At 50.9% G+C, this 112168-nt stretch overlaps 4 protein-coding genes across 21 annotated transcripts; 1 reads left to right on the plus strand and 3 right to left on the minus strand.

Annotated features, from left to right (window-relative positions):
* The first annotated feature begins 3444 nt into the window (after nt 1-3444).
* MFSD4A (major facilitator superfamily domain containing 4A) lies at nt 3445-25220 on the plus strand. 4 transcript variants are annotated; one of them, XM_063356276.1, is made up of 10 exons: nt 3445-3530; nt 11290-11488; nt 11609-11848; nt 17145-17313; nt 18988-19103; nt 20161-20334; nt 22078-22225; nt 22889-22959; nt 23161-23281; nt 24095-25220. In XM_063356276.1, exons 1-10 carry the CDS (start codon nt 3478-3480, stop codon nt 24157-24159), a joined length of 1356 nt encoding a protein of 451 aa, XP_063212346.1. In that variant the 5' UTR covers nt 3445-3477; the 3' UTR covers nt 24160-25220. The 4 variants fall into 4 exon arrangements, 3 of the variants coding, with proteins under 3 accessions (XP_063212346.1, XP_063212344.1, XP_063212345.1); XM_063356274.1 differs by lacking the exon at nt 3445-3530 and adding an exon at nt 4262-4565; XM_063356275.1 differs by lacking the exon at nt 3445-3530 and adding an exon at nt 9255-9308.
* Nucleotides 20356-50076, minus strand: ELK4 (ETS transcription factor ELK4). 6 transcript variants are annotated; one of them, XR_010073778.1, is made up of 6 exons: nt 48093-48339; nt 39408-39623; nt 37072-37995; nt 35778-35894; nt 25435-34609; nt 20356-21716 (listed from the first exon to the last, which is right to left on the minus strand). XR_010073778.1 is itself a non-coding variant. In XM_063356278.1 (5 exons), exons 2-5 carry the CDS (start codon nt 39612-39614, stop codon nt 34511-34513), a joined length of 1347 nt encoding a protein of 448 aa, XP_063212348.1. In that variant the 5' UTR covers nt 39615-39623; nt 49708-50076; the 3' UTR covers nt 25342-34510. The 6 variants fall into 6 exon arrangements, 4 of the variants coding, with proteins under 4 accessions (XP_063212348.1, XP_063212347.1, XP_063212350.1 ...); XR_010073779.1 differs by lacking the exon at nt 20356-21716 and having other exon boundaries at nt 25342-25716; nt 26054-34609; XM_063356278.1 differs by lacking the exons at nt 20356-21716; nt 48093-48339 and adding an exon at nt 49708-50076 and having other exon boundaries at nt 25342-34609.
* A 5944-nt stretch (nt 50077-56020) lies between these two features.
* Nucleotides 56021-65685, minus strand: LOC134525716 (Krueppel-like factor 15). Of its 2 annotated transcripts, XR_010073840.1 has the most exons (4): nt 65547-65685; nt 61782-62814; nt 56377-59137; nt 56021-56203 (listed from the first exon to the last, which is right to left on the minus strand). XR_010073840.1 is itself a non-coding variant. In XM_063356841.1 (3 exons), the coding sequence occupies exons 2-3, from the start codon at nt 62705-62707 to the stop codon at nt 58960-58962; spliced, it is 1104 nt and encodes a 367-aa protein (XP_063212911.1). In that variant the 5' UTR covers nt 62708-62814; nt 65547-65685; the 3' UTR covers nt 56021-58959. The 2 variants fall into 2 exon arrangements, 1 of the variants encoding a protein (XP_063212911.1); XM_063356841.1 differs by having other exon boundaries at nt 56021-59137.
* A 1933-nt stretch (nt 65686-67618) lies between these two features.
* Nucleotides 67619-101689, minus strand: SLC45A3 (solute carrier family 45 member 3). Of its 9 annotated transcripts, XM_063356624.1 has the most exons (9): nt 100175-101689; nt 99590-99703; nt 98141-98304; nt 97945-98054; nt 88953-89011; nt 79183-79610; nt 78083-78916; nt 76303-76568; nt 67619-72796 (listed from the first exon to the last, which is right to left on the minus strand). In XM_063356624.1, the coding sequence occupies exons 6-9, from the start codon at nt 79352-79354 to the stop codon at nt 72347-72349; spliced, it is 1722 nt and encodes a 573-aa protein (XP_063212694.1). In that variant the 5' UTR covers nt 79355-79610; nt 88953-89011; nt 97945-98054; nt 98141-98304; nt 99590-99703; nt 100175-101689; the 3' UTR covers nt 67619-72346. The 9 variants fall into 9 exon arrangements, with proteins under 9 accessions (XP_063212694.1, XP_063212697.1, XP_063212695.1 ...); XM_063356627.1 differs by lacking the exon at nt 97945-98054; XM_063356625.1 differs by lacking the exon at nt 88953-89011.
* Between the last annotated feature and the right edge of the window lie 10479 nt (nt 101690-112168).

Consider the following 112168-nt stretch of genomic DNA (forward strand, 5'->3'; position numbering starts at 1 on the left):
TTTCCAGCTGTGATAAACTCCCAGACACAGGCTTGGTACAAATGGAGTTTCCCGCTGCCCGACCTTTGCAGGGGGTTGAAACACAAGACCTCGGAAACTTGTGCGCAAGAGGAGAATGTTTCTGCGGTCCCTTGCGTGGATCCTAAAGCCCTAAACAAATATTGCCACAAGCCTATCGGGCAAATAAAGCATGGAACTGGCATGCCCAGCCCATGGTTGCAAAGCACCTGGAGGCCAGAGCTGGGGACGGGACAGGGGAGCCGTGTTTCTCCCAGCCCCAGCAGCTAAAAATGTCCTTGAGGTCAGAGCTATTCAGCACGGAAATCCCTTTACGTATTCCTGCTCTCGGGGCCCATCAATGCTGACGAGAAGCTACAGCCCCCCGGCTCCGGGGGACCTGGGAAGAGCCAGAGAAGGAGCGTGGGGGGACCTGTGGCGTCTTTGGGGCCAGCCCCATGGCGTGAGCCCGCGGACGACGGGTTTAGGGAAGGGGGCAAAGCCCTTCACCCCCCTCCCCGGGCGGCACCTCCAGCAGTGCCCGGCCTGCCTGAGTCACGTTCAGGCATTGACGTGGGCAGATCCCAGTAACCAGCTGTTTGCCAAACCAGTTCCTCCATCTGCCACTCTCATTCCACCAGTCTGGCGGCAGCTGACAGCCGGAGCTGGGGCCGGGGGAATGCCACCGAGCAGTCCCAGCCCACATCCTCTGCTCGCGGACCCGGCCAGCAGCTGGATGTTGCCGGTGGCCCAAATAACTGTGACCTCCCCGCCCCGTGTCATTTCGGGAGTCCTCCTGCCCCACAGGGATGCTCAAGCCAAGTCACCCGTCGCTCCCCGCGTCTCTCCGCGTATCTCCCTGCAAAGCGGGAACGATACCCGCTGCCCTTAATGAGATTAGTTGTGTGTCATTAAATTACAGGTGCGTTTCGGGAGGCTCAGCCCAGTGGTTTCATTGCAGCCCGCCCTCCTCTGCCGCAGTTTTAGTGAAGTGCAGGAGGAAGCACATCGATTCCAGCGAAACGGGGGTGGGAGTTATTTCAGCTGGACGGTAGGAAAACCTGTAGGTGAGCGCTTCCTCCTTTTAGAGGAGTGTTACAAGATCTGTAATAACTGGGCCAAGATCTCAGGCTAACGTTTGACCTAGAAGTTGAGCCAAGGTTTCCAAATCACACAGCGCGTTTTGAAACTCTTGACCGCGAAATACGTGAGGTGAACACCTCTCTCGTGTGTCGCCGCTCCAGCTGCCCGGCCCCTTCACGCTGGGTTGCTGGGCATGGTACATGCAGCCTAGAATAATTCAACCCGCCGTGTGGAGAGTTTACCCTCTGTTTTAAGAAGCATCACATCTTATTTCAGTAAGGTTCAGTGATTTGAGGTGTTCTTTTTCCTATCTGCTCAAGCGTGCTTGGTGGTGGGTATTTTGGGCTGAGTTACAGCTCTTGAGAGGCATCAGTGGTCCCATCTCCAAATGCACACGCGGCTCTTTGGCCCATCACACCGGCAGACGTGGTTACTGGGATGACATGTTGGGGTTTCTGAGGGTGCCAGCCCAGATTTGCCCTTTGTGGACTCTTGGCAGAAGGGGGACGGGGGAAAAACTGTTCAACGGTATCTCAGCGCCAGGCCCTTGGCCGCCACCGCCAACCCAAACACCGGCGAAAGCCATGAAGGAGCCCATCCCCGGGCGGCTGCTGTCCCAAGCCCACCCTCAGCTGGTTCTTCCCCCAGGAAACCTTTAGAAAACCTATTACTAGAATTGAATTTTCCCGCTGTGTTGAGACAGGGCTAAGAGAAGCGATGCCAGCATCACAACAGCGAATCTGAACTGAAAATCTGGCTTCTGGGTTGAAGCTCTATAGAGCAGTCGCTGCAAAGCAGGACGGATCATGTTATAGAAGTAATTGCTCCACTGGCTGAAAACATTAACTGATATCGTGTGAAAAAAGCCTGCTGTGCCTCTTGCTGCCCCAGGAACGTGCAAGGGCACAGGAAGCAAAAGGAAGGTGTTTCTCAAGTGCTCGTCGGATCTTTTTGCGCAGCGATGGCAGGCACGGGCTGAGGCTGCGGGCTGCAGTCGTGCTGCTCCGCGCTTCCTCCATTCATGATTCCACTTTGCAGTTCGCAGCAAGTGCAAAAAATGTGGGTGTTTAATTCATTGCAAGTACAACATCGATTTCAGTTTGGAAAACAGCTGAAAGTGCCTCCTCGTGAAGCTAATTCGGGTATTGCATACACTCATAGTCCTGTGGCTTGCATTTTTATGAGCTGCCTCTGAGGCTCTGGGTTTCAGTATGTGGAGCCAGAAAGGATCTGTGTGTTCTTATGCTGACTAACCCACCTACGCTTCGTTTCTTATTTGCAAGCATATCTTGCATGATTTGTGTTATCCCTGGTGAAACGGCCTGATATTCCTGGAATCAAGCGTACTGGCATTTAGGTCATTGCTTTGCAGAGCAGGGTCCGCTGCTGCGGCTGGGGTAGGGGTTGCACAAATATTTGTAACCTCCGGCGCCTGGATGCTGCCTTTTCCTCTGGGGGGGTGGCTGCAGTGAAGCTGCAAAGGTGGGGAAAGCATCGCTCAGCCATTTTCCAGTTGGGGAAGTCAGAGCCCTTGATGCTGTCAAGGGATGGTGGTGCAGTGATGGAAGCCAGGAGTAGAGCGCAGGCCTCCCTGACTCCCTGTCCGGTAAAGGGAGAACCAAGATCAAGCCTGAGATCAAGAATGCGGGCCAGGGGAACCACGTGTAAAGCCCCGTCAGCCCTTTCCTTGGGGCATGGCACAGGGTATGTGGAAGATAAGGATCTGCTGTTTCATCAAGTGACTCCAGCTCCACACACAAGGAGATGTATGGACAAAGAGGGGCAGGAGATGACCCTCCCAGCAGCATTTCCATGGAAAGGCCTTTACTGTCACAATCCTTCCTCCCTCGTGCTGTTTTCTCCCCATTTATGGATGGGGAAAGCGAAGCTGAGGTAGTCCGCAGCACCGTGGCCTTTCAAAGCCAGGTACTGCCTGGCAGGGAGGGCCCATACATCAGCCCCCCCCCCCCCCCCCCCCCCCCAATCCTGCCATCCAGGCTATTAAGGAAGATGTTTTATCGCATAATGATAAAACCCGATTTCCGGCCATGCTGTTGACTCACTCCGTGTCCGTAAGCAAAGTGCTTCATTCCTTTCTGGCCCTCAGTTTCCCCATCAGTAACAGAGGATAACAACATTGCTCATCCCTCCAGGCAGCTGAGCTGTTTCTTTGATTGCTTAATGGTTTCAGGTGCAGGTGCCTGAGGCTGCAGGAGTTCTCCATCAGGGCAATCAGGGTCTATTGCCCACCTGTTCTATGTTCCCTTTGGTGAAGGAAGAGGGCATGATCCTGCTCTCCTTACTCTGGGAAGACTCCAGGGGATGCCATGGAGCAGGAAGAACAAGGACTCAGATGTAATTTGGATTGGCTAAACATTAAGCTATGTCCAGGTGGAAATGAGCACCCACAGCACCGGAGCAGCATTCCTGAGGGACGGGTCACAGGATGTGTGAGTACACCTGTGGGTCCGCTGGCATGGGAAGGGACCTGGTGTGCAAGGCCTGGAGCCAGCCTTCTGCATGGCTGAGCTCCATCGGTTCTGGTTTGCCTGGAAAGAGCGTTCTAAAAATTGCTAGTCTTTCCTAGCTAAAGTAGGTGAAATATTTATAAATCCATCCTCTAGAGGAGACCTTTTGCGTAAGCATCAACCACTCCGACTTTAAAATGCGCACCCCCCTCCAAGATATCTTGTGCTTCTCATCCAGAGAAGGGGCAACTTTAATTGCATTTGTCTGGAACGGTTGCACCAGTTTACGGGTACGGGAGACCGCAGAGACAGTCAGCAGCAGAGAAAGGGGATTTCTGGGTTTCCTTGCTTGCCTCTGCTCTGTGTTGCATCAGGTTTGATGCTGTGGCCGTAGTTCAGTGCGTGGACCACGCAGGCGGGTCGGGGGCTGCCCCACTTTTGGCGAGATGATGCAAAACCCGGGGGGATACGGGGGAAGGGGGGAAGAAATCGGGCTCCTTTCGGCTCCCGGGAGGGATGCGCTGGAGCGGGGTCCGCCGGGGCGGCTCCGGGGGATGAAGGAGGGGTGTCGGGGGATGGAGAGGGGGGTGCCGGGGGATAGAGGGGGCTCCGCTCCGCCCCGGCCCCGGGAGGCGGCGGCAGTTCCCGGTCCCGGAGGCGGAGCCACATCCTGCAAAGGAGGAGCGGGGCGGCGGCGGGGCCGGGAGCCGGAGCGGGGCCGGGGCAGGAGCGGGGCCGGGCGGCGCGGGAGCCGCATCGCCGTGGCCGCCCCGCGCCGCCGCCCAGGATGTGGTGGGACGAGCGGGTGTCGGCTCGGTTCCGGAGGAACCTGCAGCCCACCCTCACCTACTGGAGCGTCTTCTTCAGCTTCGGCCTCTGCATCGCGTTCCTGGGGCCCACGCTGCTGGACCTGCGCTGCCAGACCCAGAGCTCCCTCTCCCAGATCACCTGGGTCTTCTTCTCCCAGCAGTTCTGCCTCCTGCTCGGCAGCTGCCTCGGAGGGGTCTTCAAGAGGACGTAAGGCACCTGGCAAACTCATCGCACCTCCCGTGGGTGGGCTTAGCTCTCCGCAGCCCCCCCACCCCTTCCCCGCTTTCCTCCTGGGTCGGGGGTGGGCAGCACCAGCCACCCCCAGCCCCGCTCCGGGCTTCGCCTCCCGCCGGGTTTGCGTGGCTGAGCCGGGATGCTGCCATCCGCGTGGGAAAACCCTTCCCGAATGGAGCCCTCCGTGCGGGTCCCAGAGGGTCGGCAGCCCTCGGAGGGAGGGGGCTTCCCGGGAGGTGCGGGGGTGGCAGTGGCTCTCCCCATCTCCACGGTTCCGTACCACCGGAGAGAAGCTGCCGGTTCCCCCGGAGCTCAGGACAGAGATAGCCTTAGCGTGAAGTTACGGCCAGAACTTCCTGGAGGGTGTTTTCCTTAACCTGTTTATCACAAAAAAAATATTATTGTAAGCCTGTTTTAATAACCTCGGTGTCAGAAGTCGAGGCGCTTTCGTGCTCCTCGGGAGTTTGGGGAGATGCGAGTGGTCCTTGAGGTCTGGCTGCTGCAGGGGCAGAGGCAGCGTCTCGGCAGCACGGGGTGGCCGGAGACAGCAGAGAACTTCGTGGGGCAGTAGGAGACCCGGGCACGGCCCGACGGGGGGTTGCGCTGAGCCTTCTGTCCAGGATGTGTTTAAAATAAATAATACACAGTTGCTCAACCCTAAAGATCGACAGGCATTTGATTTGAGGCTCGTCAACAGCTCTGCTCTGCTGAGAATTGGCCGATTATTTACATTGTCAGTAATTCATCAGGCAGTGATGTAACGTGTCAGCTCTGTGTGTATCTCTGATATACACATCATATATTTATATATGTGTTTAACATGTATATGAGAGAATTTTGCACGAATCCTTCTCTGCTCTAACATGCCCATTCGAAAATGCTTTGTTAAACTTTTGTCTGATGAACTGGGGAGGATGTTGGCTAGTGAAGGTGGCATTAGGGCACCTGTTAAGTTACCATCCTGGTATATTGAACTGTCCCAGCGCCCCTGTCCGGACAGAGCCCAGAGGGTTCATGGAGCAGCCGGAGGTGCTGGCTGTGGGGCTGTGCTGGGGGCGGAGGTGCGAGGTGGGGTGCACGGGAATGGGGACGGCACGTGGGAGCCTTGCCCTGGGTCTGACACGGATCCGAGACTGCTGGGTCAGCAGGCAGCGCCTTTGCCACCCCCTGCTCTGCTTCACGTGTGTTTGGAGGAGCAGCGAAGGAAAATGCAGAATTGTTTCCTGCTGTCAGCTTCCCACCCCGAGCTCCTGCCCTTGGCGGGTGCGTTGCACAGACCCGTTTGGGGTTTCATGCCCGGGAACTCCCAAACTTTTAACTGCGAGGCAGCACGTTGCGGGAGAAGAATGCGTTTGTCGCTCGCTGTGGTTATGGACCAGGATGTGTTTGTGATCGCAGCCTCTTGGAACAACGGGCTTCTGCGAAGCATCCGCGAGCCCCAGCGAGGAGCGGCAGCCCTGCCAGGCGGGAGGGCATGTTTCGGATAGTTGTAGCTTGTGAGCGTTGCGGGGGGTTACTCGGAGTAGTGCGGCGTAGAAATGTGTGGGTTTGGATGAGAATAGTATTAACCGTTCAGGCTCTGAGAGCTCCTGCACCATCCCCTCGTCAGGGGGGGACAGAGCTGTCCCGCGAAGGATTTCTGTTTCTGGACCATGCTGCGGGTTTATAAATCAAATTATGCTGGGCTGTCTTCTCCAGTGAGGAGATGGATAGCTGCTGGTAGAGGGTCCCAAAGCGTGGCCTGTCTGCAAGCCAGGCTCTGCCCACAAGCTGCGTTTGATTTCTAGTGCCTGAGGAACATAGACTTTGCTGCTTGCTTTCGATTAAACTATGTATTGGTCTGAGCTGTCTGCTCTAAGTGATGGACTCGCGAGGGAAAGCAATGTTGGTACTGGGTTCTGTGACAGAAGTGGGTAATGGGACTTAAATAATGGTTTGGTTCCTCTTGCCAGAGAAGTTGCTGAATGCTGGGCTGTAGTCTCCACTCTCTGGGCCCAGCTGGAGTCCTGGAGCGCTGGGAGAACGGAGCATAATGATGGCATCGACTCAGCATGAGTCTGGACTGCCAGAATTAGCTCCAGAATTCCCTCTCGTGCAAGATTTCAAGGAAGAAGAAAGTTTGCCATTGCGAGTTTCCCCCAGGGATGTAGGAATGCGATTGTTGCCTGCGGTGCTCAGCCCCGGAGAGCCAGGTTTGCCGCGGGGTCCCTTCCTTGGCGTGTCGGGAGGTGCCAAGGGCAGAGCATCCCCCCCGCGTAGCCGCATGGTGCGGTGTTTGAGCTCACACTGGGGTTCACAACAGGCTGCTGCTCTCTGGCAACTCACGCGTGGGGTTTGCTGAGTTGTAGTTACAATCTCTGCTTCAGAATCCAGCTTTTTACAGGGTATTTGCATGAGCGGGGTTGGGGTTTAGGTGGAGCACGTGCTCTGGCTCAAACCCCAGTGCTGCCGTGGTGTTGGTAGAGGTTCTTCCAGCAAAGAGAGCCCCGGCAGCAGCTGATGCCCTCCGTGGGGAGCCCTGTGCACCTTTGCATGGAGCACACTGATGACTCTCGTTTCCTGGTATTACCCGGAGCGGATTCTCAGAAGTGCCTGACGCGTCGCGAGGCTGCAAATCCAGCCAGCAGCGTTGGGGTGGGAGCGCTGCGAGGACCTGAAATCCCTGCCTAGACTCAGTAACCCAAGTGGGAGGTGAGCTCCTCGGTAAATCCACCCCGGGCGCCTGGCGCTGCCAGCTCCAGGGGTGAGCTCTGTGCGCCTGCGTCCCCCGCCGCTCTCCCTCGACTCCCTTGCTGTTGGATTTTAAGCTTGCAAAGGAGGTTGTAGAGAGGTGGGGGTCAATCTCTTCTCCCAAGTAAGAAGCGATAGGACAAGAGGAAATGGCCTCAAGTTGTGCCAGGGGACATTTAGACTGGATATTAGGAAAAAACTTCTTCACAGAAAGGGTTATCAAACACTGGAACAGGCTGCCCAGGGCAGTGGTGGAGTCGCCATCCCTGGAGGTATATAAAAGCCGGGCAGACGTGGTGCTGAGGGACATGGGGTAGTGGTGGTTTTGGCAGCGTTGGGTTGGTGGTTGGACTCGATGATCTTAAAGGTCCCTTCCAGCCCAGACGAGTCTATGATTCTATAAAATCATGTTCTTCTATGCTGCTGTGCTACACACGTTTGTGACAGACGCACCAGAGTAACTGAGTGCCTGTGCCCCAGTTTGCCTTCCCCCCCCCCCAAACCTGCATTTTTGTGTCCTCCTGTGTTTTTTGCTTTTTCTCCTGGCGTTCGGGTCGGCCCCGAGCTGGTCCCGCTGGTGTCAGCAGAGGAGGGGGGGGGGCTGGTGGGTCTGTTGCTGCATTGGAGCCCTGAGCAGGCTCCGCTCAAAGGAGTCATCCACGCCGGGAGCTGATGAGACGGGACCCTTTTACCCTTCTTTCGTCTTCACCCCGGGCACGTCACAGCCCGTCAGCTGAGAGGGGGTGACCCTGTTCTCTCCCTGCCCTTCAGACTCCCGTCTTCTGAAGGTTCCTGTCCAAGCACGTGGCTGGTGCACGCAGGACACTTCTCACCACAAAGTAAAGCCGTTTGTCTCTGAGAGCGCGGTGACTCGAGCACGAGCTCCTCGAGGGGGCAAAATGCTCCCCAAGGCTGGCTGGTGCTTCCTGCTGGAGACAAGGGTACCAGAAGGCAGATGTGGGATAATCCACGCCGCATTCTTCCTCCGTGTCCTCGCCTCGTCCCCTTAGGGCTTTGGGGTTTTAATTATGAGTGTTGCAAGTCTGAATTAGCCTGACTATCATTTTTCTTCTTGATGTGAGGGACTGAGAAAATGCTCCCTGATGTGGGGAAAAACATACTCGAAGAGCGGCTGCTGCAACAGAAACACCGAGGAGGGGGTTTATATAGGCTGTGTGGGAAGGAGAGGGGAGGCTTCGTTGGCGGTGGCTGTGGGGTGGCGTTAACCATCCTGATCCTATAGAGGAGATCAGCCTAAACCTTTCGGGGGGAGCTGCAGACCTTCCCTCAAGCCTTGTGATGGAGCCAGGACGTGCTCTGGGTGCTCCTGAAACAGAGTCCATGGTGTTACAAGGCTGGTTTCATACGCTGCTGAAGCGGAGCCTGCCCTGGGCCCAGCTGCAGCCGGTGCAGAGCTGTGCTGGGGACGTGGGGACCAGTTAGTGATGGGGAGGGCAGCGACGTCAGAAACCAGACCATGGCATAACATCAGGGTGGCGTTTTAAGCCCTTTGGAAGGGCGCGTTGGTTTCGCGTCATCAGGACGCAGCATTCAGACCCCCTCTGAAAGGCATTTAAGGATGCTTGCAAAGAGGTTTGTTTCTAAAGAAATCCCCCAGCTGGTTGTTCGGTGCCTCCCTGGGTGCTGAGCAGTGTCCTTCGACTGCGTCTTGGGCATGGGAAGCGTGGGAAGCCAGCAATTTCTTGGTCCCTCGCTAATGCCAGAGCCAGGGGAGGGGGCAGCAGGGCTGTTGGTGTTTGCGGGGGGGGTGCAATTTTGTTATTAACATCTTATGGCTGGAGGCAGGAATTTTTGCTTGACAGGGGAAAAGTGAGGTGATCTTTTTAATGGTTTTTAAGTCCATAACATCATCTGCAATTAATGTTTAACTCTAGTAATGAACATGCTCCCTAGCCAAGCACAAGCGGCGCTGTGGTTGTTTTGCTGGGGCTTGCAGAAGAGAAGAGGCATTTCTGGGATGTCTCGGTGCGTGTTTCCCTGTCGCTCCCGGCCGCGGATTTGCCAGCTGCCGGTGCCTCTGCCCGTCTCCCTCCTGCTGCACCCTGGAGAGTGCTGCCTGGGCTCGAAGCTGCTTCTCTCCCATTTGCTGCTTGTTTTTTCCTGCCGTGACTGTGCACATCTCGCTCGGCTCCCTCCCTCCCCCAGAAATCCCACGCTGGCTCCCCATTTTGCTGTCGGAGGAAGATGGGTAGTTACGGCTTTGCAAATACGCGGTCTTGGCTGATGGGTGAGCGGGGCTGGGCTGGGAGACGGCAGCGCACCGAGGCGCTGGCACAGCCAGGTTTGTGCCACCGGGCAGGAGAATAAAGGAGACGTGTCCTTGGCCGGTTTCCCCCCCTCGGTGCCGTCAGAGAGCAGCGGAAGCAGGATGTGGAAGGGCCACATCACTCTGGGTTTGCAGGTGAATGAGGGGCAGGCAGAAACGCAGTGACATGCCCGAGGCCGGGCCGTTCCGGACGAGTGCTCAGGGCAGGAGGGCTGGTAGCGCGGTGCCCGGCGAAGTTATCTGCTGCGGCTCCAGCCTGGGCCTCCGCGGAGCCTTCTCCTCCCTCTCTGTGCAGAGCGTGAGGCAGGCACAGGGAGCAGACAACCCGCAGGAGCGAGCCGTAGGCATTTTGCTTGCCGGTCGTGTGTCCATACGAGAGACGTACCTCGTAGCATGGACCTGCAAACCCTGGATGAGGCTTTGAGCAGCCTGGTCTGGTGGGAGGTGTCCCTGCCCAGGGCAGGGGGGTTGGAACTAGATGATCTTTAAGGTCCCTTCCAACCCAAACCATCCTGTGATTCTGCGAAACCCATTCTGTGGCCAGATGGCTGTGCCCCACATCCCCCCTGCAGCAGACCCCGATTGTTAATTAGCAACTCATTGTAGCTGGCGGCGGTTGCAGTGGGCTTCTACCAGGGTTTGGGAGCCTGAGGAAGGGATGTGCCAGTGCTACTTATTCTCCACTGTGACTTCATAGTCCCATCTTTCTGCTGGTTTCAGTGCTTTGCTGTCTGGTCCCTGCTTCCTTCCTTCCTTCCTTCCTGCTTTTCCACTTGGCAGCTCCGGAGCCGCGCGGTGCCAGCCTGGGCGCCGTTCTCCAGCGAGCTGGCGAGCGCCCGGCTCCCATGGCGAGCAGCCTCCCCGCTCCGCCCGGCAGCCCTGCCCAGCTCGGGATGGAAGACACCAGTTTTACCTCCGCCACATGCATCCCTTGGGCTTCTCCAGGGGACCGCGTGGGTTGGAAAGTGCACTGGGAACGGCGGCAGTGCTGCATCCCGCCCCGTCGTGCTGGGGAAAGGGGTGATGCTGCCAGAACAGAGATGGCGCAGGGCATGAGGGGGAACCGCAGCGGCTCCCCAGTGCTCCCAGTGAGGCAGGACGGCATGCACAGGCAGGTCCGGGATGACACGGGGATGGGGATGCCAGCAGCTGTCTCCCTGCCTGGAAGTGGGATTGCCCAGCAGCTCTCCTGCCTGCTCGTGCAATACAGCCCTGCAGGAGAAATGCCCTGGAGCTGCTCAGAAGTCATGATGTGGCCTCATCTGCACATACCCGTGGCCCTGTCCATTCCCAGACCTGCCCGGTTAACAAGGGAAGGTTCTCAGGCCTTATTCTGCCTTGAAATGTGCAGAACATGGGTTTGAAGGGATGGTTACTCTTCTCCATGAAAGCTGGGTGGAAGATCTACCTCTTTGAGGCGTCACCCTCCATGCAGGAGGTGGCAGTGCCCTAGGCTGGCCACGGCTGTGACGTGGAGGCACTGGGGGTGCGAGGTGTGTAGCATCTCCCTTTTCTTGTCATAGGAGCTGCATTAGTTGGATCTACAGCCTGTGGGTGCATCTCCTGCTAATGCCTACACCACCGACTGCCCTGGGGCTGAAAACGGGAGGCATGGCTGTGGTGTGGATATTCCTCTCGTGGTGGTAATTCTGTCCTGTCTTTCCTCTTTCCCTGTCTCAGGTTGGCTCAGTCCTTGTTTGCACTCTTCGCCTCGTCACTGGCAATCTCCTTGGTCTTTGCCATCATCCCTCTGTGCCACAATGTCGTGGTCCTGGCTGTGGTCATGGCTGTGGCAGGACTGGCCATGGGTTGCATCGACACCATCTCCAACATGCAGCTGGTGAAGATCTACCAGAAGGACTCAGCCGTCTTCCTGCAGGTGAGCATGGGGCCCGCGTCTGCCCTCTGGCCTCTGGGGCCTCTGAGGAAGAGGGATGAGGGGCTCGGCCAGAGAAGAGCAGTAAACCCCTGCTCTACTTGTGTGTCTCATCTCTTGCAGGCCCTCCATTTCTTCGTGGGCTTTGGAGCGCTGCTAAGCCCACTGATAGCTGACCCCTTCCTCTCGGACACCAACTGCATCCTCTCAAACTCCACAGCCAACACCTCCAGCAACCTCCCTCACATCCGCAAGTCCCTGGTCCCGCACCATCCAGGCAACCTGTCTCATTACGACCTGCCGATGAAAGGCATGGTGGTCACACGCGTCTCCTATGCCTTCTGGATCATGGCCCTCATCAATGTAAGTGCCGCAGCCGCAGCGGCCCAAGCTGTTGCTGGGAACATCCCTGCTTCTTGCCTTTGCAGGTGGTTGTGGTGTTTGGGGGGTGTTGGTGCCTGTTAGGTGGTCCCAGTGATGGAAGGGGGCATGAGGATGGTAGTGCTGGTCCACAGCAAAGGTTTGTTTTTTGCCAAGTGCCCAGTTTCCAGCAGGTGCCTGGGGCAGGAGGGCAGGACTCTGCGACCACTGCACCGTCAGATGGGATAGGGTCCGTGGTCCGTCCTGCGGGGATCTGTCTGGTCTCTCTGGCAGCAGGTTGTACCCCCAGGATCCCCCTGGGCAGGAGTTTTACCAGTTAACTACTCTCGGAGCCACAAGGTCTTCCTCCCTGGTCAGTCTGGGGAGGGGGGAGCTCGGTGGCGTGGGGTGGTTTGGTGGGAGGGCGATTTGTGGCGATGTTCATAGGGAAGCGCCCACGGATGAGCTGAGGTACTGGGGCCAAAAGCTTGTTTGTGGTGTCTCTGCCTATTTGTTACGTTTCCCTGGTGATTTGCAGCAGACGGAAAAGCCCCGTGGCCCTTCCTTTGTGAGAGATGGGGTTTAGCGCCCGTCCTCTTTCTCTGCCCTGCTGAGTCCCAGAGCGGATCTCCAGCGAGCTGCCCTCGCCTCCAGGCTCTCTTTGAAGTGTAGCCCCGTGCCTTATCCCCCGGCTAATACCCGGATCCCAGCCTGGTCCCGCGCACAGCCTGGCTGGGCTGTGGCCATCGTCGTGCCTGTCCCCGGTCCCTCGCAGCGGGGCTGGCTGAGCTGCCGCTGGCGTTTCCCGGCCGGCAGGAGCCCCGCCAGCGTCTGTGTAATTGTCCATGTAGATCGGGAGCGATAAGAGCGGAGCGTGTTGTTGCAGCAGTGGTGCCGTTCGTGCCGGGATTGACGCTGAGACGCGGTACCTCCTGCCCCTTCCCTGGGCAAGTTTAGCCATTGCTTTTCTGCCAAAACAAGGATGCGCTAGAGCTCCTTCTCCCTGTCCCAGGCAAGGAGCAGCCCTTGATCTTCTCCCACTCCATCCCCACCAGGCAAAGGGAACAGGTTTCTTTGTGCTCTCGGTCTCACCGTTCGCTGAACTACTAAAACATACCCCAGGACACCTGATCCAGGGGCTTTCATTAGAGCAGGGTCCTCAGAGCTCGCTGATGTGAGGAGAGGAACAGGCGGGTTCTCTGTAATGAGTTTCTCTGTAGAAGTGCCACAAAGAATGCTCTCTGCCTAGGAGGAGAAACCAGCTTTAATTACCTCCGACTCTGCGTATGCCAGGGGAAATGGGCTTTTAATTACACCTGAGCGTTATCTATTTTGCCAGTGAATCCTGAGCAAACTAATTTAGCTTTGAAGGCGGCGTTTAATACCTGCTTTGACTGCGACGATGTGTCCGCTATCTGGAGCGCTGATGGGAGGGCGGTTGCCGGACCCCACTCTTCTCCTAGCAGCGTCCTGTGGATGTTTGGGGAGCAGGATGGGACCCTGAGCTGAGTCCCGCTGTGCCCAGCAGCTGACCGTGAGCTGGGTTTGGGCATGGCTGTGCACCCCGGTGCCGTTTGCAGGAGGGGGGGTGGGGATGTCGCACACCGTGGAGCATCACCAGGAACACGCAGGGAGACCCAGGGTGCTGGGAGACGGATGGATTTTGGGATGCGGGTTAGGTACCACACATAAGAGGAGTGGGGAGCCGGACATACGCCGCACACGCGGCTCTTGAGCGCGTCCCCTCGCCAAAGGCGAGCTGTTATTGTCTTTCCCAAAGCCTCGCTGAGGGAGCTGCCTTCGTTCCTTGTTTAAACTAAATAACCCAACCCACTGGCTGGAGATACCGAGAGCAGCTCGGCTCCAAAACTGCTGACCCTTTTTTAAGGTGTAAACGTCAGGGAAAGAGGATGATAATTGGTGTTTAAAAACCCCCAGGGAAGTGGATGAAATGAGTAAGCTATAGAAATGGAAACCAGGACCAGCAACTTTGTTATAAAATGGTCAAAAACACATTTCCATCCCAGTTTTCGCAGGGCTGTGTGTAGTCTGACAAGACACAAGCTGAAATGATTCATTGCAATTTCTTGCATTGTTTAAAGTGGAAATGTCTCAATTTGACTTTTGGCATAAATGCAACGTGTGAAGCTGACAGAGTGGTTGTTTCGATGTTGTTGAAGCAAAATGTTTTTGCTTTAGTAAAATTAAGTGGTTCAACATTATCAAAATGAAGTGCTTGGATGACTCCCGGCCAAAATTTTTCATTCTGAGAGAAAATTTTGGCTTTTCATCCAGATTTGGAACAAAAACATATTTTAAAATTCAGTTTCCCACAGAACGGAAATTTCATCATCCAGCCTGTTCCAAGGGGCTGGAAATCAGGAAAATGTTCCTCCGAGAGGGATGTGTTTGTCCGGAAGGTGGTTTCCCAGGGGAAGTGTGGGACACTCCATTGTGCTTAGGTTGCTTAAAAGTAGCCCGGGCACAATGGCAGGGACCAGCCCCGTGCTCCTGGGGGAGAGACTGGAATAGACACTGGAGGGAAGGAGCCTGGGTCATACCCACGCTTAACTGCGTGATGCAGCAACTTGTTGGGTTTATAATGACGGTTCAAAGCTGCCAGGGGGAGGGAAACATCCCCGGTGAGTGGAGCTGGAGCACCAGGTCCAGCTCTTGCTGCCCGTGCAGGCTCCTGGTGGGATGCTCCGATGTCCCTCTCCCCCTGGGGGAAAAAACCAAAAGCCTTCTGCCCAAAAAGGCGAAGCAGAGTTGCTCTGGGAAGAAAACCCATGAGCAAACGGTGATTGCACCAAAATCTCTGCCCGCTCGAGAGGGAGGGCTGGTCAGCGATGGGGACCGGAGGTGCCTGGCTTGCTGTGGCAGGGGATGGCGTGGGGCAGGGCAGTGCTCGGAGGACCAGTGCCCTTGTTTTAGGGGCTGTGGCTGCAGCTTGTCTCGCTGTTTGGGTTCCCCACGGGGTGGGAAGGCTTTGAGAGCTCTTTGCCTCATGCCAGGCAGCCGAGGTGTCGACCCCAAGAAAACCAAAGCTGCTTTAAGAGCCGGGTAGCGAGATCCTGTCATAAGCACGGTGGCCATGCCCCTGCGTGTCTTGGCACGTGTCCTGGCTCCAGGGGCCAGCGAGGCTCGTTGTCACCACCCGACCTCTCCAGCACGCGGGAGCTGCGGATGGGGAGAGGGGCTCAGCGCCCGCCCTCGTATGGGCGATGGAAGGGACAGTCCTGGAGTTGTCCTTGTCGTGTGGTCAGGGTAGGCTGCTCCTCCGGGATGGATTTGTCCCTTTGCTCGGTGAAACGTGCCCTGGCAGGGCTCTGGTGTTCACCTCTGTTTGCTCCTCTCCATCTGCCCAGAACTGACCTGCTTTCGTGGGTGCTCCGTCCCTGGATTTATGGCCAGCCCCTCCAGGTGGCCACGGGTGACTGTCCCCCAGGCGATTTGCCAGCCGGTGTGTGGGACACCGGGCTGGTTCAGGATGAAGCCGTGGGAACCCGCTTTCTCTTGACGTTGGTCCTTTGCTTTTCCCCGCTTCCCTGAGCGTGCTTTGGAGTGGTGGCAGCCCGTGGGGGAGGGCTGCGCTGGAGTCCATGGCTTTTGGGCATTTCCTACCAGAAATGGCCAGTGCTGGCGAGCAGCTCGTGGCTGATGGGGTCAGAGCCCTCCTGCGCCCGAGGTGCTGCCAGCTTCAAAGGTGGTACGGTCTGGATAAAGCAAAAGGGACCTGCCTGCCTTAGCGAAGAGGATCTGGGGAGCAGGGATGTGCCTATGGTGTTGCTGGGAATCCGGGGCTGGAGTTCTTTTCTGCATAGGCACCGAGTGCTCCTTAAGGCTGGAAGTGCCCAGAGGCGTTATCTGTGCGGCCAGTCCCTCCGCGTGGGTATCTTTTTTTGCAAAATCTGCAATTTAGAAGAATAAAATCTGGTCCTGACCTCCGGAAGGATTAGAACTATCAAGCAAAAGCGTTTTTCTTCCATGGGACCGAACTAACTGTTCCTATTCCCATTGTTCCCAGAACAATGAAGTCCTCGTAAATGAATTCAGGCAAGAGAGGCAGGGAAGGGGGGGGATTCTCCATACATTTAAATCATGCCACGAGCCAACAAAAGGCAGGAAATTTGGAGCTGGAGCTCACACTTGCTCACAGACATGTCGAAAACAAGCGCTCGGCGGCTGGAGAGTGAGCTGTCACTTCGGATTTCCTGGCTTTCTCCCCCAGTTTGTTGCAGAATAAACACTGCTTGGTTGCGGCGGGAGGAGGAGGGAGGGCTGGCAAGGGGCAGCCCCAGCTTCGTTGGCTTCCCTCTGTTTTGTCGCTTGAAAAAAAAAAATAAATAAAAGAGCAGCAAGTCCCAGCGGGTTTGGAGGCACCACCGAGTCGTGGGTGTGCGCGGGGAGCCGGCTCGTCCCCGGGCACATGGCAGCGAGGGAGGACGGTGCCGGGGGGCTGATGCTGCGGGTGCCATGGGATGGATCCAGCGGGCAGGTACAAGCCCACGGTCCCCGTGTGTGTTAGCACCAGCTGGAAAGCCCCGACCGCAGGGAACGGTGCTGGTGTGTGCTGGGAGCCTGCGCAGCAGCATCCCTGGGCGCGGGGGGGGCTCTAAGGCAGTGGCTGGGGGCTCCGTGCTCTTCAGTCCCTCCACAGAGGCTGCACCGAGGGGCTGTTGGCAGCAGCTCGGCTGCGGTGCTGCGATTGTTGGCCTGGGAACCACGAGCTCATCTCTTACGAGGTGCTGAGCAACCTCTGCGAATGGCTGGAGGCGGGCAAAGAGGTCTCGGAGCAGCTTGCTCTTCCCTCGCAAAGAATTTCAGCCGCAGAAGGCCTCCCGTTAGAACCTTCCGTAGGCAAAAGCTACGTTTTTATTATCGTTCTTTGGGCAGAAGCGGCCAGATGCTTGGAAACCAGAATGTTTTGGTTTTGGAGTGCTTCATGAGGTTTGTATTATGCCTTCTGCTCCCCATCCTGGGTGAGTGGTCCCCAGCCCGCCCAGCACCCCACAGGGACTGGCAGGAGACGCCCCAGCCGTGCTCTGGATCGGGAGTCTTTGCTCTCAATTTCCTTTTATTTTTTGCTCCCTACCGGCTCCCCTAACAACCCTCCGTCCCTCCTGCAGTGGCTCCTTACCCCGTTCCCAGCCTCTGCCCTTGCTCTTGGAGGTTGAATCGGGCACATCTCGTGCAGGTGCCGAGTGCGGCTTCCTAAAAGGCTGTTGCGACTGGGGAACGGGACCGTGTTTCGTGTGAGGCTCGTCGTGCTTACCTGCCCCTCTCTGTTCCTCCCCAGCTGCCCGTCCCCATCGCGGTGTTTTTCTTGCTCTACAAGGAGCGGATGGTGCCGTGCTTCAACAGCAGCAGCCACCCGCTGCTGTCGGCCGATGAGCTGGCCATGGAGACGCGGCCCACGGAGAAGGACGATCTGTCCACGGCTGCGCAGAGAGCCCAGGCAGCAGGAGGTGAGCTGGGGGCACCTCTCTTACAGGTTTGGGGGGATAAGGGGTGAGCCGGGGGGGAAAAAGCCATATTTCTCAGTGTCTCTGAGTTGAACAAGTGAGATTCATCGCTGTTGTTTAAAGAGGAAACTTTCCAAAATGTACATGTGAATGTAATCCAGAAGTACCCAAACAATCCAAACGTAATTTTGTGCCCAATTGCCCTCGAATTAGATGGGACTGTGACCCCTGAACAGATGTTAATATCCTGCCGTTGGGACTCCAGGCTGCTTTCCTCCAAGCTGCCCTAAAACTAAACCCGGGCTCCCAACTCCTTTAAGCACACGTGAAAGTTGTGCCCCTTTTGTTTCCTTCTGGTTTTCGGTCAGGTCTCGAGCTGGCTCCGCTGACTGTTCAGTTTAAAAGCGGTCACCATGCTGCAGAACGCTGGTTTTTATAAATCTGAAAGGAATAAGGCCAGCGCCCTTGTTTGAGGGGAGAAGTTAAACTCCAGCAATAGTTTGCTCTTCAGCTTGTGACTACACCCTGTCCTGGGGACAATAGAGATATTGTTCTTTGCTACCCAAGAGAAACATATCAAAGTAAATTCTTCAGCTAAATAGTGAATCTCAGAAGTAATTATATTTTAGGATTCTCAGAGGAGCTTTTAGTGTTATTACAGAAGAGGTGGCTTTACCTGAACAATAAAAGGAGATTCTCGGGAATACTTGAAGGTGGAGGCAGTTAGAGACGTGGTGAGGTGCTGCAGGGAAGGGTCACGGGTGTCCCTAACAGAGTGGGTTCTCCGGTGTCTGATAGGGTTGTGCTCATCTGACAGCATTCCCCTTAGCCGAGACACTGATGGTTTCTTTCCTCAACCCCACTGCCCATTTTCATACAACCCATTGGAGCTCCACGTTCTTCAGCTCTCCATCTTCCTCTTAAATGCAGTTGAGATTAATCCTTAGAAGCAGGACGGCTGGATGCCGACTGCTGTGATCTTTGACAGATACGTCTGTGCTGGCAAAATCCTCCTTCCCCATAGAAGCAGTGAGAATTTCATCCTTGCTGTGCGGGAGCAACTGTCTCCCCTGCACAGGGCTCCGGGTGCCGTTACTCTAAAACCAGCCCTTTGCACGTCCCCGAGTGGTGCGATCAAGCCTGAGGAGGGGAGAGTCAGGAATTCCTGGGGTCCCGACCTCCGGCTTTGGCAGGCTGTGTCTATTCAGAGGAGGCGACACTAGCTGTGTGTTTATCACTCTCTTTCCCAAAGTTGGCTTGTTTGGTTAAATAAAAATGTGAGCTGTCCCGGGCTGGACTCTCCTGTGTGGCGGTACCCGGGACGAGGGGCTCTGAGCTATGGTCAAATGGGCTTGTTTCTAGGGATTTTAAGAGCGGGGCCAGCAATGTGTTGCTCCTAAACGGGAAGAGGAGCACAAGCAGCTCCAGTAAGAGAAGCAGCAAGCATCCTGGGGAGCTAGGATCCCATAAGCGTATCCATCTTCCTTCTGAAAGTTTAGAGGTAGGTATAGAAAGAGGTGGTGCCAGCAGAGGTTAGCAGTGCTCCGCGTTGTTCACCGTCCTCTATGAATCTCTGTCGTGCAGCTGAGCACAAAATGAGTCCCCGTGTCGGGCTGGCAACCACCCAGCCCCAGGGGGACGTTCCAGCTAAGTTTGCTTTGCATTGTTTTTCACCAGGTCATGATGACTTGTTTAGCTGCTGCCAAAGCAAAAACTTCAGAGGGGCTTCTTACACCTACTTCGCAGTCCACATCACTGGGGCTCTTGTTCTCTTCATGACTGATGGGATTGTGGTGAGTTCAGCTGATGGAGGGATCTTGTCTGAGCGAAGCTACATGGCTTTCTTCCTTCCAAAAATCACTTGTAACAGCCCAAACCCAGCACGTGACCTCTGCCTGCAGTGGGCTGGACCTGAGGGTCTGCCGGTGCAGCAGTCTGCTTCCCAAAGTAGCTCGTTCCAAGCTAATCGCAGTCAGGCTGAGATGTGTCCCGCTTCTTGGGAGGGTTTTGTGGCTTCTCCCGGGCTCTGTGGTGTTGCAGCTAGATTGGTACTAACCTGGCCAGTTCAGAGCTGGAGTTGTGACGTTGACTACTTGTACGCAGTGGAGGTCTCTTCTCACTTCAGCCAAGAGGCAAAACCAGCTTCATTTTATTTCGTAACAAATTGTGGCTCTTTGATGGGTCTCCTGAGCCCTCAGAATCCAGAGACGAGCGCATGCAGGGACGGTCCTCTCTGTAGTGGCCTGGCAGCGTGTCCCTGGCCGGGGCAGTCACACCGGCTGCCCCGAGGGTAGCACTTCTGTCCGGGCGAGGAAGGCTCGCTCTTGGCTGGAAAGTTGCTGTTCTCTTTCTTTCAACAGTTTTGTCTCAGTCCCGGCCTGGTAAAATACTGCTGGGTCTTACTAAGACGTTAAATAGGGTCTCAAAAGATAAGCGGGGTTACGCCAAGCAGCTCTCAGATATGGGAACTTTCCAGGGCCTCCATCTTCAAGGACTATCAACTCCAGGTTCTTAACGTGACACATTTTGAGAGTTTGCAATTCCAAAAGGACAAGACAGTCCCTAGGGAAGAGAGCATCTCCGTAGATAAGAGGTTAGCATGCTTTTTACCTGGTAATGCTGTTAAGCTCTCCTAAAAGGGCAAGACGTAAGTCCCACGTTCTGCTGGGGGGAGCCTGTCTCCAGCTGCAAACCCCTGGGGACGAGGTTCGTTGAGATTTGGTAGCAAATAGGTGGGCTCTGCAGCACTATCACAGTATTGTGAATAATTGAGGGACAGGTTGAAGTTGAAGTTGCAAAGCCTGTAAAGTCCTCGCGTCAGCGTGACGTGCTGTTTGGTTTTCCCCGCAGGGCGAGTACTCGGGCTTCGTTTACAGCTACGCGGTGGAAGAGCCTCTCTCTGTGGTACACAAGGTGGCCGGATACCTGCCCAGCCTCTTCTGGGCGTTCATCACGCTGGGCAGGCTCATCTCCATCCCCGTCTCCTACCGCATGAAGCCGGCGACAATGGTCTTCATCAACGTGGTAAGGCTGGTGTTTACGAGGTTTTTCTCCAAGATGCCGCCTGGCTTTGTTTTTCATCCAGCGACTCTCGTGCCATTCCTAGGGTACAACCCGATCGCCCCGCTTTCCTGAGCTCGCGCCTCGGTTAATCTAAGGTTAGGTTTGTGGAAGCACCTAGTAAAGTGTCTGCCAACTTCATTCACTCTGCACGCTGTTTTCTCTGGCATCTACAGGGAAATTCGCGTTAAGCCATGGGAAAGGGAAGGCAGATAGCTCAGTAAAGCCTCTACTTAGGCTGTAGCGTCTGTCAAAGAAACCAGTGTGATGGGAGGTTGCTTAAATTAATAAAACTCACTCACTTGGAGAAAGGGGAAGGAATTGTTTAAGGATATGGAAGAAAGATAAATGTAAGGGATGCGGCAGACAGCAGGGAGGGAGCAGTTCCCATTCACACTCCTTACAAAAAAAGAAAAGAAACAAGTGAGACGACAGTTAATTTGCAGTTTATTTAAACCAGACGTTATTTTGGTAGCAAGTTTCACTGTTAATAGTGCAAGGCCAAGAAGATACAACAGGGTGATGAGAGAACAGGAGAGACGGTTCTCATGGGGACGTTTTGAAGGTTTGGGCCGATGGCTTTGCAGACAGGAGGCAGGGGAGGCAGCAGCTCGACACCTTCCTGCTGGACACTTCAAATACTGAGCTTAGGTACCAACAGATACAGCCAAACGAGATGCCATTGTTTTAAGAACGGGTGTAAGCTCCTGCTCCAGCACATAGTCCCTACTCACGGGGGAGCAGGGAAGCGCGGCACAGCAGATGGGTGGCAGCGCTCCCATGCGACAGCCCCATCCAGCTCCTTGATGCCTACGGCCGGCTCCATCGCTTGTCCCAGCTGTGCGACTGCTCCGGTAACCCTGAGGCCAGGACTGCGTTAGCTGCCGCCAGGCCTTGGAGCGGAGAGGGGATAGCCCCCAGCTTTGAGTGGAAGCCTTAAAGGCAGTGGCAGTAGTAGCAGCCAAGGACAAAAAGTCACTGGACCGACACTGAACCCTTCGCACCGTGCGTGCGCGTTGGTACTGCTGGGTGCAGGGAGATCACCAGCACCGGGAGTCGTTTCGGCATTATAGCGAACTGCGGTTTTTGAATTCCATTTCTTTAGAATCCAAACGGCTCTCGTGTCTGTGTGCACACCCATAGTCAGGGCCCAAACAATTAAGAAAAAAAAAATAATCATCTGAGCTGGTATTGCGGAGCTCCCTCTGCTGACTCGGTGCCGTGGCGTAACGCAGTGCTGCTGGATGCTTGTGCTGGGACTCCGTCATTTAAATGGAGTTGGCTCTTTGGCTCCGCGGCTGTGACTGGTTTCTGAGCGGTTATTGACAGTGAGTTAATTCTTTAACCTGCCAAATAAGATGTATTAGTGATCGAGACGTAAATATTCTGGAAGTGCTATTGCATTTAAAGCTGCAGAGGAGAAGTATTTTTTTCATATATGATCTTAATGAAGATGAGACTTGAGTACCAAGTCATGTTATAAAGTCCTGTTTTAAAAAATAAAGGTAAATGGATTTTTTTTTTTTTTAATGTAAAGGTAAATGGGTTTTATTTGGCTAGTTACTTCAGTTTTTCAGAGATAGTGATCTTTTTTTCAGTATACTTTCTTTTCCAGACTGTTCTCTACAAAAAGTAAAATAAAATACAACCTAGAGCCTCTTGCAGCTCAGCATTTCCCTTCCTACTGACTGTGTGTGTTGTCCACAGGTCGGAGTCCTGATAACCTTCCTCCTGCTCCTGATTTTCTCCTACAGCGTTGTCTTCTTGTTCGTGGGGACGGCGTCCCTGGGGCTGTTCCTCAGCAGCACTTTCCCCAGCATGCTCGCCTACACCGAGGACATCCTGCAGTACAGAGGTGAGATCTGAAAGCCGGTGGGTTTTCCAGACCAGAGCTCAGATACCATCACACCCAGCACCTCCTTCCCTCTTCAGGGACGGCTAGGCGGCCTGGAAGAAAGATCTACTTCTGAATACCATGTTTATTGAAGCTTATAGTCAGAAAATCAGTCTGCACAAACCCTGGCTTGGGTGTACGAATAACTTCTTCAGGCAGGGATCCAGCCCGGTTCTTGGTTTCCTGTAGCTTTAGGGCTTTCGGGGACTGACAAGAACGTCTGCTTTAGAAGCTTACAGGCAGCTAGTTTTGAAAACATCGTCCAGCTTATCAGCGAACTGAAAATCCTAGAGTTTGGCCAGCTCTTACAGGAGGTCTCTGCCAACCTCCGGCTCTGGGGCAGTGACACAGAAGAATGACGATCTTTCCAGCAAGAGGCAACATCACCTCTGCCAAGAGAGACGAGTGACAGAAGAGGAGGTGGTTATTTGGCTTAAACTTTAGCCTTTCTGCACTAGCGCAGGCTAGAAGAGGCGTTCCCATCACTAGATGGGAACATACGTTAAGTGTTTGTACATCTTGGATGGAGAGATCCGTGGAAGAGCAGTCTGCAGAAGCTCAGGCTGATCCTGCTGGCTCTTTCACCTCTTCCCTGCCAACACCACTTGCGCTGTTTCTTTGCAGGCTGCGCCACAACCGTGTTAGTGACCGGAGCTGGAATTGGAGAGATGGTACTTCAGTTACTGGTGGGATCGGTAAGTGTAGACAAGGAATGCTAAAACCTGACTGGAGCTCTTGAATAGAAACCTTAGTCCTGGTTCTGGAGAGCTGCTGGGGAAAAGCACTGCATTACCCTGGAGCCGTCAAGCAGCAAAGCCCTTGCTGAATGCCAGTGAGGTATTTGGGTGCCATCATGACGTATCTGCTCCCTTTTTTTTCTTCCCCTCCCACTGCAGATCATACATGACCGGGGCAGCTACAGTTTCCTGGTCTGTGGGATGATCTTTGGAGGCTTGGCCTTTACCTTCTACGCTTTCCTCCTGTTTTTCCACAGGATGTACCCCAAGCCCTCGGCAGGTAAGACAGCCCCAGCACTCAGCTTTATAATGGAAGGGAGAGTGGCATACGCATCAATTCATAACCAGGGTGCAGCACTTCAGCAAAATGCGAGGAAATGTTTATTTTACTGCTGCTTCCTGTCCCCTCTTCCTGCTTTGACTTGCCCACAAAGCCCTGGCAGCCACAGCTCAGGGTTTGCTTGCTTTTTCTGCTGGAGAAGCAAAGGAAAAAGCAGGAACGGTCCGTGGGTCGGAGAGGAGCTGTAAAGCACGTAGAAGGCAAGCTGTGACAGCACGGCAGAAATAGCAGGAGCGAGTCCTCCCAGTACAAGCTTCCCTGTGCTGTTCCCTGCCGAAAATCCAAGGGAACAAGGTGGGGTCTGCCCTCCCAAGGCAGCTGTTGGGCTCTTGAGAAAAGCCTTGCTGATAAAGGATTTCTCTTAGGTATTGCCTCAGTTTGCATCCGTGATTTGCTTTTGTAAGCACCTTCCTTTGGTAAAGGAGTGCTGCGTGACCGGCCGAAAAATCGTGTCCAGGTTACTGGAAACGGAGACCTTTCTTCCGTGATCAGCCAAGTAAACAAGCTGGTGTGGTGGGCGGTAGGAGAGGAGCATCTGTGTTTGGGAGAGCTCATGCACGTTCCCTTAAAGCTCAATAGAATTGGTATTTTCAGATGGAAATGTTCAAGGCCAGGTTGGACGGGGCTTGGAGCAACCTGGGCTGGTGGGAGGTGTCCCTGCCCAGGGCAGGGGGTGGCACGGGGTGGTCCTTAAGGCCCCTTCTGACCCAAACCATTCTAGGATTCTCTAAGTATCTCATATTGATTTTGCAGATCTGGACGATGCCTCACCTGACAAACCAGCAATAACGGATGACACCGGACAGTATCAGCGCTAAAGACGCGGCCAAGCCCTAAACGAGCAATAAAGCACCACACAGTTAAGCGTTACTAGTAAGGATGATTTCACACTTAATGGCTGAATCATGCAAGTTCTCTGCAATCAAAAGCACATTAGATTGGGTAAGTCGGAATCGAGAAAACATCCTAAAACACTGCATCAAGCTAAGTGCAAGTTGCCCGTGTCAGAGCTACCAAAAAGATGGTGTGTCTGTGATGCCGTGTCTGAAAGGCTGCGGTAAACAGCAGCGATGATGGGGGACAGTTACTCCTGCAAATGAACTTTCTTACCAATTAAGGATGGAGAGGGGAAGGAAAAGGTTCTCTCTGTTCAATATATAAGACTGTCTCCTGGCTTAGTCATTGAACTTTAAGATTTTTCTTTTGGCCTGTAATGTACAGAAACCCCGACAATTTACAGCACAATACTGGATTTGAATTCATTTCTGTGCAACACCCCCTCGACTATATGTCACCTCCGCGTATACTTCCAAAGGGGAAAAATGACACACTTGGTCGAACCCACCAGGCGCACAGTGGTAGCGGGACCTATCGCTATTTGCACAGTCGATGCCTGTATAGTACACAGTGTAGACATGGTCACTAAGACGGTGTCTTACTCAGCATGCTAGGCCTCCTTGATTATTAAAATCATTAGCTTTTTTTTTTTTTTTTTTAAGTCGAGTTGTGAGGGTTTGTTTTGCTCTAAGTCACTAGTTTTAGCTGCTCCGGTTGCAGTGTCTTTTAGGGTGGTTTTTATTTCTAGCTTCCAGTTGAAGCTTGAACAGAGGTATTTGGGAGCCAGCCTCCAGCTGCTTAATCTGTGCAATACTTATTATACCAGGTGCCTTCCGTAAGGTACTCTCATCCCCCACGCATGACCTAGTGCAAGCTACGAAGAAAGGACCGGCTTTAGAAGAGCGTAAAGCTACACACATCTATTTCTTCAGTGAGTGATTGGCCATGTACCTTTTGCTTTAACTGCTGTATGTGGATGTACATATGTACCTGTGTATATAAAGCAGTGTTTAATTAAAGGTGATTGATTGCTACATTCTCAGCATGACTGGACTCGGGTAACTTAAGCTGAACCTAACAGCTGTTTAAATTAAACTGGTTTTAGCATTTCTATTTTTCCGAGCGAGGCATTTAAGAGAGGGGTAGACACAGTGGTTAGAGATACAGTTCAGGGATGGTTTGGTCAGAGTTGGGTTGATGGTTGGACTCGATGATCTGACAGGCCCCTTCCAGCCCAGGTGACTCTATGATCTTACCTTCCATAAGGTATCTTCACAAGGTCCCAGGGCTGTTTCTATAGAAAATCTCTCAAAAGAGGAGACTTGGTGACTTGGCTAAAGGTTGAGCGCACGTGCGGCCAGTGGAGGAAGGAGGTAAATGCAGTTGAATTCTGGGCTCAGCTCCTCCATGGCCTTCAGCAGCCCTCCTGCCTCGCGCCCGGGGCAGTCGCCGCTGTAATTCTCCTCCAGCACCACGGGATGCCACTGTGACTCTCCTTGGCTACCCAGAATGAAAAAAGTGTGCGCCGCAAAACCCATCTGCAGCAAAAAAAAACCCCAATCTGTCATTAATAGGGCCCCTCCCACCATGACAGCATTCTCTCCATCCCTGTGCAGAGGAAACGAGCGTGAAACAATACAATGAGGGAGTTTATTTTGAAAGAAATCCACTCAGCTTGCGTATGTATCACACCAGGGACTGTCAGCTATTAAAAAAAAAAAAGCACCTTGCAGATAATACGTAGCTAAACGCCAGTGCCAGAATATTTCTTTTGTTAAAAGCGCACTTGACAATTCAAACCCCCGCTTTGCTACCAGCACTAGATGGGAAGTGGAGCTGCTCGCACCGAAGGGAGTTTTCACCCGAGAATAATACCTGATTTGGGAAAAGGGCTGTGCAGCGCTACAAAATGAGCAACAGTAATTCCAGCTCTGTCTCCGTTCCAGCGAGATGCGAAGGAGCCCCGTGCTGGGAAGAGCCAGGGCTGACGCCCTCCCCGGCTCGCAGGGCCCGCAGCCCCCCCAGCTGCCACTTTCCATTTCCTCTACTGTAAAAAAAAAAAAAAAAAGCGGTCAAAAGAGCCAGAAAGTTTTGTTAAAAATATTTATTTAAAAAAATACAATTGTTTTGCATGTCTGGTTGCACATAACTATTAACATATGATTGACTTGAATAATTTGCTACAATGCTTTTTTTTTTTTTTAAAGCCAGCTTGCATTATACAAAGCAAATCCCTCTGTCAGTTCTTACATAAAATAGTTTTCTTTAACTATTCCCACCCCATTTTTTTTAAAAAAGATTGCAATACATTGATTTATTTATATTTATTTTTTTTGCACAAAAATTGAAGCAATAGAAAAAGTCACCTGATTTCTCAGGAAAGACCTTCATTATGTTTGAAAACTGCCAATGTGCCACTCTTTAAAAGCAGCATTGGTTACTTTGAAGCGTCATTGCAGTGCGCTTCCTCCAAAGTGTAAGTTTTGCATCTTAGAACTTTGCCTCTAAATTGTATTCAAACCTGAAATGTCTTCAAATAACTGCATATCTGCTATAGTCAAGTTGATCAGACTTTTTTTTTTTCCCCAATACGATCTCAACACGCTGAAGGTCCTCCTAATATGTTCTCTTGGAAGGTTAAATAAAAGCAAATTTAGTAACACTGAACAATTACTGAAAACTTTGGCTATTTATGTACTTGCATTACATACCAGCATTTTTTTTATTTTTTTTAAAACACAATGGCATTAAGATACTCTTATTATAAGGTATTATTTTCAGAAAAAGTTAGACTGAGAAGCTATTCTCTCCCAGGCGAGTTTACCCAACTGTAACGAGAGCACCAAAGCGGTGTAAGATTACAGTTGTCTCTAAAAGACCGTGTCTAGAAAAAGTCTCCAGTTTAGGAAGTCGAGACACTCACTACAACAGAACTTGCTTTGTCTCTTGACTCAGTACTATATATATATATATATGTGTGTGTGTGTATATATATAAAATGCAATTCTGTTCTGGAAAGAGTAACTGAAAACGTTCTCTGCTGCTTTCAATGTAGTTTTGACCTCTAATGGTTCTACTAAAATTTCAGGAGAGTAAAAGAGAATCCATTCCCAAGTGGGAGAGGAACCTGACAGCGCCGTCTGCCCCCGGCAGAGCTGCGGCAGCGTAACCCCCCGCCGTCATCCTGCCCCTCCGCAAAGAACCCGAGTTAACCTAAAATAGTCAATTGAGGAGTAAACACTTAAAGGCATCAGAAAGTCACTTTCCAAAACAGATGTGCACTTTAGAAACAAACGGGACAACAACTGGCACACGCTACCCCAGCTGACGAGGGTGCTTAAGTTCTCTAAAATTTAATTTACCCTTCCCTCCGCCGCCTCTAGCCGAGCCGCGGCCAGAGCCCAGACCTCAGCCGCTGCCACCCGCCCAGCCGCAGTGAAGCCAAGGGATTTATTCTGATTTACAAGCTTCTGGCACACCATCCGCATCTGCCATCAGCTCGCTCAAGGATTCTCAGAATTCCCAAGACAAAGTCTCACGCTGGTTAACGATCCCTATTCAGAGTCGTTTCAGCCCCAGATTAATTCCAGCTGTCCTAATATACATTAGGAGGAGACGACCGCTATCCACACCCTATATGTTGCTAGAATTTCCCCAGTTATTCATCTCTATTATTAAGAATATACTTCTCAGCTATAAAAACAGAGTGGGGGGGGGAGATAAGCATTAAATGTGCTACTGTACTTATCACAAACACTGTGACGTACATAAGGCCATCTGGTAACACTGCAACAGAATACAAACAAGATTTTTAAAAGGGAGTTTTTAGAATACAACTTTTTTTTTTTTTTTTTTTTTTAGAACTACAATGAATAATCTCAACCCTGTTCACAGAGAATTAACGTTAAAACTAGTACATCATATATATAAAACTCTGTGCAACTGAACAACAGCAGAACAAAAAAAAGTCAACACAATTCTATAAAGCAGTTTCAAAGCCTGAAGATTTAAGACATGCTAGCCAAAAAAACACAACACATCTCAAGGAGCCTTAGAGCAAACCCAGGTATTGACTGTAACCCCCCCCCCAGCACACAGCACACCCCAGGAACCATGCAGAGGCCATCCTCCAAGCCTTCCTGTGCTCAAAAAAAAAAGAAAAAAAAAAAAAAGAACCTCAAACGAAAAAAAATATATATAAAAAACAGCTTCCAGTTATTAGTACAGCACTGCTGCGTGTACTGCTGATTCCGACCCTCCTCCCCTCGCCTTACTGCCCTGCTCCCAGTTCATCCGCTGGCCCCATTAAAAGACCCTCGTTTTCCGAAGGTTTGTAATTAGCCTGTTACACCCCCTGCCAAAACCCCGACTTTGAGATGAGATCCTTCTGCAACGCACGGCCTCAACGGAGAGCAAGTGTTTTAAGTAAAAAAAAAAAAAAAAAAAAGAGTCTAAACTTTTGTTCCATGAACATAAAACTATTCAAAGACACATTTAAGACACTTTTTTTTTTTTTTTTTTTTAGAAGATGTGGCATACAACAATGTCAAAGATGCATTTAAAAATAACCTTTGGCAACTAATTATTGGTATAAATTGATTTGAGTACTGAAATAAAAAAAAAAAGAAAAATGCCCCGAAAAACCTCACCAGGGTGTGCAAAACATTGAAAAGTGGCAACTGCACCGTGCGGTCTTTGCTGCGGGTACCGGCTGAGAACGGTCGATACGAAGCTGGCAGCCGGGCTGTGTCAGGAACACGCACGTCCCCCCACGCGGCGAGCGCGTGCACACGCGTGTGTGCACAGGAAAAGAGCTACTGCACCCCCACTGCAAGGACGCGGCTAAAAAGAAGGGTTTTCAGCTCTCAGAGTACGCTTTTTATCAGATGGCTGGAACAGCTCCGCAGCCAAATCTCCTAGGACGTTCTTTGGGAGGGGGTAAACAAAAATAACGTCTAGTCAGTTTTACTTTTGTAGAATAATTTATACGAGGCAGACACCTTGCTATCCTGAAAGGGGAACGCGTTAGCGCACGCAGTCAAGAAGAGCCACTGGGCCCTGCCCAGCTTCCTTCCCTCGCAGCTCACTTTTTTTTTTTGGCAAAGCACGGTTACGGTCAGCAAAGCTGCATCCTCCAAAAAGAATCAACGATCTGCAGTGAACGCATTCTCCCTCCTTTTTTTTTTTTTTCTTTGTACAATGGCAAGAATACCGTTCCTCAGTTGAAGATGCCACCCAAGCCCAAAGCTTAACCCTTCTGCTTTAGACGGCACCGGGACAGTCGGGAAATTTCAGCAGAAGGGCTGTTGGGATAAACGCGGAGAGCAGAAACGTGGCAGCACTGCCATCGCTGTGGCTTTGTAGCTCCTATGTTACGTCCTTACGACTAAAAGCAAGCTAAAGAGAAAAGATCTGGTTCTATTTTCAAAAATTCTCTGCCAGAACCAGCTTTTAGGAAGGGCTCCTACACAGCCAACGCTCCTCGCGCAAACGAAGCTGGTGTGGATCCGAGACAAAGCCTCGTGCAGTAACGGCCCCGAAGGACTGTGTAAAACAACTGTCACCGCTTTTTATCTTTTAATCTTCATGGGACAGCCTCTGGTTTCAGCAGAGCAGCTTTAGCACGTCACACAGTAACCACCACGCAACGCGGGGGCAACAGCCAAAGGCTTCCCCATTGAGCACATCTGCTAACGCTGCTCAGACGAAACAGCAGCCATTGCCAATTACTGTGTAATTAAATTCAAATCAAACCATAAAAATTCCTGTTTCGGCAAGACATACTATACCTCATTAAAACATGCCGAATAGCTTCTAAGCAACACGATTGCAATTCTAGTGGATTTTCAACTTAGCTGCCGAGCGTAAGGTCCTGCGGGGCTGGGGCTGCCGGTTTGCAATCCGCGCTCCGCGATTATTAAGACAAAATAAACTACTCATACCCAGGACCCGCGGCCAGGAGGTACGTGTCTCTCTTACACGGGAGAACTAAGGAACGAAACAGAACAAAATCGTCATGGACACCTAAAACTCAGACATCAAGTTTTTAAAACACCTGTCAATTTTGACAATGTTCCTTAACTACGGATGTAGTTTATTTTCATAGCTGACAATACCAAGATACCTCTTGATACAACACTGAGATGCGTCTTGTAAACAAATATGCATTAAAAATGGAAGAGGTTAAATTGTATAGTAAAACATGAGTACATACAAAAACGCTATAAAAACAGTAGCAAAAGGTAACTAAAAGATAAATGAATAAACCACAGGTAGCCGAGAGACTGTCAGAACCGCGGGTTCTGACCTCAGCGCTGGGAAAACGCTACAGAAGCGGAGCAGAACCCTGCGCTCACCCGAGGAGAAGCCTCAGTGCCCTCGGCCGGCGCCCGCAGCACATCGCCGCCTGCAGAAGCTCGCAAAGGAAGGCTGAGGTCAGGAGGGCATCTGACGGTAACGCACCTCGCCGCGTTTCGAAAAGCTGCGTAAAGGAAGATCCGCACACCAGCAGCCTTGGCGGTGGTTAAAATGAACACTATAAAAAACAAGACGACTCTATTTGCCAGATAGCTGAGGTTTGAAAAGGTATCAGGGGGAGAAATTATCCCAAACAAACCACTGACCGGCCAAAGCCTTTCGATTACAATGCACGCTCCACTATACCAAAGATCGCGTGGTTACCGAAATCTTAGGATGCTCTAAGTTAAAACAAGGAATTCTCAAATTCAAGAAATTTTATCATTTCCTGACCTATTGCAAAATGCAACTTGAATGTGCCAAAGACAGTGCATAGGAATTACATTCAGCCGTCACTGCTGAGGACCAATTTCTGGAACAAGGATCTACACTTAAGCTGCTGGTAAGAAAAAAAAATAAACAGTTTTCCTCCCTCACCCTCGTTCCTAGGATCACATTCTCTGAAAACAGGTAAGACAGAACACGGTTCTACAACTGCAGGGTATCAGCAACACGGTTCTGCTTTCCATGGCTTGTTTCTGCTGGCAGCGCGTGCTGCTAGTGGCATCCTGACAGTCCGGGATCTCAAAAAAAGCCAGACGTAGCACACACAGCAACGGCAGCACAAGCTCTTCAGCTCTGCAGCGCTATCATGCAGCGGCAGTGACGTGGAAAAGAGATTTCCAGAAGCAAGACAGATGTTCAGCTTCCATGCTCATCCAGTCTAATTCTACCACCATCTATGAATTAACCGATGCAAATATTATCAAGCATTCAACAATACCATGGCTACTTCAGCAACATGAACTGTAATAAAACGTTTCTGTAATGCTGCATTATTATTTTTTTAAACCAACACGGTACTATACCCATATTACAGACTGCTAACGTGATAATTAGAAAAGAGCCTATATTAACCCCCGCCTGCCCTGCATTAGATTAAAAACAAGTCGCAGCGAGCTGCAAAGTGCTCCTGAAGCGAGCTAGGAAAAGTACCAGCGATTCACATAACCAAGCTCCACGAAGTCACGGCGACACTGTGCTCTGTCAGGAATGTGATCCCAAACAGCTGGCAGTTACGTACTTGTTAGTAAAGGTGTGTTTAACGAGGCAGCATATATACACGATACCTTAAGTGACCTGAAAGTTGTATTGGAGAAAAGGTGAGCAAGCCTCTCCTCTCCCACCTCCCAACTCGCTTTCCCAACTCTCTCCTGAGTTTATAACCCGACACAGGACTTCTCTGTTCCTAGGCAGGTGCTTAAGAAGCAAAAGCAATTATCTTCTCGGTGCTCTCCATCAGGAAGCTGGGCATTACCGGACTGAAACCAGCACGCACACGGGCTGCGTCTTCACCTCGCCTTTGTCTGAAGCAGTTATTCCCGAAGGTGAAGGTATCTCACCCCGCCGCTACGGCAGTGCAGGCTTACCTGGAGAAGAGCATCAAACTAGACCAAGCACAACCCACAAGCTAGGCCAGCATTTGGTTCTCTTGCATACCTATCCTGAAAGTGATAACAGTTCACAAAAAAATTAAGTGCGTGTGCGCACATACACAACTTTTAAACAAATAAACCTGGCTTTTCTCCATAGGGGGACAAGGAAAGGGAAGCAATTAAATTGCAAGTCTTTAGTGCTCATTAATTATTTTTAAATTCTAATCCTAGGCTGCAACGTCGCTCTCAAGCCCACGCGCTCGGTGGGCATAAAATTGGCCAACCTAAAACAACCATTAAAAGTGCTGCTATTTATATATAGCTATACGTATTTTCTAGAGCAGACTCAGAAGCCATCATGCAAACCAGAAAATTCCAGGTGCCTGCTCTTAATTACGAACTGCAGCTTGCTTTCTGCATTTACAAAATAAAAAAATAAAAAAAAAGGTCAATATTGCACATCATTGTCATTTTAAGAGCCGCTGGCACAGGAACTTTATCCTGCATCTGCTGATGTCTAACATGCGAAGCAGAATTATGCCTCTGACGTAACCCAACAGGAAGACGGTTCACGACACGAGATCATTCCCTGCCACCTCCACCCAAAGACAGGCATATTCTTTTTCCCCCACCTCCCACCGGGCAGGGGACTTTCTGGATGACCGATGCCCAAAAAGCAGCTCCGTTGCACCCTCCTGTCTAGGGTGTCATGTCAGGAACATACCGAGTGGTTTACGTATTTCAACGCTAGAATATAAAAAGATAACGTCGCTGCAGTAAATTAAGCCTTGGGTATTGTCACACGCTTTAAAGTGAATTCAGAGTCTACAAAAGTGGCAAAAAGAAAACTCTGGAAAGCTCGAGTTCACCACTTATCGGTAGGAGAGGTGCAATATATACAGCGGACACTGTCAGCTCCTCTTGCTGTAAAGGTGCAATCCTCCTCTGCTCAGTAAAACTTTGAAGACAGCCAGCGAGGATGCCAAAGGATAGAGATGGTCTCCATCTGTATTCTAGTGGGTATTTTACAGAGAAGGTTATCTTACATCACCAACTCAACGTACACGGGAGCAAACAGAAGTTGCTGCCTGGCATCAGATGCCCGAAGTGGAAGCGCACACTGCCCAGCACCAACAGCCCGAGAAATGCAGCCCCGAGGGGCCGCGAGAGGAGATTCTCTCTTCTTTCCTTCCTCAGCTCTCTTAAAAGGCCTCCCGAGGTGTAAAAAAAAAATAATCTAACTACAAATTTCATTTCATCAGTTTTTCAAATGGCTCTGGAAACTAATCTTGTCTTAATCCACACACACGTGGCCACCAAGGAAAGCAATGCGAGCGCAAATTTACAATAAGGTGACACGCCGTGGTACCCCTCACCGAGAGCCGTACACACTGAGCCTAACGCACTTTGGGTCCGAGTGCTTCCTCAAATGAAAAAAACCCAATAGATCTAATGCAAAACTTGAGATAAGTGCTGGTAGAAGAGGAGCTTCTCCACTTCAACTGTGGGAAAAGAGCAGTAACGTTAATGCTCAGCCGTTAGTGTTCTCGCCCACCGTTTGGGTCTGAAACTGGAGCATCAGGCAGCAACCTCACCAAATGCACCCTCAGAACCTCACGTAAAATCCTGCTAATCTTCCAGCAGTGAGATGACGGGCTTTGTAACAGGTCTCTGGCACAAGAAATGTTTGGACTTCAGCATTTCTGAGAACTGAAAGGAACTAATCCCACCATTCGTTCGTCTCCAGCCCCTGCCTCCGCACGGAGGGAGGGCAGGGAAGCATCCCGAAGCCAGCCCGACCGCTCCTCCCAGGGGCTGGGCTGTCAGTATACAATGCCATTCAAAAATTGTCCATATCTCAGTAACACAATCATTGAATAGTCCTTGAAAATTTCTCCCTGCAAAAAGACAAGACGTTTTTACAGCAGAAAAGACGCGGGCTGTTCTGTTGCTGCAGAAGTTATCAGGCCCCAAGGCGAAGCCGATGCACACACCCCTTTCCCAAGCATTTCCTGGAATGCCAGCTTCGATCGGGATTAGATTTCTTCTTGCCAAGCACGGGAAGCAGAAGAACAGAGAGTTTTTCCAAGAGTCACAGAGAAAAGACTTCTCTGATCCCGTCTGCTGCAATCAGTGCAGAGTCAGTCACTGCAACTCCAACCGCAACTCCCTTTGAGCAGAGGGAATCTTCCGAACCGCGGAGGGAAGAGAAGAAACCGGAGCTTCAGCTCCTATTAAGGCGTTTGCATATACATTCCCAACCTGGGTCTTCAAAAAAAGGGAATTTTGCAAAAAAAGGCATTTTGTTTGGGAATGGCAAAAACTATGATTGTTGATAATCTCTGTGGAATTACAAATTGCTCGTTTAAAAAACATGGTTAAATATAAGTGTCATATCTTTCCCTTGCTTGCCAATGTGTCCTTTCCATGAGTTCATGTGCTATGTCTTCTGTAGATCAGGGGAAAACGGGCCAGGGGTAGAGGGTCCATCCAGTCCAGACAGAGTAAATGGGCCGTGACTGTTCAGCACTGATGGAAACTAAGAGACAAAACAAAAAAGATTAGGGAAGAGGCCATTTTCATTTACGGTTCCTCTCACATCGGTGCGTGCAGAACCTCCCCCAGGAAAAAAATAAAACCAAAACACAACAAATAAAAAAAAACCCAAAACTTTCAAAGAATCTTCTTGGTTTCCCCCAGGTAATTTACTTTTTAAATGCTGGTGCATCACAGACTGCAGCAATCCAGCTGTTAAATCCCGTGGCACCAGGAGGACCCTGCCTGGAACCTCTGAACCGAGCGCTGCCCGTGTCCTAAGCTAATAAGTGACTTTAATACAGGTTGTTGGGAAACCACAGTCTAAATTGTTCCTTAGTTAATTATCAGCTACTTACAGAGAAAAATGTTCGATGCATTTTCAGACCTACTTGTTTATTCCCTATCCTCACGGTACATGTAAGCTACTTCCTTCATCTCCATGGAGATGACAGATATAAACCCAAAAGACAACTAGTTAAATTTTACCCTTTGCTGAAGCAGACTCAGGCAACAGATGTGGTTATTCCAATTCCAAAGTGGAAGGTGAAGGAAGAGCGTGAATAATTACAACTAAAACATGTATTTTTTTAAAAGATAGGGGGACTTTTCTTCTTCTGTATTAGTTGAACAAAATTATTGATTAAAACCAGCAAGGCTGAGACTTGCCAAACAACAGACAACAGCAGAATATAGAGATCATAAAAACCATGCTGCCTATCGCCACAGAGATCACACACACGACCTTCCTTCTTATTAGTGGTGAGATTTAATTAATGTCTTTCAACAGAAGAGGCTGTTAACAAACGATTAAAACAACGAATAGAGTAGCAGAATTCAATTTCCAGGAAAATCTCAAGCAGTAAAGTTACAGGGAGGCAAGTTTTAAAGGAAGGACAGACCTTAAAAAAAAAAAAAAGCAAGCTATATCTAACTCCAGCACAGCCTGCCGTTCATGTAAAACATTTCTGAAATACCAACATTTACGATATATTTCAATAAAACTGGGTAAGCACTAAAATTAAACGCTCTCAAAAGCTAGCAGAGGGGTTAGAAAACAGAAAGGTGCCTATTTCGTTTGTAGAGCAGCTACCCGGGCTGCAGGTCTGCTGAGGAAGGCACTGCCAAGCGCGGCTCAAAGGCAGAGACTGGCCGAACTGGCTGGGACTCACCTGAAAGAGCGTGTTAGCACCTTGCAACCTGGCAGGACTGAGAGGAGCAACGGGGCTGAGCGTACTCCAGAAGTGAATGCTGGAGAGCAAGGGACTCGGCGTCAGCAAGATGGGAGTCTGCAAAACACACGGAGAAGCTGGGTGAAACCCGCACCAAGTTACGCGGAGCACGCGTAAACCCAGACCCAATAACATCCGCTCCTGCAGCTGCAGAGGGCTGGCTCCAAATCCCAGGAACTCCCATTCCCTCCTTCCTCCTCCTCCCGCCTTCAAACCCCGCCGCCATCCGGCTCTCCCTCCCCTCGCCGAGCCATCGGCCCTCTTTTCCCAACAGCTGCCACGTGCCGCTGTGACACGCCGCAAACCCGCTCCTCCTGCGGCTCCCAGCACCTGCAAGTGACTCTGGAAAACCCAGTCCATGGATTCACAGAGAGCAGAGAGCAGGCGCAGACACGGTCTGGGCAACACTGACAATGGAAGCCACAACAAAAGACATTTACATCCAGCTTCTGAATGTTCGGGATGTTCCAGGTTCACCGGCCAAACACTTCCAGAGGCGCCAAAAGAGCAACTGCACTTGGTTTTATTTTTTTCCTGTCTTCAGCCATTTCAGTTTTCGATCAGCACTTTCCCTGCAGTTTCACTCTAATTCCAATTTATTACAGGAAAGAGATTAACTATATACAGAAGAATTTAACAGCCTAGTTGGGTTCAGTTCTCTTCCAAATTTTCCATGAGGCAGAAAAGCTTTCCTTTCCCACACAAAGATAACAACCAAATTAAGCAGCTGCTCTTATCGCCGTTAAGTCACGATACTCGGGTCTTAAGTAAATGGCTACTGAATCAAGCAAAACAAAGCTCTGAACAGACACCTCCGAGGTTCTCTATTTTTAAAGCATCTTCAGAATCAGCCCGAAGGATCAGGGCAGGGTTTAGGGGTTTTGAAATAATTCAGTATCACCCTGGCAAGATTTACAAAGGATCCTGCTGGTGCTGGTCCGGGTTTTGCCTCCACACGCTAACGCTGCAGAGACGTGTACCGCGCACGTACCGCCCGGGCACACTGTGGGGTGGAAGCTGATCCCGAGTATGAATAAAGTTTCTGTGTTATAAGAAAAATGGGAGTGACATCCTGAGTTTCTGAACTCCAAATACAATCTACCGACTACTCGTTTTCCACTTGCCTTCCCTTACTCTTTCAAAATAGAACATGACCACTATTGTTACTTAAAAGAAAAAAAAGAAAGAAAGAAAAGAGAAAACAAAACAAAAACCAGGAAGGGAATTAGGTTACCTGGGAGAAAAGTGCTGGAGTAAGAGAAGCAGTTGGGAGAGAAGGACTCAGGATCCCCAGCGGACTTGGATCGCTGCCTGTAATGACGAGAGTAGGAGCCAACTCCAGCCCTTTGGGTTTTTTCGATCTGGAGAGGTGATTGGCAAACTCCTTCTCCAGCACAGAGGAATCCTGCTCTTTGGGCTCTGGGGATTGATGCTGAAGGCTCTGAGCCTGCTCCAGCTGCTGAGAAGTCACGGACTCGATGTCCGTGTCAATGTCCAGGTCAGGGTTAGAGCTCAGGGGCGGCGACGGGGGCGTGGAAGGAACTTGCAGAGTGGGAGAAACGGAGGATATGGGGGGAGTCGGGGTGAAGCTGGTGGTTAAGTTTGGCAAAGGTGCTGGAGCTTCAGGGACAGTTAACTTGGGTAGAACAAGCGTCTCCAAGGTCTGGAGAGTTTCTTCCGATCCCATGGGAAGAGAGGATGCGGTGGAAGTGGCAGAGGCGGTGGAAGTGACAGGGACCACTGAAGTGGTGGAGACCAGGGGGACAGAGGAAGGCTTTTTGGAGGGCATGGTGACAAACTTGATGACAGAGGGTGTTGGATCCTGAGCAGGTTTCTTCTCCGACAGTTTCTCAGCTGGATTCTCAATCTTGATGGACCTGAAGAGTTTGACGCTGGAAGAGTTCAGGGAGTTCAGCGTGAAAGAGGAGTACAAGCCTGAGTGGATATAGTCATTGCGGCTGGAGGATTTAGCACACGACTGAGACTTCTCCTTCCCGCAGTTTTCCACATCCTTTGGAGCACTGCTAACTTCCGCAAAACCAGTCATTTCGGGGTCTCCTTCTATACGGCCCACAACAAGTGGATCCATATTTAAAATCTCCGGATAAGAAACAAACTTGTACACAAACTTCTTACCGTTCACTTTTTTAATGATATTCTGTGGGCAAGAAGATACATATATTTAGGCCTTCTTCAGATTAATTTTCTTCCTACAAACATTGCCTAAAATAGACTGAGGAATTAGATAGTCTGTAATCTTTCATCAAAAAAGGTTTCTTTTTAAAACACACTGCATTCTTGCAATTTAGTTATGCTCCCAAAGTATCATTTCCAGAGCTTGCAGACAAAACACTAACACCGGTGAGTTTAACCTAACATTAAATATACTAACAACAGCCTTAAAACTGCCAAACAATTCTGTTTAATGTATTTTAAAAGATCAGCCAAGAAAGAAAAAAATACACGTTATCCTCATCAAAGATCACTGACCTGGGTAACAGTAAGTGTAATCTAACAGGAGAACCTGCTGAGTTGAAGTTTAAAGGTTTGCAGAATTGAGAGCTCGTACTTCAAATCAAGCCACCTCTACTCTTAATAAGATGATAATAAAAGAAAGTAAGTAGCTGAACTAGTCAGCAGAATGTAGGCTAATCAGCTATTTCAATACCACAAAATAGCATACGTCAAACTCGTTCTGCTCCGAAGTGAAATGCCACACACAACTTGGACCTCAGAAGATTCTTATTTATCGTACAATTATTATTACTGAGACCTCTCGGTACAAAGTCAGATTTGTGCTACCCAATAATAAACTCCAAGCAACGCACCACCTGCTACAAACTGACAGGTTCCTCAGAAACCCTGTTTTATTTTTTTATCTCGCACGCCCACACGGTAACAGTTGTGGGATAAACGGCGTATTGAAAGGAAGGTAAGACTCCCACACGGTGGTTCTAGTTCAGCTTTCGACACTACCTGTGCGCTAATGAAAGGCGCTCTGAGTTATTAGAAGACATTAGCTAAATAGCAGAAGCATCTCACTCTGCTGGACTAAACCCACTGACGACTTCAGCGCTGCGATTCTGAATACGCGCAGAAGAAGAAAACTATTTTGGGCTGCTTCACTGAAAATCCCTATTTTGATAGCCCCTTCCTAGAGACAACTGCAGCAAAGATCTCGAGGTGGCGCAATATTCACCACCTCAACCATCATAATCATCCCGTTGCTTAAACTGGAGTGTCGAGGATTTTAACCCTTGCAAGGGCGCATATTTTTGGAAAGGGGATTAATGTTCAAAGACAGATTCGTATGAGCAAAGACATAAATCAAAGAGAACAACATTTTGCACAAAGCTACCTAGAACCTTACAAAATAAAGGGGAGGAAATGCAGCACAATGATAAATGAAAGAAAAACCCCCTCTAAACATAAACTAGCACGCTTTACTTAAGTCTGGGAGACAGACGTGACACCTATCCCCTTGAAGAGAATGGAAAAGGAAACAAAGCTCATTAGGCAGAAGCTGGTAAGATGGATAAGGATCTGAGGTGGATTTGCAGACTTCGTTACCTTCACATAATAGTATCTGAGAGCACGGCTGAGTTTATCATAGTTCATACTGGGCTTGTTCTTGCGGATTCCCCAGAGTCTGGCCACCTCCTCTGCCTGCAGCAGCTTGAACTCCCCGTCGTTGGAGGTCCAACAGATGATATTCTTGTTCTGAGGCTCTTGGAGGAGCTGGAGGAGGAACTGCCACAGGGTGATAGCACTGTCCATAGCAGTAAGCTGAAATTCAGAAAGGCAGATAAGAGGCAACAGATTAGGAACAGCGCATTTTCTTCGTCTCCCTAGAAGGGGGTAATGGAGCAGAGATGTTATTTCCAAAGCCAGCAAGAGTAAAAATTATTAGTCACCAGTCGTGAAAGATGTTCCCTGCAGAACAGAGAGGCTGAGAGCCAACTGCTGTCGTCTCCTCCCACATGTCAGTACTTTTCACATGGGTTATATTTAGCCTCATTTAACTAAATCAGGTCACTTTGGGTAAGTTGCAATGAGTCACTATCCAAAAAAAATTCTTCTAAGTTGTTCCGTGTTCACCCACTCTGACTTGTACTGCTTCACGAGAAACAGCTCAGGTGCACCCAGGTAAAAATCCAACCACCCACGCGCCGCCTCCTCCCCTTACCTGCACCCACCTCCAACCTCGGTGGCTTTAAGAGAACGGCGCAGACCAAGCGGCTGCTGAAGCTGCGTGAAGATGCCAGCGCAGAACAACTCCGCGTCCCTTCAGTTCGCATTTCCACTGCCTCCCCGTAAGCAGCCCTCGCCAGCAACCCCCAGCCTCCTCTCTTTCAAGTTTCCTTCCTTTAACTGATATCATCCCTGCCTTTTCTAAGCGAGTAAACGTGAAAGTAAATAATCTGATTTCAAATGCTTTTCTCTTGATTCCTGCCGCGTCTTACCTACATCAGTCATTTAGGCCGAGACTTTCTAGGACTAGTATCTGTCACTTGATTCATGCACTTCCTGCACGGTTTTCTTGCGCTGATGTATAAATTCGCCAAGGACAGACAAGGCAGCAGAGATGACATTTTTCCTTGACCGTATCTGACTACAGAAAACAGTACTCCCACAGATATTTTTAAGCGGAACACTAATAATCCCATCTGCACAAGGGAAGTATAAAATACACTGTGAATTAAATCAGATAAAATTATACTAATTCAGTATCCCACATGGATTCTCTTATTCCAGAACAGAACGGCTTCTATTAATGCAGCTTAAACTTCTTCCAATGGAATAAAAACAAACCCGGCCACTCTGGAATAAGAACCATCGCAATGAATTACACTAAAAATGTTTTGATATGCGTAACCTTTAGATTTTTATCCCCCCCACCCCACCCCGTCAAACCTCAATAAAGGCAAACCTAAAGGGTACAGGGGTGTCCATCTGGGTGAACCTGCAGCCCGAGCGACCGAATGCTATTCACAAGCAGAAGCTCCAGAACAGAGGCATCGCGTCCAACTTCAGCAAGCGGGACCCACGCCCGTGTCGTTTGAAGTCCACGTACGCGCAGGCTTAAGTTTAAGATTCACTTGGGACTGCCAGTTCATCTTCGTTACCAAAGCCTTTTATTCCAATCTCATTACTGCCCAGCACTTATCCAGCCCTATATAAGGAAGAGAACGGGTCTACATGTCAGAGCTTCAGAATTTAGTCAGCCCTGTAAAAGGATTACTGCTGACAGTTTACACAGGACTACACACTCTTATTTAAATAAGGTGCCCCAGGGCAGGTGCTTTTTTGGGCAGAGCCCGTTGCATTTAACCTATTTTTAAGAATACCTGCCTAATGGCATGCTTACATGACTACACAGGGATGTTACATTGATCCAGCCGGTTAAATTGCTGCAATTACAAGGAACAATCTCAAAATGAAGGACACCCACACCACCTCGTTATGCTGGCCTAAGGTGCTTTCCTTGCTAATTACTGTATGCGTACAACTCCATGCTTGCCCAAATTAATTGCTCGGCACTCTAAGAAAATATCAGCTGCTGAACGCGGTGCTTTGAGACTCTTCCCACACCGCGCCGTGGCACGCCAGCGGAACCATACGGCAACGCAGGGCCGGGCAACCACATTAAAACTCTTCCAGGACTTCTCCTCCGACTCGTATTCACGTTTGCCAATAACATTTCGTATCTGCCTACCGGCAACGCAGAGGACGCGCACGCTGCGGAGCATCATTACCCCGTCGGGATGATGTGCACGCACGGGGCGTCGCGTAGACAGGAGGACTCGATTCTGCCGTTCCGCAGAGCTGTCAATACCGGCGATACGTGTCAGCAGAGAAAGAGCAGGGAAATGAAGTCGAGCGATTGTTCCCACGCTACATTTATCTACAGCGCTTTCAAAACCCAGAAGCAGCACTGCACCAAACAGCGCTGACTGATGCAATGGAGGCAATCACGTAGAAATTAGATTAGGAGCGGAATTTCAGAGCAGCAAAGGCTTTTTTTTTTTTTTTTTTCCTTAACTCCTCCTAAAAATCCATGCAGATTTCATCCCAGAATTTAAATGCTATCACTTCATTGGGCTGCTTCCCTATAGCAAGAAGTTCCTTACCATTCTTTCAAAGCTCACCCAGCTCTGCCACAGCCAAACATCGCTGCCCAGGTCACTGCTGGGTTTGAATCGAGTTGGAGACACCCAATGCTGGCAGACCGGCACTCTGACAGCACAAAGCTCAGCCCTACAGAGTATGCATGGAGTGACTGAAATTATGGAAGAGATTTATTTAAAAAAAAAAAAAAAAAAAAACAAAAACTAAACACCTTTCCCACTGATGAGCTGTGCTGTTCTGAGGAGTGTTTACCAAAAGCAAAAAAAAAAAAAAAAAAAAAAAACAAACGTTCATGCTGCCTAAATCCCAAATACTGTAGCTTTCGGGCTAGAAGGACCCTTCTCCCAGGGGCAGACTGGAGTGTTAATCAAGTTACTACTGACGTTTCTGGCGTTTACAGGCTTTAGGGTTGTCATGATTCCTTCCATCGTCCGGAGGATACACTGCATATCCTCAGCACCCTCCACTTCAAAAAGTCTTACGACGGACACGTTAACAACAGGGCGGAGAAGTTTTACTTTCTCCTTGGCCGCCACAGAAGAGGAGCAGAGCGTTAACGGATAGGTTATATCGCATGTGAGAGAATCGATGTCCCTCTTCATTAAATATTTGTTGTGCACATCTACAGGAAGCAATGGAGAGTTACCTCAACGCAACTGGGAGAAGAGTTTTTCTGAAGATCATATACAGACACAGGGAAGGACAGAAAATAACCCTCCAAACTGGCCAAAGCACTGGGATCACAGGCGGATCTCGCCCCTGCAGACCACAGGAGTAAGCTGTACCTGGGAAAGTGTAGTACGTGTACGGGAGACAGTGCTGTATTATGAACCAAGACATCTAATTTAACTTCTTTATTAAAGTTGCTTTGGTACTGCATAAGAATACATCAAAGAACTGTTGCTTCTTCAGGGAAAAAACAAAACAAAACAAAAAAACCCAGCAGAATAAAAAAAACACCACAGAAGATGCAAAACTAAAACCAGTATAGGCGAGATGAGCACTTCTCTTTGTTTAAGACAAACCGAGTAACATGTTAAAAAGGTTCTTCCTTCTTCAGCAGGGGCAGAAGGCAGCTGATGCCTTTCATGAGCCTTTACCTTCAAGCTCCCCGTGCTGTCTGCTTCTGTGGAACACCTTCAGCTGCCCCGGCACAGGGGGACCCGCCATCCACACCACAGCCACGCACTCAAGAGCGTCCCCGTCCTGCATTGACGCTGGACGGAATTCAGCAGATCCCCTTGTCCTTTTTATTCAGGCATCCAGCAAAACCCCCGCTCTCCAGAGATGTTACAGGCCCACCAGAGAAACCGCAGACATCAGGATGAGGAGAGGGACCCGCTGGCCCACTCTACACTGACAACGGTGAGACGTTACTTCTCTCGTGATTTGTCAACAGCATTTCAGCTTCTTTCAAAACTACGTCTCCTTTCATGAAAAGGCATCCATCTCCCAGCACAGCTCCCCGTCAGCATAAAAAGCCTAGCAGCTTGATTGCTTTTTCTTCAAGATGAATACACCAATAATTACAAGCACACCACTGCAAACTGTCTTTTTGCTGAAGGTTATTTTCCTTGTCAGAGTCCACGGAGAAAGAGAAAGGTCTCATTTGAAAAGACGATGAGGGAATTAGGCAGAGAGGCAACACTGCTGCTTATGATGACGGCCTTTCCACTTCTGCACCATTTGAGTAAGAGGAAAAAATAGTTGCTAGAGGCAGAGGGCAGTTATACTTTGTAATGAGTATGCTAAAATAGAGCACTATTATTGTCTTGAGATCTTCTCTGACGCCTACGGATGACCCTTGAAGTATACTGAGAGGCTGACAGAATTTGGCTGCAGTACTCTAAATACAAGCGCTGCAAACTCAAGCTTTCTCGTGTTGCTGCAGCTTCGTCTGAGGCTGCTGGAGCTTTGTTTGAGACCTTGACTTTACAAAGCCTTGAGTTTACAAAAAAAAAAAAAAAAGGAAAAAAAAAAAAAAGCCAGGACATGAGATAATGAGATATGTATCTTTTCCGGTGACTTCTCCCCGTGCATCTGTGCCACCGCGTGCTCCACGCAATCCATTTGATTACAGAGCCTCAAGGCTTTGCATCTCCTGGGGAAGGAGAGTGCGCAATCGCTGGGTGGCAGAGGGGGTGGCACATGGTAACTAACCTCTCCCATGGCCGGCAGCTACGCTTACCATTGCAAAACAAACCCGAGTGTTCATCCCTCCATGCTCAGAAAGGAGAGGGAGGGACACCTCGCTATGCCCCAGCGAGGCAGCGCCAGGGGAGGTTTAGGCTGGATATTAGGAAAAATTTGTACGCTGAAAGGGTTATTAAGCATCGGAACAGGCTGCCCAGGGAAGCGGTTGAGGCACCATCCCTGGAGGAATTTAAAAGACGGGTAGACACAGTGCTTAGAGATACGGTTTAGTGATGGTTTTGTCAGAGTTGGGTTGATGGTTGGACTCGATGATCTGAAAGGTCCCTTCCAGCCCAGGCCATTCTATGGTTCTATAATCTGCCCTAACCCCCATCTTCAAGGTCTTCTGGCAGATTTCCTGTGCTTTGACTCCGTGCCGAGAACAGCTAGAGTAGTCTTTCACCTCAATTTCTTCCAACAGCCTCCTGTAAGCATCTGCAGCCTGATGACTTCTGCAGATGGACTGAATAAAGCAGTCAGGTCTACAGAACCCACACAGAAACAACGGAAAGAAAGGATGTCACAGAGACGTTACGCAGCGAGGACAAAACCATCACTACCACGCATTTAAATGGCATGGTGTCGGCTGTCCAGGTGTTTACACACAAGTGACATCTTAAAAGATGACTTTGGAAGCAGCACAGAGCAGAGGTGAACACGTAGGGTGCAACAGAGACCCCTTCTCAGATCACAAACTTTGCTAAAAAAAGGAAGAAACCAAAAAGGCAGCAAAAGTAAATTAGAGATGGTCTTGGGGAGCTCACGCTGCATCATGCGAGTCAGACATTCGGCAGGTGAGCAAATTAATCTTTACACAACTCCAGGAGAGCCGGACTTGCCGAGCACACTCACGCTCCGCACACACGCAGCGAAGCCGAACTGTGAAGACTTTACAGTGCAAAACTATTCCCGTGGTTTCTTAATGGTTTAAGGTGGCCACGGTGCGTGAACAGCAGGAATTTGTAGACAATAACCCCTGCTCCATTGCGCAATATTCCTGTGGACACAAGGCCTTAGACAGTTGTTCCGGGAAAATAAACAACAGAATGACTTCGGCTGAAGGAGATTTTTGGAGGTCACGGGCCCAACTCCTTGTTCAAAACAGGGTTAAGGTTACATCAGGCTGTTCAGTGTCTTTGTCCAGCCAACACCATAAATAAATAAATGGCTGCCTTTATTTTAGTAAAGGGACAGGCGCTTTAACGTCGCCGACGCAGTATGTAATTAAGTGGTTATCAACACACAACCAAGCACCAACTTCATTAGCACAGCAGTTAAAACATCCCGTTAATGAACCTCCCATAAAATACTTTCAAGCCCCTGGGACAGCGATTCACCTGAACTAGTACTTTAACTATTTTATCAATTTTGATTCATTTTAGAAAGAGACTGCCCCCCAACACGTACGAAACCCACTGCCCAAACCCAGCCCCTTTGGGGTGCCGGTATCCAGCTACTGACACGCTCCGACGGGGTCGGAAGCGTATTAAGGGTATTTAATCCTTTTCCAGAACATACCGAGCACTGTAAAAGTACCTTAACTACTGTCACTATTGCTTGTTTCGTTAGCATACTTCCCAAGACAGGTGAATTACCAGTTAAAAGCCTGTTGCATGTGTAAAATAAAGTGACTATTTACGAGAAATTAAACCAGAGATGCAGACTTCTGCATCTGCAACACCACCGTTAAAAAATTCCAAACGCTGGCAGCTTTCCAAGCAGTAATCAAATTCTATCTTCTCTAATAAATACTAAAATCAGGTAAGAGTAAGAAAAAAACCCACCCTCGGCACCAATAAATTCTTGCCTTCCCCTTGGCTCTGGCATTCACTGCCCCGTTGTTTCCAGAGCCGTCAGGAAAACCAGCCTGTCCTGAAGGAGAAGCCGTGGTTATCGGGGCAGGAAGCTCCCTGGAAGGAAATGCTGGAGGATGTCCTCACGATAAGAGCTGCTCCAGAGTTTTCATTGCCTAATCCCGCTCCAAGTTTGACAGTTGTGTTTATTTAAGACAAACATTGCAAGAAGTTTTAGATTCCTGGCTCAAAAATCAAGTTACTTTACATGAAATTAAGGTGTTCGCAAATATTTGGGGGTTTAGGACCAATTTGCTTCAGCTTCTTAACTCCTGTCTGAGAAATGAGTATTTCCTTTTCTAAGCAAGTATTTTCTAGTACCCTCCACCTTTCAGTTGCCCAAGAAAACCCTTCTGTACAAGCAAAAAAAAAGCCACGAGGGAGAACATTTGCATCAGGATTCCCATCGCACTTATGGCTGAAGGCTCAGGCTGGTAGAAGCTGACAAGCCAAACAGCTTTTTTGTTTTTTTAAATCATAATACAGAGACAATGGTGCTTGCTTCGGTATTTAATATGGTTTTGACTAGCACACCCTGACACGTAAAAACGTTTTAATCTGTCTGAACACGGCCAATAAGGGGGACTTCAAAGCACAGTCCATGTACTTCCTCCAGCTGCTACCATCATCCCGATCCCCCATCCCTGGCTCAGGCCAACAGATACCCCACCGTAGTCAGTTTTACGGACAGCAGACCTCATTTCCCTGCTTTACTGTACTTCAATGAAGTTTTCCTTTTCTACCTCTCCTTTTATAAGGTAAGAGAAGGTTATGGACAACTAGAGAGAATGGTAAACTTCAAAAATGAACTGCCTTTGATCAATCGGCTCCTTGGTTGGTTTCTGCCCCGATGTGATTGTTTCCAAGTAAGCCATGAAAATACTTATTTCCGTGGAAGCCCCTCTGTAAGTAGATTACGCTCGCTTCCTCCTTATCTGCCACCACAATGGGCCGAGGGGAATGTTTACCAACAGCAGATTAAATTAGCAGCAACGGGCACAACGTGTCCGCCAAAAGTAAAAGCATCTTTGCTTAAGAGTAAGGGGCCAGGTCTTTGCGTGGAGCAAACCCCGAACAAAAGGTTAAATGTTTTCTGTCGATCCCAACTTTATTATGAAAAGGAAGTCTCATTTCAGATGGAAAAGGTTTCCTTTAATAATGTTTATAATACACTTAGCCTGGTTGCTATGACGATGGAACAACTATTCTCTACAAACAGGCGCTAAGACCCTAAAAATAAACAGGCCGACAAGAAAAAAAAAAAAAAAATCACGAACAGGCAGCTTTGTCAGGCTGGTGCAAGGATCGTGTTTGTTCTGAATATGATGAAGATAAAGAAATGCTAATGAGGAGCTCCTGCCCCCACTGCACACAGCCCTCGCCTACAGCGCGCTCCCTGCGCTCACAAACCCGCTCCAAAGGCAGAACTCCGGGCTCCCCCCGCCCCCCCGCCCCGGGCAGCAGAACAATGCGGATGATCAGAAGTTTGCCTGTGAAAATACGGTAGGTATCGTGGAAGCAACACGCGCATGAGGCGTATATACGTGCGCGTCCGTATACATGCATACAAAATGAGTGTAACAGCGCGCATTTGCATACTTTCTCCATGGACTCACTTATTGATGTGGGTAGGCATCCACCCATTTCACGGAGGGGCGAGTACACAAGTATTAAAATAACAAAAAAAAACAAAAAAAAACAGCGGCAGAGTCAGGAAGGAAAAAACCACCCAAGTTCTTGATGCCCCCAAGCTCCCCCTGACCCCCCCCGCCGGGAGCGGCCGGTGCCGGAGGGCAGCGACCCCCCGACCCGCGCTCCTCCGCTCCTCACACCCCGCATCAAACCGCTGAGGCACCGAGGGGGTCTTCTCCCTCCTCCGGCCCCGGGGCGCTCCGCCGACCGAAGTCCCGGGCCGGGCCGATGCCCTTCGGAGCCGCCGCTTTCGCTTCCCGGCTCGGCGGACCGACCCCCTCCCCACCCACTCCCTCCGGGACTGCCGGCCCCCGCCCCCCGCACAGCACGGAACCCGCTCGCTCCCGGTCCGGAAACCGCCGGGCCGGGCCGCGCCGCCCCCGCTCACCGAGGAGGAGCCCCGCCGGTCCCCGGGCGTCGCGGTCCCCTCGCGGCGGGCAGGTGCTGGCAGCGGTTCCCCCGCCGCCCTTCATGGCCGGGCGCCCGCCGGGCACCGGGCCCCCATCCCGGGCGGGGGGATCCGGGCGAGCAGCGGAGGGCAGCGGTGCGGAGGCGGCGGCGGGGGGGGAGCGGCGGCGCGTTACATGGCGGGAGCGCCCGTCCCTCCGCCGCCGGGCCTCCGCGGCCGCCGTACCCCATACTTCCGCCCACCGCCCCGCAGGGACCAATCCCCGGGCGGAGCGGGGGCGGCGCCGGCCAATGGGGCGGCTCTGCCCGCCCGCCGCTCGCAAAGCCCGCTGGGGAGTGTAGTCCACCGGGGCCTAGCGCCCGCCGGCAGCCATGTGCCCGCGGCCCGGCCCGGCCCGGCGGCAGCCCCGGGCGTGAGCACCTCCCGGGGGGTGCGTTTGTGTGGCGTGTCACGGGTAACACGGACCCTCCCCGCGCTGCGGTCCACGGCGGGAGCGGGGCTGCGCAACAGTGGGATTCCCTGGCCCCGGTGGGAGAGTGGAAGGGGCTCAAGCCGGAGCAAGCCGCAGAGCCTTAAAATGTTTAAAAAAACTGAAAAAAATACTTCAAAATTTAAAAATAAAGAGAGAAATCCACCCAAAACTGGGCAGGTTACCAGGCAGAGTGAGGGAGGAGGCAGGACCGGGGACAGCCGAGCGCTCTCCACATCCCCGTGCTGTGGGCAGGGCTCCCCCGCCACCTTCTGTACCCCAAAACCTGCCCATAAAAATACCTCTGCACGTAAAAGTCTCTCTTCCCAGGAGAACAGCACTGCCACAGGCTTGCGTTCCGCCCAGGGAACACGGTGGCATGGAGCCACCTGGATCCAGAGCCCAGGCGGAGGCGTTCCCCACTGAGGGCCGCGGGTTCGGCATGGCATCGGTGCCGGTCTCTATCCCCGGGCCTTCTCCACGGCTCCCCTGGTCCTGGCAGCACGAGCACAACGCCGTCACGGTCCCCAGACCCAGCAGAGTCGACGCTGGGCTGGCCACAGGAAGCTGCACACAGCAGGAGCCTTAATCACACGAAGCTCGTTAAAGCAGCCCACGGCCACCCTGAGCCCCCAGGAAATGGCTTTCCACAGCAGGGGCTGTGTGTGTGTTGCTGAGGTGCCGCGGCCTACAGGGGAGCAGCCTCAGCGCTGGGGTCTCTACTAAAGAAAGTACTTTTCATACCAGTTTAAGAGCTGGGATATTTTCCATCGGACCAGGGAGCGGGAGGTGAAGCGCCGACCAGGCATCGCTCTCCCGCATCCCTCCCGTGAGCAAACAGCCCCCGCCGCCTCGCCATCGCATCCCCACCCGCTGCCAGAGAAGACAAAAAACCCAAGAAATTTAATCAGCGCTTCACTGTCAAACACTGCACATGCCAAAACACGCCGATTCCCGTTTCCTACACACATGCCGGCGAAAGGTTAGCCGCGTTAGTACAAAGTCTTCCCTCCGCGTTTCACCCAACTCACAGACCTCACCCCTGCTCCGCGCGGGGGCACGAGCCACAGCACCGCGCAGCCAGGCCCGGTGTTGTTGGGGAAGTTCCGCCATCCCCAAACCCACCAGTTGTAGCTCAGAGCCCAGTTACATCTCAGCAGCTCCAGCTGCAATTAGTGCTGTCTCTATGAAGGCAAATTCCCTGTCGTTACCAAGTTATCTCCGTCAGCTGGTCCCATGCCGTGGAGTCAAACAACCACCAAAGCGAAAGGAGATCTGTAAACTCAGGAGCAGGAACACAACATCACATTTCACAATACCTTTAAATAACCCTTTATCAGCACTCACTGTGCAGTCACAGGGGATCAGAAGAGAGATAAAAGCAGCAAAAATAAGGAGGTTTAGGGAATTGAGATGTCTTTTGACTCCAGAGAAGAAGTACAGGGGTTCCCCCAAAGCGTGCTTTCTGTCTTGGGGAGAGAGGAACTTTTCAACCAGACTGACCATTACTTATTTATTTACAGAAGTTAACTACCACATTTTAAAATAAAATTAAGAGAATGGTTTCTGGTTTTCCCACCTCCACTTAAAAAAAAAAAAAAAAAAAGTGTGAGAGAGACTGGGCAAGGAGGGGAAGAAAAGGAAAAAGGACAAGAAAACCCTCCACAAACCTCCAGAGTCAGTTTCTTCAGCTTTCAAAATAATTAAAGCCCCTTTAAAGTGAAAGCATGTGGTGTTTTCCTTTCCTTTTTCCCCCTGGAAAACACCGGTCATTATTTCCACAGAGCACTCCACGTTATCAGTACCGCGTTTCCCTTGGGAATGCCCAAGCCAGGAAGCGCTGACCCAGGAACAAAGGTCTGGAGCTCGGGAGGCCCTTTCCCATGGCACCGAGCCAGAGCCTCCTCACCTCTGCCTGGTCTCCTGCGCTGCACAGGACTCAAACACAGCTCACACTCGCTAACGAACTCCACGAGCCTTTGGTCAAGCATTTCCCTGCACCCGTCCCTCTTATCTTCTGCTGCTGCTGTGCTCCATCCTAACCCCTCGCTCTCTTTAGAGCATGGCCCCCTCCTCCCACACCGACTCAAAAAACAAAGAGGAAAACAAAGAAAAGCCCTGTGCTCTCTCAGGCTCTTCCTGTAGAGTCACACGTGGGAGGTTTGCCAACATCTGCATGTGTGTACCTCAAACAGAGCTAAATCCATTTGTTCGGGGAAAGGACCAGCACCTGGGATTGCACAACTCGCTCGGGAAGTGCTCCTGGAACCAGCTGGTCTCTCCGGGAGCTCCTGTAGCCCTTGCTGTGATGAACAACCTCCGGGACTGGCACACACCGTGCCGTTTCTTTCAGTATCTTTTCCTCATTTGGCACCGAGCATCACGTATTTGCAAAGTGGGAGCATGATCCAGCTCGGAAAAGGAACGTTTCACAAGATACACGATCGCACGAACCCGGCGTTTCAGCACACGCGCCAGGCACACGCGGGGTCCAAGCACATTTTTGCAAGGCAAACAGCAGAGCTCCATCTCCGAGCGCACCACCACGACTCCAGATTCTTCCCTGGCTTTGTTTCCACTTGCCATCAGCAAAATCTACCAGTACACCCAAAAAATTCGTATTTCCTTAGCACTCAGTTAGGAAACTGCATGAGCTGAACCCAAAAAGACAGCGCAGGCTGCCATGGAAGAGGGACAACACACAAAAAAATCAACTCTACTCTGCCCTAGCATCCAAAGGACCTGAAGAGCTTCAGCTGCAGCTGTATCGGCTGGGGTGACTCCACGGACAAACAATCAAAGCGCCTTTTTAGACAGATAATAAATTTCCTGCTTTCTGCAACTCTCACTTTGTTCTGCTTCCCCTGCCGTGGGTTTGCAATCCAACGTGGGCTTGTTCCTATCTTAGACAACATCACAAGGGACAAAAAATATAGGACAGACAAAGGGATGGAATAAAATCAAGCAGGCATCAAGGCAGGGTTTGGGAAAAGCTCATATGCAAAGATCTTTCATAAAAGCAACTCACACACAAAGGCACTTTAAAGAGAAAGAGGCAGCAGAAAAAAGAAGTCAAACAAATACATTTCAGTTGGGATTTCTGGCGAAGGTTAATCAGGCAGCGGCACCTAGAAACAGATTTTGCAAGTTCTGAGGCAAGGACAGAGTCACGGAGCGGTACGGAACTGCCAGTTCTAGGAAAACGCAGGAAAACCCAGTCAGTTTCTAAAAGCACTGACATCAAAAAAGAGAAATCCGACTGCAAGGTTCTGACTTCACCATCATGTGGTCGTTGGCTTGAGAGAGTGATGGGGAGGCACCAGGAAAGCCAGAAAATTATGCAATAGCTAATCAGAGCCTAATGAGGCCTTGCTCCAGAACACGGAGGTGCTATTTTAATGCAGCTCCCAACTCCGAGACTGAGCTTTGCGAGAGCGCCAGGAATCCATAAATCACAAAATAAGCAGAAGAGCTACGAGAGGTTTTGTGCCTCATTAGTGAGAGGATACGCTCACGAGGGAAAAGCCTTTAAGATCAAGGAAGGGTTGTTTGTGGGTTTTTTAAGTTTCACAACAAAAATCCACTCATCGCGCTCTCAAGAGGGATGCTCCCGGGAAGCCTAATGCTCAACGCCTTCTCCGACCTTTCAGGCTTCCATTACCAACATTAGCACCGTATTCCTCAGCTCCTACGACGTCCTTGGAGGCGAAGGGGGATAAGGCAAGCCCCCCGCCCGCTCTCAGAAGCGCACTGGGAGAAAGCCGGGTTGCTGGGCACAAGCGGCCGGAGCGGCCCCAGTCAGGCAGCAGCGGGGACGCGCCGCGGGACAGTCCGGTTTTGGGGCTGCCAACCGCCCCCCTCACCCCACAGAAACTCTACCAAAAAGCGGGCACGAGTGCTAGTTTGCCTACGAGGCCTAGATGGTGCTAGTCATCAACCCGACAAGTTTTTCAGCAGGAAATCTGCTGTCACTCGCTTCCGAGCAGCTTCACACCCCGCTCACAACCCACGGCAAAGCCAGGTGAACGCTGTTGTCCCCATAGAGATGCCACCTCGTAGAGATGTCACCCCCACCGTCCCAGGATGTGGCGGCACTTGTTCATGCGGGACGTCACCGTGTCCCAGAGCTCCCAAAGATGCTGCAGGATGCCCACAGAATATTACAGGGCACAGAGGGGTCTGCAAATACCACCCGACTTTGCCAAAGCTAGGAGGAGCACCGTGAAGGGGATGGAGAAGCGACTCGGTTCCCATCCTGGTGTTCCCTTTCACACCCACCTGCCAATGACTTCTCAGACCTGATAAAGCCTTTTTGCCCTCAGTTCCCTGGGTTCCCCTTGCAGGGAGCAGCTCTGCCTCTGCTTTGGTGTTTGATGATGCTCTCTCTCAAAAAAAAAAAAAAAAAAAAAAAAAAAAAAAGCCAGAGATCTGTGCTGGTTTCAAACCCTCGTTAGTTCTGAGTCTGCGAATGCCAGAGCCCCGGCCTCAAGGACCGGGCAACCTGCGCGCTCAGGGCAGGTAAGGGAGAGAGGGAGTTCAGCGTCCTGCAGCGGGCACAGGGCAGCTAATCCAGTCCACAAACCTCCATCTCCGCCCCCCCAGGAGATATTTGACCGGGACAGGCCCGAGGCTTGTCAGCAGCCAGCCACGGGGAGCTCACCGCTGCAGTAAGTGCTCCAGAGTTAAATACTTGGATGAACAGAACGTGCAATGCCCAGCTTATAAAACAGCTGTTAATATTCAAAGTTACACTCACTCGTTCAATTCAGCAAAAAGCAGAATTGCACAGTTACACGAGAACTTCACTACACAGCGAGGAACTAGATACAGTAAGGCTGGGTTTTGTTGGTTTGTTGTTTTTTTTTTCAGAAGGGCCAGTCGCCACTGACTCAGGCTTGGAGGTGGTTTCAGGTGCTCATGAAAGTTAAGCCCTAAAGCTGTGCACCAGAGGATCCCTGGTTATTACACAACGCTGCCAAACTAGTTTCCACCGTGTTATCTCCACAGCCCTTCTCCTACTGAAAGCACAATTCCCCTTGTGAAGTTCCCACATCCGGAATAAAATTCCGGGATACAGCTCTTAAAAACCTCACTGGTTCCTCTCCTGGCCCGAGCCAACAGCACAATCACAGCCGGTAACAACAACAGGGCAAAGTCAGGAGCCGTCGTGACTGTTTAAATGACATGTAGAATTTCATCTCAGAGCCTGTTGTTTGTGCAAACAGCCCAAGGTCTGAAATAGCAGAGGTGAGAAGCAGACTGCGGCGCGCTCCGCTCTTTTAGCAAAGAGCTGTGAAACTGCACTCGGGGAGAAATCGGTGTAATTCACCGAGAAAAGCCAACGTTTCCAAAAGCAAACACAGATCCGTGGATGTTGAATCGCAAATTTGATTTCCCCCCCACCACCACCACCACTTACTTTCTAAGCCAAAAAAGGCTTTATCTGGGTGGATTGTCCAGGGAAGGCTAAGCCCTTTCTGTACCACTGCCCAGTTCCTGGATCAAACAGCAAGAAATGCCACGGCTGACCAGACACCGTCACCCCCGTCCCCTCCTGCGGGGGAATTCCTCACATCCGCTGGGGACCTTCCCCCAGCAAAGCAGCTTGGGCAAAATGTCAGAAAGCAAAGTTTTACCTGCGCAGGCGGTGGAGAGCAGCTCCTAGGAAAGGTGCATCCCTGCAAACACCCTGCCCAAAGTCCATGCTAAAAGCAAGCACCCGGCCTGAGGTTGGGATCACGGAGCCCCATGGGGCAAGCGATGAACAAAAGCCAGTCGCTCAATAGCCTTATTCCTACACCGAGACCCTCTTCCCTGCTCCAGCCACCCTGCGAGCGGACTTGTGCCTACTCAGAAAGCTGATTAGGAAGCAGTAAGTCATCCAGCGTGGCCAGGCCAAGTCAATCCAGCCAGCTGTTTTAATTTAGCTCTTTGGTTCATTAAGCTTTGCGGTGCCCTTAACCCTTCCGTTCCCAGGGTGGGAGCTCCCCCAGAGCGGGCTCACAGTGGGGAGAGATGAGCAGAGCATCGCTGTGAGCTGCTGCATCACCTGCAGCACAAAGCCGCGCTACACCCCACTTCTTTGCAAGAAAACATCGTGTTTTGTGCTCAGCCGTGGCTCCAGAAGAGCCTGAACCACGTCCCGGGACACATGCAAGCCAACAAAGGGCTCCTGTCCCTTTTGCTTCCAGCTTCAGGCCCAAGAAGAGCCACTGGGCCACCCCAGGGTTGGCTGATAGGGCTGCAAACCTTCTCCACCTGTTTCCCATTTCCACCTCCGACCTTCTGTTGCTCAGGAGCAGGATCTGGCCCAGCTGGCGGGGCAGCGGAGGAAAACTCAACTGACCTTCTTTGCTCCTGCAAACGTTTGCCTGTTTTCCAGCCTGTGCAGTCCCATGCCCACAAAAGCCCTTTCCCTTTCTGAGAAAACTCCAGGCTCCGTCCGCTCCCTGCCCCAAGGCAGCTCCTGCCACTGAACCACCAGGAGAAAGAGAAACTCGGCCAAGAATTGCATTTGCCCCAAGTAAAACTGGACTCCAGAAGGGAGAATCATTGATAAAAATCCAGTTCTGATTTTACTGGGGCAAAAGAAAAAAAAGCCTAATGATCCATCCTAGAGATACATTTCGAAAGGGCCCTTAAACCCAACTGTGGGTTTCAGTGGCCCTTATCTCGTCTCAAAGGCTGAGCAGCCAGCACGAGCTCCTCGTGGGCTGCAGCTTGGGGATGTCACTGCTGTCACTTACGCCACCGAAGATGAAGGGCTCTGCACTGCGTGCTGCTATATCCAGAGCCACAGCTGCAAATTTAGAAACGTTGCCTGCGTTTCTCTTTGTGCTCTCCCACGTCCTGCCCTGCCACAACTCCTGTCTGCTTGCATTTCATTTCTGAAAAAGCACTGCTTAGCAACCTGGCAGCCTTTTCACTTCGGCAACCAGTTCCTCCCATTCCCGCTCCTCCAACAGGGAAACTGTGGCAGGCACCCGGCCCGTTCGCTTGACAGCACCATCTGAGATGGAGCCGGGGTTGTCACCCAGTGGCCTCAGTGACACGAGGGCAGCTTGTGTCACCTCTTGGCAGCTCCGTGGGAAGACAGAAGGGTCCTCATCCTTCATGATGCCACGGAACTCATCTGTACTTCCACAACGAACGTTTCTGCTGTGGAATAATATCCCCACTGGAGCAAGGGATAGGTAATTACAGAGCCTTCAGTAAACCTTTTAAGCCATTCATCCAAAGTCCCCAGAGGGAAGCAGGTGAGACTCTAATACACGCTGCACAAGAGATACGTATCTAGGGTATTTTATTTATAAAAATCTCTCCCCTCCCTTTGCGGTTGGTTTAAAGGGAATGGCAAAACAAACCAGGTAAGCTGCAAGTCACCGCTGCCGCCGCTCCCAGCCCTCTCTTCCACGGCAGACCCACCGCAGGACCGGCACGGACTCTGCGGGAGCTGCTCAGCAGATGAGCTGCTGGCAAACAGAGAAGGGCCTCGGACCAACGATGAGACTTCTTCTTGCTCCACAGTTTGGAAACACGCAATCTCCCCAGTCGCCTTCGGCTGAGAGCGGAGGGAGGCAGGATGGGGCAGGTCCAAAATGAAGGAGTGCTGTGAAAGAGTCTGGAGTGAGGGAGAAGAGCAAAGGAGGACAGATAAAAGCACAAGACGGGCGTGAGTCATGTTGGCGTATGGCCTCCAAAGAGTGCCCTCAAGCAAAGAGGGTATGAAGTAAATTCATAGTCAGGCAAAAATCCACTAAAACAAAAGGCAACCCAGAATAGGCTCTGGCATACCTGCCTCCTCCGGCTCATCGTTAAAGGTTCAGCATCACATGAACTCGGGCTGCGGTTCTTGCTGGCATCTGGTCACGCTTGGTCAGGCCAGGGCAGAGGTGGGAGCACCCCCGGCTCCCCGGGGCAGGCCCAGATCTCCAGCTAATCCCTGCAAAAGCCGCCTGCCTTCCCCCGAGGGGAGAGCTCTCTCCAAAGAGGCAACACGGGGGTTGCAGGTCTCACACACTTCCACTTGCACGCACAGGAAAGAAACCCCGCTGCAGGCAGCTACTTTCCATCCAGCCTCTCCACACCTACCCGCTTACGAGCTAAGGATGGAGTTTAAGCCGGGATCCAGAAACCAGCCCTCACAGACCTTTGGGGAAAGCTTGGATCCGAACTCAAGCAGCGTGGCTCCAGCTTCTTCTGTCATAAACCCCACTCTCCCACCTGGGGATTAGGAAAGCAAGCAGTGCAGGTGTTCTCCGAGAAACACGCAACCCGGGCACGCCAGCGCTTTGGAAACCTCAGAGCAGCTCCATTAGTGGCGGCTCCACTGCCGCCCTGCAGCTGGGAGAGCCCTGCGCTGGTTCCCCGCCACGCCGGGGCTGGAAGCTGGCCAGCGAGCCTTCCTCCAGCTGCTTGTTTTTGCCATAAAGAATCCAAAGCCCAAGCCAGCTTTAGTAACGTTTCTCCTCTGCAGAAACACCGTTTCAGCACACTGAAGTTTCCACTTTAAAGAAACTTTTGCCATTTATAGGGGCCAAAGGCATGGGGGAAGCGGACCCTTCTCTTTGGTGCTTGTATAGCGACCCACAGCACCAGGTCCTGGGCTGGACCGTGGCCCTGCAGCACTGGAACAACAACCAGCAGGAGAAACAAGTTCATCGTGGGGACCCTCAGGGCACCAGAGAACCTCAGTGGTGGAAAGCGCCCTACCCCATCCATCTCCAACCTCCACAGCAACAGCATCTCCTTCGGGGCAGCATAGGCACGCCCAAATATTCTAGACTAGGACGAAATCAAGGATTTTCAGCTCGCTCACTCCTCCTTTCCCTGAAGTCACACTGCAGTAGCTTCTCACCAAAGCTGGAAGAGCTCCAGTCACTGCGCTGAGGAAGGAGCAGCCACCAACCACCAGCAAACACCTCCAGCCACACAATGCTGTCACTGGCATGGATTGGTCTATGCCTTGTGTTTCTAGCACAGAAGTTTGGTGTCTCGTCCAGAGATGCTTGTACCAGCCCTTAGAGCAGGACACCATATCCATCCCCACCAGGCTGGCTTTTCCCTCCCCCAGAGTCATCACTCAAAAAGGGCTGGGGGGACCGGAGAACAACCTCTCTGCTGTATGAACGTGCCCTCCACAGGGCAGGGAAAAGAATTTAGCTCATTTCCCTCTCCTTATTTTGGGTACAACCCAACATTCCTCACTAAAGCCAGCTCAAGGGCAGCTTGAGACAAGTGGAAGAGCGTTGGGGTAACAGAAATGGCACGAGCACACCCGAGTTGAGAAGAGCCTCCAGGCGCTAAATATCAGCTTGAGACGTGCTGGCAAAGCCACATAGAAAGGGCACACTGCCTAGCTCAAACTCCTGACGCTTATTCTTTGTTTGTGCAAGCACCTAATTCCCTCCCAGATGTTTGCAAAAGCTCGGGAAGTTGGCACAGTCGCAAGGAGTTGGCCTTTAATTAACCAGAAGTCAAATACAAAAAGGACGTCAGCAACCTGTGAGCTGCACTGCTCCCTCTGACCGGAGCGTACAGCTCTTCTCCGGGTCCGTACGCACCCGTGTCGCTCCATACCAAAGCTCTTTCATGCCAGCATGTAAAAAAGGACTTTGCTGGTGCTGCTTACATTTCTCCTGATGCCCTTTCGACACGCACCATTGAGCAAGCTGAACAGACGCATCTCCCACCCCCCTCAAACCGTAGCTGTAACGTCACGCTCCCCAAGGACGCCGACGTGCCCCGTGTCAGTCAGGTGAAAAGCCACCAACGCAGAAAAGCAGAGGCTGGGACAACACAACCACCGTCTCAGCCACACCAGAAAAGCCGTCCCCAATGTCCCGTCGAGCCCCCGCAGCCGCTGCACAGCACACAAACATGGCTCTGCCTGGATGCCCCCGGGTTTCCGAGCGGGTCCAGCCAGCACAAATCCTCTCCAGCTGCCTCCGAAATGCTGCTGACACCCAGAGCCCCGGGATGCTGACGTGACTCACAGCCGCAGCAGCCCAGGGGGTGCCCCACGGCGGGGATGGAGAGCTGTGGGCCAGTTCTTGCCTGTCACACCGCAGCAGGCAGGTGACACCCACAAGCTGCGCAAAGGGATCCTGTAAAGCTGTCCTCTGCCCCAGCCCCACGTCCCTACACACACACTCACCCTGAATTAACTTGAGTTTCCATCACATGTATTTAAAGAGAGGGACAATAGTACCAGAAACGGGCCATGAATATATGTCATCCCTGAACAGAGGTAGTGGATCTCCTACAATTTGTTAAAGAGAGTCCTTTCCCCCTCTTCGTTAGTGTAGAGGTTTTTGCACTGTTCGCCTGGCTTCGGGGCTTCCTGGACGCAGCCTCGCCAGGATGAGCAGCAAGAACCTAACTCCTGCTGCCGCCCTGCAGCGTCCGCTGGCTGTACGGCTGGCCCCGGTGGATCTTCACGTGTTTGGCTAAATGGTCACTGCGGGCAAACTTCTTCTCGCAGGCGGCACACTGGTACGGCTTGACACCGGAGTGGGAGCGCTTGTGACGGGAGAGCTCATCCGACCGGGAGAACCTGCAGGAGAAGGGAAGCATGGTGGATCCAGCCTCCGCTGCTGGACGGGGCAGGGAACACGAGGACCGCAGCACGAAGGAGGCTGAGGTCTGTCTCTGCCACGGCCTCTTGGGGTGACCCAGACAGGTCACTTCTGCTCTGCTCCATCCAACCTACCAGCGAGGCACGGGTACCCCAGGCTGCTGATGGAAGAATGGACAGAAATAAACCCCTCCATGGGGTGATTTAGAGATAGGAAAGAGGAAGAGAATTCACCCATTGAGATCTTAATTTCTTTCCGCTGCTCTTAAAGGACACTGTCCACCTACTTCCTTCATTTGTTTCAGCATTGCTGAAACCTTTTGGGACCTGACAGCCCCGAGGCCGCGTGCTGGGATAAATTGCTTTTTGGGGCACCAGCCCAGGCTGGCAGTGGCTAAAGGACACTGTTCACGAGCCTGGGTGAAAAGGCTTTACTATCGCTCCCACATCCAGCCAAGAGCATCGTGGTTGAGAGAAGGCTTGTTCTTCCTGAGGGCACGGGTTCTCCCGGCAAACTCGGAGCATCCCCTTGTTTCTCAGAATGGCAGCGAGTTTCCACTGCCAGCCTGGGCTGGACTGGGAGCAGGGGAGAGAGAAGCACCTGTGAGCTGGTTTAAACACCGAGCACAAGGGAGGAAAAGCAAACGCACCCAGCCCGGAGCACAGCAGCAGAGGGTTCCACGCCGCAGCAAGTTGACTGCTGTTCTGAGGCTGCAGTAGCCAGGACCACGGGAATACCCGGCGTTCAGACTGTGCCTGTGTAATTCCCACACCTGGAGCAGATCAGCTGAACAGCCTGGAAAGTCCCTTTAACCACATGCCTGTCCCCATTTAACTCCCCCGTACCCTTTCTTCCACCTGGCACACACAGATCCAGACCTGGGGGCACCTGCGGCAAGTTGGTCCCCAGCAGTTTTATGCCACCTCAGAGGTCTCAGCGAGGCCCGGGAGGTGGTGGGACTTCAGCATATCTTGCATGGCCCAGTGTGAGGGGAGTGCTGGAGAGGACTGGACAGGCTTTACTCCTGTTCTGCCTCTAAGGAGCCAACACAGATGGCAGGAGTATTAGGACAGAAGGGTTTTTCCATCTGGCTGAAACATGCCCACGCAAAGAAGCACAAAGCAAGGAGCTTCAGATGTAACCCCAGACTCCCAGCGATAGGATTTCAAGCTCACACCTGGTATGGTAAACACTGCGGCTGCTCACAAAAGGCTCTGCGAAAACAAAATGCGTCCCAAGGCCATCCTCAGGTCTTCCGTGCAAACCACTGACTTCTTTTCCAGCTTTATTGTGAGAAGCGAGTTCCAAGGTCTCAGCTCCTCATGGAAAACAGGGCCAGGAGAAATGACATATATATTGACAGAACCCCAGCCGCAGCTGAGGACATCACTCGACGAGATAACTGCTCCCCTGAGGGGAGGGCAGGGCAGCAAGCGAAGCAGAGCACAGCATCTCGGCAGATGCTACCACCATCCCTTTCCTCCTTCCCAGAGGGAAAAGTGATGCTCGTGTTGTTGCCGTTGTCCCCTTCCTCAGTCCCCAGGCTCTGAGCATCAGGTGCAGGGGGGTTCAGCAGTACTGGAAAAGGAGCTGATGTCTCTAAATATGTACTGCGGGTACAGGTGAAACGGAGGGACAATTGCTGACAGCAAAGGGCCAGCAGCTTGGCAAGAGAGACTCCCAAAATTCAGATCTAGTCTCATACCTTCCGGAGTTTCACCGCCCCGAGCCAGAAGCCATAACACACCATCCAGGGAACCAAGGCAGCGAGTGTCTGCCAAAGCATTGCATAAGAAACCAGGAAAGCTCAGTGCTGCCAGCACCAGTTTTCTTTGTGATATGCTTTGAGATCGGCTGATGAAAAGTGCTACGCAAGACCTGAGGACTATCAGCCCTTCTTGCCAAAGGCTGCGCTGAGCCTCCTGCCCCCAGGGACAGGTACGCGGGACCAGGAAGAGAACACCACAGCCGAAAAATAATCAGAGAAGTGCAGCAGGATTAATAAGCAGTGTTAATTTAGGGAACGCGGATGCGAGAAAATGATAACCACCATCATATGCAGAGCAAACGCACCATGGAGATATGCTACAGGCCCATGGGTGTCTGAGCGATACAAGCAGCCAGGGCAGGCAAACAGCAAGAGAAAGCAAAGGGTTGCTAAACAAACACTGAACAATGCGCTGGCTCCTGAGGAAGCGGTGGGACTCCTATTTCCTGGGACAAATATTAATGGAAAAAGCCATTTTTGTGGCCCCAACTGCAGAAATTGTCCCGAACCAGACAGGGAAAGCTTGCAAAATTACACCATCACTTGGAAAAGCTGCATTGCCAGAGGGTGTTTAGGCATCCAACTCAAGGGGGATTTGGGGGGTTTGGGAGAGTGGCAGCTACGCTTCCCCAGCTGGGGGTTTTCGGCACTTTTGGACTGAGTGAAAACTACCCAAAACCCTCAAAAAACTTTACTCCTCCAGGCCTCCTTCCAGGTCTCACCTATAATTCACTCAGGAGAGAAGACTTGTGATTTTATCCTGGATTTTCACTAGCCAAGAGCTCTCCTGCATCTTGGCAAGTGACAGCAGGCCTTCATCGGGGACACCCACTCGCCCCATGGCTCCCACTTACCGCCAGCCACAGTTGGGCCAAGCACAAGTGTAGGGCTTCTCGCCGGTGTGCCGACGAAAGTGAGCCTTGAGGTGGGAACTCTTGGTGTACATCTTGCCGCAGCCCGGGTGCGAGCACTTATGGATGCGGACCAGGGAAGGGGGGGCTTTCTGATACTTGGGGGTTGCCTCCACCTCTTGCACGTCCCCTGGCCTCGTGGCGACCGGCAGGGGGGCAATTTTGACATATTTTTGGTCCATGACGGTGACAGGAGGCTGGACCTGAGGGAGAAGGGACAGGTTTTGGCCCTGCACGCTGATAACCAGCTGGGCCACCCTGACGCCACCCGTAGCACTCTGTGCTAGCGGGCTGCCACTGTCCATCTGGAGAGGCTGGATTTGGAGGACAACAGGAATGCTCCCAGCAGCTACTGCCTGGTCACTACCACCAGTTGTCCCTCCAGGCTGCGCAGCGTGTGAGACATCTTCTTGAACCACACTGGAGACAGGCTGTCCCCCAGCGCTACCTAAGCTGGTCTCAGATTTGATCTCGACTTTCTCTCCAGCTGGGTGAAGCTCGCTTGCTTCGTCTTTGAGGAACTCGGCCTTCTCCCTTAGGAACTCCTCAATCTCCTCCAGGGTGGGAATGAAGTCCTGGGAGAGGCTGCTGCAGAAGTCGGGCAGCCTGAGGTGAGCCTCGCAGACAGCGAATTGGGGTTTTGTGTCTTCCCCCTTTGCACCAGGCAGGGGGAACGAGGTGCCTTCAGGGTGGTTGGTGCCGCCTGCGAGGAGATGGCCAGAGCCTTCTGGGTGGCTGGACACCCTCTCGCTGCTGTGCCCCCGCGGAAGGGATGGCGGCATGCTGCGTTGCAAGGCACTGGCAGAGCTCTCGAGCAGGGAAGAGCTGGTCAAGGAGGGCAGCAGCTCGTGGCAACTCACAGAGACCATTTGTTGACTCACGTCCTCTCCCCAGACAAAGCTCTTGGCTCGATGGGATCAGAAACCTCTGTAAGAGCTCAGCTGGGGCTCCTGAGGCTGGGGAAGTCTTCGTTCATCTGCAAGGGAACACCACCAAGGTTATTTCCAAATTATTTTTTAAGAATAAACAAGAAAACCTCAACCTTTGAATAAAATGGATTGTGCATTAGAAAGAAAACATCAAAACTAGTCAGTGGCCTTTGTTTTTAAAGAGTCTGTTGCTCCAAAAACACATGCTAACTGTTTTCCTATGCAGGACACCAACAGGCTGTAACGAGCTAGATTCCCCCCAGAAGCAAACTTCTCCAGGGAGTTTATTAAGGTAAAAATACACAATGAAACACTTCATCCCTCTTCCACCTACGCCAGAGGGCAGGGATGTGCTGCTAGACGGCAGAGAGGACGACTTGCGGCTTACAACTAGGAGTTAACTGAGATCCAGGAGAGGGTCCTGGTTTCTCCACACTGCCAATGTTGGTACAACCGCAACCTGGTGCAGACCCGTGACGGCTGGATTAAAGCTAACTGCTTTGGGAACAGATAACAAGGCAGCTCTGAGAGCGCCTGCTGCCAAACTGCTTGGGGCCCCGGTGAGCCCTCACCAGTGGCCACGCCGCTGCGGTTCCGCTGGCGATCGGCGCCTGAACGAGCGCGTTTAAAGCCAGTTCAGGCAGGTCTGCCCCAGCCCAGTCCCACCTCCAGAGAGCATCGCAGACAGACTGTCTGGGGTCAGCTCACGGGGCCCTCGAGGACACAAACACCGCGTTTCAAACAGGTGAGAAAGATCACAACATCTCCGGGTTAGAGCTGTGTGGTCTCCAGAAGGCGGCTGGTCTCCCAGGATTCAGCACATGGAAGCCACAGGCCCTGCTGGGAGCCCAGTGCCGGAGCAGCCACACGCCATCCCTGCCCCTGCCAGAGGACAGCCAGGGGGATGCATCCTGCTCCTGCAACACCCGAACCACCCGAGAAGGCAGGATCTTCTTACTTTTCACCTTCAATGCAGAAAGTGAGCTTCCAAGAGAAAGAAAACCTGTGCCAAAGTCTCTTATGAACCTTTTCCAGAGTAAGTCACTGAGTCCATGAGATTTGTAGAGCTGCAAACCAGTCAAGCCAGTCCTTGTTATCAGTGCTCCTCAGGGTCCCGAGAGCTGGGAAAGGGGATTTTTGAGAAGCAGTTTGGATGTGATATAAAGGCTCTTCTCCTTAAGAAGAAATAATCCCCACATCGTTCAAAATCTGCTAAGAGGAAGATGTCACGTTGCTGGGGGCCATTTGCAGCGCTGCCCACAGTCTGTCTCCAGCACAACTCTGCACCAACAAGTCACGATGAGCAGAGGCCATCGCTGCGCACACGTGAGGTAAGAAAGGTGTTTGGGCCAATCTCAACCTTCAGGCTTCAAGTTTTCACCACAACACAAATTCATGAACCATCGCCTTCAAGGCAGCACCCAATTTCACTCCTTCCTCCACACCAGTTTTATGATCTCTTTCTGATCTCTGCTTCTCTGACTCTCACCTCTTTCTGCAAGCTTCAGAGGCTAGAAAAGCCTTCCCCCTCTGGCTACCAAACACTGCTGTTTACCTCTTCCAGAAAGGCTTAAAACCTGATTTTCCAACAAGGTCTCCTTGCAGAGCAGCTCGGGAAGTCTCCATCCCTCCAGTATGCCCCCAGGACAACTGAATTAAACTATAAACTCCTCAGCTCTGGAGCTGAGTACATATCTTGCAAATTCAGCGTGAACAGTTTTGTTGACCTGACAACAGGAAGAAAAGCACAACCAGAGGGCAGGAAGGTCTGGTGGTTAAGATGCTGGTTTGGGACTAAGGAGATCTGAGCAGGGTCTCCTGCTCTGCTGCAGCCTTCTCATGCAGCCTCGGGGTACTTGCTGGATTGCTCTGCTCATCAGTGTCCCATCTGAGTGGGGGCAATAGTAACGTCCTCCCTTGCAGAGCGGTGCTAAGGGGAAATGCGGGACCTGGTGGCATGCTCCATTACTAACAGACTCTGTAGATACCTGTCACAGGTGTCAGTGCCTTCCCAATCCAAGGCATTTTTGCAAATTACACGTCAACAGTGTTGTCAGCCCAGAGTAGCGACTGCAAGAAAATGGAGACCTGACTTTGGCCTTCAGTGAAGCATACTGCAAGACAAGGTCAACGTCGTTTTCAAGCTTCACTTTGCATTTCCATTCCTATAGTTTTTCAAATCCCTAGGAGCACTCAATTGCTGTATGAAATCAGCAGATGTGCAGCTGGAGCACATAGAGAAAAAGCAATTTGCCCAAGGTCAGCCAACAAGCAAGAGCCGGGAACTCAGCCGAGGGTTACGACTCTCCTCTCGTGACCAAACACCACGAACAAACACCTGTAACTTCTTCAGAGCCGGGACTGACACTCACTGTGTCTGTGCAAAACCTGGACTTTCAGGACAACTCCAACACGCTAAATTAGTCGAACCCTTAGAGCCAGCCCCACGTGCAGCTGATCCCTCAGTGACAGGGGGATGCCCCACGCGCTGACCCACCAAGGACAACCGAGCGTGGGCAAAGTCTGTCCCCACAGCTGCAGTCTGTCCCCACGGCTGTCCCCAAACCACACGGCGGGGCACAGAGCCAGGAGCAGGCTGGAAACCCCCCGGGGTCGAGGAGACCCGAGCCTGACCCGGTGACCCGCTTCGTCCCCGGGGGGAGGAAAAAAACCCCACCACCACCCCCCCCACACCCCGCCGCCCTTGTCCCCGCCGAGCCGCCCCTCCGCGGGTGCGGGCAGCTCCGCGGAGCGCGTCCCTCCCCCGGCACCCCCTTACCCGGCTCCGGTCCATGCTGGCACGGCGGCTCCGCGGCGCGGGGGCGGCTCCCGGCCCGCCCCGCCCCGCCGGGGGCTCGGCTCCGGCCGCCGGCCCCGTTGGCGGCCGGTGCCCGGCACGGCCCGGCCCGGCAGCTGCCCGGCCCCGAAACGCCCCCCCAGCCAATGAAACACCCCCCCCGGGGCCGCCCGGGGTTGGGGCTGTCCCGGGTCCGCCGCCTCGTCCGACTGCTGGAGCCGGTCCTCGAGGAGATGCCTCGGACCCTGCCGCCGCTTGCCATCGTCTCCTCTCCTTGTTCATTTGCGCTGGAAACCGTCCAGTTTCTCCAGCATTTCAGGGGAAAAAAGTCGAGTCCGAGCAGGTAGCAGCAGTAACGGTTGCTGCCGGCATCCATTTGGATACAGGCTTTCATTTCAGGAGGAACAGTTCTGGCAGTGTCATGGTGTTCGGATGCTGCTGCTGTGATAGGGAGGTGCACGGGGTCTTCTGTCCTCGTCCTGGCTTTACAGGCACCTTGTGGCTTCCTGAGGGAGTCATAGAACAGTTTGGGTTGGAGCCCGTGCAAGGCCGAGTTGAGAATGGCCTTGGGGCTGCCTTTGACGGAGGAAAGTTTTTCACAATGAGAACAATCCGCCACTGGAATAATCTCCCCGGGGAAGTGGTGGATTCCCCATCACCGGTCACTTTGAAGATTCCGCTGGACAGGGTGCTGGGCCATCTTGCCTAGACTGCGCTTTTGCCAAGAAAGGCTGGACCAGATGATCCTTGAGGTCCCTTCCAGCCTGGGATTCGGGGATTCTCTGACTGTCGGCTGAGCCCCACCGGACCACGCAGAGCAGCAGGTTCGCAGGCCGCCTGCCAGCAATCCTCTGCCAGCAGCAGTGGCTTTCCGGGCTCGCAGGGTCACTCCGAAATGCTGGGTGTTCCTTATGGCGTGACAGGAGCCACACACCCTGCGACAGAAAAAAGCATGAGAGTAACGAAAATGACAGCGTGCTGCCCATGCACAGAGCAAACACACAGAGAGAGGAACTGTGTTTACCTTGGCGCTCTCAAACCTCTTGTAGGGTTTGACGGTGACAGTGGTTTGGGGTTAAATATTTAAGCAGAAGAACAACTTTGGGGAAAGAAGTGCCCATCTAGGAAAAGGGAGTTTCTCTTGCCCACCACAGCGAGCCCCATAAACCCAAGGAAGTGAGTGCAGAGTTTCTTTCTCTGCTTGGTAAGAAGCATGAGATTTGAGCCTGAACAAGAACTCCTGGACCAGAGCAAGGCTTCAGATTTGGGAAAAAAAAACCAAAAAACAACAAAACGAAAGACCCCCAAAAAAACCAATCAAAATAAAAAAACCCCAATGATGAAGGTGCATGGCTATTTGGAAAGGGCCACCCACAGCTATTCCCCTGACTCGCTGCTGTACCTCTAGGTGTCACTTACCCCGTGTCTCAGCAACACAGTCTTTAATGTACGTGCTGATAATACTTAAATTCCTTGCAGGGACCGGGAAGGTCTTCACTCCTCAGAATCCTCAGGCACTACCTACTGCGATACTGCAGGGTTCAAACACAAATGGCTTTGATTTACACCGTGCCACACAACGACTGGCGACGGCAACAGGCAGCAGTTCTTCCCCTGGGTTTGTACAGCACCTAGCGGAGCGAGCGGGATGTTCACGCCGGAGACCCGCCGCCAACACGCTGCAGCGAGCCACGGGGAACGGCAGGCGGCTCCGCACCGCCTCGTCCGCCCGCTCGGCGGAGGAAGGGGGAGGGAGCGGAGCCGGCCCCTTCCCCGGGGGGTGCTCGGCGGGAGCGCCCTGCGCTCGGGGCGGATCGGGGGTTTGGCCTGGGGAAGGTGCAGCCCCGGGGCTCGGCCCGGAGGTGGGATCGGGGCCCAGATCCCGCTGTGTCCGCAGAGGGCGGGGCTTCCCTTCGCCCCGCCCCGACCCCGCCCCTCCGACCCCGCCCACTGCCCCGCCCTTCACCGCCACGGCGCCCCCCAGCGGCCGTCGGCGCCACCCCGCCCCGTCCGTCAGCGACACACACACACAATCGTCCCGTTTAAACACCTTTTATTTCCTCCTTTTCATAAAAATTTATAATAGCCTTCCTCTTAGACCGTATACAAAATATTTACTCTACCGAATAAATAAAACATGAACATCTCGCAGACAGTACGTGATCTCCAAAGAAAAAACAGCATCCACACATCCTTCCTTCCCTAAGCCGGAGATTCAGGAGCCTCACACTACCACGACATTCTCCCTGCGCCCCACCTCAGCACCCCTGGCACTCGGAAGGGAAGGCGAGGCACAGCGTGCTCCACCCGGGAGAAGAAAGCACAAGTGCACCCACTGCCTGACACGGGAACGCTGACAGTGACCCCGGCTTGTACCCATAGCTGTAAGTCCTGCAGAAAAATCATGTCCTAGAGAGGTTTCTATGTTCACACAAGTCGTATCAGTAACAGCGTGTAAGGGATGCGCTTACCTTCACTAGAACACGCCTTGTCCCTTGCTGCTCTACATGCGACACACATGAAGCTGGTCCTGGCCACACGCCGGGTTGGCCACACGCCGGGTTGGCCACAAAGGACCATCTCACAAAGAAAGGAGTTTTCTCACCAGATGCTCTGGAAAATGCCTCTCCTGTCAGCCCCAGCGACAGCCTGAGCTAGGAAGAAAGGGGTTTGGTAACAACAGAGCACACGGATGGGGCCACTGCAGTGACAGCAAATGCAATGTCCCTTGCGGGTTTGGGGACGACAGCCCAGCTCAGGACCTACACAGCCAGCTCCTGGCCAGGGCCGGGATCACGCCGGCAGGAGGCTGCCACCATGAAGGGTTATGAAGTGCTTTATGGACAGGGCAAGGCCACACCGAGGGGGATGCTCCCCACCATGGCTGGGGCTGAGCCAGTGTCGCACCCCAGTCCCTCACGCTGCTGCAAACCCCTGATTTCCCCCAAACCCCTCTTCCGCCTGCTCCCTCGCCCCGATCTCAACTCATTCTTCTCCGAGACCCCTGCCTTGTTCTCCTTTCTTGTATGCAGAAGCCTTGTCCCCCGCCTGCCCACCACCCACCCAGGACCTGGCTGCACGTGGCGGTTTCCCACCTGCCTCCTCTCCCCCTGCCAACAGCCACGCTTCCAGGGAAAACGGCCCAAATCTGTTTGGGCTTGAACTCCCACGGGGGACAGGGTTAGCGAAGACAGAGCTGGGTCTTGGCAAACAACTCCTTCCCGTACCCATCTGCCCACTCTGTCAGCAGCTGGCAGGGGGCCCAGCAGACTTCTGGAGTAATAGGAGGGTAAGACGGAAAGGAGCAATTACTGAATTCGCTGGGTTTCACTCCAGATGGAGAAATGGGAAGAAGAGTGCCAGGGGGGAGGGGAGAAATCCAAGAGTCTCTTGGTGGATAATCAAGTAGCTCTTCTCAAACGTGCTGAACTGGCTAAAACAAGAGCAGTGCAGCCAGAGGACAAGTGGATACGGAGCCCCCGGTTCAGACTGGGTCGTGTCTCTCCAGCTGGAAGGGAGGATAAGCTCTGCTATCAACCCAGCCACAGGTCAGACCAAAGCAAGATGACGGGCGCCCGTCTGGGATGCAGAGAGCAAGAGCAGCTGGCTGCAGAGTCACGAGTTCAGTCGCTCAGCGGTCTCTTTTCTGAACATAAATGAAGTCAATGCAGGCACCTCCCCGGAAGCATATCTGAATTATGAGAAAACTGGACAAACCCAGCCTGCCCTCTCCTAGGACCAGTGAGATCAGAGCCAGCTCTCCACATGCAGACGCCAGACTTGCCGAGGAGACCTGGGTGCCAAGTCCAGGACCCAGCGCAGTGAAGGGGGTGGGAGAACAGGGCACATTTGATCTGTCAGTGAAGGACAGGTCTGAGACCCGACCTGCACTGACTGATCCTACGCCCTCCAGCTCCAGAACCTGCTGCACATGCTCTGAGCCCAAACCTATTCATGTCCACCAGCTACGGCCAGGCTACAGCTGCACTGAAGCCACCTCAGCGGATGGAGGGCAGGTCACTCGGGGAACCTGGCAGACTTAAGTCTTCTCCTCTTGAGGGACAGATACAAGTGATGGATCAAGAACTGCAGCGTCTCCCTCCTTCATGTTCCAAACCAAAGGGTATTATAAAACAAGGCTGTCTCCCCCGCCAGCCCGTTGCTTTTTCAAGGATCACTTGGATGCCCGTAGTGAAGCATTTAAGGCCTTTATCATCAAACCCGTACACCTGAAGTTTAGCGTGGAAGTACTCCTTAGGCACTTAAACCAAATGGCTCAATTATCAAAAACACTTAGCATCGTAGCAGCCTCCACGTGTGAAGATTCCCATCATTTTACATTAGAAAAAATAAAGGATACTTCAGCAGTCAGGTAGGGACCTGTTTGAAAAATCTTGGGCCGGAGGTTACTGATCACTAGGAGCATTCATCCAAGAAACACTCCACCTTTGGCAATAACATTTTGCCTCAAAGACTTCCTCCTGAAGCCTTGAGTGGACAGACCAGGGTAGGAAGTACAGACAAAAAACTGTTTCTGTAGGTGGTTAAGCAGCTGCCAAATCCATCCCCAAAACAGCTGCATTTCAGCACGCAAACCTTGTTGTGGGAAAGCGAGGCTGGTAAGCATATAATTTGAGAAGAAATAAAATAAAAACAGTCACCCTTTACGGGAAAGAAATGTTTAAAAAACTTAGGAGAAGCCCTCTCAGGACCCGTCTGCAGACAGCAGGGGAGTAACCTGGCTTCCATGCCAAGGAATAGTCTGACAAGACCTTGCAAAAATAGCAACAGATTGCCCTTCAGCAGAGCCTCACCACTGCATCTCACTGCCCACACACCTCCGCAGAAAATTCGTCACGAACACTTTGTTTAGACCAGCCAAAGTTAAGGACTGCTGAACTTCTGCATACTCCCAGCCTGGCCTCCAAACACCCAGTTCATGTTTTGCTCCGTGCACCGCAGGCAGCGTTTGGATCATTTCGAAGTTTAAGTGCTGACTGTGGGCCAGGACCTCGACTCCTACTTGGTGTGCGGGTAGTTTTTGAGTGGTCGAAATCCGCCACAAACAGAATTATTCCACGCGGATGGGGAATGGGACTGGCCAGAGGGACACATAGCGGCAGCCACTCTTCCGCCAGTGGAAGATGACTCACAGCTGGGAGCTCAACAACCTCAACAACGCAGGAGCATTTGGTCCCAGTGCTAGGAGAGCAAGAGGGCCTTTGCCTTTCTCAAACGGGTAATTGTTTACGCTGTGCCTCATTAAGAACCTTGACTCCTGTCTGGAAGTAAAATAAAATAAATTAAAAAAATCCCAAACAAGTGTAACAGTAAAGACATAATCTGGATCAGCAAATGACAGGCACAAACAGCATCAAGAGTTTCTGTCCTGCTCCGCGTCCTGTCCAACACACCAAGAACTAACTAGGCTGTGTAAGCGGCTGCAGGCACGTTTTGTCCTACCTCCCTCCCGTTCACGGTGCTGTTTCCAGCACACTCTGGGTGCGCTGGCAAGGTGGTAACTCAGCCACCGCACCGGGATGCGGCGTGCTCTGCAAGGTGTGCTCCTGCCAGCCGGCAAGCACAGCCCCGAGCCTTTCTGTCTGGAAGGAAGAGCCTGGTCTAGAAGGCTGCTTTGTGCCCACAGCTTTGAGGGAAAACAGGCACAGCCAGTGACCGACTCCAGGTACCTACTGGAGCAGTGACTGCTGCTGAGTTCAATTAGCCATCAGTGGGCGTCAACTAGCCATCAGTGGATTTCTCCAGCTTCCTCGGGGATGGTACCCTTGTTCTCAGGTAGCCTCCCAGGAGAGCTCTCCCTGTTCTACTTCATTGTCACAGAATGAAAACCCTCCAAGAACAGATTTCCCCTGTGTAGGGCAGCATATTTTAGGGGCCAGGTGCAGAAGAGCCACAACAGCCTAGATCTGTCAGGGGAGAGAGCAGGCAGCAGTTCTGAGCGCTGAGGAGTGAGAGGTCAGAGTTACTGAGAACTGCGTAAGAAAAGCTAAAAACAATTGTTTAAAAAAAAAAAAAAGTTAAGTCCATTCCATCTGATGCAACTTGGTACATAGGTAAAAGGTAAGTCACCTTTTGGAATTGGTCCTAATGAAACGTTACTTGTTTTTCCAAAACAAGACATAGTAACTTTTCTCCTAAATGGTTTCTCCCAGTCAGAACAGAGGTGGGAAAGGACGAACACGTGCGTGCACATATATGCACCCCCTTTGCTCCGAGGCCAAACCTTAGCCACCCATCTTTTTTTTTTTTCCAAGGAAATCTCCTCCCAGTGTCCTATTTGCAGAAGTATTGCTCAAGAAGTTGAGTAAAACTACAAGAGGCAGCGGAAGAGGATACAGCTATAACTGGAAAACAGGAGAGCCAATGATTTCTTCCTCCCCTCCCCATACCACTGCCTCTCCTGCTCAGTTTAGGTAGAATTACAAAGAAACATGACCCGTTATTAAAGGAAAAGTCCATTTCCTTTCTCTCCCTTGTACAACCCCCTTTGGTGCTGGCTGTGCAGTGCTTTCTTTTGATAAAGGCACCTTTGGAAAGCACTTATGGCCCGAAGCACAATGCCCCGATGCCTCGTATTTACACCTGAGATTAGCCCTGCTGCATCTCTCCTGGCCCCAGCCCACAACTAGCCCCCAGGGCTACAGCAACAGCATGGGGAGAGCAGGTCCCACACGAGGCCTCCCACAAGCGGCCGTGTGAACACACACACATCTCGTTTTGCCACATGCAGGCACCCGCGCGCTGCCCTTGTGCCTTCCACGTCACACTGAATACTTCGCCATGTCACTCTTATCAAAGACAACTTTGGTTGCAAAGTAAATGGCCACCAGGCCAAAGCCGGCAGCTGACACCATGTAGGCAGTCACTGACTGCGTAAACTGGACGATGGACCCCATGAAGAGGGAGGGGACAACCTGAGAGAGGAGGAAAGCACTGTCCAAAATAGCCAGGTCCAGGCAGATGCCTCGTCCGGGAGCCACAGAGTCCGGTTCTCCCACCATCATCATGAGCGAGACGTCGCAGGAGGAGCTGACGCACAGAGCCGAGCCGGCGGCTGGAGGAGAGGAGGAGGAAGAAGAGAAGAGGCTCCCAGCATGTCCATTCTGGTAAGGCAGCTTCTGGCTGGAAAGGAGGCCTTTAGAGAAGGCTGATTTCTTATTCAGTCGAGCTGCATCTTCCTCTTCTTTGCTCTTATATTTATGCAAAAATACCTAGGGGAAAGAAAGAAGGCACGTGAGGAATGAGAAGGCAGAGGTAGGGTGGAGCAAGCGAGGTGGGGGGCAGAGGGGCAAAGCCACTCTGCTTTGTGTGCCTTGGGTCAGGCTGGTAGAGGTGGGGAGCGCCTGCAGTGAGCCTGGCCCACGTGAGACGGCCTCCAGGAGCCAGCCTGGCTTTTCCCGACTGGCACAGGATTCAAAGCAACCCTGACTCACCGGGGGAATCTGGCCAAACGGTGCCTTTGTTGTGCTGGAGCTCTGGAGCTCAGCAGAGTGCTGCAGCCCATAGCCAGCCCGGGCTTTGCACTTGGGGACATTTTGAGCTGAGCCCTGGGTTGTCACCTCCTCACTGGGTGCCAAGGGAAGCCGGGCATCAACTGCAGCTCACCCCATCCTGAAATCGGCTGATGCACACCTACAGGAGAGGACTGAAGGGCTGGAGCCCACTTTGGACGTATCAGAGCCAGCGCACTCCAGCGCAAACAGAAGTGTTTATAAAGTAGAAACTCAAAACCTTCCTGCAGAAGAGCCCAAAGGGCAGATGAACAGTTCAGAGCCCTGGATGCATGGCCACTTCTTAATATCTGATACTTAAAAGTGACACCAGCGTAGATGACACAGTGCTGGGAACTGAGGAAAGAGCTCTTTTCTCAGCTCTGCAACGGACCGTGCATGCGTGACCTCAACCGAGTTGCTTCATCTGCCTGACCTGAGCCTCCTCATTCAGGCTAGGAAAGGGAGAGGGAAGAAAAATCTTTTTCTCCTCACCCATTTTTTGCCTCGCTTTGTTCAAGCTGTGAGACCTCTGGGGCATGGCTCACTCCAGCAGTATTCACACAGAGTTATTTGGATCAAAAAGCTCTCCACGTTAACGCCAACAACTAATGGGCAGTCATGTGCAGACAGCAAAAATGTTGCAGAGCTCCAGCTTTAAAACTCCAGGGCGTTTGCAATTATGCACGACCACTGGTCTGCACGGGGAAGAGCAGATCACGAAGGACACGTTAATCCATTATCTGCACGGTGAGACTGAACAAACAACGAAAATAAAAAGGCAAAACCAGCACCTGTTTGAGAGCAGAGAGCGCTCTACTCAGCTGCAGGGCTCAGAGGGGCTTGCCTGAACTATCCTTCATTCTGGAGGAGGGACCTGCGGGTGCTGGAGTGCGGGCACTCCGGCTCTGTTGCAGGCCATCGCAAAGCTTTCAGCAGCCCTGGCACCCACCCAGCTACACCCAGCCCTGCCCTGGCGTATGTCAGCACCAGCCAGGCTCCCTTCGTGCCGCCCCGGGCCATGGCTGCAGATCTGTAGCACAAACACTTTCAGATTCAATCGGAGAAGAGAAACCAGATGAGAAGAACTTCACTAAATAGCAATCATCTTCCAAAAGCTTTACCGGGGCTCTGCTCAGCTGCTCGCTGTACCCTTCAGCTCCGCAATTCTGCCCAGGCTCATGAATTTACACTTAAATGCATCAATCCAGGACTGTCACTTATCTTATGTGGAGCTTAAAAATCCTGCCACATGCCTCCTATTGCCATCAGACTTCAAAGTACCTCAAAACCCGGCACAGAAAGGGCATTGTGCGAGCCAAACCAGGATGTCCCCCACAGTTCCAGCCCTTCATATTTGATGCTGACATTCCCCGAAGCCTGCTCAGCTGCCCTGAAGGCCCGTGCCACATTTCTTGGTTTCTATACTGACCCAGGCTATTCAGAGAGACGAGTTCTGTCAAGCGTGTTTGAATACCTAGTGTGGAGAATTAATTTCAATCCAGAGAAAATGACTTACACACATACTCACAGGAACGAGCTTAGTGAGAACCTGCGCTTTAAAACCAAACCTTGTAACACAGGAAACAACCACAGGAGCCACCAGTGCCTCCATCAGCAGCTTCACCTCCCTCTATAGTTGATGGGGAGTGGTGGGAATGAGGAACCCAACTCTCCCTAATCTCCTGCAGAAGACCTGAGAGCCCACCATGCATCTCACCTCTACCGAGCTTCCAGGCACTGTTAGGACATGCAGGTCTTTTCCTCCTGTTCTAGACAAGGTTTAGTGGCCATGCGGAGATGAGAGGCCATGCAGGAGAACGGACGGACTTACACAGCCTGCGCAAAGCAAGGAGCTCCAGCGGAGGTGGCCCTGCAGGCTTTCGCCAACGATCCCGCACAGGGTGGAAGCAACAGCCACTTTGGATGCCCCTTCCGCTGATTCGCTTTGGGAGGAGTGTTTAAAGTTAAAAAAAAAGGGGGGGGGGAAGAGGGGGGAAGAGGGAAGAGAGGAAGCAGGAACGAGGGAAGGCGAAAAGAGATGATGACAGATTTCAACAGTAAGAAAAAAGAAGAGAACAGAAATGGGGAAGAGGGAGAGATTTCTGTAAAAGGCATTTTAGGGACTACTTCTTGTGGGGTCTCCCTGCAGCCTGCTGCAAAGTAGTTGGTAAAGGAAGGAGGAACTTTCAAGTTAGGGCAACAGAGAGACCAAACCCAGCTATACCCCACACCTCATTGTACTAAGAGTGTTTCCCTGTCAAGCCTTTGGCAAATATTTGGGCATGTGGCCTTCACATTCCCAGCCCGTGGAGTTTGGTTTTCATTCCATTGATATTATGTCCATGGGAGATCCCAGCCAAACCGAAGCTTTTGCAAAGCAGAACACTCCCTCGTACCCCTATTTTGACAGGGTGCCTGGTGCAAATTGGGATGGGTTGGTCAGAAGTATTTGTTCAATGTGAACATCTGGATGCCTGTGGTAAAAACTCCTACTTATTTCACTGCATAGCGAACCGCCTGCCATTGGGATGAAAGAGCTGCTCTCAAACCACAAATTAATTTTGCATTTGCAGCACAAGAGAAACTCCTATTAATCCAGTGTGCAACTCAGGAACCTCCTAGGACTTCTCCACAAGGATAACATCTGTGGGACAGGATTACTAGCTTTTGTATTGGTGTCAAAAGTTTCACAACGTTTATTCTTCTTGGAGTTAGGGGAATAGGAAGAACCTCAGTTTATGTACAAAAATCGGAAAGCAGGAGCTCTAAGAGCTGAAAATTCTTGAGGTTTTCAGCACCTCACATTGGCAGTGCTGCAGATGTGACTCGGTTGCAGAATGCACACAGGTATAACTAACCTGCATCAGTTTCCCTAAAAATACGCAGAACACAGAGGACCATAGGACATCCCTTTTGATACACCAATCCTAGCTGATTTCTCCCATCTTACCCACTCGCCACTTTTTAAAATCGCATAATACTTGCTGTAAGCAGGGGATGCCTACGGAAGGGGAGGCTAAACTCTCTTATCTCCTCCATTTCAGATGAGTCTTCAGAGAAGACACAGCCCGGAGACAGGAGGCACACGTGGAAAACCTTTGCACAGAGGCACATGTTTCTCTTCCATGGGCTGATCTGACTGTACCAGCTACAAGTGGCAAAAGAGGCTGGCCAAGCTGTCCTCACAGCTAGCCAGCACACTGGCCTCTGGAGCAGATCCCTACCTGTTTTTCATGATGATAGAGTGATGCCAGGGTGTATGGCAGGATCTGGAGTGCAGAGAAGGTGAAGCCCGTCAGAGCAGCTGAGATGGTCACAACGATGACACTGTGGGAAAGGCACATGACGAAGGCAGCCACGGGGAAGAACACCACGCTGGCCAGGTAGACCGCCCGCGTCCCAAACTGCTTCACCATCCGGTCCATGATTGTCGAAAAGAAGATGGATGTGACGCATTGCAGGAAGAGGCCCAAACTACCCATCCGGACACCTGCAGGTAAGGAGAGGTGTGAGAGACACTGCCCTGACTGCACCCAGGCTTCACACAGCCGAACGCCTTTGGGCCTCCTTCCCTCTCCTTCGGTGCCCAACTCAGGACAGTCCATGCAGAGTGTGGCACAGCCGCAACCGCCTGGCTGGGTCAGGAAGCAGAACAGCATCACCTAACATAGTCCCTGTCTGCAGCTCCCACCCTCCCTCCACCAGCAGCGAGTACTTCCTACTGTGCTCCCGGGCACCCCGGTCTAACTAAAGGGGCAATGGGAGATAGGAATCCAAATGCCACTCTTGTCTTTCGAAGTTGTTGGCACCTTTCTACTCGTGATCCAGGATCTGTCACCTGCTCATGAACCAGGATCTGTTGTTATCTGATGCCAAAACCAGCAACAGAACAAAAGGAATTGTGCTTAAGCCAAGGTAAAGTACACAACATCCACTAAACGACTGCAGTATCCGGTAGCAATCCGGACCTTACCCTTTGCAAAGATCTATCAGATTTCAGGGAATTAAAACCATTAACTCTTTGAAGCAAGGATCATTACTCAACACATGTTTCTATGACAGCTAGCACAATGGAGTCCTGACCTGCTGGAAGCTATACAGTGCAAGTGTTAAACAATAATTAAGCTCCCTCTAAGTTAAATAGACATTCAGCACAAAGAGGCAGTGTACTGCAGAGCTCACGGAAGCAGTGAGTGGAAAACTCCGAGGGAAAGATATACAGCTGCAGGAGGAGGGCCAGGAAGGTGCCTCCAAGAATAAAATACTTAGATTAGTGAGAGGAAAAGAAGGGCTGGGCAGCAAGTCAAGGCTCTGGCACAGCACAGCAGGCAAAACAGGACAACAAGCAACAACAGTAAGCAGGTAACACGCGGCAGTGAGCAGCATCCCGTGATGCGGACGCGACAGCTACTGACTGCAGTGGTAGCACTACCAGAAAGCACTGGAGAGAGGGGTGAAAACTGGGGAAACTGCTCGAGGGCTCCCCAGATACAGATGTGAGATGAGAATCTCACAGTAGCACAAGAGGAAGATGCAGCAAAGCCCACCTCACCGCTTCTGAGCGCGTCCCAGCTTTCCAACCCCTGCCCTCCAAGAGACGTGGAGCACCATCATCCCTCAATAAAGAAGAGGGAATAGCAGTAAAAGGACCTGGCAGCAGCAACCACAGCCCGCAGACAGAGCCAGATACGTCCTGTTCGGCATGTAACCTGCCAGACCGTTCTGCCACTTAACAATTCAGCCCCAGGCCAGAGCTGCGCTGCCAGATCTAGTCCTGTGCTGGGTAGCTCAGAGGACAAAGAGGTGTTTCCCTATTTGGTCCACTGTGCAATGCTCCGGGGGCCATGGAGGAATGTTTTGTCCTGACTCACCTGTAGAAAGTCTAGTTTCCTGTAATGTTTTTTTGCATTACTAGCAAAGCTGAGCCCATTCCTAGCTCCCACTAAGCACTCCTATCCTAGGGAATGGGTGCTGCAGCCTTAGAGTGGCTGGTTCACTTCTCACCTTCATCGTAGTGGCGTCTGGCATCCGTGCCTGGCTTGGCTCTGGGGACGCCATGGTACAGTCCTTCCCCAACAAAGTCTGTGTAGAACAGCATGAAAGTCATGAGTGCCATCCAGCTGCAGAGCTCAGCCACGAACAGACGCCGGATGACCTTGGGGATGCGGCAGTAGAGGCTGTGAAGCCGTGGCACCAACGTGCAGAGGTTTCTCAGGGCCTGCATCACATGCCTGGCCTGCAGGAGACAGGAGCTCCGGGAGAGCTGGCAAGAGCAGCAGGCAGGAGGTGAGGGCTTAGGAGGAGCATCCTTCAGTGTGGGGCCATCCAGGACATCTGCCTGGGTGGCTGCCTCCTCCGTCACAAAGAGCGTGGCCAGCACACAGCCGAGGAAAATGACGGCAAGGAGGCTGAAGAGGCAGGTCTCCTGCCCTCCCAGGTACGGGGCCAGAAAGCTGCCACCCCAGTCAATGGCTGGAAGCAGGTAGCCAATGCAGCCCCCCAAGCTGATCATGAAGGCGTACATGGAGAAGGCCTGGCGGCAGTTGTCTGGCTCCTGGAAGAGGTCTGAGAGCAGGGCTTCCAGCGGAGTGAAGCAGACCTGGCCGCAGAAATCCAGTAACCCGATGCCCAGGATGAGGAAGGCAATCTCCAGCGGGCGAGTGTTGAGGGCAAACAGGCTGGCCAGGCTGCTGGCATGTGGGATAACGAAGAGGCTCAGCAGGACTCCCAGGCACAGCATCCAGATGAAAGGTCGCCTTCGGCCATAGCTGCTGTGCCAGTGGTCACTGGCGGATCCAATTAGCGGGACAAAAACCAAGCCAAGGACAGGTCCTATCCCTGGAAAAGGGAAAGAAGTGGTGTTAGGCAGCCAGATCTGTAGGACACTGGTCTGTACGCATTGTAAAAAAAGCCTGGGATGTTTCAAGAAATCAGTAAGCTCCACTGGGTCACAGCCCCCTCCTCCAAACACAAGGCTGCTCTTGATGTAACAGCAGCCCTGCCACCACCCTGCAGAGACAAGCCTCCATGCCCTTATTTGCCCCTGCCCTCCAGACTCGAAGGGGAAACAAGCACCTCAAAGACGACAAAAAAAAACTGCCTACCTAAAACCATGGTCATGAACTTCTCCTCCACGCCCACTTCCAGCAGCAGCGGGGGCACGTAGGTTATCCCTGCTGCCAGGCAGACCTCCAGGCCGAACGTCAGGGAGTTGACCAGCAGGAGCTGGGTCTTGCGGTTGTGGAAGAGCATGCTGACCCAGGCTCTCTGCGCCATGCTGCCCCGACACCCCTTACTGACAGAGGGCTGTGTCGCTCCGGCTGCAGCACTCCCAGGGATGCCCCAAAGGCAAGGTTTGGAGCTTCCCTTCCTGGTCTGCTGGACAGATGCTGCCTCCCATTTTTAGCAATGGTGAACGAAGGGTCTTTTCCTCTTCCTCGTCTTGCAAGATGTGGCCCCAGCAATGTCGGGGCTGGGCGTGGGCAGGCAGGGATCCCACTCCAGGCTTCTCCTTCTGCTCACATGCTGTGGTCTGCGAGAAGAGAGAGCTTGTTAGACACAGCGGGGTCCAGGGCAGGGGAAAAGGCTAAAACCAGGTATCACACAGACACATCATCACTGAGAGAGACAGTCCCCATCCCCACAGGCTTGCAGGCAGGGGAGGAAGATGACAGGACATCTGGGAGAGCGGCAGGGTTAAAAGACACGAATTACATTGGTGCCAGGTTTCTCTCCAAGGGCTTGTGACAGGTGAGACAGGCACTTGTCAGACACGGTTTGGGAAAATCCAATCCCGCCTTCGGGCTAAGGGAGGTCTAATGACCTCTCCGTGTCCTGTCCAGCCCCATCCTCTCCCGTTGTAGCAGAGAGACAAAGGATTTAGGGTCCCCTCTCCCAGTGAAATCAATTAAGAGTCCCCTTCAAGGAGCAGGGCTGCAGGCACTCGCCTGCAGTCACACAGGGTCATCTCCAGAGACCCTGGTCATTAGACGCCACTGCCTAATGACCGGGGCATCCTCCGCACTGCCCCGCAGGCTCCCGGGGAAGCAGTTTCACCCAAATCCTGCCTCCAGCCCCTGAGACGGGGCACAGAGAACAGATGGTGCCTCTGTGGAGTTTCACAAACAAACCTGACCCACTTTAGCCTCATCTAACAGTGAACGGCAATTACCTTACTCATTAGTCTGAGTCATTTATTTGCCCTGTAACATGCTCCCTCTCTCCAGCTTTCTTCAGAGGGGAGAGGCCACCAGATCAGGACAGGGGCTAAGCAGCTAAGGCAAGAGTAAGCAGATGTCTCTTAGTAACCTGTTATGAGCCTGCCACTATGTCAGTCTACAATCACAAGAAATCCTGCAAAGTTATCAGCATCGAGTCCACCAAACTGCTGTTTCACTAAAAGCACCTGGGGAAGAAAGTCTGTAGGTATGCTGCGAAAGGTAGAATGGGTTAGCAAGTCATTAAGCTCCTGCACAGACACTGATTTAGGAGTAAAACAAATTGCTGCCTAATTCTCAGGATTCATACGCTCCAACTTCTCACCCTAAATGAGCCACTATCGAGTTTCTCTCTGGGGACAAGGCTTAACAGGTCCCGCTGGCCTAAATGTGCTTCGTGACCCATTTCTGGACTGTGCACTGCACTCCCAGTGTGCACGGACGCTTCTGCCTCCTGTCCCACGGCAGCACAGCCCCCAAGTGCTTTGGGTCCTTTGGGATGAAGGAGGCTGAGCAGAATGTGAGACACGCAGGCGGAGGAGTTTATCTCCAATTGCTCCCTCCCTGACTGCAGGGAAGCCGTAACCGCGTACCTGCCTGCCTGCACACCCTCTCCCTGCCAGGGCAGCTAGCTGGGACAGACTTTCCTTACTTCGCTGCAGAGAGTGAACCATCAAGAGACATGAATTTTGCAGCCTGGTCCCCCTCTAAATTCTTTGCCTCGATTACAGGGAAGAGGAAAAGACTCCTACAGGGAACATCTCCAGGACAACACTCGCCTCCCTCCCCAGCCCGCTGAGGCAACCAGTGCTGGAGGCCACGGCTGGTGGAGCAGGTCAGACCTCGCAGGGCTGGAAGGGCTGCGGGATGCAGGAGGAGCTGCTGAACCAGCAGCGCTGGCCCTCAGCCTTGCCATAGCTACACTGGGCAGAGGCAAACCTCCACGTTACCACCAGACATGGTGCAAATTAATGTTCCCTGACTTCACAGAGCACGTGCATTTGACCTCCATCACTGCACAAGTGCTGGTAGACAGGTACAGTTGGGACAGTTTCTGTGTTCTCCCTTTTCTCTTTCTTCCCCTCTTGCCATCAGCCAAGTAACCCACACAGAGATGACGGGGTGAAGCTGGAGGTGTGGGATGAGGTTTTTGCAAAACGCAAGCATCGCTCTCCGCCTCTCGTTGGAGGAGAGGCACCACTCCTGAGCCGAGGAGCTGACGGGCTGCCAATTACACACAATAAGTACAGATTATTTTCCTTCCAAGATCCCTCACCTTCCCCCTCCACACTCACTTAGACCTCAACTGTCACAAAAGATATCTCCTTTTAACAACTCTGAACATTTAAATGACTTGCCCAAGGTCAAATAGCAAGCTAACGGCAGAGGGGGAACAGTAACAGTTTTCCTTTAATCACTAGAGGAGGCTTCAAAGGAATACTCAGAGGCCCCAGATACGCTCAGCATTACTTCAGACGCACTCTATCTGCAAGGAAGCGATTGGGGGCAGCAACCACCTTTCTTAGATGTGGGCTAGACACAGGATGTCTCAGCCTTGTTCGTTTGTGATGGGTGCCCAGCTGGCTGACAGCCTTGGGATAGGAATTTAAGCTACAGCCCTACAGCTCCAGCAGCACAAGCCCGGGTGCTGTTAGCTAGAGGAAGCACATTCACAAGCCAAAATTAACCGAGCCACTCTCGCTCTGAGCTAGAACTGGAAAGGAGATGTAATGTCCACCGTCCAATGTAGTCCAGGGTCTGGAGGGCTTACAGAGGGGGCTAATCCCAAGGTAAACCCCAGACATTAAGTAAAAGATGTCCCCCACACACACACAGAGAAAAAAAAATTGTTTTCTTCTCTTTTATAGCACTTGGGAGGAAGCTGGAATCTGTCCATCTCCCCAACTACCTGAGAATTTCAGTTTTGAGGCAGAGGCGCTGAATTTCTTATCAGTAGGTAAGAAAAGACCCGTCTCTTCCCCCCTCCACACCCTCAGAGGGCTTTAACAAAAAAAAAACCAAAAAAATCCCAGTATTCCCAGAAGCAATACCCATGCACAGCCAGAGATGAGAAGTTGTCAATAGCAAACAAGTTGTAGATACAGTTGCAACAGATTATGAACCCTTTTCTGTTTAAATTGCATTTTACCCCAATACTCATCAATTACTTTTTTTATGTTGTTCACAGAATACAGAGAGACAGATTGGTTTAGCTGGGAAGAAATGCCAATGCAGCCTAGGAGAATCAGCAGAAGCGCTGATCTGCAAGGACAGGGGCAGAGGGATGGAGAAGAAGGTTGGGGAGGCTCACAGCAGCGGGGCTGAAAGGAAGCCAGGAGCCAGGACTCACCTCCTCCACGCAGCGAGAGAGAAGATCCGGGTACACGGCTTCAGGAAAAGCTACTGAAGTGGTTTGCAGGCAAGCAGAGGTGGAACCGAGCTGCAGGTACACAGGCGGGTTTGGTTACAGGGCCCTCCCTGCCTCCTGATAACACGGCGTTATTATTATCAGTGCATTATTGGCACCAGAACCGCGCCAGGGCCCCTGGCACAAAGCAAACACGGGCTGCAGGCACCGGCCCCGCGCTGTTCACAGGGGGCCGAGCCACCGCTGCCCCAAACCAGCCCAGAAGCCCTGGGCTCACACCTGAGCTTCGCCCAAAGCCCTGTCCCGGTGTTAACATTTGTCACCTTCCCTTGCTGATCCGCTGGCACTTCACAAATAGCCAGCAGAGAGAGATTTAGTACATGGGATTTTTATTTTCTTTTAAAAGACAAGCAGATGCTCCCTTGCAGCTTTGCAGTTAATAATCTGTCTCTCAATAACAGTCCCAGCACCAAGACCAAACACTTCATTTAAACTGCTAATCTTTTCTAGGACAATTTATCTGGCAGACTACACAGGAGGACTGGTTTGAGTCTGGCGCTCTATAACTTTGTCCCGAGCTGGAAGGAGTCAGTTAGGCAAACCATCTCCTAGCCGAGAGACCCTGGTCTCCCAGCAGCAGTTACACATCCCACCCAAGTGGGCTGGTTACCGCCTGTCCAGCCCGGTGAGACCCAGCATCTTGTGATGGGAAGACCTTTTAGGGTGGCTGGTCCAAAAGGCTGCACGACAGCAGGCAATTCTTGCCCTCTGGCCTCAGTTTCCCCAAACTTCTACAATAGGGACACAGCGTTTCTCCTTCCCCAGGGAACACAGTGCCAAGCACCTTGACCAGGATAACAGCCAGCCTCCCCAAAAGGGGGGATACCAGCCCTTCTGTGTAAGGTTTCCTGCACTCGGAAGCAGAAGGGAGCCACGTGTGGGGCTTTTCCACAGCTGCTCACTGAGCTGTCGTGCCATGGGGACATCATCTGTTGTTAAATGCTAAGGCTCTTCCCCTGCCCTTCCCCTCCCCCCGCAAGAAGAAGCAAAGCATCTTTAAATCCAGGGCTTCCCTTTGACTTTTAAGCTTGCAAACCAAGCTTTTCCTTTCCTTTCTCTTCAGAGAAACAACAGATCAACTCCGAGAGGCTGGTTCACCTGGCAGCCAGGTAGGAGGGCGGGTCCTGGGGGCAGGAGCAAAGCAGCACACGCTGCCGGACAAAGGCAAGGAGAGAAGAGGGCCCTCTGTCACCCACCTGCACCCAGGAGCCTTTCCAGCAATGGCAACCAAAGCAGAAAGGATTGTACCTCCTGCAGTCCCGGAGTCTGCTGCCTGCTCCCTCCCCTCCTGCTGGAGCACCCAGGACAGGGAGGAAGGCAGGCAGTCCCTGCGGAGAGCAACCCATCCAGCAGCACCAGCGGGGAGAAGGAGCAGGGGTGAAGCCAGGGAAAGCGGCTTCCGAGAGTCCATTTCTCCAAAGGCAGCGGGGCAGCAGATTGGACTCACACGTTTCCCCGACTCAGAGCTTGTTCTCTGTTCACACGCTACAGATAAAGTTTTGACAAAACTCCCCGTGCTCGGCGCGGTATGGAGACGCAGCAAGGCCCTGCTTGAGGAAAGCCGCCATCTGAATTTGATGCAGAAATGGGACTGAATTTACTGGTGATGTCAGACGTACGGACTCGTTTACACGAAGCGACGCCATCGCCAGGAAACGTTCACTTCCCACTTCCCCTCTCTCAGCCAGCCCCGACGTTGCTCCGTGTGCCCTCGCTAACGGACTTTGAACCGCACCTTTCGCTTTTAGAGGAAACAAACCCCGAGACACCTGAAGAGAGCGGAGTACGCGCAGGGCGCTGACGGACACGCACAAGCAAAGACTGAAAAAAGTCTCTCCTCCTCCCAATCTCCTCAAATCTTTCCAACATAGGATCTTACAAGTAATCGCATCTAAATAGCGCCTAGACAGAATGAAGATCGAGAGACGGACAGTTTAAAAAATAAAATTTGGGTGTAGTTACATGGCACAGAAAAACTCATTTATTCCTCAGAAGAATCCACACCCTGCCACTCCATAATCCTTCCAGTCTCTCACATGGGTGCAGAAGGGACAAGAGATGTTATTAAATGTGGTAGCAGCCTCTCTGATTTACGAGTCGTGCACCTACCCTGCAGTTGAACAAATAGCCACAGTAATGACCAGGCAACACAGAATCAGATCCATCAACTCTTTGTGACCTGTCAGGCTTCTGTAATAACCTGAGCCCTGTCTTATACGGGAAAAAATTACCCCGCAGAAGCCTTTGCAGCAAAGGAAAAGCTGTAGCTTTTTGGAGAAGCATCGGAGGGGGGTGGTAGGGGCCGGTGCCGGAGGCAGGAGATGGAGCTCAGGCGGGGGCTGCTCCGGTCCAGCAGCTCCCACGTGAGCGGGACCCGCACTGTCCCTCCCCGCATGGCAGGTTCGGTGCGGAACCCCATTCCCAACAGGCAGCAGAGAGAGGGGAGGGCGAAGGGTATTGCTAGCCCTTGGGTTTCCATTCATAACCGCAACGTTACATTTCCAACCTTCCAAGGGGCTCTTTACGAATGTTATTAATTCCCCGCTCCCTGGAAGCCCTTTGGAAGAAAGGGTGGGAGAGAGCACAAGAGCGAGTGCTTAGGGAAGGGCTGTTCATCCAGTGCCAGATCCTTTCACAGCTATCAGTGTCCATTCACTGCAGCTGAATGTGAAATACACCATGGAGAATAGCTCTGGCAGGCTTGCGCGGGATGAAATGGAAAACTCACCTGACCTCTCCTGACCCTCTCCCCTTCCCCCCCCCCCAAATCTCCTTGACCCCATTCACAGCGTGGGGAGAGGGGAGCGGTCATTAAGCAGGGATGGGAGAACTGGCGATTTATTTAGTCTCTCTGAATTAACTCTGCGTTTCCTTTGAGCTCAGGGGCTCCATTATATCGGCCTCGGCGGCTCAGCTTAGGGAAAGAGCAGCAGCGGGTGGAAATCCCCTCCGACAAGAACAAGGAAGACCCGGGTGCCCCAGTCCATTTGAAATTCCCTCCCTCACCCCCCACAGTGCAGTGTCCAGCAGCCCAGACATCAGGAGATATAAATATATATATATATATATATATCTCCAGGACAAATGCTAGATGCTACAAAGCTGTCCAGAGTTACGGGAAGGGGCAGGTCCCCAAAACAGCCCAGAAGACCTTCCCTGCCGTTTGGTCCAAAGGGAGACATTTGAATTTGTCAGGACTGGGGGTCAGTTCTTTCCTGCCACGCTGCAAATTCTTCATTGCAGCACCTACAACGCGACCATCCTGCTTTCAGGCCTATCTAAAAGCCAGAGCTTAGTTCAGGTCCTTTTGTGCTCACTGCTCTCCTGATCCCCAGCCCAACAGACACTGGGCCAAGACCAAAGGCAGTTCACTACCATCTCCATTTTGTGAATTGAACATAAGAAGCCGAAGAGAGAAGAAGGGGCCAAGTTTGAAGCAGATGGAGCCATCAGCTGGTTTTCAGGGGGCTGCATCTCCCACTATCTACGGGCCACTAAACCAGACTACACCCACTCAGATGCTGACCAAAGCTCTTGTCTCCCGTAATCACTGAGCCACTCACCTTCCCTGGCTCACCGAGACGGAGTTTGAGATGCAGCCTCAGGTCCTGCCAGGTTCCTGCTGCCTCGGCTGCACAGCGCAAGTCATTTCAGAGCTACCAGGACACATCCGCAACTGCCACGGAGCAGAGGTGTGGCAGAAGCCACTCGGTGACCTCCCCTCTACCTTTGGCTCTCCTGACCTGGGAGCTGGTTCATCCTGATGGTTAGCAGGGTTGGGCTGTTCCAGAGCCAGCCCAAGGGACTGCTTCACGTCTGCAGAAGCTTTGGGAGGCAGTTTTTTTTCTGCTATCAGTGGTTCCTTTAGGTAAAAGTGCATCTGCGAGGGCAAGCGACTGTTGAGTGTCTTCTGTGTTTTACAGTACGCAGCAAGGGCATGTGAAACAGGTCACTGTCCCACATTCCTCAACCGCATAAAGCAAAGACACCAGGAAAAGGCAAACGAAGGTCACTATGAGATGGATGACACGGTCAAAATATTTAAGAATGGGAGCTAGGAAAGGATGCTTTCCCAGCCCGGCAGGCTAACAGCACTGTCCTTGCTCTGCCTGTCGTACAGAGAGGACGCTTTCCACGGTGGAGAAAGATCTGTCCCGCTTGGCCTTCATGCCTCTGGTATCTCACGGTCCTTTCAGGAGCTGTGCCTATAGCTCTATGGATGCTTTATCCTCGCCCCGCAACACGAACATCAAACAGACAGCAGGGCAGCCCACAGGCTCCACCGACCCCCCCATCCCACAACCCGCTTCTTCCCCTGCCAGACAAAGGAATTGCTCCTGGCGGGAGGCTTCCTCCCAGGCTTTGGCTGCCTCAGCTCCCGTGCCTCAGCTCCCGTGCCCACCTGTTTGACCAGCAGAAGAGATACAGCAGCAAAGAGCAGCCAGTTCCAGCCCGTCCTCCCCCTCCTCCCCTCACCGTCACAAACAGGAACCCTGTCTGACTAACGAGGTCAGGAGGCCGTGCTGACACTTTTGGAGCTCGCTGTGCTTCTCACAGGGACAGATATCAGCCCAGCGCACACCGCGATGCCAGCGGGTGTCATTCACTCTCCTGCAGTTGGCAGGCGTCATTGCCATGCTAGCCCAGCGGCAACACTGGCTCCAGGCTGCCCAGGGGATCCTGCTGCAGTCCAGCCTTGGAGGAGCATGGCCGAGATAAGATAAGGTGCAGAGAGGAGCTGGGCACTGCATTTCCTGCAGACAAGCAGAGGCCAAGGCTGAATCTTGGCTTGCTGGTCTGTAGCTCAGCCCCATTTCCACCAGGGACACCGCAGAAGGTGGCTGCAGTGGAGGGCCAAGTTCAGCTGTGACACAATGAAGGACTGAGCGCCCCAATAAATACCCCGTAGCTGAGCTCAGCTGCAGAGGGATCTTCAGACTGCTTGTGCCTGCAGGATGATCTCACGTCTAATCACCAAACTTCATTAAGCACACAGAAGCCTCACACACTTCTAAACACACGCAACACAACCAAAGAAGAAGCATTTTCAACCTCTGCTCTCGAAATCCTCACTCCGTCTGGTCACCCTTTCCTGAGTCGGCATCAGGTCTGCTGTAAACAACTCAAGACCTCCAGACAAGGCTGGCTGGCTCTACGTCGGAGCTACAGCTTTGTTTTGCTACCGCATGACCCAAGTTCTTGCTTTTATTCATGAGAGGAGCCCCTGTTTTGGAGCGTGAGAGGAAATGAGAGATGATATAGTTCTGCTTTCACTTGAGTTCATTTTTGGTGCGCCCATCACCCCAGCATTTGGTCTGAGTCAGCCTCTCCCCCACCCCCTCTTCTTTTTTTATTATTTTTAGCAGAAGAATAAAAATGTAAATTGAACTGGAAAGGGAAAAAATAAGCCCCCTCCAGGTGCCCCCCTTCTCCGCAGCGTGGTAACGGGCACAGATTATATCCGGCACCACATGACTAGGGCCCGTATTTATATGTCAGTGTGTAAAACCCACCCTGCTGAGCCGCCTTTTCTCTGCCTGAGGCTGGGGGCTTCTGCTACGCGTCTCGTCAAACAGGTCCACAAAAGGGATTAAGGAGAGCCCCTCAGCCCCGCAGAGTAATCCATCAAATTATCCCTTGTTGGCGTTGCTGTCCTCTTCAGAAAAAAAAAAAAAAAAAAAAAAAAGCAAAAAGCAGCCCTCCAAAGGCTTTTAAAGGCACTGAAATTACACTTGAGCCTGAAACACTCCACCCAGCTGCTGTAGCCCACAGCACAATGGGCTGGTTGTAAAGGGAATACCGGGAAGCGAGGAGAAAGAGACGGACACTGTTAAAAAGGGCAGCAGCTTCCCCATGTCTGGAGCTCCAACAGGTGGCTCGGACCCCCCGGCCCCCGGGAGCCCGCAGCAGAGCCGGCCCCCGTCACGCCAGGCTGCACCTCCCGTACAGGGAGGCTCTGGGACGCGTTTGCTGTGCCTGGACGGACCCACGGACACGTCCTGGCAAAGGCAGAGTCTGCACCGAGCCACAGAGCAGCGCCCAACCCTCTCCTGCCAGGGACCAGGGCTGTCACCCCATGCTACGCTACCTACACAGTCCCCAGAGCCAAACAGTCCTTCAAAAACCCCTACAAAACACCTAATGCAGACAAACAGACTTTTCTAAGGCTCACGGCATCTTCTCTGGTGTCCCCAACAGCACAGCAAAGCCAAAGAAAGATCGCACTCACCAAAACTCTGTGAATGCCTGCTTGGACACTGAATCTGTCTTTTCTTCCACCGCAGTTACCTAAATAAAACAATTGCACATGAACTTTTGCGTTGGTCATCACCACCCTATTTTGAGGTACGAAGTCCTCTGCCCACCAGACCTGCCTAAGCAAGCACATGGGATTTCATACATTTGCATTACTGTAATCCTTCTTAGGAAGAAATGATCACCGGGAATGAAAGAGGGAAAGCGGATAGTAAAGCACTTACCACAGCAAACTGGAACTGGCAAAGAGAAGGCCAACCAGTTCTGTTGGAAGGCTGTTACCGTGTACAGAGAACACATGGCAATCCCACTACATGGGTTACCTCAGCACTGAAATAGTGACACGAAACTTCTGAGTTTTAATCACTAGTGCTGAGTAAAAGGAGAATAATTTCCCCATCAGAGAAGAGATGGGAAGGCAGAAACCCGACCTGTGTTATTGTGTCTGCTTTGCAATGCCTGTTCACGGGGCTGGGAAAATGGGAAGTGAAATTCAAACTTCTTGTTTCCAACGAAAGCACAAATGCTGTGTAACGGGATGTCTGACTCCTCAGCAAGCCAACGCCGTACTCCGGCTCCTCCTGCCTCTGGCACGCTGTGCCTCCAAGGCAGCTCTAGGACTTCTACCCCATGACTCTGGCTTTATTTGGAAAGCTGTGACAGTCATGGAGCCAGCTGAGTCTCAGGACCAGCCCTGGGGTGAGGAGGACAGTTCTGATGCGCTGGCAAAAGCCAGGGGACAGAGCAAAGGCCACGGCTGGCACCGACACATGAGGCTGCAAACCCAGACCATCAACTACGGATGCCAGGCCAGCGGTGGCCAGGAGCTCTGCAGAAACAAACTGCCAAGCCCCAGCAGGATGGCTGACGGAGTGTTCGTTAGCTCAACAGGCTGATTACAAAGCAGCAGTGAGGGGTCTGACAAATTTAACCCCAGCGGGAGCTGCTGCCACCTAAAACTGAAATCCAACCTTCCCTCATTTTGCCAGAAGTCACATTGGCCAGGGTCTGTGCCGAGGAAGAGGGAGGAGAGCAACCAGCTAAAACTCCACTCATGGCAGTCCTCAGAGAGCAACAGGCTCAGACTTATACAGTCCCTTTTGCTTAAAGTTTTGGGAGCATGACCTTATGCTCTTCCTCAAAGAATATACTTTCAATCCTAGACGCACACAGAACTAATGGGCTCTTTTGTAATCACATGGTAGTTAGTCCATTTTTTCATGGTAATTTTCTGGTCTGCAATTCCAGTTATTTGTGCCCCTGCTGGAGAAGTTTGATGCTAACATATCTCTCAGCAAGCCCTTTGACCTCTGCTGGCAGGTTGGTGGGTTTCTCCCTCTCTGTTTTCTGTCTCTAAAATGAGGTCATGGCTTTGAATGAGACAAAGAGCCTTTGCAGCTTGAGGAATAGCCCCAAGACAGCTGTGAGTACAGAACCCCCATCAGTCACATCAGACCCTGAGTGCACGAGAGGCAAATGAGCCGGGCAGCAGCGCACGGCTCTCCTGGGAACGGCTGGGTTTTACCCCCCTGCTCTGAGATGAGATCGTGCGACTGCTCGTATCAGCGCCGGTGCGAGAACGGCTGTGGAACAGGCAGCCACCCACGGTGGGAGCATTCAAAGTGGGAGAGAACACAGCAAAACTCTCCCAATTCTTTGGGCTGGAAGTTGCTGCAAGATATCGCTGTCCCTCTGGCAGGGTCACCATCTCCACCCTGCTGGCTGCCTCTCCAGCCACCCGTGTCCCCAGCCCACCCTCTCGGCTGCAGGGGCCGGTGGAGTTGAGTTCATGCTGATACACCAGACTGTCAGTACGGCACCTTCTGCCACACCAGCCACGGGCCAGCACCCTCTGCCAAAGGGACAGGTGAAGAGCACGTGTGCAGGGAATAACAGGATTTCTCCGGGGTGCTTTAAGGTCAAGGATGACGTATCAGAGTCCCAAGGTCTTTCTTGTAAGAACAGCAGTTTTACATGCCTGGGGTAGCAAAAACTCTGCAGAAGCTCTGACTTCTGCCTGCAGCACACTGACTTCTCCGTGTTAACGAGGGCCCTCAGACCGCTGCTGGAGCAGAGAGTCTTTTCCTTATCATTACAGACCAGTCATGAGGCCTGGGTCTGAAAACATGAGATTCTATGATTTTACTCCTGCCTGAAATCGCCTGGGTAATTGCAAAGATAAGAAGCAATCAGATTCTATTTTTTAAGACAGATAAGTTTCACTGGAAGATCTTTATGGGAAACTTAAGAAGCCTTATCCTTCCCCTGTTCTCACTATCCGTTTAATGTGTTACGGACTCTGAACACGCAGGGATTTAACATTAAGCTGTACCCGTTCACACAGAACACACAGGAGCACAGAGTATCTGGAAAGGGAGTTTTACACTTGTCAAAAGACAACGCTCAAAGCTGCCATTTCTATAGGAGGTGAATGGAGCAAGGCATTTTTACCACCCCCCTCACTCCTCTCCCTGTCTCTCCTTACGCACAGGAACCTAACTTCTGTTTTGAGCCCTGGGAAGAATATCAGCCCTAAATTTTTAGCTTTTTAGTAATTAAGCACGGAGTTCAAGTTCAAAGCTCCCTGGATTTTGCAGAGCCCTCTGTGCAGGGGTGCTGAGGCTTTGTGTTGCACATGGTTAGTGTTTCTTGCTCTGATACAGAGCACAGACTGCATCTATCAAGGACAGGCAGGAAAGTGGTCTGAGCGCCGAAGTCACTTAGTTCTTGCCGAAAAAGTCTTCTGTAATTCCAGAGGATAAATGAAAGTTTGTGCATTTCAGACTCCGAGCAGAGGCAGGATTTTCTTCCTGCGCTGGGCTCTCTCTTGCCCATATTTAGTGGAGCAAAGTTCAGCGAGCTACAAATGAAGCAGAAAGACCTCTGATATTCCCGCAACATGCTCTGGGCTGCCTTGGGCAAACAGCCAGGGCACCTCGGGCGGGCACAGTGCTGGCTGTGCCCAGTGTGATCCAGGAAAGGGCTTATCACCAGCACCGTCCCGGGCCGTTCTGGCTGTGCATCAGCATGTGCTAACTAGCCTCAGTTACAGTCTTCTGTTAGCAGAGGGGATAGCTAGCATTCCCTGCTCTTGCCCAAAAGGCTTATACGCTGCTATCAACATTGGCCACAGACAGTGATGAATGGGAGTATCTGGGGGCAGCACAAATGTGGACTGTGTTCACAGAAATCAAAGATGAAAGAGGCCCTGTTGAATCATCTTCCCCGGGGCTGCTGCAGGACTGCTCCCAACAGCACATTCTCCAGTGATTTGTCCAGTCTGGATGGATGGGTCTCAAGCACTGAGGTTGCAAGAATTTCCCCTGAAACAATATCCATGGGCTAGGAGATTTAATAGCTGGGAAGCATCCTTCCTTCCTCCCTTCCCTCCCTCCCTCCAGTTATCCCCTGTGCTCTCCTTTTTATATGCATGGTCAGAGCCCCTCTCCAGACTACATTTAGCCACTCTCCTAAACCTAGCTTTAGTCAATTCTCATGAAAAGCCACCCTTCCAGGCCCATTAATTGCTCAGTCGGCCTTGGCTGTAGCACAGCAGCCTTTTGTTCTAGCACTGCTCCAGCTGCTCCCACCGCCCCTCGCACACAGGAGCCGTTTGTCATAAACATTCCCAAAACGCACCTCTGGAGTCCAACAGCAACAGTGCCCGCACAAAGCTCCCCCGTCACACAGAGAGCCGGTACCTGGTACGCACAGACCGCTGCCTTGGAAAGCCACTGTCATCTCCTTGTTCCTTTGTGCTCCATCTCTTTGTGTTTATGAACTGCCTCTCACCACAGACCTACAAGGAAGCTCTCTCTGCGGCCAGAACAATCCTTTATTCTGTTTGCACAGCTCTAAGCAAAAGGAGAATTTTTTTTCCAGAATCCGGACCAAGGTATCACAGCGACAACCAGTACATCACACGGGGAGAGCACTAACAGAGGACACTCAGCAACAGCAGTCGCACCTCAGGTCTTGCAGATCACCGAAAGGCTTTGGGTACCCTCTCACAACAGAAATGGCATCACAGCCCTGGGCAGGGGAAAGGGAGCAGCGTCAACACCCTGGGGCAGCGGCAGACGCTTCTCCAGAGGCAGAGTACAACCCAACATTTCCAGACAGAGCATTGCTGATGGAAAAAGCAGAAAATCACCAGCAGGGAACTCACGCGCAGGTTCCAGAGCAAAGTAGAGGCTTTTTGTCTCTGTGCAGTGAGTGCACTTACATCCGCTGGGAACCTAACTGAAGGCCCACTTCTACCCATTGCTCCTAAATTAGAAGCAGGCGATTGGGGAGAGATGGCAGAATAGCGTTAGAGTTGAGGTTTGATCACCACCTCAGATCCTTTGATGTAGGAAGTCGCATCCCAGCAGGAATCATTCTGAATGTTTGGTAAAGAAAGTGTGATCCATGGATTTTATTGCATGTGCCATTTCACTGAAAGTCTTAACCCATAAATCTAAAGCAAGATTTAGATGTTATCCACAACTTCATTCCTGAAGTTGGCTCTAGCCTGCTCTGCAAGAACATTAATGCCTATTGAGTGCTGACAACTTGCATGGATTTGAGTCACTGCACTCATTATATTTGCAATTTTCTTCAAGTCCTAGCTCCTGGAAACAAACCACCATGGAGAAACTTCAGCTTCCAATAAAATGAAAGTGGAAAAAAAATCTGCTCCCTTGATTGAAGGGAAAAGTCTTAGACCTCACAAACCAAACCCAGCGCCCATCATTGTTTTAAGTTTCTTTTTTCAAATAAACCTCATTATCCTGCCAGAGGCCATGCTTACACCTTCTGAGTATTCAAAACCTGGCAATTATGAGAATTCATCTACAAGTCACCAGAAGTCAGTTCTGTCTGAAATCAACAGAGCTGATTTCATGTGCTACTCAAGCAAGGTTTCCTGGGATGTCAGACAGGGCCAGGTCCTTGAGATCTGGACTAGCAGCAGCTTCTTTTAGTACACGTTCAGTAACACGGAGAAAGAAAAACGGTTCAGAGCGGCAAATCAAGCACCTGCTTATTGCTGTGTGTGTTCCAGCCACCCTCCAGCATTGAGACAAAGAAGCCATTCGGACCACATTCCTACATTACAGTTCTTATTTTGCCAGACAATATCGGGGGTCTGTTTCTCCTCTTATGCAGGCTGGCAAAATGTTAAACAAATATTTTTGAACTGCAAGAGAACTGACATTTTAGGATATGAAAACAAGGAGGAAGGGCACAAATTTGAGGACCTCCAAGGAACAGCATGCATACAAATAATAATAACAGAATGGTAACTGTATAGTTCCACTTAGTTATGTTTTTTGAACAAGCAACTCGATAGCTTGTTCAACTATCACGCACATCAGCAACTTCTGCAGTGCTGTAATACAAGATCAGACTCAGATTCTTACAGCAGCACGAGAAATAGAACAGGTTTCAAGGGATACATGGATTCAAGATATTGTCAGTCTTAGTTAACTGAGCAATACAAGCATCAGGACACAGAACTCCAAAAATAATCCTTTGGTTTACTATCTGCCTATTCTTTTGTTTGTGCTGAGTGCAAGATTTCCTTTATCTCATGCAGAACCATCCAGGCAGTCTTCTATGAGCACATCTATTGCTTGACACCCTTGCAGAGACTGCTTTAAAGTTTCCCCGTTTTGTAAAAGCAAGGATTCCTCCGTGAGGGTCTCTGTCCCCTGTCTTAGCGGAGCCCTAGGGTTGCTGTTTTCACGTGGATAGTTTTGATGTCTGATATTAAGCATTCAGAAATCAAGTCAACATTGAAAATAGCTGACAGCTGCTCACAAGCTTCTCATGACTCCCTTGCTCCACTCATAGCGCAACCTCGATCATGAGTTCGACTGGACAGCTGAAGGATCACAAGACTCCACAGGTTGGTGTCTAGGGTTAGTTTTAGTTAAATGTAGCTGTCTTACGCTGACTGACCCCCACCTCCTGCAGAGACCACACAGCACGATCATATGATGGAATTATTTGCAACAGCAGAAGTGAATGGAAGAGATTGACCAGATATAACTCTTTTTGGTTTCTGCATGCTCCTCTCCATGCTGTCTGCTGCTTAGTTCTCCTGAGGTACAAGGCTTTGCAACTACTATTACCCTACGACTACCAGCCGCTGCTCTCCTCCCATCCCTCTGGTCCCTTTGCTTCTGCTCCCTCGTAGCCTTGAATCCATCACAAACCTCCACAACTTTCACCCAACGGGTCAAGTGTTTTGCTTTGATGTTGCCTAAGCCGTGATAAGGAGATAGCAACACACACATTAAAGAAAACCCAAAACAGTCAACTACCAAAACAAGACACTCCTTGGATGAACTGCTCCAACACAGAGAAAGGTGGAGGATAAAAACAAACAGATGTTACTCACACCACTTACAGCTCGTCTGCAAAGCTCTACAGTCCCACTGTGACAGAAGCGGTATAAACCTCCAAAGAGACTAAAGCCAGAGGAGTGCATTAGGGCTATATCCATTGCTGTGTATGACATGCTTAAATTGCCCGAGAATATATAGCCAACGAGTAAAAGACCACCAGCAAATTACTTTGCAATGCCTGCTATGCTGTTTTTCTTATCATTTAAGCAAGCTCCTAGCACTGGTCCAGTCTGGTACCAGACCTGACAGCCTAACAGGCAGCCCGAATCAATCCAACGGCTAGCCACAGCCAGGGAAGAACACACCAGCCCAGCAGTATGCTGAAGTTCTCTGCCACATCACTGCCTGCAGTACTCCTTAGAAAGGGAGTAGTCAGGAAACCACCACCGGCATAACTTTTCACACTGTTTTTTATCAGTATAAAACTATGGAAGCCAGAGATTGAGACTAATATAATCTAGCAGATTAGAAATATCAAGACTACCGTTACAGAGCATCGATGTTTGTCTTCCTTTGCTTTTGTACATTCCTCAGAAGTAATTTGAAACAAGAGCTTCTTGTGGATCCAACACAAAAGGCTCTGGGTTAAGATTTTCGGAGTGATGCAGGCAGCCTGCAAACGGGCTAAGATTTCCAAAGAGGGTTTGCAAAGAGACACACGCAGTTAGGCTGGAAGAGCAGACTTTGCCCTGTCACTTCATCATACAGTGGATTTAATGCTTTTAGAACCAGCTTTTTTGGTCCACACTCTGAACAAAGCTTCTACTAGCTTCATTACAAAACCTTTTATTTTTTTTTTTTTTAAGGGCATGCACTCACAATGCCATCGGGCACAGTCATCCAGCCATCACCCTAAACTCCATCTCCATGCGGAGGCTTTAGTCAAAGACCAGAGATGCATAACTCAGGGGGAAAAACCAAAAAGAACCCGCCCCCACCCCACCCCAAACACTGCCACTTGAGTGCTCCAGCGAAATAAACAGTTTGGGGGAAAGGTTAGCAAGAGTTTACGCTAGACATCCATATTTTCTAGGGACTGTGGCAAAGATAAAGCAGAACAAAGGCTGTATTTTCTAACTCAGCGATCAGTCCAGTGATTACAGCTTCTCACACCATGGATATTGCATACCTCACTGCCGACAAAAACTGACTGCACCTTCAAAAAGATGCTGCCGGTGGAGTTTGTCCGGAGTACACTGCAATATCTACTATTACTCTATTATATTACAGAGATGATAATCGCAGAGCCTGTAAAATTACTGCTTTGTTCAGAGATAACGTTACTGTTATCTCTAGGCAGTTTCCACACAAAGCCATGCGGCTGGGGCCTTCTAGCAACCGCTCCACGTTGGGAATAGCAACTGCTCCACGTTGGGAAATACCTTGAGGTTCAGGTACTTCAATTGGAACCTCTTCAAGAAGACAAGGCACTCTCACAGATGAGCTGCACAGGCTACACATGCAACAAGCTGCAGGGGAACATCCCCACCAGCAGACAGTGCAAGAAAAATCTCCCTACAAGGAGAAGTTTCCTACTAAATCCTAAGATTGGTTTATGCCCTGCAATACAGGATTTATATCCCTTGTAAAGCTCTCATTTAATTTGCTATTAATTCTGGAGATTCTTGTTATCCATATCAAATTTCTAATCCTTTTTTCAAATCCCATAAGCCAGGCACTCTTGGCTTCCACGATGTTTTGTAGTAATAAGTTCCAGAGTTTAAGGCACTGCCTGGAATCCAAGCGCAGGGCTGGGAATCTGGCATTCCTGGCTCCACCACCACAGCCACTCCCCACCGAGTGGAAGGGTAGCAGCTACGGATGATGCAAGAAAGTCCAGGTAGCATCACACATTAAAAAAAAAAAAAAAGAAAGAAAATTGCAGGTAGGGCGAATAACAGAAAACATTTAAAGGCTGGTACACGTTTTTCAGGAGTGCCTGCATGACTTCATGACTTCAATGCCCAAGTCATTTGGGTACTTTTGAAGTTCTTACTCATGTTCTATTTCTATAAATTTCTAGTTACTCTCATGCTGCACAGACAAACCCTGCTCCCTCAAACCCACGTCTAGAACTAGAACAGTGCCAGCACGGGATACGCTTTGAGCCTGGCCGCTTTCTCTGTCTCTAGATGAGGACCAGGAAAGCTGTTCCTAATACATTTCCCTTCCAATTATTTTTTTAAAAAACATAAGCAAGAAAATCAAATGTCTGGCCAAGTCTGGCCGTCACCAGCGTCAAAGTATTAGTTTATTCTTGTGCTTTTCTCTTCCTCCTAAAGCTGTCACCCACAGGAAGACAAATTAGCCTTTTAGTTTATGTTTACTATAAACAACTAAGGCATTTTATCACCAAAGTCTCCAGTCCTGCCAAAGTCAGTAATCAACGGAATACCCACATTATGACATTTAGGTACCGTTTTTAAGAAGACAGCCTCCTCAAGCTCCCACTACAGCTGAAGGGGAGAAGACAGGCTAACCTGGCAGCAAATCTCAGCAGAGCCTACAATTAGGTGCAATGAAAACTTCCTTTTGTCAAGTGCTGGCTTCCTTTGATTCTAAGGATTCACTGACCTGTCCCCACAAGTCTTCGGGATTTCTGGAAGTTCACGGTCACCTCATGCTTCCCAAACTCTTTTCCTGTTCAACAATCTTTAAAATGAACTTGGTCACAGCACATGCCTCTGTAACAAGGAAGAGCACGGAGAAAACTCATGGCACATCCGCGGATGAGGAGGGCTGAGGAGGTGGAGCACTGCTCATCACCTACCTGCCGCCGTCCGGCTCCGCTCCCTGATGCGCCGCTGGATTTTGTTGTTTTCCCACAGCCGGCGATGGGTCGCCGGGAGCATCAGCGGGACCAAAGATGAGTCTGCAACTGCCTGGTCCGATCGTCCCCGGCCGGGACGCGGCGGAGGAGCGCTCTCTTCCCGTCTGCAAGTACAAGTGCTGCTCTGACCCCCCAGAACCCCCCCGGCGGCTCCCCCCGGCCCGCCAGAGGGAGACCCGCTCCCGCCTCTGGCGGCCGCATCCCCGCCCGCTGCGGCTCGGCATCCCCGCTCCAGCGGGGCGCGGACCCCCGCACGCCCCCCCGGCCCCGGCTCCGGCCCTACCTCGGCGGCGGCGCCGCCCGGGGCTCAGCCCGCCGCCCGGGGCTCAGCCCGCCGCCCGGGGCTCAGCCCGCCGCCCGGGGCTCAGCCCGCCGCCCGGGGCTCAGCCCGCCGCCCGGCCCCGCTGCGGCGCCCGCGCCTCCGCCGCCGTTTAAATGGGCAGGTTGGGGCCCGGCAGGGAGCATGCGCTGCCGCGGGCGGAGCGGGGCGGAACGGGGGGGCTCCGCCGCCCCGGGCCGCCCCCCCCTCACCACGTCCCCGCCGGGGAGAGCAGCCCCTCGCCCGCCCGGCCCCGCTCCGCCGGGCGCCCGCCGCCAGCCCCGCTGCCATCAGCCGCGGGGGTCACTCATTCAACCGGTCCACGCAAATAACTAGCATTTTTTAAAAAAAGAAAAAACAAAACAAAACACTTTCTTTTTCCCCCCCGCTTTTCCTCCCTTCTTTCTGCCCGGGAATTGCCCACAATATGAATAGTTTCTTGTTTTGTTTGGTTTTACTAATCTATTCATTACTTGTAATTGCTTGGATTGTATGCAAATGGATTCCATGCGATGGGAAGCTTGTGACCTGGCCCCTGGACATTATTCATGGTAGATGACTGCTTAAAATCACATGGCGTGTGTGCGCACAGGAGGGAGAGAGAGCCACAGAATACATATGCCTATACAGAGATCTAGGCATTCTATCGGTATCTAACTTGTCTCACTATAGCGAAACAGAACCATGAGTCGAGGAAAAATGAATGCTCTTATTCATACATAACAGCCCTCAAGATGAGAACCCTTAGAACGAACAGCTTTCCTTAAACATCTGCATCAACAAATATCTTTTTTTTTGTGTGTGTGTGTGAACACTCATGAGCAGAGGATCGGAAAAATGAGAGAAGAATGCAGTTGACAAAACCAGCTGTTCTTAAATTAATGTTTGCAAATGCTTGGGCCAGTTCTTCAGCTGATTGGTCATCAAAAGCCTTGTGCTAGTTTGTACTATTTAAAGATTTGGCTCTCTGTTTTGCAATGTATTCATCCAGCTCTACTAGTTGCAGAAGCATTATAAAGATCTAGTTATTTTTAACCTTCATAGAGTCCCTCCTTTGAGCAACTTTGTACCTCTCAAGGTCAAAAATCCCATTTCCATGTCACATTTCAGCTTGGATCAGCAGGATCGTCTTGTTTTCACTGCGAGCAGCTGTTCCCTCCCAAAGTTTGCTGAAAGGACTCACCCTACATGGAAAAAGCAGAGAAGCACCTGCATTTGTTGTCACTTGAACTGATGAGAACTCACTCATTGGGGTGGCTGACAAGGAGAAATGACACTGCTGTTTCCTGCAAAAAGTTTTTTGGCACTCCAGATGCAGCTAGGAACCCACAAAAAACCCCCAGCAAACCTAATAAAAATCGCTGAAGAGCTTTGCTATGACTTAACTTGGTAAAGTGCCAGAGTCCAAATTTGGGCGGGGAGAACTTGCCCCTGTTTTCTAGTCGTGGAAGTTCACAAGCAATTAAATAACTATTAGTGCTGCTTTTATTTTTTTCCCCCTTTTGCACTGCAGCGTCTGACTCTCCCTCGGTGCATTCCCAAATGCTGTGCCTACCCCGAGCCCGAGGAGCTCAGCATCGCAGGGCTCAGTGATGAGACCAACAACATGAACTCCAGCTTCCCATCTTCTATTCCCAGCTCTAGCTCTGACTCACTGCGCGATCGTGGTTCAGGCACAAGCAGACGGTTTTCACAAAGAAATTACAGGCTGTGGCAGTGGATGCTTCTGGACCGTCACCGAGAGGAGGCTCTGCTCGTTTCAGTGAACGCCACAGCGCGCTGGCACCGTTTCAACAGGCTGGGAGTTCCGCGAAGCTTTGTGAGTCGAGAGCAGAAGAGCAGCTCCACGTTATCATCTATACTAACTACAGGAGACAGGGCAGGTCATAGAGAGCCTTGGCTTGTTGCTCTCAAAAATCATAAGATTAACATTTATGGTTACGTACCTGTAGAAAAGAGCCAATACCTCCTGGAGACGGAGAGTCAGAAGTGGTGGCCGAGACCAGAGACAGGGGAACTGACTTTGCTAACGGGCAGATCACATTTTCTAGATTTACCAGACAGAAAGTGTGATTAACTACGGCCTAATGGAAGATGAGATTCCCAGTCACAGCAGAGCAGATTAGGACAACAGATATTCTGCTACACCAAATTCATTCATGTTTTGCTTAAATTCCTAGCGCATATGACCAGCAGGCCTGAAAAACTTCCCTTCCATTGAGGCACTATAAAAAAGTTAGGTGCTACTGCAGTATTTCAGCCTTCCCATCTCTCATCTCTTTTTCCCTTTAATAAAGCAGCGATAACAATATTTACGCACTCTGACAAGCATTTGGCAACTTGATGATAAAGGCTCCAGTTGGTGCGACGTATCTTTATTGCAATAATCTCTTCAAATTCCAGCCAGCCGCTCTGCCCCTCCATGGAAAGCATTCGAGGGTTCTAGCTGCGGGTAAACGTGGCTCCTAGTTCCTCCCTCTTCAGTGAGGAATTTCCACACTTCGCTTAAAGCACACCTTCATCTCGCCTGGCTTCTGCTGTACAGGACTGGCTCTGTGCTGAACTGCCATGTCGTGTACTAGCTCCTGGTACGAGGGGCACAGAGGGAACCCTGAGCTCTTCTAAGTGTTTTTTCTTTGCACAACTTTCCCCCTTCGTCTCCACAATGCCACTGCTTTCATTTACTGCCTCCTGCTCATGATGGTTAAATTCTTTGGGATGAGGCCATGCTTTTTTCTAAGCTGACAGCAAGGTGCTAGTCCTGTATAGATAAAGAAAAAAATGATAGGACGAGGGGTAACGGTTTTAAACCTAAAGAGGGGAGATTTAGATGAGATCTGGGGAAGAAATTCTTTGCTGTGAGGGTGGTGAGCCCCTGGCCCAGGTTGCCCAGAGAAGCTGTGGCTGCCCCATCCCTGGAGGGGTTCAAGGCCAGGTTGGACGGGGCTTGGAGCAACCTGGGCTGGTGGGAGGTGTCCCTGCCCAGGGCAGGGGGTGGCACTGGCTGGGCTTCAAGGCCCCTTCCAACTCTAACCATTCTGTGATTCTATGAAAACAAAAAATGAACAAAAATTACTCCCCTCTGGAGGAATAAGCACTGGAAGCTACAGCCAAAGACGTATGTAAGAGAGATTAAGGTGCAGCCCATCAGGGACAGCCCTTGCAGAGCTGTGAGCAAACACAAATTTGAATTCCATGGTCCCCAACAGAGCAGGGGCAGCTCTAAGGGCAGCTTTTCCCCTGCGCTCCCTCTCATCAGCTCTTGCACCTACGCAGAGTTGGAGTGCCAGTTTCCAACACACCGGTTCTTGCCTACAGGGCCTGAGCTGAGGCCTTCCACAGTCATTTCATAAACGTCACTGGGGAAAAGGTGGCACATGTCACCACAGGAAGGAAAATACAGCCACGCACTGGTGCAACTTCTACTCCTCCCTGCTCAGGTCCTCCTTCCTTCCACTACAGCTTTACACATCCCACATCTGCCAGACAACGACTCCGCACAACTGAGGAAGACGGGAGCGTGGAAAGACTAGACGTTTCCTGAGCTGCCTTACGTGTTCCTGTAACTCATCCACCAAGCAGCCAAGGGTTTCAGAGCACATTATACATTTTCCTGCTGCAGGGCTCCTTGCTGACAGCTACTGAGGATCTCACACTTAGTTCCCAGAAACACTTTGTCAAGGGCCCAGTGGGATCTTTTGTGGGATCAGCAACTCTGAAAATTTAGACCATATACTTGGGTACCTAAGCACGGCAGTAAGAGCCTGACATTTTTTATACTAATGTTTCAGTAGATCCAGTCCTGGACTTATAAAAGAACCTGATCATTTTGCTGAAGTAGAACTAGAAGGCTCAGAATGTTGCAGGATTGAGCCATCATGGGAATCTGCAAAGTAGATTAATTTATCAAAAGGGGAAAATAGAGAGTCAACTGCCATCTCAGCTGCTCGTGCCCGATTAGATCATAGCATAGATTTGCCCTGGTTTTATCTAAGTCTCGTGTACCCAGCCAAGTGGAGCTCATGGTATCTGCTAGATACCATTTTGTGCTTAATTACAAAAAAATGCGAGCGCTGAACTTGCTTGTAGACTGTCTGCTGACTCACAATGCAAACCTTTCTCTCTCTGTAGGCTGAGAGAATAAACCCGTCCTCAGCACCCCACCCAGGGAGGTTCGGAGTGACTATTTACACAGCACTCAGATACCGAGATGGAAAAGTGTTAGAAAACGCAAAGTAGAAACACACTTTGGGGGTGCTTAGTGCTGTTGCCTGGAGAACAAAGGTGAGAATTCATGCTGGACACTCAAGGCTTTTAGAAGGATCTTTGCTGCCAAGCCGACAGCCCCAGACCTCTCGTGCCAGTTGGGAGCGATGCTGCCAGAAGATGGACTTTGGATAATTGTGTCTAATGCACCTTTAAAGAGAAAAAGCCACTGGAACAAACAAAAGCAGCGCCCGGCTGCGCAGGCTGTTTATACTCGAGGTAGCCAGAGCAGGCGGCTGCACTTCAGGGCTTATCTTCGCTCTCTTTCTAAACAGGAAATGTATTTTTGTCCCAAGCCTTTCAGGAGAAGCCACCAGGCTAAAACACTCAGAATGTGGGGTGGCAAAAATGAGCATTTCAACTCCCTCACGAGACCTCAGAGGTGGTGGGTGGGTACCCAGAACAGCAGGGGTATCGCCGCTAACCACGATGAGAGGAACTTTCAGGGCTCGGGAGCTCGGCAGGGCTGGGCGGTCTGGCTCTGCGCCACGCCAGGGCTCCTCCAACATATCAGCTGTAGGAAAATCAAGGGATGTAAGTGGGGCTACCAGATCATCTCTTGTGCATGCAAAAACTGCCACAGTCGGCATAACTGAGGAGGGAGAACCTGGGGCAGGGAAACAACAGAAATTGCATTTTCCGTGGTTCCTTGGTGGAGGCATTACCTCTGGTTGGAGCAGTGCCAGGCTCGGAGGTGCCCGTTCCTGAAGACTGAAGAGAACAGCACAGGTTCTTGCTTCCCGTCCGACAGCAAACCAAAGCTGCAACATCCCACAGGTTTACTGTCTCCTTGCTTAGCGCCATCCTCCCCAACTAATGGTGCAAGCATCTGGTCTTTGTGTAAGACTGCAAGGAGAACACTGTGTCAGCGCTATACTGGCTTTGCACAATTTTTATGTCCTCTAGTCTTGCCTTAAGTTTCATGATATTTAGTCTCAAAGCACTTGGAGTCATGGATTCAGCAAGGTGGGGTTTTTTGTTGTTGTTTTTTTTTTTTCCTTTTTCTCTTTAAAAAGATCCATTTCCACATCTTTCAGTTGTAGAGAAAAGCTTGCAAACATGATTGGCCAAAAACTGCCAAAACCAGAAGGCAACTAATTTTTTTTTTTTTTTAATTGGGAGTCTCAAGACTTAAACAATCTCATGATTTTTGAGACTGCAAAGCCTGTCTCATATTGGAAGGACTGCATTTGGTGAGAGAGATTTTCTTGTTTGGTAGGGAGATGGGGTCACTGCGTACCACTTACTGGATTCCACGGCCTTTGCAGCCAAGCAAACAAACTTGCTCCCTCGTCAAAATCCTTATTGATACTGGAACGGCTCCCACTGTTCACAGCTTAGCATCAATGTACTGTCCCTGCAGGCGATGCAGAAAGAAAGAAGCTGTCCGTGAAACTGTGTATATGAGCGTTGCTAAACCGGGTTTGAAATCCGGGCATATCTGCTATATTTACAGAGAGCAGGACAAACATTTTAGCATTCCCCCTGCTGTTCCCTGGGCTGCATTCTTAACCTCTGCCTCTTCTAGCCAACGTCCTTTCCCTGTACACAGCATCACGTGCTCGGTTGCCTTCCTTGCCTTTCGGGATGTAGCCAGAGTTTTGAGCTGTGCCACCCGCCAAGTGAGCTGTGGTTGCGCCTTGCCCTGCCAGGAGGACGCTGCAGAACCTGGCAGGGAGGGATGTCCTTGCTACGAATGTACAAGGAGAGACAGCCAACCACAACAGCAGCACAAAATCCAAACAACTTCACTAAGGGGAAGTTAGAGAGGAACTGAACAACGCCTCTGCTGAATCCTCTTCCCCCGCTGTTGCTTTGCATTTACGTTTTTTGCTGTCGCCTCCAGTGTGCAGGTAAGCCCAGATTTCCCCTGTGTAAAAAGGAAGCACAGCTCTGTTTCGGTCCCCTGCCTGACAGCAGCCATGGACTCCAAGAGTGCACACTCCAGCTCTCTGAACCTCTGGCTACTGTGAACTTCCATCCTTAGCCCTGCTGAGCCATGCCCCCCATGCTCTTTAACCCTCCGCACCCCAAGGACAGCCAGGAACCACTTTGGAAAGCTGCTGTAAAGATAAGGATCACTTTGCACCATCTTATTCTACTGCCTACAGCGCATCTCTGATACCAGCCTGCCTCTCCTTCCCGAACACGTCACTCCTCACCCATCTCAGTCCTACAATGAGGCAGAGAAGAATTTCCTGGCCAGGTCCTTAAGGAACAGCCCAGTAGATGCCAGGTTTGGAAGGTTCCCACTGTCCTCCGATGTAGCTCAAACTTTCCTCATCAGCGCATTAAGTAACTGTTTGCATCCTGCCCACTTCCTTCCCACTCTTACCCCAAGGGGGAAAATTTTATTTCATTGCAGCCCAGAGTCACATTGCCATGGGGCAAAGCAGACAACTCTGGTGTCAGTTTACCATTTCCAGCTCGCAGGATAAGATTTGAGGGCCGTCCTTGTGAAACAGCCTATTTTGATTCAAATCTGTTTAGAGAAAGCTGCCTATGGATTGAGCTCGCTCCCACCCTGCATATTTGGTACCTGCAACTTCAAGCTACCCTCTGCCTTGCCCCCCTTTAGTTCTGCTAAGCTAGAGACAAAGCAATGGATTTCTTTCTGGCTCGGGTGCCAAGGAAACTGTCAGCTCCCATTCAGTCTCCAAGCCATTCCCTGCAACACATTTGCTCAGCCGCTTGCAAATGATGCACCCCATGAGCCATCCAGTCGATTTCCCAGGATAGCTTCAGCAACGAGCGCTGGCCAGGGGACCCTGGGACATTAGGTAGGTAACAGACGAAACCAGGGGCCCTGGTATGCAAGAGGCTGATGACCTTGACTGAACAATAACTTACTAATACAAGTCCCTCTTGCACAAGGACAACTAGATGAAAAAGCTGGTCTTGCTGTTTGTTCCAGTTGGGGGCCATCTCATCTCTTTAATGAAATTCTACTTATTTGCAAAGGGACGTAAAAAGTTCCAGTTCCTTGAATAAAGCAGGGCTCAAACAATGAGAAATGCCGCCTTTGATTATAACTCCAAACCCTTTCTCCAGGCAGTACCACAGCACTCAACTCACACTGGAGGTGTCCCAAGACTCATTCTGACAGTGCCCTTGGCTTTTCTGTCCTACTAAAATTTTTTTCCTCCCATCCCTACTTCTCTCACATCACCACAACTCCTCCAGCCGACGTCCTTTGCTTCTGCCTCAGCAAGCCCTGCTGCTTGCATGACAGTTCTCAGCTTTGCCAGAGAGTTTTGTGCAGAACTTGGAGTCAGTTCTTTCAGAGTAATTCTTTGGCTCCATCACAGGCTTGCACACTCCTGCAGCTGGCCTAGCAGAAAACAAAAAGGTGGTCCTAGGCCTAGGTCTTGACACCTGAGCACAAGAGGAGATAGGACAGATGGGATTAAAACAAACAAGAAGAGCGCAAGAAGGGTGAGAAACTCACTTTGAATGAAAGTCCACCCTAAAGCAAAGCCCCTGACGTGGTCTGAACCATCACCAGTTTCTGAAGGGAAAGCCCTCAAACTGCTGATTTCCAGCCTCCTGAAGCCTTGTAAAATCTCCAGGCCCACCTGGCGGCATATCGGCTGAGAGGAAGAGTTGCCTCTCCAGTAGAGGAACAGGTATCTTTTAGCCAAAAGAGTCAGAGAGCCTAAACGAAACACGCCACGTTCAGAGGGCACTCACACTTCTCATCACTGCAAACTGACTTACAAGATCCCGCGGACATCCACGTGCCCATGTGCAGCACATCACACACCAACAAGGACCGAGCTCCCAGCCTGAAGGAGCTGTAGGAATTTATGTATATCTAAATATACATTTTGCAGTCTAAACTGAGATCAAACTCCACCCATGAGGTAAAGAACTATGCGTTGTTGTGGATACTACCAGAAAGAAGCGATTTCCAGGGGTATTTGCTCCAGCAGCTCAGCTGTTAAGAACAGTAATAAAGAAGGCAGAGAACTGCCACAATTCATCATTATTGGATGAAACAGGAAACCTGAAACAGAAAATAACTATAAAATATTTACAGAAACCACACCAGCCATAGTTGCTGAAAAAGAAATTTCTTGTCAAACCAGTTGATCAAGAATAATTATCTATGAAACTTTAAAAGATTAAAGTTTCCTTTTTCTTGACTATTTTATTATACAATTGATGGGCAGATATTTGCTTCAGGTAAACAACTGCACCCTGTTTATAGCCCACAGTGCAAATATTTCCCAGCATGTTTATTCTGAAAAAACTTGTACTGTAGCGCCAGGAAGTGACTGCAGAAGAAAGACACCCAAGCTACGCTCCTTTCCAAAGCACTGGTTGGAAGCAGCTGTTCGATAAGCTGCATCTTTGCTGGATGGTGAATCCTGCCTTAGAGGAACTCGGATACTAGAGTCAGGGGAGAATGAGGCCATACACCTGTCCGCAAAGAAACGTGAAAGTGATCCTGTAGGATTGGGAGAACCTTGATTCTATTTCATTAATTTAAAAAAAAAAAAAAAAAAGCTATCACCAAAAGAATAAGACTTTTCCATTCAAATCTCACAATGACAGAACAGGGCAAACATGGCTATCTCATTTGCTTACCATCATCCGAGGTTTCTCTGTCTTCACAGGTCTTGCCCTTCTCTCCCTTTAATCTCTCTAAAAGCTATTTTTCTTTCTGTGTCACGCTTCTCTAGAATTTTTATTGCTATTTGCCATGCCTGAAGTCAGGAAGGAGGTATTCTAGAACCAGCCGAGGCATCAGCTCCTTTGCTTCTGCTATTACCAAACAAAATAAAAAATATTAATAGTGAGTGTGCATTGATAACTTTGTGATTAATTCACCTCCTAATCAGCCTCACTATCTCAAATCCTAGGGACGACTTTGACCCAAATGTTAAAAATTGTTCCGTGATGAACCCTACTAGATATTATTGTTGACGATTCTGTGTCACTCCCAGCCCCAGCAGCTCAGGAGACTTACTAAGGGGTCACTGGCATTCAACAAATCACTTGTTTAACAAAGGAAGAATGGGAGAATTGCCTGGGGTCAAGACACACAAACATCATTGGAGACTTTCCCCAGCAGTGGTCCTAGACAGAGTCCCCCCTTTTTCCATATGGTAGAGTGAGTGCTCAAATGTGATGTGATGAGCACTGTCAGAATGGGATCAACTACAGAGGACGATCTATTACCCCCCTTATTCCCGTTTTTTAAGGAGCTGAGAAACCTCTTCTGGAGTGGATTTAGCTGTCGCTTGCCTTGATTTTTATAGGGGATTTTTTCTCTTGTAGAAGCCTAAACATGAGAGCTGGAAAAGATGAGACAGCCTTGCCACCAGAATTAACACAGGTCAGGTCGTTACCATTCCTCCTCTACAGCAGGGCGGCTCAAAAGTCACCAGCTGATAGGCCACGGCCACTTCACAGTAAAATTCCGAAAAGAACATCTTAAAAGTGTTCCAGCTGTGTACAGAGACCAGACACACGCTGAGAAGTGCACATGATTCAGACAGCATCCGAGTCAGCCTCATGAGGACAAGTCTCCTTGAGGTTCTTTCTCCTTTTCCTGACTTTTATACAGCATTTCGCAGCTTTTCCACCACATGACCCCCAGTTACAAAGAAAGAGAGCAGCTTCTCTCTCATTCAACTATAGCAAAAGGGTAAGGCTGCAGGGGGCTGACATCAAGTCTGCTCCTCGGCCAGATGGAGAAGATTCCCAAGAACTCAAGTAATTTGTTTCTACAGACTTTCCCCTTTTTTGGTTGGTTTCGGTTTTTTGGGTTTTTTTGTTTTTAATCACTGTAACTTCCAATATATTCCAATGAGGAATGTGCTGTAACTAGCAGCAGGTTGAGTCCAAGTTTATTAGCAAGGCTCACTACACACCAGGACAAATTTGTCTACACTAGCAAGTTTTTAACCTGCTACACAAACACAGCCCCCTACGGCAGATGCAACACGTGCCTAGAGAAGGCATTTCCCACCCGTTTCTTGAGGTAGGTCCACGTACTTCAGAGAAAAGTCAGGAGATCAAAGTAAGTTTTGAGAACTGTTACAATATCAGTGAGGAAAAGGAGGTGGTGGCTTTTTTTCTTAAAAAAAAAAAAAAAGTATATTATGCCAAAAGCTATTCTGCCAATGCTGCCAGATAGACCAGGTTTATGTTTAAAGCTTGTTTAGTTGTTTTGGTGTCAGCAACGCCTTCAAGCATTTAAAGTCTTGGGAATTTTTGTTTATTTTAATTAGTACAGTGTTCTACCATTAGATCAGAGAACTGGTCTCTTCCTTGTTGGATTTGAACTAAAATGACTGAATGTACAAAGAGAATAATTCCCTAGAGCCTACTTCCCACGCTGCACTCGGCGGGCACATTGGTCTCAGCTGCTCTCTTCCCATACGGAATACTGCTACAGGGCTACTGGGCATCTACCAGGTTGTACCTGGGGAAGCAATACTAAGAGGCAGAGAGCTACCCTTCAGCCAGATTTGCCAGGCGTCAAGGGAGCTGGTTTCTCCTCCCCAAATTGTCTTAGGGTCCAAGCTGTAACATGGCTTGGGTACCTCTTAAAGAAGACTTCGTAGTTCCTGTCCTCACCTACACTCAGCACGGCCGTCTAGCAGAGACCTGGCCAGTGGAAGGCAGAGTCCATGAATCTAAAGCAGACTGAAGTCGTATTTCCGGAAAGAAACAAATATCCAACAAGCTCACCTTAGATCCGAGCCAAGATAGCAATATTTAGCACTCATATAACAAGTCTCTTTTTCAAAGCGATCTGTTCACATTAAGAATATTTATATTTGCATTTAAGTGACTTGGGAAAATGAAATATAAGAGGTAATGCAAGTTAGTAAACTCTGCAACTTGGTCTTTTAAATTGAATTGCACTTGGTGGTGGTGGGAGAAGGAGATGCAAGAGTAAGAACAAGGACTTGCACCCAAGGATATTTTCTTTTTTCCTTTTGGCACCCCGCTCAACAAAAGAAGGAAATGGGGAAAATGTTTAAGAATTCTCTTAAGTGGTATTATGCATTTAAAGGTGCAAAACCAGTTTAATGTGAATAAGACTGAAAGAACCTGAGTCACTTCCAAATGTGAGACCCAGTTTGCCTTTGAGAAATGCGTCACCTATTGGTTTAAAACCAACGTACCAAACTGTTTCTGGGAACAGAAAGAACAGTTTCAAACGCAGTATCGTAATCAGCAGTGAAGTAAAATGAGAAAAAAAAAAAAAGAAGCCAGTTTAGGGAAAAAGAAGTGATGGCTCTATATAATAAATAGGATTATACTCAAACTATTCCTTCCCTTCATTCATTTCTCAGGAAGTGAAACAGAAACACAGCACACGCTTTATGAGAGCTACGATAATATCCTCGTTATAAAACATTCAGAAGACCATTTAGCTAAAAAAAAATTCCAAGCAGAAAGAGACATTTTAAAAAAAAAATAATCAGTACTAACAATCTCACATGAAGAGGAGGACAGAAGTTCTCAGACATAAACCACTCCAATTAATCAAAAATGTCTGAAAATGTTTGTAATGAACAACGCTAACAGGCCTCACTGTTAGGGAAACCCAGTAATTGATAATGCTAACCAAAACCTCCTAACAAGGCCAACTGCTCAGTTAGAAATGCTTAAGGAAAAACGATAGTGTGACAACAGGAAATTTATTGTTGCTGGAACTGTTATCTTATCTACTCAAAGCAGAAATGTTATTCGACCTGAAAGAAGAGATATTATTCAAATAAAATACCAGTCTCTTCAAGCTACAGAATTTGCAAGCAAATACAAAGCAAACCCTTGAATATAAACCAAAACTTATCATTCTGAAGGGTAACTGAAATATTATTGAAGACAGAGAATGGGAAATGGCTTTGACTTTGTGCAAGATTGTTTTCATTTGTTGTCCATCAAAAACCATGCAGACGCAGGAGAGCAAACTGCAACCAGGGTTTAAGGCCAAGGGTTGAATTTGACCTAGAGACTTTAATTCAGCATCGACTTTAAAAAAGAGCTATCCCTTACTGGTCTTCTCATTCATGGGGGGAGAGTGCATTCCGATGGTTGCCCACAGTGGGATAACAGCACTTGAACCTGATCTGTATCTATGGAAAGAGAAAAAAAAAAAACCAACAAAAAAAACACAAAACCATTTCCCGGTCTACATAAGACTCTGAAGCTGGAGATGTGTGTTAGCCCAGGATGTGGTTATGAACTAACAAGGAGCAATCCCGGACCAAATTCAAGTCCAACATATCATACCTTAGAGACGTTTAGTGCTTTTCAATCAGTACATGATGAACAAACACAGAACATACACCTTTCAGAGCTCTGTGTTCTCCTTACCCTGCACACCTAGGATCGCCTTTGTACCAACTCTGCGGGAGTTTAGATTATTGGCGATATCTTTCTATACTTGATTTACCATATTGCAGTGAAAGAAGAAAAAAAACCACACCTGTTCGCTTTGTGGTTTGCTGCATCAAAAGTATACCTAAAAATATGCTTTTAAAGGACAGGGAATTTGCTGGGAAATCTCCCTATTTCTACAGTTTTTCCAGGTTTCCTTCAACATAGAAGATGGGCAAGAACAGAACAGCAGCTCTTTACATCAACTTCGTCCCATTTACTCAGTCTTTCAAGGCCACCTATAGGGCCAAAACAAGCTGTACTGCAGAAACCAGATCTAATCTTGAATTCCTCTGTTTGACTTTTTTTTCATCCCCATACCAAATACTACCAAAAGAAACACAAACAGGATATTCCTGAGGCAAAATTCTGTTAGATTAAAACTTGACAGCTAGTATTCTTTGCCAAGGGAATCTTATCCCTGGTTTGGCAGCGCTCGCTGTAGTTACAAAACCCTACGCGTGTCCACTTCTCAGATGCACTTCCATTACATGTGAAAACAAATCATTTGTTTCTGGTATTAATTCCCTGTAAAATGCTACTACAAAGCCAAGGGTAACTTTTAACTTACGCTGGCAGAGCATCTGCCTACAGGACTGAGCAGTCAGTAAACACACTGGGTTCAGAAGAGCAATGCTGAGGAGAAAAGCAGCCAGAGGCTGCGCGTACTAATAGGATGGTCAGAGACTAGTGGCAGTGGGAAGAGTAGCTCTTGAAAAAGAGGTCACAGATCCCAGCATTGCCCCATTTCTTAGTGTTTACTTCTGGGGACAAAAGAAGTGCCACACCTGCTAACTGCTAATTAATCCTAAAACTGAAGTAGTGTAGCAGTACCTGAAGGTAACTCTACAGTTGCTCCAGATAAAGAATCCATGTCAGGACTGCAGCATATAACTGCAGATACCACAGCAGTGAGGTAGAAATACCTGTCAAGGTTAATTGGCTGGTATGTTTCAAAAGAAAAGAGAGGAATGCCATGA

This window comes from Chroicocephalus ridibundus, chromosome 20 (genome assembly GCF_963924245.1).
Source record: "Chroicocephalus ridibundus chromosome 20, bChrRid1.1, whole genome shotgun sequence".
NCBI classification, from domain to species: Eukaryota; Metazoa; Chordata; class Aves; order Charadriiformes; family Laridae; genus Chroicocephalus; species Chroicocephalus ridibundus.

Excerpts from the sequence above, each read along its gene's own strand:
- MFSD4A (XM_063356274.1), top strand. The coding sequence starts at position 4,336 with ATGTGGTGGGACGAGCGGGTGTCGGCTCGGTTCCGGAGGAACCTGCAG. Across the intron at positions 19,104-20,160 it reads TCATGACTGATGGGATTGTG|GGCGAGTACTCGGGCTTCGT; the intron begins GTGAGTTCAGCT and ends TTTTCCCCGCAG. Across the intron at positions 23,282-24,094 it reads GTACCCCAAGCCCTCGGCAG|ATCTGGACGATGCCTCACCT; the intron begins GTAAGACAGCCC and ends TTGATTTTGCAG.
- ELK4 (XM_063356278.1), bottom strand. The coding sequence starts at position 39,614 with ATGGACAGTGCTATCACCCTGTGGCAGTTCCTCCTCCAGCTCCTCCAA. Across the intron at positions 37,996-39,407 it reads TCAGATACTATTATGTGAAG|AATATCATTAAAAAAGTGAA; the intron begins GTAACGAAGTCT and ends TCTTGCCCACAG. Across the intron at positions 35,895-37,071 it reads CTCCAGCACTTTTCTCCCAG|ACTCCCATCTTGCTGACGCC; the intron begins GTAACCTAATTC and ends TGTGTTTTGCAG.
- LOC134525716 (XM_063356841.1), bottom strand. The coding sequence starts at position 62,707 with ATGGTCTCTGTGAGTTGCCACGAGCTGCTGCCCTCCTTGACCAGCTCT. Across the intron at positions 59,138-61,781 it reads TGGCCCAACTGTGGCTGGCG|GTTCTCCCGGTCGGATGAGC; the intron begins GTAAGTGGGAGC and ends CTTCTCCTGCAG.
- SLC45A3 (XM_063356631.1), bottom strand. The coding sequence starts at position 79,354 with ATGGCGCAGAGAGCCTGGGTCAGCATGCTCTTCCACAACCGCAAGACC. Across the intron at positions 76,569-78,082 it reads CAGACGCCACTACGATGAAG|GTGTCCGGATGGGTAGTTTG; the intron begins GTGAGAAGTGAA and ends CCTTACCTGCAG. Across the intron at positions 72,797-76,302 it reads TCTATCATCATGAAAAACAG|GTATTTTTGCATAAATATAA; the intron begins GTAGGGATCTGC and ends TCTTTCCCCTAG.